Genomic DNA, 130,151 nt, shown 5'->3' on the forward strand with positions numbered 1-130,151 from the left:
TCACAACATTAGCCCAAAGCTAATACAACAGTAGCACAAAGCTAACACCGCAGTAACACAAAGCTAATATGAAAACATTAGCGCAAACCTAACGCAGCATTAACACAAAGCTAATGCGACAACAGTAGCACAAAGCTAACACCGCAGTAACACAAAGCTAATATGAAAACATTAGCGCAAACCTAACGCAGCATTAACACAAAGCTAATGCGACAACATTAGCACAAAGCTAACGCGGCAACATTAGCACAAAGCTAATGCAACATTAGTACAAAGCTAATACAACATTAGCACAAAGCGTTCACAACATTAGCACAAAGCTAATACAACATTAGCACAAAGCTATCACAACATTAGCACAAAGCTTTCACAACATTAGCACAAAGCTAACACCGCAGTAACACAAAGCTAATACAACAGTAGCATAAAGCTAACACCGCAGTAACACAAAGCTAATATGAAAACATTAGAGCAAACCTAACACAGCATTAACACAAAGCTAATGCGACAACATTAGCACAAAGCTAACGCGACAACATTAACACAGAGCTAATACAACATTAGCACAAAGCTAATGCAACATTAGCACAAAGCTATCACAACATTAGCACAAAGCTATCACAACATTAGCACAAAGCTAATACAACATTAGCACAAAGCCATCACAACATTAGCACAAAGCTCATACAACATTAGCACAAAGCTATCACAACATTAGCACAAACCTAATACAACATTAGCACAAAGCCATCACAACATTAGCACAAAGCTCATACAACATTAGCACAAAGCTATCACAACATTAGCACAAACCTAATACAACATTAGCACAAAGCCATCACAACATTAGCACAAAGCTCATACAACATTAGCACAAAGCTCATACAACAGTAGCACAAAGCTATCACAACATTAGCACAAACCTAATACAACATTAGCACAAAGCCATCACAACATTAGCACAAAGCTCATACAACATTAGCACAAAGCTCATACAACAGTAGCACAAAGCTAACACCGCATTAAAACAAAGCTAATGCGACAACATTAGCACAAAGCTAACGCGACAACATTAGCACAAAGCTAATGCAACATTAGCACAAAGCTATCACAACATTAGCACAAAGCTATCACAACATTAGCACAAAGCTAATACAACATTAGCACAAAGCTATCACAACATTAGCACAAAGCTTTCACAACATTAGCACAAAGCTAACACCGCAGTAACACAAAGCTAATACAACAGTAGCACAAAGCTAACACCGCAGTAACACAAAGCTAATATGAAAACATTAGAGCAAACCTAACACAGCATTAACACAAAGCTAATGCGACAACATTAGCACAAAGCTAACGCGACAACATTAACACAGAGCTAATACAACATTAGCACAAAGCTAATGCAACATTAGCACAAAGCTATCACAACATTAGCACAAAGCTATCACAACATTAGCACAAAGCTAATACAACATTAGCACAAAGCCATCACAACATTAGCACAAAGCTCATACAACATTAGCACAAAGCTATCACAACATTAGCACAAACCTAATACAACATTAGCACAAAGCCATCACAACATTAGCACAAAGCTCATACAACATTAGCACAAAGCTATCACAACATTAGCACAAACCTAATACAACATTAGCACAAAGCCATCACAACATTAGCACAAAGCTCATACAACATTAGCACAAAGCTCATACAACAGTAGCACAAAGCTAACACCGCATTAAAACAAAGCTAATGCGACAACATTAGCACAAAACTAACGCGACAACATTAGCACAAAGCTAATGCAACATTAGCACAAAGCTATCACAACATTAGCACAAAGCTAATACAACATTAGCACAAAGCCATCACAACATTAGCGCAAAGCTAATGCAACATTAGCACAAAGCTATCACAACATTAGCACAAAGCTATCACAACATTAGCACAAAGCTAATACAACATTAGCACAAAGCCATCTAATATTAGCACAAAGCTAATACAACAGTAGCACAAAGCTAACACCGCATTGAAACAAAGCTAATGCGACAACATTAGCACAAAGCTAGCGCCACAACATTAGCACAAAGCTAATGCAGTATTAGCACAAAGCTATCACAACATTAGCACAAAGCTATCACAACATTAGCACAAAGCTAATACAACATTAGCACAAAGCCATCACAACATTAGCCCAAAGCTAATACAACAGTAGCACAAAGCTAACACCGCAGTAACACAAAGCTAATATGAAAACATTAGCGCAAACCTAACGCAGCATTAACACAAAGCTAATGCGACAACAGTAGCACAAAGCTAACACCGCAGTAACACAAAGCTAATATGAAAACATTAGCGCAAACCTAACGCAGCATTAACACAAAGCTAATGCGACAACATTAGCACAAAGCTAACGCGGCAACATTAGCACAAAGCTAATGCAACATTAGCACAAAGCTAATACAACATTAGCACAAACCTATCACAACATTAGCACAAAGCTAATACAACATTAGCACAAAGCTATCACAACATTAGCACAAAGCTAATACAACATTAGCACAAAGCTATCACAACATTAGCACAAAGCTTTCACAACATTAGCACAAAGCTAATACAACATTAGCACAAAGCTAACACCGCAGTAACACAAAGCTAATACAACAGTAGCACAAAGCTAACACCGCAGTAACACAAAGCTAATATGAAAACATTAGCGCAAACCTAACACAGCATTAACACAAAGCTAATGCGACAACATTAGCACAAAGCTAACGCGACAACATTAGCACAAAGCTAATGCAGCATTAGCACAAAGCTATCACAACATTAGCACAAAGCGTTCACAACATTAGCACAAAGCTAATACAACAGTAGCACAAAGCTAACACCACAGTAACACAAAGCTAATATGAAAACATTAGAGCAAACCTAACACAGCATTAACACAAAGCTAATGCGACAACATTAGCACAAAGCTAACGCGACAACATTAACACAGAGCTAATACAACATTAGCACAAAGGTATCACAACATTAGCATAAAGCTAACACGACAATAACACAAAGCTAACACGACAACAATATCACAAAGCTAACACACTGCTAACATATTATTAGCATACATCTAACACAACATGAGCACAGAGCTAATGCAACATTAGCACAAAGTCAACAGAGCATTATCAAAAAGTTAGTACAACATTAACACAAAGCTAACACAGCAGAAACACAAAGCTAATATGAAAACATTAGCGCAAACCTAACACAACATTAACACAAAGCTAATGTGACATTAGCACAAAGGTATCACAACATTAGCATAAAGCTAACACGACAATAACACAAAGCTAACACGACAACATTAGCACAAAGCTAACACAACCGTAACACAAAGCTAATATGAAAACAGCGCAAACCTAACACAACATAAACACAACGCTCATGCGACAACATTAGCACAAAGCTAGCGCGACAACATTAAAACAAAGCTAACACAACATTGCTAACATACAATTAACACAAAGCTAACACAACATTAGCAAACAAGTTAATACAACATTAGCACAAAGCTAACACAACAGTAACACAAAGCTAGTATGAAAACATTAGCGCAAACTTAACACAACATTAACACAAAGCTAACACAACATTAGCAAAAAAGTTAATACAACATTAGCACAAAGCTAACACAACAGTAACACAAAGCTAGTATGAAAACATTAGCGCAAACTTAACACAACATTAACACAAAGCTAACACAACATTAGCAAAAAAGTTAATACAACATTAACACAAAGCAAACACAACATTAGCAAAAAAGTTAATACAACATTAGCACAAAGCTAACACAACAGTAACACAAAGCTAGTATGAAAACATTAGCGCAAACTTAACACAACATTAACACAAAGCGAATGCGGTGACATTAGCACAAAGCTAACGCGACAACATTAACACACTGCTAACATAACATTAACAAAAAGCTAACACAACATTAGCACAAATCTAACACAACGTTAGCACAAAGCTAATGCAACATCAACACAAAGTTAACACAACTTTAGCAAAAAGTTCATACAACATTAGCGCACAGCTAACACGACACTGTTAACACAAAATTAGCATAATGCTAACATAACAGTTGTAGTATTGGCACATATGACAAATATTATGTCTCTATGCTGAAGTTAAATAGCAGACAGCATCAAGAAATGATCTTGGATTGTGCTACCAACATGACGCTGCTACCAGGAATGTGTCAGGATGGATGAAGGTTCCAAGCAAAGAAAGACTGGCAGGAGAGTTTATTCCAAGGAATTTTCCGGACGGAGAATCATGGAAACAAAACTTCTAAATGTCTCATAGTTCATTCATGAGACTGTGGCTTGACGGAAGGAGTTGTATAATGTTCCAGATGAAGGTTAGTACAGTTCTGGACTATCTTGCTACGTGTGTGGAAAGTTCATCGGTTTAGAGTTCACAATTACAGTGTGAAGGTTTGTGTACGCTTTATTATTTGCCTTTAATATACCCTATTTTCCGGACCATAGGGCGCTAACGCATAGAAATTAATTAACACAACATTAGCACAAATATTTCGCAACATTAGCATAAAGCTAACACGACAATAACACAAAGCTAACACGACAACATTACCTTAAAGCTAACACACTGCTAACGTAACATTAGCATACATCTAACACAACATTAGCACAAAGCTTTCACAACATTAGCATAAAGCAAACATGACAATAACACAAAGCTAAGACGACAACATTAGCTCAAAGCTAACACGACGTTAATACAAAACACAAAGCTAATATGAAAACATTAGCACAAAGCTAACACAACGTTAATACAAAACACAAAGCTAATATGAAAACATTAGCACAAAGCTAACACAACATCAGATCAAAGCTAACACAACATTAATACAAAACACAAAGCTAATATGAAAACATTAGCACAAAGCTAACACAACATTAATACAAAACACAAAGCTAATATGAAAACATTAGCACAAACCTAACACAACATTAATACAAAACACAAAGCTAATATAAAAACATTAGCACAAAGCTAACACAACATTAATACAAAACACAAAGCTAATATGAAAACATTAGCACAAAGCTAACACAACATCAGATCAAAGCTAACACAACATTAATACAAAACACAAAGCTAATATGAAAACATTAGCACAAACCTAACACAACATTAATACAAAACACAAAGCTAATATAAAAACATTAGCACAAAGCTAACACAACATTAATACAAAACACAAAGCTAATATGAAAACATTAGCACAAAGCTAACACAACATTAATACAAAACACAAAGCTAATATGAAAACATTAGCACAAACCTAACACAACATTAATACAAAACACAAAGCTATTATAAAAACATTAGCACAAAGCTAACACAACATTAATACAAAACACAAAGCTAATATGAAAACATTAGCACAAAGCTAACACAACATTAATACAAAACACAAAGCTAATATGAAAACATTAGCCCAAACCTAACACAACATTAATACAAAACACAAAGCTAATATAAAAACATTAGCACAAAGCTAACACAACATTAATACAAAACACAAAGCTAATATGAAAACATTAGCACAAAGCTAACACAACATCAGATCAAAGCTAACACAATCAATCAATCAATCAATGTTTATTTATATTGTCCTAAATCACAAGTGTCTCAAAGGGCTGCACAAGCCACAACGACATCCTCGGTACAAAGCCCACATAAAGGCAAGGAAAAACTCACCCCAGTGGGACGTCGATGTGAATGACTATGAGAAACCTTGGAGAGGACCGCATATGTGGGTAAGGCCGTTTTAGTAACACTCTTAATGTGTGATTCAAAGGAGAGAGTTGGGTGGAAGATAATACCCAGATTCTTTACTGATTCGCCTTGTGTAATTGTTTGGTTGTCAAATGTTAAGGTGGTATTATTAAATAAATGTCGGTGTTTAGCAGGACCGATAATCAGCATTTCCGTTTTCTTGGCGTTGAGTTGCAAGAAGTTAGCGGACATCCATTGTTTAATTTCATTAAGACACGCCTCCAGCTGACTACAATCCGGCGTGTTGGTCAGCTTTAGGGGCATGTAGAGTTGGGTGTCATCAGCATAATAATGAAAGCTAACACCGTATTTGCGTATGATGTCGCCTAGCGGCAGCATGTAAATACTAAAGAGTGCAGGGCCAAGAACCGAACCCTGAGGAACTCCGCACGTTACCTTAACATAGCCCGAGATCACATTATTATGGGAGACGCATTGCATCCTGTCAGTAAGATAAGAGTTAAACCACGACAAAGCTAAGTCTGACATACCAATACGTGTTTTGATACGCTCTAATAAAATATTATGATCGACGGTATCGAAAGCAGCGCTAAGATCAAGAAGCAGCAACATAGATGACGCATCAGAATCCATCGTTAGCAGTAGATCATTAGTCATTTTTGCGAGGGCTGTCTCCGTACACTCTTAGAAATAAGGGTTCTAAAAGGGTTCTTCTACAAGGGCTGAGGTTCTAACTGGAACCATTTGCTTCTGAAAAACCCTTTCCCGAAGAAAGGGTTTTTCAAGGGTTCTTGGTAACGCTAATGGTTCCAGTAAGAACCATTTTGATCCAGAGAACCCTTTAAAACCCCTTTTCTGAATAATTGGTTTTAAAAGGGTTCTCACTAACACTAAGGGTTCCAGTAAGAACTATTTTGATCCAGAGAACCGTTTTTGGAAGAAAGAGTTCTTCAGGGATTGTTGAAAGCATGGGTAAGATCCTGTGTCACCAGGGACATACTTCCTGATAACATTTGCCAATAATGGTGCCTATCTTTAAATAAATGTTTTTCTCATTAAAATGTTTTGAATGTTTGTTCAATGTCAACATGATAAATGACCACAATATAATATGAACTAAACTGATCTGTAGAATACAATATGGTTCTTTATAGAACCCTCAGAAGACAAGACGGTTATCGGTGAAAACCTTTGAAAAGGGATGTTTTTAGAACCCCCTGTGTCAGATCTAGATGAAACCCTTGAAACATGAAAGAGTTCTTTGTGGAACTCCCTGTGTGAGTTCTAGATGAAACCCTTGAAACATGAAAGGGTTCTTAGTGGAACTCCCTGCATAGGTTCTAGATGAAACCCTTGACAAACGAAAGGGTTCTTAGTGGAACTCCCTGTGTGGGTTCTAGATGAAACCCTTGAAATACGAAAGGGTTATTAGTGGAACTCCCTGCGTGGGTTCTAGATGAAAGTCTTGAAATACAAAAGGCTTCTTAGTGGAACTCCCTGTGTGGGTTCTAGATGAAACCCTTGAAATACGAAAGGGTTCTTAGTGGAACTCCCTGCGTGGGTTCTAGATGAAAGTCTTGAAATACAAAAGGGTTCTTAGTGGAACTCCCTGTGTGGGTTCTAGATGAAACCCTTGAAATACGAAAGGGTTCTTAGTGGAACTCCCTGCGTGGGTTCTTTGTAGAACCTCTCATCGGGGGTTCTGGGTGGAACCTTACACACACAGTTCTAGGTAGAACCCTCCCAAAGGGTTCCAGGTGGAACCTTTATAAAAAGGTTCTACCTGGAGCCAAAAAGGGTTCTCCTATGAGGACGAGCCGAAGAACCATATATGGTTCTACTTAGCACTTTTATTTCTAAGAGTGTAGAGTGATTTGCCCTGAAACCGGATTGAAAAGGTTCACAGAGATTGTTAGACACTAAGTGTTCATTTAGCTGCCGTGCGACAATTTTTTCGAGGATTTTCGAAATAAAGGGAAGGTGTGACACCGGTCGGTAGTTTACCATGAGGTCAGGATCAAGGTTAGGTCTTTTGAGCGGAGGATGAATAACCGCTTTCTTGAATGCTAGGGGAACAGTGCCAGAGGAAAGTGATAAGTTTATAATATTTAGCACTGATGGACCTAATAATACAAAAAGCTCCTTGATAAGTTTCCCAGGAAGTGGGTCAAGTAAACATGTTGTTTGTTTTATCCCACTTACACGCTGTAATAGTTCCTCTAATGTTATTTCATCAAAAAGAGAGAGACTATTTTGTATTGCAGTATCCGTCGTAGATACAGTTGTATCTGTGTTAATAGAACCCAGTTGTAGCTGGGATGCGTTGTCTTTAATCTCCTTTCTAATGAGTTCAATTTTCTTATTAAAGAAATTCATAAAGTCATCTGCCGAGTGGGTGGAGCTATTGGGAGGAGTCCCTTGTTGGGTTAGCGATGCTACTGTACTAAACAAAAATTTAGGGTCGTTTTTGTTGAGGCGGATGAGATTTGAGTAATATTTAGCTTTAGCTAAGGTAAGCATGCGTTTATACGATATTAAACTATCACTCCATGCTTGATGGAAAACCTCAAGCTTGGTCGCGCGCCATTTGCGTTCCAACTTTCTACATGATCATTTATGAGCTCTGGTTTCTTCTGTAAACCATGGGGTGCGCCTTTTAGGGGCCCTTTTTTGTTTTAGCGGTGCTATACTATCAATGGTTTTGCGCAGGGCATTGTCAAAGTTTTTAGTTAGGTTATCAATAGAGCCGACATAATTTGGGAATGGTGCCATTACCGAAGGCAGTAGGTCAGCAAGAGTCATCGTTGTGGCAGCATTAATATTGCGGCTGCTATAGCAGTTATTATTATTATTAGTTTGTTGACAATGAGTCAGAACTTCGAATTTTATAAGGTAATGATCGGACATTACTTTAGTATACGGGAGTACCATAACTTTGGAGGTGGTGACACCCCTGACCAGCACTAGATCTATCGTATTACCGTTGCGATGCGTAGGTTCATTTATTATTTGTGTAAGACCACAGCTATCAATTATAGTCTGGAGCGCCATGCACTGAGGGTCCGATGGGGTATTCATATGGATATTAAAGTCCCCCATTATGATTATATTGTCTGCGTGCGTCACTAGATCAGCAACGAACTCTGAGAATTCATTGATAAAGTCCGAGTAGGGCCCTGGGGGGCGGTAGATAACAGCCATATCGAGAGCCAGCGGTGCGACAGACCTCATAGTAAGCACCTCAAACGATTTGTATTTATTATTTAGGTTAGGGGTAAGGTTAAAGTTTTCATTGTATATTAGTGCGACCCCCCCACCCCTTTTAAGGGGACGGGCAATATGCGCATTCGTATAGTTTGGAGGAGATGCCTCATTAAGCGCAAAAAAATCGTCTGGTTTGAGCCAGGTTTCGCTAAGACCAATGACGTTAAGATTGTTGTCTCTAATGACCTCATTAACTAATAACGTTTTGGGAGACAATGATCTTATGTTTAAAAAGCCCAGATTATAAGTATTGGGCTGTTTTGACGAGTTTTTGTTTAAATTATCCGTAGTAGCAATATTAATAATGTTGCGTTTATTATACGTAGTGCACTTTAAATAGTTTCGACCATATCTAGGAATTGATACGACGGGAATTTTCAGATTGTTTGCTTGATGCTGCGATCGCCTGAACGCATCATGATTTGCCACCTCAGTAGAATGCATATCTACCCCGGACATATTCACAACAGAAAACACATTATGTGAGTTGTGTGTTATTCTAAGAAAATTGCTATGCGTACAGTAATTATCCAGCCTCCCGATTTTCCCCGAGTCTCCCGATTTTGGTCATTTTAAATGAATTATTATGATAATTTAAAATTAATTATTTCAAATATGTTTATTTTAATGTATAATTCTATGGCTGGATGTAATAAGGAGTCAGAAAAAATACAAATAAAAATACAATTAATTATGATGTTTTTAGCAAAATATAGTAAACATTTATTTAGTTTTTTGTTTTTTTTAACTAATAAATATATTTATTTTTAGGTAAAATAAACATAATAATACAATTTATCTCTAGTCTGGATGATTTAGTTCTTGTCACCCTGTTGTCCTCCCGTCGTGAAAAAAGGCTGTCCTCACTCAGGTCCACATGGAGCTGGAGGGGGCGTGGCCTCCAGCTCCGGCTGAAAATCGGGAGATTTTCGGGAGAATATTTGTCCCGGGATGTTTTCGGGAGAGGCGCTGAATTTCGGGAGTCTCCCGGAAAATCCGGGAGGGTTGGCAAGTATGCCTATATTAACCTTGTAGATTGTTATAGTAACAATAGGTTAAGCTTTGTCAGTGTGCCATGTGTTATATCCAGTTTACCCTAGGGCAACATCGTTAATATATGTTTGATGAAACGTGATTATGTGCATGAGTGTATGTATGTATATGTACTTGTATATGTACAGTATGTGTATATGTATGTTAGTACAGTGAATGTATATGTACATGTATGTGTATATGTATGTTAGTACAGTGAATGTATATGTACATGTATGTGTATATGTATGTTAGTACAGTGAATGTATATGTAAAGTATGTGTATATGTATGTTTGTACAGTGAATGTATATGTACAGTATGTGTATATGTGTGTTAGTACAGTGAATGTATATGTACATGTATGTGTATATGTATGTTAGTACAGTGAATGTATATGTACAGTATGTGTATATGTATGTTAGTACAGTGAATGTATATGTAAAGTATGTGTATATGTATGTTAGTACAGTGAATGTATATGTACATGTATGTGTATATGTATGTTAGTACAGTGAATGTGTACAAAACACAAAGTTAATATGAAAACATTAGCACGAAGCTAACACATCATAAGCTAAGAGGCTAATGGGTGTTGCCAGTGAAAAGATGAGTCAGCATGAACGCCAGCTCAGCAGCTCCCAAAGTGTCATGGCGGCGTGTGGCGCTAATTGAAGCCATTATGCGCACATTTAATTGCCGCCATTAAAGACGCGGAACACTCATCTTGTTCCATGTGACCCCGCACACGCTGTGGTCACATGACCTGTCACACGTGTAACTGGACCGGCCACAAAAAGTCTCTCTGATCCCCTCGTCTTTGGCGAGCAATAAGACAGGTGGCGAGCGGAGGCGGTCTTAATAGGAGCTGTCCATCAACGTCGGCGGCGCCGCCGCCATGGAGAGGCCGGCGTAATAAACACGAGGGGGAGATAACGGCCGCCGCCTTCGGCGCTTCCTGTCATAGCAGCTGTTTGTCGTCCTCGTTTGTAACTCTCGCTAACGAGCCGCCGGCTGGCGTTTATCGCCTTCCATCTGCACGCCGTTTCCAGGCGTCCCAAGACAGGAAGTGTCATGGCCGACAACATGCTAATGAAATGATCAGCAGGCAGGGAGCGCGATGATGATGTCACCCAATCAATCAATCAATCAATCAATTAAAAAGCACTTAGCCGGCGCTCTAATTCCATTAGCTCCCGGGACACGCCCACTTCTGGGAAGCTCGGCAACGGCGGACGTCCCCAATTGGCCGGAGAGAGTCACGTGACCCCATGGCGCTCACGTCAACGTTCACCTCTGGCGACCTTGCTAGGGATGGGGCGGAGCCTGTACATGCTACGGTGTCAATCAATGCCTCATCCATCCATTTTCTACCGCTTGTCCCTTTTTGGGGTGGCGGCTGGAGCCTATCTCAACTGCATTCAGGCGGAAGGCGGGGTACACCCTGGACAAGTCACCACCTCATCACAGGTACTTGAGGCTTTTATTGTGGCGGAGGACAGTGACTGAAAGTGAAAGTGTGTGTGTGTGTGTTGGGGGAGGGGGCGGAGCTTAGATGATGGGATGACCTGGCTGTGATCCCAGGGGGCAACATGGCAGACGGTTGATGCTAAACTATTACCATGGTGAAAAAAAGCAATAAGGTCATAAAAATTGCATCACTGTGGTCGCCAGTAAATCCGAGGCGTTTTGCGGGGGCCGGTGGCGGCGGCGGCGGCGACGGCGGGTCGGCCGGGGGGGGGGGTTTCGGGGCGGCGGCCAGGAGGAGAAATACGGGCGCCAGAAACGACTTTGAAGAGCTCATCATCTTCAATCTATTTTTCCTGCAGCGGTCGCATGCCGCCGCATAGCCGCACTTCATTACGGACGCCGGCCGGAGCCCGGGACGGCCCCCACCCCGGCCCCCCCCGTGGGCCCCCGGGGGCCTGGGGCCGCTTAATACCTCATCAGAGGCTTCATTGAGCGCCTTAAGTCTCCCTATCGATTGCAGACCCCTCCAAATGAAAAGGCCCGTGTCGTGTCATCAAGCAGCTAATGCCCCCCCAACCCCCCCACGCCACACAGCTTTGTCTCTACCAGAACCCCCCCTCCCACGCCCTCGCCCCCCCCCCCCCCCCCCCACCCCCAACCCCCCACGCCATCGCCACCGCGGCACGTGAACGCTTTTAGCGACAAACTAACGTTGGCTTTAGACCACACGCACGTACACTATGGTACACACAAGTACGCACACACATGCACAAACGTGTACACACCCACACACACACACACACACACACACACACATTTTAAGGGTTTAAGTGGTTAAAATGTTCCAGTCTGTAGCAAATTCAATTATAGGATCCACTTGTACAACACACACACACACACAGTCACACGTATTATAGATAGGTGTGTGTGTGTGTGTGTGTGTGTGTGTGTGTGTGTGTGTGTGTGTGTGTGTGTGTGTGTGTGTGAGAGAGAGAGAGATACATGAAATAGATGACACTTTACTGCAACACTGATTGCACGTCTACTACACCAGTGTTTTTCAACCACTGTGCCGCGGCACACTAGTGTGTCGTGAGCAGAGGTGGGTAGAGTAGCCAGAAATTGTACTCAAGTAAGAGTACTGTTACTTTAGAGATTTATTACTCAAGTAAAAGTAAGGAGTAGTCACCCAAATATTTACTTGAGTAAAAGTAAAAAGTATGTTGTGAAAAAACTACTCAAGTACTGAGTAACTGATGAGTAACATACACACACATATCATATATATATATATATATATATATATATATATATATATATATATATATATATATGTATGTGTGGGAAAAAAATCACAAGACTATTTCATCTCTACAGGCCTGTTTCATGAAGGGGGGTACCCTCAATCATCAGGAGATTTTAATGGGAGCATTCACATACCCTTGGGACCTCAAAGACAATAATGTTGAATATTCAATAACATGGCAAATTCTTGCATCCAGCACACCTTACAATAGTGGTAATAAAAGATGCAACCTATGCTTGAAAGAGAAACTGTTTATTATTTACCGTCCAGACCTGTCATCCCTCAACAAGCGCAGCGAAATTGTAACAACATGCCGCCATAGACGGAAACACCTCCTAGGTAACACATGAGCCAATCACCACGCCCCTAGGCCAGCATGTACCCACCCACTCTGTGCCCTATATAAACCATGGTATGTGAATGCTCCCATTAAAATCTCCTGATGATTGAGGGTACCCCCCCTCATGAAACAGGCCTGTAGAGATGAAATAGTCTTGTGATTTTTTTCCCACACATACATATATTGCGCTCTACTACGGTATCGAGCACTATTTTTTGGATAACCTTATTAAGACATATATATATATATATATATATATATATATATATATATATATATATATATATATATATATATATATATATATATATATATATATATATATATATATACATACACACACACACACACACACACACAAACACATATATATATATACATACACACATATATATATATATACATATATATATATATATATATATATATATATATACACACATATATATATACAGTATATAATTTATATTTATTTATTTTGCCGTTTTTGTTTACATGTTAAAGGTGTTTTAATGAATATACATGCATGTTTAACACATAGATTCCTTTCTTTCATGAAGACAAGAATATAAGTTGGTGTATTACCTGATTCTGATGACTTGCATTGATTGTAATCAGACAGTAGTGCTGATAACGTCCACGTTTTCAAATGGAGGAGAAAAAAAGTTCCTCCTTTCTGTCTAATACCACATGAAAGTGGTTGGTTTTTGGCATCTTATTTGTCCAGCTTCCATATTCGTTTTTATACACTTTACAAGAAATACATTGGTGGCAAACTCCGTAGCTTGCTAGCTTGTTTGCGCTGGCTTTCGGAGACTCTTGTTTTGAAAGCGCAGGCGCGATGGAGAGGCACTTTTATTGTGAAGACAGGAACTGTGCGGTCAGTCTTTAGGCTTTTGACGGGATGTACGGTTGAAATAAAAAAGGGTCTTTTTTCCTTCACACTTTTGATTGATTGATTGGAACTTGTATTAGTAGATTGCACAGTACAGTATATATTCCGTACAATTGACCACTAAATGGTAACACCCCAATAAGTTTTTCAACTTGTTTAAGTCAGGTCATGTGACCGCCTGGCTCTGTTTGATTGGTCCAACGTCACCAGTGACTGCATCTGATTGGTGGAACGGAGTGAACGTCACCAGTGACTGTATTTGTTGAAACGCAGGCACTATGAAAGTCTGTCTGACAGACCAAAACAAACAAAGCGTGCATTAACAGATCGATAAAAATTAGTAGCGAGTAGCGAGCTGAATGTAGATAAAAGTAGCGGGGTAAAAGTAGCGTTTCTTTTCTATAAATATACTCAAGTAAAAGTAAAAGTATGTTGCATTAAAACTACTCTTAGAAGTACAATTTATCCCAAAAGTTACTCAAGTAGATGTAACGGAGTAAATGTAGCGCGTTACTACCCACCTCTGGTCGTGAGATACAGTCTGGTGTGCCTAATTTCACCTATTTGGGTTAAAAATATTTTTTGCAAACCAGTAATTGTAGTCTGCCAATTAAGTGTTGTTGTTGAGTGTCGGTGCTGTCTAGAGCTCGGCAGAGTACCGTATTTTCCGCACTATAAGGCGCAACTAAAAACCTCCAATTTTCTCAAAAGCTGACAGTGCGCCTTATAATCCGGTGCGCCTTATATATGGACCAATATTGAGCCACTACAGTCGCAACTACAGGATGCATAACGTAACCCCAGCCTCTACTGTAGCGTCTATTCCATGCGCCTTATAATGCGGTGCGCCTTATATATGAACAAAGTTTTAAAATAGGCCATTCATTGAAGGTGCGCCTTATAGTGCGGAAAATAAGGTAACCGTGTACTACTCTTCCATATCAGTAGGTGGCAGCTAATTGCTTTGTAGATGTCGGGAACAGCGGGAGGCAGAGTGCAGGTAAAAATTTGTCTAATGCTTAAACCAAAAATAAACAAAAGGTGAGTGCCCCTAAGAAAAGGCATTGAAGCTTAGGGAAGGCTATGCAGAACGAAACTAAAACTGAACTGGCTACAACGTAAACAAAAACAGAATGCTGGACGACAGCAAAGACTTACTGTGGAGCAAAGATGGCGTCCACAATGTTCATCCGAACATGACATGACAATCAACAATGTCCCCACAAAGAAGGATAAAAACAACTGAAATATTCTTGATTGCTAAAACAAAATAGAAATATCGCTCAAAGGAAGACATGAAACTGCTACAGGAAAATACCAAAAAAAAGAGAAAAAGCCACCAAAATAAGAGCGCAAGACAAGAACTAAAACAAAGGAAAACAGCAAAAATTGGCGTGATGTGACAGGTGGTGACAGTACACCTACTTTGAGACAAGAGCTACAGTATATTGATACATAGTTGGTTATAGTTTAAAGTCATATCCAACAATTGCGACAACAACTTTTTACTGTCAACTGAATTTCGTTTTTTAATATTTTCTGCTTGTGGTGTGCCTCCGCATTTTTTTCCAACGCCAAAAATGTGCCTCGGCTCACAAAGGGTTGAAAAACACTGCACTATACCACTACCACAACAACTACAGTACGGGGGAGGCATAGCTCGGTTGGTAGAGTGGCTGTGCCAGCAACTTGAGGGTTCCAGGTTCGATCCCCGCTTCCGCCATCCTAGTCACTGCCGTTGTGTCCTTGGGCAAGACACTTGACCCACCTGCTCCCAGTGCCACCCACACTGGTTTAAATGTAACTTAGATATTGGGTTTCACTATGTAAAGCGCTTTGAGTCACTAGAGAAAAGCGCTATATAAATATAAATTCACTTCACTTCACTTACTATGACCACGGATGCTAAGCTAATGAAGTTTTTTTGCTATGATGACGCTAGGCTAATTTAATTGTTTAATTTAATTGGGCTCAGGAACACTTCAGAAACCCACTGTCAGTAACTACAGTTGGTTGCTACATCTGTAAGTGCAAGTTAAAACTCTACTATGCAAAGCCAAAGCCATTTATCAACAACACCCAGAAGCGCCGCCCGAGCTCATCTAAGATGGACTGATGCAAAGTGGAAAAGTGTTCTATTGTCTAACGAGTCCACATTTCAAATTGTTTTTGGAAACTGTGGACGCCGTGTCCTCCGGAACAAAGAGGAAAAGAACCATACAGATTGTTCTAGGCACAAAGTGTAAAAAGCCAGCATCTGTGATGGTATGGGGGTGTATTAGTGCCCAAGACATGGGTAACTTACACATCTGTGAAGGCGCCATTAATGCTGAAAGGTACATACAGGTTTTGGAGCAACATATGTTGCCATACTTGCCAACCTTGAGACCTCCGATTTTGGGAGGTGGGGGCGGGGGCGTGGTTGGGGGCGTGGTTAAGATATATATATATATATATAAGAAATACTTGACTTTCAGTGAATTCTAGCTATATATATATATATATTTTCTATTACACACATATATATATACATATATATATAAATAAATAAATAAAAGAAATACTTGAATTTCAGTGTTCATTTATTTACACATATACACACACATAACACTCATCTACTCATTGTTGAGTTAAGGGTTGAATTGTCCATCCTTGTTCTATTCTCTGTCACTATTTCAGAACACACACATTATAAAAATATACATTATAAAATCAATAAGAAAACGGGAGCTCTAATTTGGGAGTCTGAATTAGGATCAGAAGTTCCTATATAAACATTGCGCACTCACGTCGCCTTTTTGTATTGATTACTGCAGCTGTGCACTGGATTCATTCACAAATACAAACTACAACTCACACACACTTTAGAGTTAGGCTCCACCATCAGAATGTGTACTTAAACTTATAAAGATCACATGGATATTATTCAGTGAGTTGATTCACCAAAACTAACCTGTTATACAGGAGGAAAAAGCACACAGGACGTTTCAATTGTTCACAGACTGGTCGCGCTCATCAGAATGACCAGACACTTCCGGTCTGCAGGTGATAGCATTCAATTGGGAAGAAACGCCCTACTGACCAATGTGAATACTGATAAATGTGTAATGACAGCTCCAAAAACGAATTCAAACCACAAAATAAAATAAATAAATCAACACAAAAATGTGACACATTATGGGTGGGTCACATATGCATGTACAGTAGATAGCAGTATTGTCCTGTTTAAAAGTGTCACAACATTGCTGTTTACGGCAGACGAACTGCTTTACTGTAGACGAAAACTTGACTGCTGTTGTTGTGTGTTGTTACCGCGCTGGGAGGACGTTAATGAAACTGCCTAACAATAAACCCAGATAAGAAACCAAGAACTCGCCCTCAATCATTAGCTGCTTATATTGTGGGAAAGCGGACGTGTGAACAGGCTGTCAACACGTCACTCAGGTCCGCATGGAGCTGGAGGGGGCGCGGCCTCCAGCTCCGCCTGAATTTCGGGAGATTTTCGGGAGAAAATTTGTCCCGGGAGGTTTTCGGGAGAGGCGCTGAATTTCGGGAGTCTCCCGGAAAATCCGTGAGGGTTGGCAAGTATGTATGTTGCCATCCAAGCAACGTTATCATGAACGCCCCTGCTTATTTCAGCAAGACAATGCCAAGCCATGTGTTACAACAGTGTGGCTTTGTAGTAAAAGAGTGCGGGTACTAGACTGAAGCCTAAAATACCACAACGGAGACCCCCGGACTGTTGAACAACTTAAGCTGTACATTAAGCAAAAATGGGAAAGAATTCCTTCTGAAAAGCTTCAAAAATGTGTCTCCTCAGTTCCCAAACGTTTACTGAGTGTTGTTAAAAGGAAAGGCCATGTAACACAGTGGTAAAAATGTCCCTGTGACAACTTTAATGATTATTTGCAAAAAAAAAGAAGAAGTTTCTCAGTGTGAACATGAAATATCTTGTCTTTGCAGTCCATTCAATTGAATATAAGTTGAAAAGGATTTGCAAATCATCGTATTCTGTTTTTAATTTACCATTTACACAACGTGACAACTTCACTGCTTTTGGGGTTTGTAGTAGTTTGCTATGTTTATGGTAAAGATAAGCTAATATAGTAGTGTGCTATGAGGATGCTAAGGTAATGTAGCTGTTTGCTATATTGATGGTAATGCGAAGCAAAGGTAGTCGTTTGCTATGTTGATGCTCAGTTAAAGTAGCTCTGTTTTATGCTGATGCCAAGGTAATGTAGTTGGTTGCTATGGTGATACTAATACTCAGAGGTGGGTAGTAACGCGCTACATTTACTCCGTTACATCTACTTGAGTAACTTTTGGGATAAATTGTACTTCTAAGAGTAGTTTTAATGCAACATACTTTTACTTTTACTTAAGTATATTTATAGAGAAGGAACGCTACTTTTACTCCGCTACTTTTATCTACATTCAGCTCGCTACTCGCTACTAATTTTTATCGATCTGTTAATGCACGCTTTGTTTGTTTTGGTCTGTCAGACAGACCTTCAAAGTGCCTGCCTTACTGGTGACGTTTCACTTCGTTCCACCAATCAGATGTAGTCACTGGTGACGTTGGACCAATCAAACAGAGCCAGGTGGTCACATGACCTGACTTAAACAAGTGTAAAAACTTATTGGGGTGTTACCATTTAGTGGTCAATTGTACGGAATATATACTGTACTGTGCAATCTACTAATAAAAGTTCCAATCAATCAATCAAAAGTGTGAAGGAAAAAAGATACTGTTTTATTTCAACCGTACATCCCGTCAAAAGCCTAAAGACTGACTGCACAGTTCCTGTCTTCACAATAAAAGTGCCGCTCCATCGCGCCTGCGCTTTCAAAACAAGAGTCTCCGAAAGCCAGCGCAAACAAGCTAGCAAGCTACGGAGTTTGCCGCCAATATATTTCTTGTAAAGTGTATAAAAACGAATATGGAAGCTGGACAAATAAGATGCCAAAAACCCACCACTTTCATGTGGTATTAGACAGAAATTAGGAACTTTTCTTCTCCTCCATTTGAAAACGTGGACGTTATCATCACTACTGTCTGATTACAATCGACGCAAGTCATCAGAATCAGGTAATACACCAACTTATATTCTAGTCTTCATGAAAGAAAGGAATCTATATGTGTTAAACATGCATGTATATTCATTAAAACATCTTTAACATGTAAACAAAAACAGCAAAATAAATACATATAAATTATATACTGTATATATCAATGTATATGTATGTATATATATATATATATGTGTGTGTGTGTGTGTATGTTACTCATCAGTTACTCAGTACTTGAGTAGTTTTTTCACAACATACTTTTTACTTTTACTCAAGTAAATATTTGGGTGACTACTCCTTACTTTTACTTGAGTAATAAATCTCTAAAGTAACAGTACTCTTACTTGAGTACAATTTCTGGCTACTCTACCCACCTCTGCTAATACTAAGCTATTGTAGTTGTTCACTGTGTTGAAGGTAATGCTAAGATAATGTAGTTGTTTACTTTGTTGGGGGTCTGGGCGGGGGGGGGGGGGGGGGGGGGGGGTCAAGCTATTAAAGTTGTAGATTCAAAGGTCAATAATGAGTGAGATAGTGTGTGTGTGTTGGGGGGGTCTGCAATTGATGAATGAGGGGGTTGTGGCGCCGCCAGAAGAGACGGATGACACGTGCTGGCGTTTGATAGCATCTGTCATGGCGGCGGCGATGTCAAGCGACAGATCTGGTGTGCAAAGCGAGACAATTTCCGCACACGTGAGACGACATTTGTCCACTCGACGGGAGGCGGAAGCGTCTTCTCCAGAGGTCGCTCGCTTTCCCGCCACGCGCCGACCCCTCCCTTTTTAATATTTGTTTGGAGCCTTCACTTCCTGTTTGCGCGGCGTCTCATTCATCATGTCGCCCGAGACACCAACAAAGACGCGAGTCACGGTCAACTGTTGCCACGGCGACTTCGCACCTCGTTAAGAACGCTCGTTAGCTCAACTTTTGGAGGTGCCGACCGGAGGGAGCGGGCGCTCCCGGCGGTGTCGGGATCTTTGAAGTTGTGCAGGAAGTGGCCGTAACTGGCGGGCCTGTCGGGCGCCCGCCCCTTGACCCGCCGCCGCTGTGGCAACATGATTGCTTTTGTTCTGTCAGGAATATTTAAAGCGTCTTCATAAAAGCGAAAGGCGCGGGTCACGGGCGCTACAGACGCCGCGTGTCGGCCGGGTTAACAAAGCCTCGCCGCCGCCAACCTTCCGTAATAGAGCGAGGTCACGCGGGGCACGTTCAATTTCCACTCCCGGCGCAGGAAAATGAAAACACGTCATTTGCACAAATCTGAATAATTCACTCAGCCGCTCTGATGAAAATATGTTGGCGGGATAAAGGACGCCCCCCCATTACATTAGCACCCCCCCGGGCCCTGCCGGTAATGGCGGCTAATGATGATCCCCACGCCAGAGCGTCCTGCGCCCCACTTCCTGCCAACGATTAAACTGATCGCCAATGAATTAACAGCAAAAAATCACTCACCGGGGGGGGGGGGGGGGGGGTAGGCCTCACCTGCAAGGCCCATACCGCTTTTGGCTTTTGGGGGGGCAACTTAGGCCGCCGCCCTCTATGCAAATCCAACAATCATGTTGCAGCAAGTCAAATGAAAGCTTTCCCGTGTCGTCCAATCCCATTGAGCCGCATTAAAACATCATCCATCAACATGGCTCTGGGGTTGGGGGGGGCGGGGGGGGGGGGGGGGGGGTGCACTGGGGCACCGTGAAATGGAAAGTGATTGATTCTGCAGACGACAAAGTGAATGTTTCCTGCACGACGACGCACGGCTCGCATGAAAGAAAACCCGTCAAATATAACTGTACCGTTACTATGTTATTACTGTACTATTACTACGTTATTACCGTACTACTACGTTATTACTGGCTCGTTACGTGTCAGTACCAAGTATACACTAACTCCAAAAATAATTGTCATGTAATTAGCGACGTCATTACTCATCAAACATCTTAAATCTGCTTTCCTTCAAATGTGCTCACTGTACATTATTCTTTATGATCTATTATGGGATGCCACGCACGCCAAAATATCAACAAATAGCTGATGAAAATGACACTGTCGACTAACAAACCAGGCTGTTAACAATTAATTACACCGTGTTCTTTGACAGCTACATAATTAGTTATATTTAATAATGATATATCAGCCAATAATTACACATTTGTCTTAAATAGTTACATTATTACCCTATTTAGCATGACTATTAACAAATAAATACACATTTGGTTCATCAATTATGATATTCATTCCATTTATTAATATTACTGACAAATAATTACACATTTTTATTTAAACATCACATTATTAACTCTATTCAATAATACTATTATGAAATAATTACACATTTCAAATTAATAATTACATGTATTTATACTGTCAACAAATACTTACAACATTGTGTTTAACAATTACATTATAAACCCTATTTCATAATACAATATAACAAATGTGACACATTTGTATTTAATAATTACATTACTAATTATATTTAATAATACCATTACCAAGTAATTACAACGTTGTGTTTATTAATAATAACTCAATTTAATATGACTATAAACAGCTAGTTACACCACTATACCTTATCAATTCTATTTAATTATAACACTATCAACAAATAATGACACTATTGTGTTTATAGTTCTATTATTATGTCTATTAAGTAATGATACAATTAACAAACAATTACAGTATTGTGTTTAATAATTACATTAGGAAAATTATTTGATAACGATTTAATTAACAAATAATTACACATTTGTGTTTATAGTTCCATTATTAGGTCTATTAAATAATGATATAATTAACAAATAATTATACTATTGTGTTTAAAGATCACATCATGAAAATTATTTGATGACGACATAATTAACAAATAATTACACATTTGTGTTTATTAATAACAGTATTGGTTAATAATTAATAAATGCTGGTATTGTCACACCAGTAATTATTCAGATGTAAAACTATTATTATTAATATTAAAAACTATTAATAAAACTACACGCACACACACACACGGTGTTTTCAAAAGTCGTGTGATTTATGTCTTACATTGTGGCGCCCCCTGCTGGATGAAAGGCGTTAAGAGCGTAAAAATGTCACAAGCGATTAAATCCACTTGCCAATAATGTTGCCAATAATGTTGCCAACAAGGTTTCCACAAACTATGACGTCAGTAAAGGAAAAGAGTCGTTGAACAAACTCTGCTAGCAAGCTAAACTAAGCTGCGTTAAACCATAGACATCTTCTAAGGGTACGCAGCATCGAGCGCTACTGCCTACTGGCGCTGACGAGACGCGGGTCCGCCATCTTGGAGTGGTGATCCGCTCCACTCAGTGCAATTCATTTGGCAGCAGCAATGAACTGTCAGCGCATTTAATTCATCTTACCTCACTGAATACCACTGATTTTCACGCACTTTTTTTGTCATACGTGTAGCTATGATAAAGGACACATGTTTTATTATTCATAGTTTGCTTAACAGTAATAGAATATTCTTATATGCTATAAGTGACCAGACGTCCGAGATCAAAACTGGGAATATAATCCCAGAGAAGGGGAAAAAAACGGTCAGCTATTTTTAAGTTGAAGAAACAATATGATTAGGTTATATATACATGCGTATATCCTACATAAACAATGTATGAATACATTAGATATCTATATATCTATAGACTGTATCTCTGTTGCTGCAGCGCAGAGAGTTTATTCTGTCTTGACACTTTGTATTGATATTTTGTATTACATTCTTCCCTTAAATGATAATGTTTGCAGTGATTGTTTTGTATGTATTTTTTATGTAAGTCGCTTTGGATAAAAGCGTCTGCCAAATACTTAAACATATATAAACACCTGAAAGTCTTTATATCAGCTAAAATCACCAATCTGTTTCACTGGATTCAGAATAAAACCAAATTATTTCTTACCCAACAATGTTACTATTTGAATATTGTTACTTGAAGACTTATTCCTGGTTACAATTATACTGTTAAGAAAGTATTGTCTTATACTTTGCCTAAAATGAGAATGCATCATAATCAGTGGCGGCTGGTGAATTTTGTTTTAGGTGGGGCTGAAAGTTTGTAAACCAATTTTTCCCCCAGAAGATTTCTTTGTGATTTTCACAGACAAATGAAGCATTCTGGTGCATTCTGACAAAAATAATGAAGACAAAATAGAACATTTCATAGGTTTGCAGAGAACTATATACAATATATATATATTCAGTACTATTGAAGATCTTTGCTCCTTCTCAACTCTGTGGTAATATTATTTTCACAAAATACAACCAATAGTACGTTAATCAAATCAAATCAAATCAACTTTATTTATAAAGCACATTTAAAATTTACCACAGGGGTAGCCAAAGTGCTGTACAATGAACAGGTTAACAGATAAAACGAGTACCGAGCAAACACAACACAACACAAACAGAACACGATAAAAAATAAATAATTAAAATAGAATTAATAAAAACATAAAAACATAAAAACAGGATCACAGCAGGTGTATTATGGGGCGCCATTGCAGGATGGATATCACTCAGTGTTAAAAGCCATGGAATAAAAGTATGTTTTTAAGAGAGATTTAAAAACAGGAAGAGAGGAGGCTTGTCTAACACTCAGGGGTAGGTCGTTCCAGAGCTTGGGAGCAGCAACGGCGAAAGCTCTGTCACCTCTAAGCTTCAGCCTTGTGTCAGGGACCGTCAACAGCAGCTGATCGGCTGATCTTAAGGATCGGGTGGGGCAGTAAGGCTGAAGGAGGTCGGAGAGATAGGTTGGCGCGAGGTTGTTTAGACATTTAAAAACAAATAAAAGGAGTTTGAAATTGATTCGGTAACGCACAGGGAGCCAGTGAAGGGACACTAAAATAGGGGTGATGTGCTCACGTCTGCGGGTCTGTGTTAGCAGACGAGCAGCAGAGTTCTGCACGAGCTGCAGGCGGGCGAGGGAGGCCTGGCTAATGCCAACATACAGGGCATTACAATAATCAAGACGAGTCGAGATAAAGGCGTGGATTAATTTCTCAAGATCATGTCTTGATAGAAGCGGTTTCACTTTCGCTATTTGGCGTAATTGATAAAAGCTTTTTTGAACGACGCTGCTGATTTGTTTTTCGAATTTAAAATCTGAGTCAAACTTTACCCCCAGGTTTGTGACAGAGTCGCTGAGATACGGGGTCAGAGTGCCGAGGTCAACGTTGGGGGAGGGAGAGCGACTTGGACCGAACAACATAACTTCTGTTTTGTCTTCATTTAGGCTCAGGAAGTTAGCTGAAAGCCAGACTTTGATGTCGTGCAGGCAGTCAATAAGACGTTGAACCGTGTTATTTTGTGCCATGGGAAAATAAATCTGGCAATCATCGGCATAAAAATTAAATGCAATACTGTACTTCCTAAAAATAGAACCAAGGGGGAGAAGGTAAAGCGCAAATAAAATTGGGGCAAGGATTGAGCCCTGGGGGACCCCATGTGGTAAAGGAGCTGTGGACGACATAAAACTGTCTACTTTTACACAAAAACTCCTGTCGGTTAGGTACGACCGGAACCAGTTGAGGGCGGCGCCCTTAATGCCCACACAGTTCTCAAGACGAGTGATTAAGGTGGCGTGGTCGACGGTGTCGAACGCAGCAGACAGATCTAAAAGCACCAGGACAACATATTTACCAGAATCAGTGGACAGGAGGATATCGTTAAAAACTTTTAGAAGCGCTGACTCTGTGCTGTGGAGGGCTTTAAAACCGGACTGGAACAGCTCAGTGATACCATTATCCTCTAAGAAGGGCAGCAACTGACTGTAGACAACCTTCTCTAATATTTTGGAAATGTATGGAAGATTAGAGATAGGTCTGAAGTTAGAGAGGAGAGAGGGGTCGAGGCTGGGTTTTTTAAGTAGAGGTCGTACCACTGCATGTTTAAACTCTACTGGAACTATTCCACTGTTTCCACTGTCTATTCTAATGTTAAATCTTCAGTGACGTGCGGTCACTGGAGACATGATGGCAGGTGAGGCAGGGCCTCACCTGCCATCATGGAAAGAAAAAAAATGTAAAAAGAAAAAAAATCTATTAAATTGTTATATGTATCCAGTGATTATACTATAAAGTTATTTTCCATTTAACTTCACCAGTTTTATATCATTTTTATTCAAAATCGCTGAATTTTCACATTTGCCGTTCAAATACTGAGAAGAGACGGTGCGGTGATCAGCAGCCAGTTGAGGCACGTCACTCAGTTGTGCCTCAACATGGATTGCGGACTCGGCTAACTGCTGGCCTGCTGTGCAGTGAGACCGTATTACTATATGAACTATATTATACATTTCCATAGTTTAGTTAGCTGAGGTATATAATGTACAGTGTATTTTGTCAACAACTGTATGTGTGTAACGTATTTCTTGTGCTGAGCAATCATAAAACTGCTGCAAAGACGCACTGGCTGAGGCTTGCGTAATCCCGCCTCCTGGTGCCGGTTAATGCACCCCCCCGCCGCAGAATGCACCCCTCGACGGGAGCGCCACACCAACCAAAGCCCACACCCAAACCCTCCACGTGCAAGACCGAATCCACCCAAAAAAAGTCACTTAACAAGAAGCCAAAAAGTGCAAAAACAACAATGCTCGCGCCGGAGGAGCCGTGAACGACTGCAGGGACACAACATTAGGTACACCTGCAGACTGCAGCACGGATTTCATATTTCATTCATTCACAACCCCTCCAACACGAACACTACTGTTCCCGCACTTATAAGTAAAGGTAAGACCATAATAACCTTTTTTTTAATTAAATGTGATTTTTTTATGTGCTACAGTTTGTATGTGTAAAGTTCAAGTTAAGTTAAAGTACCAATGATTGTCACACACACACGAGGTGTGGTGAAATTTGTCCTCTGCATTTGACCCATCCCCTTGATCACCCCCTGGGAGGTGAGGGGAGCAGTGGGCAGCAGCGGCGCCGCGCCCGGGAATAATTTTTGGTGATTTAACCCCGAATTCCAACCCTTGATGCTGAGTGCCAAACAGGGAAGAATGCTGGTATGAGCTTTTAAACATAACCCGTTAACTGCTGCCAATCAAATGGTGAATAAGATACTCTTTAGGGTTCATATGTTTGTAAATCTGACTGTGATGAAGTCAGTGCCTCACCAGTCATGAACCTCACCGCACGTCACTGTAAATCTTACTTGTGAAAAGTAATCCCCCGATTTCTATTTTCAACAGTCCGCTCATTTGAGCAGGAAAGCGCTGAACACCGTCTTTGTTTTCTACCTGTCAACTGTCAGTTTAGGCTGCTCGCCGGCTCCTCATCACCACTTCAAGATGGCGGCCCAATTTCTCGCGTCACAGCAGCCAATGCTGCGTCGACTTTTATTTTTTTTTATTTTTGCTTAATTTTTTTACACGAGGACCACTTTATTTGTATTTTTTGTGTGTATTTTTTTATTTTTTTTGTCTTGTCTTTATTGTAGAAGATGCAATTCAACAACTCCAATGTGTGTCTCCCCCCTTATTTTTTTGTATTAATTTTTTTTTTCATAAACCTTTATTTATACATTTCAACATTTACAAACAGTTGAAAATAATAATCAAAGTAAATACAAAAACAGCACAAAGCAGCGCCAAGGGGGTTAATGCTGCGTCGACTTATAAACTGTCTATGCGCTAAAAAAGTACATTAGTATGCGCAGACTTAGCGCAACAAGGAACCAAGCGAAGTTAAACGGCGACTTCTCGGCTGCGTTGTTGTTGCGCCGAGTGATTCTCTTCAATCCTTCTCCCAGCTAGCAAACAACATGGCGGAACCCACCGTGAGGATATCTGGATTTCTTCTCACGTCTTTAATGTTCCAACATCTCAACAAAGACTCCGACGTGGTGAGTAAAAGTAATTATATATTGTTTCAAAAGTGGTCAGCAAAGCATTTGTGCTACATTTTCATTGTACACCTGGACTGGAATGTACAACAATGAGCATGTTTACCCCTTCTTACATTCTTACTGCCATATACAACACGAATCGATTAAAGACAAGTAGTATACAATTGAGTATTTATACTTGTATTAAGTTGATATTCATGCCTGCTTCTTAGCTTTACAATGATTATGTTCAAAGTGGACAAACATCAAAGTACAGTGTACCTAAACTTAGAGGATCGATTCAAAACACTATAACCACATATACATATATATGTACACACTATAACCACATATAAATATATATACACTATAACCACATATACATATATATACACTATAACTACATATAAATATATATACACTATAACCAAATATAAATATATATACACTATAACCACATATAAATATATATACACTATAACCACATATAAATATATATACACTATAACCACATGTAAATATATATACACTATAACCACATATACATATATATACACTATAACCACATATAAATATATATATATACACTATAACCACATATAAATATATATACCCTATAACCACATATAAATATATATACACTATAACCACATATGAATATATATATACACTATAACCACATATACATATATATACACTATAACTACATATAAATATATATACACTATAACCACATATAAATATATATACATCATAACCACATATAAATATATATACATTATAACCACATATATATATATATATATATATACATACACACTAACCACATATAAATATATATACACTATAACCAAATATATATATATATATATATATATATATATATATATATATATATATACTATAACCACAAATAAATATATATACATTATAACCACATATAAATATATATACACTAACCACATATAAATATATATATATATACACTATAACCAAATATATATATATATATACTATAACCACAAATAAATATATATACATTATAACCACATATAAATATATATACACTAACCACATATAAATATATATACACTATAACCATATATATATATATATATATATATATATATATATATATATATATATATATATATATATATATATACACACACATTATAACCACATATAAATATATATACACTATCACCACATGTAAATATATATACACTATAACCAAATATATATATATATATATATATATATATATATATATATATATATATATATATATATGATAAAATGGGTTGTACTTGTATAGCGCTTTTCTACCTTCAAGGTACTCAAAGCGCTTTGACACTACTTCCACATTTACCCATTCACACACACATTCACACACTGATGGAGGGAGCTGCCATGCAAGGCGCTAACCAGCACCCATCAGGAGCAAGGGTGAAGTGTCTTGCTCAGGACACAACGGACATGACGAGGTTGGTACTAGGTGGGGATTGAACCAGGGACCCTCGGGTCGCGCACGGCCATTCTTCCACTGCGCCACGCCGTCCCTATATATATATATATATATATATATATATATATATATATATATATATATATATATATATACTATAACCACAAATAAATATATATACATTATAACCACATATAAATATATATATACACTATAACCAAATATATATATATATATATATATATATATATATATATATATATATATATATATATATATATATATATATACTATAACCACAAATAAATATATATACATTATAACCACATATAAATATATATACACTAACCACATATAAATATATATACACTATAACCATATATATATATATATATATATATATATATATATATATATATATATATATATACACACATTATAACCACATATAAATATATATACACTATCACCACATATGAATATATATACACTCTAACCACATGTAAATATATATACATTATAACCACATATAAATATATATATATATATTATAACTGGGGTTGTCCGATAATGGCTTTTTGCCGATATTCGATATTCCGATATTGTCCAACACTTTAATTACCGATACCAACCGATATACACAGTCGTGGAATTAACACATTATTATGCCTAATTCGGACAACCAGGTATGGTGAAGATAAGGTACTTTAAAAAATATATATATAAAATAAGATAAATAAATTAAAAACATTTTCTTGAATAAAAAAAGAAAGTCAAACAATATAAAAACAGTTAGATTGAAACTAGTAATTAATGAAAATGAGTAAAATGAAGTGTTAAAGGTTAGTACTATTAGTGGACCAGCAGCACGCACAATCATGTGTGCTTACGGACTGTATCCCTTGCAGACTGTATTGATATATATTGATATATAATGTAGGAACCAGAATATTAATAACAGAAAGAAACAACCCTTTTGTGTGAATGAGTGTGAATGGGGGAGGGAGGTTTTTTGGGTTGGTGCACTAATTGTAAGTGTATCTTGTGTTTTTATGTTGATTTAATAAAAAATAAAAATAAACGATACCGATAATAATAAAAAACGATACCCATAATTTCCAATATTACATTTTAACGCATTTATCGACATCTCTAATTATAACCACATATAAATATACATACTGTACATTATAATCACATATACAGGTAAAAGCCAGTAAATTAGAATATTTTTAAAAACTTGATTTATTTCAGTAATTGCATTCAAAAGGTGTAACTTGTACATTATATTTATTCATTGCACACAGACTGATGCATTCAAATGTTTATTTCATTTAATTTTGATGATTTGAAGTGGCAACAAATGAAAATCCAAAATTCCGTGTGTCACAAAATTAGAATATTGTGTAAGGCTAATACAAAAAAGGGATTTTTAGAAATGTTGGCCAACTGAAAAGTATGAAAATGAAAAATATGAGCATGTACAATACTCAATACTTGGTTGGAGCTCCTTTTGCCTCAATTACTGCGTTAATGCGGCGTGGTATGGAGTCGATGAGTTTCTGGCACTGCTCAGGTGTTATGAGAGCCCAGGTTGCTCTGATAGTGGCCTTCAACTCTTCTGCGTTTTTGGGTCTGGCATTCTGCATCTTCCTTTTCACAATACCCCACAGATTTTCTATGGGGCTAAGGTCAGGGGAGTTGGCGGGCCAATTTAGAACAGAAATACCATGGTCCGTAAACCAGGCACGGGTAGATTTTGCGCTGTGTGCAGGCGCCAAGTCCTGTTGGAACTTGAAATCTCCATCTCCATAGAGCAGGTCAGCAGCAGGAAGCATGAAGTGCTCTAAAACTTGCTGGTAGACGGCTGCGTTGACCCTGGATCTCAGGAAACAGAGTGGACCGACACCAGCAGATGACATGGCACCCCAAACCATCACCCAACCATGCAAATTTTGCATTTCCTTTGGAAATCGAGGTCCCAGAGTCTGGAGGAAGACAGGAGAGGCACAGGATCCACGTTGCCTGAAGTCTAGTGTAAAGTTTCCACCATCAGTGATGGTTTGGGGTGCCATGTCATCTGCTGGTGTCGGTCCACTCAGTTTCCTGAGATCCAGGGTCAACGCAGCCGTCTACCAGCAAGTTTTAGAGCACTTCATGCTTCCTGCTGCTGACCTGCTCTATGGAGATGGAGATTTCAAGTTCCAACAGGACTTGGCGCCTGCACACAGCGCAAAATCTACCCGTGCCTGGTTTACGGACCATGGTATTTCTGTTCTAAATTGGCCCGCCAACTCCCCTGACCTTAGCCCCATAGAAAATCTGTGGGGTATTGTGAAAAGGAAGATGCAGAATGCCAGACCCAAAAACGCAGAAGAGTTGAAGGCCACTATCAGAGCAACCTGGGCTCTCATAACACCTGAGCAGTGCCAGAAACTCATCGACTCCATGCCACGCCGCATTAACGCAGTAATTGAGGCAAAAGGAGCTCCAACCAAGTATTGAGTATTGTACATGCTCATATTTTTCATTTTCATACTTTTCAGTAGGCCAACATTTCTAAAAATCCCTTTTTTGTATTAGCCTTAAGTAATATTCTAATTTTGTGACACACGGAATTTTGGATTTTCATTTGTTGCCACTTCAAATCATCAAAATTAAATGAAATAAACATTTGAATGCATCAGTCTGTGTGCAATGAATAAATATAATGTACAAGTTACACCTTTTGAATGCAATTACTGAAATAAATCAAGTTTTTCAAAATATTCTAATTTACTGGCTTTTACCTGTAAACCTGCTTGATTCTTCGGAAAGTTGCTGGGGATCAATTGTGGTTGAGATCAGGTAGAGGTTGAGCTGAGCCATGATTTTATGGCAGTTTTAAAATTTAGTAGGGACGTTCAAATTTTAAGGTGTGTTGGTAGTGCATTCCACTGTGTGGTGGCACAATAGTTGAATGCACTTTTTTCCCATGAGAGTCTTGACTTTGGGGGGGACAAAACAAGGCAGGGGTTTTATTTACAAAGTATATTTAATATTTTTGGCCACTGTAACACAATTTGAATAGTAACACTGTGTTTGAATGTAGTAAAATAAAACCCTGTACTTTATTCAAGTGATCCTTTGGCGTACCACTAGATGGAGCCAGCGTACCACTAGTGGTACACATACCACAGTTTGAGAATCCCTGATCTATATCAACACGTTACATTTAGTTACCTAAAGATGCGTTTATGTAACTGGGATGTTTCACGTGTTTGCAGGAAGGTTTGATCCTCGGCGAGAACCAGCTTGAGGAGCACGTGACAATCAGCGACGTGCAAGATGACCGCGTTGATCTGCACCAGACTTACAGTAACGTCCATCTTTGTGTTTTTTTTAATAAATGTTTTTATTAAATTTGACAGGTATTACAATATACAATAGAACAGTAGTCACATTTTCCCCTTTTTTTTCCCACCCACTTCCAAGAACAACAACCCGACACATACCCCATACACACATAACCCCCCCCCCCCCCCCCCCCCCCCTCCTCCCCAGGTCCTACATACAGTAAGTTAAAGGTACAGTCACAAATGGAAAATAATTAGTACATCACTTTCTTCTCAACATAGGCAGATAGTAAATATACACCCAGAATAAATATAAATAAAAAAACAAAAAAGGAAGCTGGTTTATGAAAGGTGAACTTTTCATGTGTCCTGTAGCGTCTTTAATTTAGCTATGTAGTCAACCACACAGCCCCAAACAGAATAAAACTTCCCAGGTGCCCCCCTAAGATTGAACTTTATTTTCTCCAGATCTAAATACATCATAAGGTCTTTAAGCCATAAGGAGGCTTTGGGGCAGACTGGTGACTTCCACTCCAGCAAAATTCTCCTACGTGCTAATAAGGATGCAAAGGCATACCTGCCAACTACTCCGGTTTTCCCGTAATTCGTACGGTTGCAGTGATAAAAAATACGGTTTTTCATTAATTAAAAAAAAAAAGGGTGAAAACTACGCGAATTGCACCTTGTGCAGACAAGATTTTTCGATCGGACACGGAGGAATTAGCGATGTAAAAGACCACGTTGGGACAAAAAAACACAAGTCTAATGCCGTTGCTAGCGATACAAGTGGAAAACTTTCAACGTTTTTCGTCGCCCAAACAGATTCTTTGGATGTGATAAATGCCGAAGTTTTATTTACGGAGGCAATAATTGAGCATGGATTTCCAATCGCACTGGCTGATCACATGGGACAGTTAAATGTTTGTAATGCAACCTTTAAAAATCATTACGCGGTGATCGCGGTCCCAAAAATAAACTTTTCTTGCATGATAATGTCCAGAAAGATTCGCTTTATATTACTATAGAGACCTTTTAACGAATGAGTTTGATGGTTTATCACAAACCTTAAATGAAAGAAGTCCTTTGTTCTCCTGCACCATGCATATGCGCTTTGGCCTTGCTTCGTGTTTGGTGCGCAATCCTGTCGGCTGTATTTCACAGCACGACATACTGTCAAAAGTGTTTATACTATTTATGCTTTCAAGTCCAAGTTGAAGAAATCTTGTTAAATGTTGACAGCATAACTACCAAAATACAGAAGTATGTCCTTAATATTTTTGCAGTGCTATTTCTGTTGAAAAGTTCAAATGATTACATTAGAGATGTGATGTGCCACTTTTCAAGTGTCTGATGGCTTAAATTAATTTTCATTAATTTTTCATATTTTGAATTATTTTGAAAGGCTTACAAAAAAACTACATTTGAATTGTAATTCCATGCTATTGACAGGACTATTAATTTTAATGAAGTTAGCTTACCATGTTTACAGTATGATAATTGTGATAGAAATGTGAATTTTAGGCACAGAATATTTTTTACAATTGAACAAGGCAGTAGATTATACAAGCTTGGACAGAAAGTTAATAATGACACCAATTTTTTTTTTTAATGGAATTGTTTAGTACTGTTTTACCATTTGTTTACTGTAAAAAGTGTTTATACTTTCAATTAACAAATTGAAGTCTTGTGAAAGGTTGACAGGATAACTGGCATTAACTGTCAAAATAATTTCAAACTATTGAAGTTAGCTTACAGAATAAACATGTCAATCAACCCATATGATTTTTGCTGTAATGTTTTTGTTTTGAAAAGTCACTGTGACTGATAGAAAAGTGATGGTTTTAGCAACATTTTAACCTGTCTGAATGCTAATAATCATTTTGCGAAGCCCTGAACCCTCCACCAGGACTCTGTCCTGGACCTACCGGGGCCTGCGGCCCTTGGACCCTGGCTACTAGGTTTTTCTGATTTCAAAAGTTGGCAGGTATGCAAAGGCGATACTATCCTTAAATTTTCTCCTTATTTGGGGATCTGATACCGTCCCAAAAATAGCCATTTCTGCACATGGTGTCAGATTTAAATCCAATGCCTTAGCAAGGTGTTTGAAAATAGTTGTCCAATAATCCAGCAAATGGGGACAAGACCAAAACATGTGCGTCATGTTTGCAGGTGACATGTAACATCTGTTACAAGTATCCGAGATATTGGGGTATATTTTGGAGAGTTTGGAATTAGTAAAATAAATACGATGGACAACCTTAAATTGTATTAAATTAAGCCTTGAACAGGATGTACTGTTATTAATTTGGGTTAAGGCAGAATCCCAATCTCCATCATCTATAGATCTGCCAAGCTCTTCTTCCCAATTCCCTCTGATTCTATCAAGAGACGTTTTACCAAACTGGGATATTAAGATGTAGATTTTGGAGATTAGGTCTTTCTGATTTGTGGGAATATCTAAAATTGAGTCAATTAGCGAATTAGGTGGAGTATTAGGGAAAGAGAAACTATTTAATTTAACAAAATTACGAACCTGAAAGTATCGAAATAGGTGAGATTTTGGTAGGTCAAATTTTTCACACAGTTCACTGAAACTAGCGAAGACATCACCAATATACAGGTAAAAGCCAGTAAATTAGAATATTTTGAAAAACTTGATTTATTTCAGTAATTGCATTCAAAAGGTGTAACTTGTACATTATATTTATTCATTGCACACAGACTGATGCATTCAAATGTTTATTTCATTTAATTTTGATGATTTGAAGTGGCAACAAATGAAAATCCAAAATTCCGTGTGTCACAAAATTAGAATATTACTTAAGGCTAATACAAAAAAGGGATTTTTAGAAATGTTGGCCAACTGAAAAGTATGAAAATGAAAAATATGAGCATGTACAATACTCAATACTTGGTTGGAGCTCCTTTTGCCTCAATTACTGCGTTAATGCGGCGTGGCATGGAGTCGATGAGTTTCTGGCACTGCTCAGGTGTTATGAGAGCCCAGGTTGCTCTGATAGTGGCCTTCAACTCTTCTGCGTTTTTGGGTCTGGCATTCTGCATCTTCCTTTTCACAATACCCCACAGATTTTCTATGGGGCTAAGGCCAGGGGAGTTGGCGGGCCAATTTAGAACAGAAATACCATGGTCCGTAAACCAGGCACGGGTAGATTTTGCGCTGTGTGCAGGCACCAAGTCCTGTTGGAACTTGAAATCTCCATCTCCATAGAGCAGGTCAGCAGCAGGAAGCATGAAGTGCTCTAAAACTTGCTGGTAGACGGCTGCGTTGACCCTGGATCTCAGGAAACAGAGTGGACCGACACCAGCAGATGACATGGCACCCCAAACCATCACCCAACCATGCAAATTTTGCATTTCCTTTGGAAATCGAAGTCCCAGAGTCTGGAGGAAGACAGGAGAGGCACAGGATCCACGTTGCCTGAAGTCTAGTGTAAAGTTTCCACCATCAGTGATGGTTTGGGGTGCCATGTCATCTGCTGGTGTCGGTCCACTCTGTTTCCTGAGATCCAGGGTCAACGCAGCCGTCTATTATTTTACTTGTTTATTCATTACTAATTTATATGCGTTGTTCCTTTTTTTAAATATACAAAAATGAGTTTTGGTGGTACAATAAATACTCGTGTTTTAAAATGAATGAATAATCGAGATTTCAATATCAATAAAAAAAATAATTGTGATTATTATTTTTGCCAAAATCATACCCATGAAATGAACACAACAAACATCCGCAAAAACTCAACAAAACTATTCAAACCACAAACACTTCAATGGAAAATTGTCGAATATGAATATTTTATGTTTACTAATCCTAATTCCATAAAATAAGATTTAAATCACAAACCTATCTTGACGCTAAGGTTAGTTTTATTCCACTCGCACTAAAAGTCTCCACGCATGAAAACAAAACTGCAAAAATAAGCATTTATGATGATGCATCTTGTCGTTTTTTTTAAATTTCATACTAATGAAGCGCTGATTGTTATGTTAGTCCATTGTTTGGTGTTACACTGAAATGATTCCCACCACAAACAATTCCGAATGTCTTTACCCTGACACTTCTGTACTTGTGACGTCGCAGGCATCCACAAGCATGAGTGTGCTTTTCATGTTAGTCCATTGTTTGGTGTTACACTCAAATGATTCCCACCACAAACAATTCTGAATGTCTTTGTCCTGACACTACTGTCATGTTGCAGGCATCCACAAGCATGTGTGCTTCGACACACTTAACACGTAAGTCCATGTCACATGATCACATGCTGGGCATCAGCATCACATGACCGTGTGTGTGTGTGTGTGTGTGTGTGTAGCCTGTACGACGCCGTGGGCGGGGTGAACATGGCAGCGGTCCAGAAGGTCCTGGGGGCCAACAAGCGGGTAGGTGTCACTGTTGTTCTAGCGAGGCGTTTCCGTGACACGTGCGGCCCGGCAGGAGCGCGTGATCGGCTGGTACCGCCAGCGCAGGAACTCTGAGCACCACATGACGCTGCGAGAGAAGGCGGTGCACGAGAACCTAAAGAGAGCGCTGTCCAGGCCCCACATGATCTTCCTTTTGCTGACGCCCAGCACGCTGACCTGCACAGGCTCCACCCACCGCACGGAATACTCCGCCTTTCTCCCCGGCAGCAGGTGCGTGCGATTGCTTAGCGATGATGTCACCGTGCTGACGTGATGATGTCACTGGCACGAAGGCAGGTCACCAGCGTTCCTCTTGTGGTGGACAACATGGCGTCGCTGGACCAGCTGGCCTACTGGGTGGCGTCCACGCCGTGCTCGGCGCCAGGCTACCGGCATGCCGTCGGCCAGCACAGGTAACGCACGCGCACACGACACGAGCACTGCCAGGGCAGCGCACGGGACTGAAGTTTGTTTCCTGCTCAAGTTCCAAGTTCTTCAGGCCTGATGGACTCTTGAGAGACGTGGACGCCGTCAACGCCATGAACGACTCTTTGCAGGCGGAGCTTCAGGTGAGACGCAAAGATTACGTTTACACTGCAGGCCAGAGCGGCCCAAGTCAGTTTTTCTTTGCCATCTGACTGTTTATTTACACTGCAAGTAAAATTATACTAAAGTGAAAACAATGGAAGTTGACCGGGAGGAAGTCGCCACTACAAAACATACTTGCCAACCCTCACGGATTTTCCGGGAGACTCCCGAAATTCAGCGCCTCTCCCAAAAACCTCCCGGGACAAATTTTCTCCCGAAAATCTCCCGAAATTCAGACACACAATATAAACAAGCATACCTGCCCAATCATGTTATAAATACATACCTGCCAACTTTTGAAATCAGAAAAACCTAGTAGCCAGGGTCCAGGGGCCGCAGGCCCTGGTAGGTCCAGGACAAAGTCCTGGTGGGGGGTTCCTTCGCCCCCTGACGCAAAATGATTATTATCATTCAGACAGGTTAAAATGTTGCTAAAACCATCACTTTTCTATCAGTCACAGTGACTTTTCAAAACAAAAATATTACAGCAAAAATCATATGGGTTGATTGACATGTTTATTCTGTAAGCTAACTTCAATAGTTTGAAATTATTTTGACAGTTAATGCCAGTTATCCTGTCAACCTTTCACAAGACTTCAATTTGTTAATTGAAAGTATAAACAGTATAAACACTTTTTACAGTAAACAAATGGTAAAACAGTACTAAACATCCATCCATTTTCTACCGCTTATTCCCTTTTTTGGGGTCGCGGGGGGCGCTGGATCCTATCTCAGCTACAATCGGGCGGAAGGCGGGGTACACCCTGGACAAGTCGCTACCTCATCGCAGGGCCCAGTACTAAACAATTCCATTAAAAAAAAAATTGGTGTCATTATTAACTTTCTGTCCAAGCTTGTATAATCTACTGCCTTGTTCAATTGTAAAAAATATTCTGTGCCTAAAATTCACATTTCTATCACAATTATCATACTGTAAACATGGTAAGCTAACTTCATTAAAATTAATAGTCCTGTCAATAGCATGGAATTACAATTCAAATGTAGTTTTTTTGTAAACCTTTCAAAAGAATTCAAAATATGAAAAATTAATGAAAATTAATTTAAGCCATCAGACACTTGAAAAGTGGCACATCACATCTCTAATGTAATCATTTTAACTTTTCAACAGAAATAGCACTGCAAAAATATTAAGGACATACTTCTGTATTTTGGTAGTTATGCTGTCAACATTTAACAAGATTTCTTCAACTTGGACTTGAAAGCATAAATAGTATAAACACTTTTAACAGTATAACAGTACTAAACAATTCCAATAGATAACATTGGTGTCATTACCTTTTTGTTTGCTCAATTATTGCCTCCGTAAATAAAACTTTGGCATTTATCACATCCAAAGAATCTGTTTGGGCGACGAAAAACGTTGAACGTTTTCCACTTGTATCGCTAGCAACGGCATTAGACTTGTGTTTTTTTGTCCCAACGTGGTCTTTTACATCGCTAATTCCTCCGTGTCCGATCGAAACATCTTGTCTGCACAAGGTGCAATTCGCGTAGTTTTCACCCTTTTTGGAACGGATAATTATTCCCGGATAGGCTTTTGAATATTCTTCACGGAATGACTGCAGTTTCCTTTTCGGTTTAAGACTCGTATGCGATTTTTCTCCGGCTGATTCCATGATCGTTCGCTTGTTTGGAAACAATGGCAACTGGTGCCTCGGGCTTGGCAGCGGTGCTATAAATAGCCTCGCGCATGGCATTCGGAATGGCTCAATAGGAAGTTACGGGAAGCACTGGTAGGGCTGGTCGATATGACTAAAAAATGTATCACGATATAAGTGTTTCATATCAGTCGATATCGATAATTATTGATTAAAAAAAAAAAAATTCTAAATAAAGACCAGGAGAAAAAAGGCTGAATTTAAATACTTTTATTTTAAATATAAGTAGGTAGCATGTCCTTCGCTAATTGATCCACCACTGCATCCGTTATTTCTTTGTAACGTTTTGAATTTTTGTCATATGGCACTGCTGCCGAGTATCTCTCGATGGTGGTCTGTTGTTGCCGCTTCGGTGCTGTTCCACTTGCACCGGCTGATGTAGATGGTTGTGGTTGTTTGTTACTGCTGTACTCCAGCGGGTGAGAGCGGCTCAGGTGGTAAAATAAGTTTGTCGTGTCCCCAGACTTGGTCGGGACGACGACCTTGCAAAGTTTGCAGACAGTATTACTCTGATTCGTATCGGACTTAAAAAATCCAAAATACTGCCAAACTGGTGACGTGACGTTTCCTTTTTTATTTACAATTTCCTCTCGTGCCGCCGCACTCATATTCCCGTTTTGTTTCACTCCTCGTCGTCAGCTCGCCGTTGTTGCTTTTTTTTTTCCTGTTAGCATTTCCCAGAATGTCTTGCGGTTCAGGCTCGGCCGTGATAGGTTGAGAGGCCAAAGCCCTTCCTCTGCCTACACCCCCCAGAATGCCGTGCGGTTCCGGCTCGGCATTTCTTCCTATTTTTTCTAACAGAACTCAGTGAAATTATCGAACGTTCTATCGACCCCATTTTCTATTGATATTGATCACATGTCTATCGCGATATACATTGTTATTGTTTTATCGCCCAGCCCTAGGAAGCAGTGTCGATTGTCATTGTTGTTACGCGATTTCGTGAATAAAACTTAAAAAAACCAAAAAAACATTTAATTAATGAAAAAACGTATTTTTTATCACTGCAACCGTAACCCGGAATAGGTTGATGAAAACCGTACTAATTACGGGAAAACCGGAGTAGTTGGCAGGTATGTAACTATAGAATGATCGAGGGCGAGTTCTTGGTTTCTTATGTGGGTTTATTGTTAGGCAGTTTCATTAACGTCCTCCCAGCGCGGCAACAACACACAACAACAGCATTTCGTCTACCATAAAGCAGTTCGTCTGCTGTAAGCAGCAATGTTGTGACACTCTTAAACAGGACAATACTGCCATCTAGTGCATTTGATGAAAGCACTTTTTGCGTGCCACAAAGCAATGCATCATCAGTGAGGGTGTTCAGCATGGTTAGAAAAATAGTGACGAATAGAACAAGGATGGACAATTCAACCCTTAACTCAACAATGAGTAGATGAGTGTTATGTGTGTGTATATGTGTAAATAAATGAACACTGAAATTCAAGTATTTCTTTTATTTTTATATATATATATATATATATATATATATAAAGACTTGGTGAATCCTAGCTATAAATATACTCCTCCCCTCTTAACCACGCCCCACCCCAACCACGCCCCCCGCCCCCCACCTCCCGAAATCGGAGGTCTCAAGGTTGGCAAGTATGCTACAAAATAAAATAAAAGTTGCCACTATAGATATGGTCGACACACCTTAACAATTAATGTTTGTTTAATGTGAAAGAAAAAAAAGTATGAATGGATGTGTATATAGTGTAATATATTTGGAAGGGTTCTAATCTTTTAATGGCTGTTTAGTAGAAGAGACACGGATATCAGCGTGGATCTATGGGAGCTTTATTTTTTAACTCGCATGTAAGCAAATGTGCCACAGCGTGAATTACGGTCCTTCAACAATTGCTATTTCTTCAAAATCTAAATATACCGTATTTTTCGGACTATAAGTCGCAGTTTTTTTTCATAGTTTGGCCGGGGGTGTGACTTATACTCAGGAGCAACTTATGTGTGAAATTATTAACACACTACCGTAAAATGTCAAATAATATTATTTATCTCATTCACGTAAGAGACTAGACGTATAAGATTTCATGGGATTTAGTGATTAGGAGTGACAGATTGTTTGGTAAACGTATAGCATGTTCTATATGTTATAGTTATTTGAATGACTCTTACCATAATATGTTACGTTAACATCATACTTGCCAACCCTCCCGAATTTTCCAGGAGACTCCCGAAATTCAGCGCCTCTCCCGAAAACCTCCCGGGACAAATATTCTCCCGAAAATCTCCCGATTTTCAGCCAGAGCTGGAGGCCACGCCCCCTCCAGCTCCATGCGGACCTGAGTGAGGACAGCCTTTTTTTTATGACGGGAGGACAACAGGGTGACAAGAACTAAATCATCCAGACTAGAGATAAATTGTATTATTATGTTTATCTTACCGAAAAATAAATATATTTATAAAAAAAAAATTTAAAGAACTAAATACATTTTTACTATATTTTGCTAAAAACATCAACATTAATTGTATTTTTATTTTTTTCTGACTCATTACATCCAGCCATAGAATTATACATTAAAATAAACATATTGGAAATAATTAATTTTAAATGATCATAATTCATTTAAAATGACCATATTTAATTATTAAAATAATTGCTTGTTTATCAACAACTTTAGCATTTTATTCATTACATTTTGAAGCTCTCAGAAGCCAAGTTATGTTATATTCCTTAAGATTTATTTATGCAAATTTGAAGTATCAATTATCTAAACACAGTTTTGTTTGCATATTTTCAGGATATATATATATATACCGTATTTTCCGCACTATAAGGCGCACCGGATTATTAGCCGCACCTTCAATGAATGGCATATTTCATAACTTTGTCCACCAATAAGCCGCCCCGGACTATAAGCCGCGCCTACGCTGCGCTAAAGGGAATGTCAAAAAAACAGTCAGATAGGTCAGTCAAACTTTAATAATATATTGAAAACCAGCGTTCTAACAACTCTGTTCACTCACAAAATGTACGCAAATGTGCAATCACAAACATAGTAAAATTCAAAATAGTGCAGAGCAATAGCAACATAATGTTGCTCGAACGTTAATGTCACAACACACAAAATAAACATAGCGCTCACTTTCTGAAGTTATTCTTCATTCGTAAATCCTTCGTCTTCGGTGTCCGAAGTGAAAAGTTGGGCAAATTTACGATCCACTGGCAGATGTTGGCGTCGTCTGGCGCTGCCTCCTCGTCTTAGTGAAGGTGTGTTCGCCTTCTGTCATCCATTGTTCCCACGCAGTTAGCAGTCTAGCTTCGAATGCCCTGTTGACACCAATATCTAGCGGCTGGAGGTCTTTTGTCAATCCACCCGGAATGACGGCGAGTATTGAATTAAGCGCGTAAGCGTGTCTCTTAATGTGATGTTATGAGCTAGCAAATATAACAACTACACTACCCAGCATGCAACGATAGTTACGAGCATGCGCGGTAGCCCTGAGAAGCGTTGTTGTATGCTGGGAGTTAGAATGTGGTTATGAGCACGCTGCGAGTAAACGTTGAGAACTCAGTTAACACGCCTCGTCTGCATTATTTATAATTAGACAGACAACACACTTAATAGGAGCCATTTTGGGGTCTTTACATAAACACACAAATGGAAATGAAACGTCACATATCCCAGCATGCACCGCGCGCTTCTTCTACGGGGAAAAAAGATGGCGGCTGTTTACCGTAGTTGCGAGACCTAAACTTTATGAAAATGAATCTTAATATTTATCCATATATAAAGCGCACCGGGTTATAAGGCGCACTGTCAGCTTTTGAGAAAATTTGTGGTTTTTAGGTGCGCCTTATAGTGCGGAAAATACGGTATATATATGCAGGATATATATGTATGTATATACTGTATATATATGTATGAAATACTTGACTTGGTGAATTCTAGCTGTCAATATACTCCTCCCCTCTTAACCACGCCCCCGCCCTCAACCACGCCCCCGTCCCGCCCCCGACCACGCCCCCATCCCCCGAAATCGGAGGTCTCAAGGTTGGCAAGTATGGTTAACATACCAGTTGGTTATTTATGCCTCATATAACGTACACTTATTCAGCCTGTTGAATCAGATTCGGACTACCTCCTGGTGTGGCCTGAGTCTGATGCCAAAAGATCAAATTTGAAGCACTTTGGAGCGTTTAGACTGGCAAAAAAAAAATGGGAGCTGTGTCACTTGAGGGCAAAAATATCAGGTTTGGTGTGCGGTGTAAACGGGGCCATAGATATGAAGAGAACTGGACATGTCCCTTTGAGCTTTGTGTAACTGAAACTGAAAGAATGTTGCATGTTGTGTTACTACATTCAAGGCACTGGGAATAACCATTAACAGTTTTGTATTAATCCTTCATGCTCCAGCGCCCCCCGCAACCCCAAAAGGGAATAAGCGGTAGAAAATGGATGGATGGATGGATGGATTTTGCCTCGTTTTAAATGATTACTTAGCCCTACTACGCTACTGTATTCTAATGGTGGTACTTGGAGAGCCAAGTGTTTTTTGGGGTGGTACTTGGTGAAAAAAGTTTGAGAACCACTGATCTAATCACTCCCTGTTTGTGGCCAGAGGGCGTGCGGCGTGGTGGCAGAGAGTGAGCGTGCGGTCCAGTCTCTGCTCGCCGACATCTCCGCCCTCAGGAAGAAGCTCGGCAACAGGAAGTTGGCGGCAGCGACCAAAGGTCAGGAAAAAACTTTATTAGGCAGTCAACATATATTTGTTATTTATATTATTTATTATGATATTTATATTATTTACATGTGAATAATGCTGTATAATAGACTGTATTTATCTTATTCACATGTGAATAATGCTGTATAATAGACTGTATTTATATTATTCACATGTGAATAATGCTGTATAATACATTCTATTCACATGTGAATAATGCTGTATAATACATTCTATTATACAGCATTATTCACATGTGAATAACAAATACAGTCTATTATACAGCATTATTCACATGTGAATAATATAAATACAGTCTATTATACAGCATTATTCACATGTGAATAACAAATACAGTCTATTATACAGCATTATTCACATGTGAATAATATAAATACAGTCTATTATACAGCATTATTCACATGTGAATAATATAAATACAGTCTATTATACAGCATTATTCACATGTGAATAATATAAATACATTCTATTTATATTATGAATAATGCTGTATAATACATTCTATTATACAGCATTATTCACATGTGAATAACAAATACATTCTATTATACAGCATTATTCACATGTGAATAACAAATACAGTCTATTATACAGCATTATTCACATGTGAATAATATAAATACAGTCTATTATACAGCATTATTCACATGTGAATAACAAATACAGTCTGTTATACAGCATTATTCACATGTGAATAATATAAATACATTCTATTTATATTATGAATAATGCTGTATAATACATTCTATTATACAGCATTATTCACATGTGAATAACAAATACAGTCTATTATACAGCATTATTCACATGTGAATAATATAAATACAGTCTATTATACATCATTATTCACATGTGAATAACAAATACAGTCTATTATACAGCATTATTCACATGTGAATAACAAATAGTCTATTATACAGCATTATTCACATGTGAATAATATAAATACATTCTATTTATTTTATGAATAATGCTGTATAATACATTCTATTATACAGCATTATTCACATGTGAATAACAAATACATTCTATTATACAGCATTATTCACATGTGAATAACAAATAGTCTATTATACAGCATTATTCACATGTGAATAATATAAATAGTCTATTATACAGCATTATTCACATGTGAATAACAAATACAGTCTGTTATACAGCATTATTCACATGTGAATAATATAAATACATTCTATTTATATTATGAATAATGCTGTATAATACATTCTATTATACAGCATTATTCACATGTGAATAACAAATACAGTCTATTATACAGCATTATTCACATGTGAATAATATAAATACAGTCTATTATACATCATTATTCACATGTGAATAACAAATACAGTCTATTATACAGCATTATTCACATGTGAATAACAAATAGTCTATTATACAGCATTATTCACATGTGAATAATATAAATACATTCTATTTATATTATGAATAATGCTGTATAATACATTCTATTATACAGCATTATTCACATGTGAATAACAAATACATTCTATTATACAGCATTATTCACATGTGAATAACAAATAGTCTATTATACAGCATTATTCACATGTGAATAATATAAATACAGTCTATTATACAGCATTATTCACATGTGAATAACAAATACAGTCTGTTATACAGCATTATTCACATGTGAATAATATAAATACATTCTATTTATATTATGAATAATGCTGTATAATACATTCTATTATACAGCATTATTCACATGTGAATAACAAATACAGTCTATTATACAGCATTATTCACATGTGAATAATATAAATACAGTCTATTATACAGCATTATTCACATGTGAATAACAAATACAGTCTATTATACAGCATTATTCACATGTGAATAACAAATACAGTCTATTATACAGCATTATTCACATGTGAATAATATAAATACATTCTATTTATATTATTCACATGTGAATAATGCTGTATAATAGACTGTATTTATATTATTCACATGTGAATAACAAATAGTCTATTATACAGCATTATTCACATGTGAATAATATAAATACAGTCTATTATACAGCATTATTCACGTGTGAATAACAAATAGCCTATTATACAGCATTATTCACATGTGAATAATATAAATACATTCTATTTATATTATTCACATGTGAATTATGCTGTATAATAGACTATTTATATTATTCACATGTGAATAATGCTGTATAATAGACTATGTTATTCACATGTGAATAATGCTGTATAATAGACTATATTTATGTTATTCACATGTGAATAATGCTGTATAATAGACTGTATTTATATTATTCACGTGTGAATAATGCTGTATAATAGACTGTATTTATATTATTTACATGTGAATAATGCTGTATAATAGACTGTATTTATGTTATTCACATGTGAATAATGCTGTATCATAGACTGTATTTGTTATTCACATGTGAATAATGCTGTATAATACTGTATTTATATTATTTACATGTGAATAATGCTGTATAATAGACTGTATTTATGTTATTCACATGTGAATAATGCTGTATAATACTGTATTTATATTATTCACATGTGAATAATGCTGTATAATAGACTGTATTTATATTATTTACATGTAAAAAAAATACCTAAGTGTTTATTGTCTATTATGAGCGAACTGTGGTGCTGAATCTCCCCCAGGGATCAATAAAGTACTTTCTATTCTATTCTATCTATTTACATGGCTTGTGACGTTCTTTTTCTTTCCGGTCGCCAGCTGACGAAGCGTCTTGCGTGAAGAACCTTCGCCTCCAGCTCGCCATAAGCACGCTCTTCTCCTGCTCGCCGCTCTACACCTCGCACACGTTGACGCTGGACGCATTTCCTGTGGCGGACGCCGACAAGCAGGAAAAACTCCGCCCCCTGCGGCCAGACACTGCGCGTAAAAGGAGACCGGAAGCGGCGGCGGGGAGCTTGAGGAAGCGGCGCAAGAGAGACGTGACGGCGTCATCGTGTTGAAAGGAAGAAAGACGCTGCGGTCAGCGGTAAAAGATTTTAATTTAAATTTTAGTGGAGAAAGGAGGCGGGGCTAATCCAGATGTTTGATGCCGCAGATGTTTGGGTCCCTCATAAACTGTGGATGTTTGTGCGTCACTGACATGAACCCTGAACACAAACACACTTGTCAGGAAGTGACTGCAGTAGCTGCTCACATCCACATGAAGCACATACCCATTGAGTGAGCCTTCTTGATGGCTTTGGAGATTTCTTTTTGTTTTCGCCCACAAAGTCCTGACAAAGCAAACATCGTACGTTGGATCAATAAACTAACTGATCGGATTCATTTCAACACGTGCCAATCACAACGTTTGACCTTTTTACCTGTGATGTGTCGCCCGTAAATCCTTCCTGTGTGCGGCGAGATGAACTGAGAGAGAAGCTGTGGAGGATACATCAGTCATGTTATAACAGACAGTCCACTAGATGGCGCCACAGCTAAGAACGGGCCATTAGGAAATGCAGTGCTGTAACCAGTAGAGGCGCTGTTTCTGCCTTAACGAGTTTGTTGCTCACCTTGGCAATTATTTTCACTCGGGGGGCCACATTGAGAGAAAAAATGTGTCTGGGGGAGGGGCCATTGTGTATGTGTGTATACATTTTTACATTTAGCTGTAAAAATCTACTGTACAGTATGTGTGTTTGGGTCCCTTTTTCCAGGAACACTAATACCAAAAGTCAGAGTTCCAAAAAAGTTATGACAGACCACCTCAAAAAAACGGAACAGAATTTTACAGTTTTTTACTGAATGGGACGCCCCAAAATGTACATTAAAATAAAGAAAGTGTGATTTACAATATTAACTATGAACAATAAAACACTGAATATTAACATTTGAACATCTTTTACTTCTCAGACCAGCTCCTCCAAAATGTAACAAACAGCAAAATATGAATGCAAAGTGTAATAAACACCTACAATATGATATATTATCACTTTAATGCAGAACTTTGTTGTAAAAAATTTGCTTCCGCGCCTGTTCCTGACACATGCGTTTGGGGCTGGCTGCTCTGAAAACAAACCCCGCCCACTCTGCTTTGTTCCTGGTCTGAGCTGCTGTACCGTAATAACTCCTACAACACTCAAAAGCGCAGATTCCAACCACTGAAATCCTTTCGATAGTTCAAGACTTAGCACTGCATATCATAATAACAGCTAGTTTTGATGTTAAATGTCTAAAGAAAAGATGTAGAACGTCCGGCGGGCCGGATTGAAAATCTTAATGGGTCGCATGTGGCCCGTGGGACGTATTTTGCCCAGGTCTGACTTATAGGAATGGACTTAGATCCCCCCCTTCAAATGATCACGGATGTATATCGTCACAAGAGATGCGCGGATAGGCAATTATTTCATCCGCAACCGCATCAGAAAGTCGTCAACCATCCGCCATCCACCCGATGTAACATTTGATCAGAACCGCACCCGCCCGTTGTTATATATCTAATATAGACGATGCAAGGCATTAGTGAGGTTATAAAGCTTTTGCCTGTTAAAGAAAGGAGACTGATCCAATGCACCACAGACATTCGCGTGCCACGCTGTCACGACCCAGACGCACACCAGTGCGCAATCATATGGGAGCCGCGCTGAGCGCACCTCCAAGCGCGTCTCGCTGCCGGCGACGGCCGGGTATGGGCCCGACGCTCCAGCGCCATCCATTTTCAGGGCTAGTTGATTCGGCAGGTGGGTTGTTACACACTCCTTAGCGGGTTCCGACGTCCATGGCCACCGTCCTGCTGTCTATATCAACCAGGGTGAGCCCCACCCCTTTCGTGAGCGCACTGCGCGCGGAGTGACCCCTGTTACGCGCCCCCGGCAACAGGGGTGGCGGGCAGGTAAGCTGCGCGGGCGGAGTAACCCCTGTTACGAGCCCCCGGCCACGGGGGTGGCGGGCAGGTAAGCTGCTTACCTGCTGCGCGTGACGCCGGCCGCGGCGAAGGCGGACGAGGCGGGGTGTCGGTGCGGTGGGCGCGGTGGTGACCCTGGACGTGCGTCGGGCCCTTCTCGCGGATCGCCTCAGCTACGGCTCCCGGTGGGGCCCTCTCGGGGGAAGGGGCCTCGGTCCCGGACCCCGGCGAGGCGTCGGGGGCCTTCTCCGCTCCGTAAAAGTGTCCATCTCTTTTTCTTTTTTTTCTTCTGTTGTGGCATATGCAGCAGGTGCCTGCTCGTTTTTCGTATGTGGGTAACAACATTTAACTATGTATATATATTTCCCAATTGGTTTAACTGCCACCCGCCTGAATCTATTTAAAATCTAATTTTTTTTATTATTTCAACCGCCCGACCCGACCCGCGGATAAAATCTAATTTTTTCAAATTTCATCCGCCCGATCCGCGGATAATCCGCGGACTCCGCGGTTGTGCCCGCAAACCGCGCATCTCTAACCGTCACGGTTTTATCAATACGATACCCTTATCGATAACGGTATTTATCAGTGTTATTTCTTCCCTTTCCATGCATTTCTGGACCACCCTAATATAAGGTAAATATATCCACATACGTACACACATAAATCACTGTCAAAATTGTGTCAAACACACCTGAGTGTTTTTGAAGTCCACGGTGACCTTGCAGAGGACACATCCTTTCACTGGCGCCTTGTAAGGATTGTCCATCTTTACCAGCTGAAAAAAAAACATTGTGTTATTTGTCACGTACAATATGCTCTACTAGGAGTAAAAACAATACTATAATAACTGTGTTTCTGAGTACAAAATAAGACAACTCTACACTGTGCTGCTGAGTGTAAAATAAGACAATTATGTGCTGAGTGTAAAACAAGACCATTTTGTGCAGAGTGTAAAATAAGAAAATTCTGAGCTCAGTGTAAAATAAGACAATTATGTGCAGAGTGTAAAATAAGACCATTCTGTGCTGAGTGTAAAATAAGATAATTCTGAGCTCAGTGAAAAATAAGACAATTATGTGCTGAGTGTAAAATAAGACAATTAAGTGCATAGTACAAAATAAGACAATTCTGTGCTCTGTGTAAAAAAAGACAATTCTGTGCTAAGTGTAAAACAAGACCATTCTGTGCAGAGTGTAAAATAAGATAATTCTGAGCTCAGTGTAAAATAAGACAATTATGTGCAGAGTGTAAAATAAGACCATTCTGTGCTGAGTGTAAAATAAGATAATTCTGAGCTCAGTGTAAAATAAGACAATTATGTGCTGAGTGTAAAATAAGATAATTCTGTGCAGTGTAAAATAAGACAATTAAGTGCATAGTACAAAATAAGACAATTCTGTGTTCTGCGTAAAATAAAACCATTCTGTGCTCAGTGTAAAATAAGACCATTCTGTGCAGAGTGTAAAATAAGATAATTCTGAGCTCAGTGTAAAATAAGACCATTCTGTGCTGAGTGTAAAATAAGACCATTCTGTGCTGAGTGTAAAATAAGATAATTCTGAGCTCAGTGTAAAATAAGACAATTATGTGCTGAGTGTAAAATAAGATAATTATGTGCAGTGTAAAATAAGACAATTAAGTGCATAGTACAAAATAAGACAATTCTGTGCTCTGCGTAAAATAAAACCATTCTGAGCTCAGTGTAAAATAAGACAATTATGTGCTGAGTGTAAAATAAGACAATTAAGTGCATAGTACAAAATAAGACAATTCTGTGCTCTGCGTAAAATAAAACCATTCTGTGCTCAGTGTAAAATAAGACAATTCTGTGCTAAGTGTAAAATAAGACAATTAAGTGCATAGTACAAAATAAGACAATTCTGTGCTCTGCGTAAAATAAAACCATTCTGTGCTCAGTGTAAAATAAGACAATTCTGTGCTAAGTGTAAAACAAGACCATTCTGTGCAGAGTGTAAAATAAGAAAATTATGTGCTGAGTGTAAAATAAGACCATTCTGTGCTCAGTGTAAAATAAGACCATTCTGTGCTGAGTGTAAAATAAGATAATTATGTGCGTAGTGCAAAATAATACAATTCAGCGGTGTGCTGTCACAGCCGTGTATAATATTAGAGAATCCAACACTGTGCTGTGGGTAAAATAAGACACTGATGACGCACAATATGATATGTTGTGTGTAAAATAAGAGAATACAAAACTCACCTCATCGTGTTTTTGTACATTAGAAGCAACACTCGACAGACCTACAAGACGGAACGTTAGCATCATTAGCATTAGCATAATAAATAAACACCCTGCACGCTATTTTAAACACACACACTTGAAAAAAATATACCAAAACAACGTCATTGTTTATTTACCTGCAGGTTTATTCGCGTAATGAAGTTGTGAAAACCTCAATAATAGACGTTGTGTCCGCTGTAAGTGGTACATGATGACCTGGGCACAAACCGGAAGTTGCGCTTATATATGTCCGGTAGAGCACGGTGGTCAAGACTTGTTAGTTCCGCTCTTTCACTTCGACACATGTGCAATACAAAACACACACTTTATGCAAGAAAATAAACCTTAATATTGAAGATGTTAATTTCTGTGATGAAAAATGTTCCAACAAATATATGAGGGCAGTTTTAGCGAAATAATATTTTCTGGGCATATATCCTGAAGGATTTGACAATAGTTGAGCTAAGGAAAGATATATACATACCCAATTCTTCCCAAAATTAAAGAAATACAATTTGAAATTATTAATGGAATATACCCTTCAAAAGAAATATTAAATTGAACATGGAGGTTGATGACTGTTATATCTGTGGAGCTGGAGAGGATGTCAATCATCTGTATGTGGAATGTGAGAGTGTAGATGTGTTTTGGGAGGAGATCAGAGATTGGCTGAGAGACAAGTGTGTGGACATGTCCCCATTCTCTATAGAAGATATCCGGAGGTGGGTAGAGTAGCCAGAAATTGTACTCAAGTAAGAGTACTGTTACTTTGGATATTTATTACTCAAGTAAAAGTAAGGAGTAGTCACCCAAATATTTACTTGAGTAAAAGTAAAAAGTATGTTGTGAAAAAACTACTCAAGTACTGAGTAACTGATGAGTAACATACACACACATATCATATATATATATATATATATATATATATATATATATATATATATATATATATATATATATATATATATATATACATACACACACATATATATATATATATATATATATATATACATACACACACACACACACACACACATATATATATATATATATATATATATATATATATATATATATATATATACACATATATATATACAGTATATAATTTATATTTATTTATTTTGCCGTTTTTGTTTACATGTTAAAGGTGTTTTTATGAATATACATGCATGTTTAACACATATAGATTCCTTTCTTTCATGAAGACAAGAATATAAGTTGGTGTATTACGTGATTCTGATGACTTGCATTGATTGGAATCAGACAGTAGTGATGATAACGTCCACGTTTTCAAATGGAGGAGAAAAAAAGTTCCTCCTTTCTGTCTAATACCACATGAAAGTGATTGGTTTTTGGCATCTTATTTGTCCAGCTTCCATATTCGTTTTTATACACTTTACAAGAAATACATTGGCGGCAAACTCCGTAGCTTGCTAGCTTGTTTGCGCTGGCTTTCGGAGACTCTTGTTTTGAAAGCGCAGGCGCGATGGAGCGGCACTTTTATTGTGAAGACAGGAACTGTGCAGTCAGTCTTTAGGCTTTTGACGGGATGTACGGTTGAAATAAAAAAGGTTATTTTTTCCTTCACACTTTTGATTGATTGATTGAAACTTTTATTAGTAAATTGCACAGTACAGTATATATTCCGTACAATTCACCACTAAATGGTAACACCCCAATAAGTTTTTCAACTTGTTTAAGTCAGGTCATGTGACCGCCTGGCTCTGTTTGATTGGTCCAACGTCACCAGTGACTGCATCTGATTGGTGGAACGGAGTGAACGTCACCAGTGACTGTATTTGTTGAAACGCAGGCACTATGAAGGTCTGTCTGACAGACCAAAACAAACAAAGCGTGCATTAACAGATCGATAAAAATTAGTAGCGAGTAGCGAGCTGAATGTAGATAAAAGTAGCGGGGTAAAAGTAGCGTTTCTTCTCTATAAATAAACTCAAGTAAAAGTAAAAGTATGTTGCATTAAAACTACTCTTAGAAGTACAATTTATCCCAAAAGTTACTCAAGTAGATGTAACGGAGTAAATGTAGCGCGTTACTACCCACCTCTGAAGATATATCACATTTGGTATTTTTGTAAACGACTGTGACATAGAAATGTTTGTCAACATTATTAATGCTCCAGGCAAAATTATTTCTACATAAATGTCGATTTATGAAAGTAAGGCCCTACATTTTTTAATTGGCTTAATGGGTTACAATTATCAATCAAATCTTAGAGAATGATTAAGAGTACAAAATCCCTTAAACTGATATCCTTATTAAAAACATTTAGGGTGATTTAGGCAGCCCTTTTTGTCTTTTTTTTAGTATTATTACTCTATCTGTATTTGCTTTTGTTTTCTTTCCTTGACGTTGAAAGTGCCTTGACTTTTGTGTGAATTATATATAAATGTTTGTTGTTCAATAAAAAAAAATTAAAAAAACTTTATGCGAGAAAATGTTGATCTCAGTAAAAAAAAAAAAATTCGTATTGTAACTTATAATAAACTTTGAATACTAGTTCAAACCCGATCTTAAAGCATGTCAGTGTTGAAGATTGCGTTCATCGTCGAAAGAGGAAGAAGCTACCATCACGTGACTTCGTGACGAAACGAACGCGGAAGTGAGAGCGGATACATTTGAAACCTTATTTACATTCCGTTGTGACTATTTCAATTATTAACATTAATTGTGACTAATTCAATTATTTACATTCCTTTGTGACTATTTCTTGTGCGCGCTTACATTGTTCTACATTTTATCGGCGTTTTTTTTATTCATTTGGAAGGTTTGCGGCCCCTTAGCAATCCAAACAACAAAGTGCTGTTGCCAATGAGCTTAAAAAGTTGCTGGTAAAAAAAATAAATAGTTAGGTTATGAAGTTATGTCGCTCGTTAGCTGTAATTGCTAGCAACGTTAGCGTTCTTAATGTAGGCTAGCATGCGGCTAACGATACCAATGACGTGAAAAAGGAGAAATAAGAGGGTCATCTTCAGCACCGTCATCATGGATCATATGCAACAAGGCGAGGTTAGTCATCTAATATTCAATTTAAAGTCCCAATGATTGTCACACACACACACACACACACTAGGTGTGGCGAAAGTATCCTCTGCATTTGACCCATCACCCTCGATCACCCCCTGGGAGGTGAGGGGAGCAGTGAGCAGCAGCGGTGGCCGCGCCCGGGGTATCATTTTTGATGATTTAACCCCCAATTCCAACCCTTGATGCTGAGTGTCAAGCATTTTTATAGTCTTTGGTATGACTCGGCCCGGGGTTTGAACTCACGACCTACCCATGTCAGGGCGGACACTCTAACTCAGGGGTGCTCACACTTTTTCTGCAGGCGAGCTACTTTTCAATTGATCAAGTCGCGGGGATCTACCTCATTCATATATATAATTTATATTTACTTATTTATGAAATATATGTTTTTGTTAACAAGTTAAAGGTGTTTAATGATAATGCAAGCATGTTTAACACATATAGTTAATATTGTTAATACATTGAAGGTGTTTAATGATAATGCAAGTATGTTTAATACATATAGTTAATATTGTTAACAAGTTAAAGGTGTTTAAAGATAATGCAAGCATGTTTAACACATATAGTTAATATTGTTAACAAGTTAAAGGTGGTTAAAGATAATACAAGCATGTTTAACACATATAGTTAATATTGTTAACAAGTTAAAGGTGGTTAAAGATAATACAAGCATGTTTAACACATATAGATTCCTTTCTTTCATGAAGACAAGAATATAAGTCGGTGTATTACCTGATTGTGATGACTTGCATTGATTGGAATCAGACAGTGGTAATGATAACGTCCGCATTTTCGAATGGAGGAGAAAAAAAGTCTTCCTTTCTGTCCAATACCACATGAAAGTGGTTGGTTTTTGGCATCTTATTTGTCCAGCTTCCATACTCCTCTGTATACACTTTACAATAAATACATTGTCGGCAAACTCCGTAGCTTGCTGGCTTGTGCACGCCAGCTTTCTGAGACTCTTATTTTGGTAGCGCAGGCAGGATGAAGCGGAGCTTTTATTGTGCAACTGTGCAGTCGGTCTTTGGAGTTTTGACGACAGGTACGGCGCCAGAGTCTGTTGAAATAAAGTGTTTCTCGCCTTCCAGTCGGTAATTTTAATGAGCTGGCAGCAGCCAGCGTCATCTCAGAAGACCCTCGGGTGCCGTGAATGTCAATCAAGTGACGAAAGTGACGTCATAGTGAAGATTTATGATCGCTCATTTTTAGGACTATTTTTTTAATGCCTGGCTGGTGATCGACTGACACACCCTCCGAGATCGACCGGTAGATCGCGATCGACGTAATGAGCACCCCTGCTCTAACTGATCATATTCATTCTGTAGAGATCAATCAATCAATCAATCAATCAATTCCTTTATTGTCATTGTCATAATAACACTTAAGTCATACATGAACAATGAGATTTTGTTTGAGCTTTGTCCAGCGGCATAGAAACTGCATTGATGTGCAGGTTGACAATAGTTTACATTTTAGCATTGTCAGGAAGATCGCGATAAGAAGGGTGTGGGGGTGGGAACAGTCAGATGTCTGATGGGTGTTATGTTGATGTTGCAGCAATGCAATGTCCAGAGCACAATTATTGAGGTGGTAAAGAGTGAGGTAATAAGATGGTCCGGGGCAGCAAAGGGGCAGGCTGTTCATTTAGCAGTCTCACAGACTGTGAGACATTCTGGTGGTCCTGGCGCGAATAGATCTATACCTCCTTCCAGAGGGTAGCAGGTTGAAGAGGCCATGTGCTGGGTGGTATCTGTCCTTCAGGATGTTGTGTACTCGCTTTAGGCAGCGAGTTGTGTACATGGCACTCATCTCTGGGAGTATCGTCCTTGTAATTTTCCCCGCCGCTTTAACCACTCGCTGGAGGGCCTGTTGGTTCGCTTTAGTGCATACTTGCCAACCCTCCCGAATTTTCCGGGAGACTCCCGAAATTCAGCGCCTCTCCCGAAAACCTCCCTGGACAAATATTCTCCCGAAAATCTCCCGATTTTCAGCCGGAGCTGGAAGCCACGCCCCCTCCAGCTCCATGCGGACCTGAGTGAGGACAGCCTTTTTTCATGACAGGACAACAGGGTGACAAGAACTAAATCATCCAGACTAGAGATAAATTGTATTATTATGTTTATCTTACCTAAAAATAAATATATTTATTAATTTAAAAAAAAAAAACTAAATACATTTTTACTATATTTTGCTAAAAACATCAAAATTAATTGTATTTTTTTTGTATTTTTTCGTGACTCCTTATTACATCCAGCCATAGAATTATACATTAAAATAAACATATTTGAAATGATTGATTTTAAATTATCATAATAATTCATTTAAAATGACCATATTTAATTATTAAAATAATTGCTTGTTTATCAACAACTTTAGCATTTTATTTATTACATTTTGAAACTCTCAGAAGCCAAGTTATGTTATATTCCTTAATATTTATTTATGCAAGTTTGAAGTATCAATTATCTAAACACAGTTTTGTTTGCATATTTTCAGGATGTATATACATATATATATATATATATATATATATATATATATATATATATATATATATATATATATATATATATATATATATGTATGTATGAAATACTTGACTTGGTGAATTCTAGCTGTCTATATACTCCTCCCCTCTTAACCACGCCCCCAACCACGCCCCGCTCCACCCCGACTACGCCCCGCCCCACCCCTGACCACGCCCCCACCCCCCACCTCCCGAAATCGGAGGTCTCAAGGTTGGCAAGTATGCTTTAGTGCAGCTAGCAAACCACACTAAAAATCCGTAAGTGAGGACACTGCTGATGGCACAGTTGTAAAAGTTGACCATTGATTTCTGCGGAATTTTTGCGCATTTTGGTTTCCTCAAAAAAAAAAAAAAGACGTTGTTGGGCCTTTCCGACTGTAGAAGCAGTATTAATGTCCCAGCATAGATCTTTAAACTCCTTTTATTTGTTTTTAAATGTCTAAACAACCTCGCACCAACCTATCTCTCCGACCTCCTTCAGCCTTACTGCCCCACCCGATCCTTAAGATCAGCCGATCAGCTGCTGTTGACGGTCCCTGACACAAGGCTGAAGCTTAGAGGTGACAGAGCTTTCGCCATTGCTGCTCCCAAGCTCTGGAACGACCTACCTCTGAGTGTTAGACAAGCCTCCTCTCTTCCTGTTTTTAAATCTCTCTTAAAAACATACTTTTATTCCATGGCTTTTAACACTGAGTGATATCCATCCTGCAATGGCGCCCCATAATACACCTGCTGTGAACCTGTTTTTATGTTTTTATTTATTCTATTTTTTTTTTTTTATCGTGTTCTGTTTGTGTTGTGTTGTTTGCTCGGTACTCGTTTTATCTTTTAACCTGTCCATTGTACAGCACTTTGGCTACCCCTGTGGTAAATTTTAAATGCCATCCATCCATCCATCCATCTTCTTCCGCTTATCCAAGGTCGGGTCGCGGGGGCAGCAGCCTAAGCAGGGAAGCCCAGACTTCCCTCTCCCCAGCCACTTCGTCCAGCTCTTCCTGTGGGACCCCGAGGCGTTCCCAGGCCAGCCGGGAGACATAGTCTTCCCAATGTGTCCTGGGTCTTCCCCGCGGCCTCTTACCGGTCGGACGTTCCCTAAACACCTCCCTAGGGAGGCGTTCGGGTGGCATCCTGACCAGATGCCCGAACCACCTCATCTGGCTCCTCTCGATGTGGAGGAGCAGCGGCTTTACTTTGAGCTCCTCCCGGATGGCAGAGCTTCTCACCCTATCTCTAAGGGAGAGCCCCGCCACCCGGCGGAGGAAACTCATTTCGGCCGCTTGTACCCGTGATCTTGTCCTTTTGGTCATAACCCAAAGATCATGACCATAGGTGAGGATGGGAACGTAGATCGACCGGTAAATTGAGAGCTTTGCCTTCCGGCTCAGCTCCTTCTTCACCACAACGGATCGATACAGCGTCCGCATTACTGAAGACGCCGCACCGATCCGCCTGTCGATCTCACGATCCACTCTTCCCCCACTCGTGAACAAGACTCCGAGGTACTTGAACTCCTCCACTTGTGGCAAAATCTCCTCCCCAACCCGGAGATGGCACTCCACCCTTTTCCGGGCGAGAACCATGGACTCGGACTTGGAGGTGCTGATTCTCATCCCAGTCGCTTCACACTCGGCTGCGAACCGATCCAGTGAGAGCTGAAGATCCTGGCCAGATGAAGCCATCAGGACCACATCATCTGCAAAAAGCAGAGACCTAATTCTGCGGAATGGTTGCGCATTTTAGTTTCCTCAAAAAACAAACAAAAAAAAAGACGTTGTTGTTCACCCCTAAGAATTTGAAATGCTTGATCCTTTCTACAAGATTGTTATTAATTAAAAGTGGAGGGTGTTTGTTCTGCCCTTTCCTGCGGGAGTCTACAATTAGTTCTTTGGTTTTGTTAGTGTGATGAGGTGGCGACTTGTCCAGAGTGTACCCCGCCTTCCGCCCAAATGCAACTGAGATAGCCCCCCCCCCCCCCCCCCCCCCCCCGCCCCCCCGCCACCCCGAACGGGACAAGCGGTAGAAAATGGATGGATGGATGAATGGATGAGTTCCCAGTGAACAGACAAGAGACTGTCTTTGTTGCACCAAGCCAAAGGCTTGGAAAATTCCTCTGTGTACGATGGGAGGAGACGGAAGGGGTTATCTATTTTGATCCAAGACCTGCCCAAGCTCGATCCAGGACCAGTCCAAGCCCGAGGCATCTTTTTCTTTTGTGTTAATGTGACAGAAAACAATGGCTGTTTACATACCCCCATTCCTTTAGAAACAGCTGTTGTTATGTAAACAGGGAAAGTCCAAATAAAAAGAGGTGGCGTACAATCTTTCGCCAGAGCGTGCTGGAGACTGTACTCAAATGTTGCCAAATTTTATTGTGTCTCTGTTTAATTCCTTGCTTCTTGTCTCGTTTAAAAGATGTCATCAGTGTTTGAACCTGACAGATGGTTCATGTTATAACAACGTGGCTGTTTTCTTTGCAGCACTGCAGCGACGGTGAGGACTTTTTCGGGGACTACGACAGCCTCCTGGAGGACACGTCCCTGCTCGCCAAACTGGAGCAGGCGGAGCGCGATGAAGATGACAAAATGGCATCTACCCTGCCGCCCGCGGAGGACAAGAACGCCCTCACCGACTCCATCTTGGACGCTCTTGATGAGGACCTCCTCCGGGAGTCTTTGCCGTCCAGCCAGCAGCAGTTCGTCGAACAGGAAGCCCAGTGGAGCAAAGCGCTCCAAAGTGGAGGACGAGACAAGAAGCGGAGGAGCGTGAGCGAGCACTTGAAGAGGACCATGCAGTGCAACGCCGCTTCGCCCGCCAGCATTTCCCGCTCCTTAGCGCTGAAGGAGGCGGTGCTTAGTGACGAGATCAGCGACGCCATGCACGCCATGGAGACGGTCTCCTCCCATACCACCGACCTGGGACCTTTTTTTGGACTCCCCACCAAAGTCAAAGAACTCCTCTCCAAACTGAGGGGCATCAACAGCCTTTATGGTGACTCCGCCCCCTTAAAAGTCACATGACATGGCATGACTACATGACAATAATTGTGTGTGTGTGTGTGTTTTCAGCGTGGCAGGAGACGTGTTTAAAGTTGGAGTGTGTGCAGCAGAGGAGGAACCTGATCTACACTCTTCCCACCAGTGGAGGAAAAACTCTGGTGGCGGAGCTCCTCATCCTCCGGGAAGTTGTGTGCAGGAAGAAGGACTGCATCTTCATCTTGCCTTACGTCTCTCTGGTCCAGGAGAAGGTAAAGTCGCAACAACGCACGCCATTGGCGAATACACTGCAAAAACTGAAATCTAAGTAAGATGAAATATCTCAAATAAGGGCGATATTTGCTTATTTTCTGTCTGATAAGATACCATAATTCTTCTCACTAAGCAGATTTTACGTTAGAGTGTTTTACTTGTTTTGGTCCTAAATGATCTCAGTAAGATATTACAGCTTGTTGCTGAGATTTGATGACCTATATTGAGTAAAACATGCTTGAAACTATTTTTGTCCAAATGTCCAAAACACATCCAGCAATGGTGCACAGGACGGCGGGAAAGAAGAGGGGAAAAGGTGGCCAAAATTGTCAAAAGTCCCAATTTTGTCCAAAATACCTCCCCGGGTTCCAGTCCCACGAGTCCCGCCGCCTGGCCGTACAAGTCCCGGGATGCAAAACATTTTCAAAACGCACCCGGCAAAGTCCCTACGGGAAACAGGGGAGAAAAGTGAGAAAAGTCCCCAAAAATGTTCAAAATACCTACCCAGGTTCGAGTCCCACAACTCCCGCCGCCGGCCGCGCAAGTCCTGGGATGCCAAAAAATGTCCATAACACACCCAGCCGAGTCCCACGGGGAGGGGGGATAAAAGTTGGAAAAGTCGGCAAAAGTCCCAAAAATGTTCAAAATACCTACCCAGGTTCTAGTCCCACTTGTGGCACTCGAACCCAGGTGTGATTTTTAAACATTTTACCGACTTTTCTCCCCACCTTCCCGTGGGACTTTGCTGGACACGTTTTGGACATGTTGGGCATCCCGGCCGGTGGCGGGACTTGTGGGACTCAAACCTGGGTAGGTATTTGGAACATTTTTGGGGACTTTTGCCGACTTTTCCAACTAAGGGTGATATTTGCTTATTTTCTGTCTAATAAGATAATTATTCTCACTAAGCAGATTTTATGTTTTACTTGTTTTCAGTGTTTTGGTCCTAAATGATCTCAGTAAGATATTACAGCTTGTTGCTGAGATTTGATGACCTATATTGAGTAAAACATGCTTGAAACTAGAATATGAAGTGTGGCAGAGCTGTGTCATCAACACTCACAAGTATAAAACTACTTTTTTAAAGTAATAATTTCTTATTTCAAGCATGAAATAAAAAAAATCATGACTTTGACACAATTGTGTCTCATAATTAAAACGGATGACAGCCAATTTTTATTTTCAATGAAACAATAGAAAATACGTACTCATATAGTAGTACAGTTGGCACAGTACAGTAAACTGACAGTCAGTGACGTGCGGTGAGGTTGATGGCTGGTGAGGCACTGACTTCATCACAGTCAGATTTACAAACATATGAACCCTAAAGAGTATCTTATTCACCATTTGATTGGCAGCAGTTAACAGGTTATGTTTAAAAGCTCATACCAGCATTCTTCCCTGCTTGGCACTCAGCATCAAGGGTTGGAATTGGGGGTTAAATCACCAAAAATGATTCCCGGGGCGCGGCGCCGCTGCTGCCCAGTGCTCCCCTCACCTCCCAGGGGGTGAAGAAGAGGATGGGTCAAATGCAGAGGACAAATTTCACCACACCTAGTGTGTGTGTGACAATCATTGGTACTTTAACTTAACTTTAACTTTACACATACAAACTGTAGCACACAAAAAGCACATTTAATTAAAAAAAGGTTATTATGGTCTTACCTTTACTTATAAGTGCGGGAACAGTGGTGTTCGTGTTGGAGGAGTTGTGAATGAATGAAATATGAAATCCGTGCTGCAGTCTGCAGGTGTACCTAATGTTGTGTACCTGCAGTCGTTCACGGCTCCTCCGGCGCGAGCATTGTTGTTTTTGCACTTTTTGGCTTCTTGTTAAGTGACTTTTTTTGGGTGGATTTGGTCTTGCACGTGGAGGGTTTGGGTGTGGGCTTTGGTTGGTGTGGCGCTCCCGTCGGGGGGTGCACTCTGCGCGGGGGTGCATTAACCGGCACCAGGAGGCGGGGTTACGCGAGCCTCACACAGTGCGTCTTCGCAGCAGTTTCATGATTGCTTAGCACAAAAAATACGTTACACACATACAGTTGTTGACAAAATACACTGTACATTATATACCTCAGCTAACTAAACTATGGAAATGTATAATATAGTTCATATAGCAATACGGTCTCACTGCACAGCAGGCCAGCAGTTAGCCGAGTCCGCAATCCATGGTGAGGCACAACTGAGTGACGTGCCTCAACTGGCTGCTGTTCACCGCACCGTCTCTTCTCAGTATTTGAACGGCAAATGCGAAAATTCAGCGATTTTGAATAAAAATAATCTAAAACTGGTGAAGTTAAATGGAAAATAACTTTATAGTATAATCACTGAATACATATAACAATTTAATTAATTTGTTTTCTTTTTACATTTTTTTTCTTTCCATGATGGCAGGTGAGGCCCTGCCTCACCTGCCTCTAGTGACTGCACGTCCCTGCTGACAGTTAATATTTAAACTTTTAACATGTGACATTTCCAACAATTTTGAACAGAAATAGTTCATGCACATTCAGATAAATTCCTCAAAATTACAATAAAAAATTTTTTGGGCCGGGCTGTATATATGCGCACTAATTGGCTGAAAGAGCATGCACTTGGCGCGATGATGTCATGTTATCGATGGAAAAATGCATTTTTAGACAATATGATTTGCCTGAGCGGCTAGGAGACCCTGAGAGTAACAAGCGGTTGCCTTGTTGCCTTTCCATTAAGAACAATAAATTAGTTTTTAGTATAAGTTTGCTGGTTTCAAGAAATGTAATGCCGAGCGCATATCATTATGTCAAGATAATGGCACTAGCATTTACTTCATTTAAGAATGTTTTTCAACATATTGAGCAAAAAGGTTTTGGGTTTTTTTCTCCCAAGAAAAGTGCACTTGTTATTAGTGAGAATATACTTATTTTAAGGTATTTTTTGGTGCATTGAGGTTAGCTAATTTTACTTGTTTTGGAAAGTCTTGTCTAGCCAAATTTTCTTGTTCTATTGGCAGAACAGCCAGCTAGCTACACTGCAAAAAGTCAGTGTTCAAAAACAAGAATAAAAAAATTACAAAAATTAGGGATATTTTATTTGAAATAAGCAAAATTATCTGCCAATAGAACAAGAACATTTACATTTACGGCCGGCGGCGGGACTCGTGGGACTGGTATTTTGGACAAAATTGGGACTTTTGACCATTTTGGCCGCCTTTTCCCCTCTTCTTTCCCGCCGTCCTGTGCACCATTGCTGGATGTGTTTTGGACATTTGGACAAAAATAGTTTCAAGCATGTTTTACTCAATATAGGTCATCAAATCTCAGCAACAAGCTGTAATATCTTACTGAGATCATTTAGGACCAAAACACTTAAAACAAGTAAAACACTCTAACGTAAAATCTGCTTAGTGAGAAGAGTTACGGTATCTTATCAGACAGAAAATAAGCAAATATCACCCTTATTTGAGATATTTAATCTTACTTAGATTTCGGTTTTTGCAGTGTAGGAACAGGAAGTCCACCATCCATCGGCTAGAAAAGCCCAGTTGAAACAGGAGCCCGGTTAACTTCCCGCTCCGCCGCAGGTTCGTGGTCTGGCCTCTTTCGGCCTGGAGCTGGACTTCCTGGTGGAGGAGTACGCCGGCAGTAAGGGCAGGTTCCCGCCGGTCAAGAGGAGAGGAGGTCAAAGGTCGCTCTACATCGCCACCATCGAGAAAGCGCACAGCCTGGTCAACGCGCTCATCGAGAGCGGCCGCTTGGACTGCGTGGGCCTGCTGGTGGTGGACGAGGTGCGGCGTGGCGCTCGACACGACCGACGGCGCCGCCTCGCTGACGATAACGACTTTGTTGTGCCGACAGCTTCACATGCTGGGAGACGGCAGCAGAGGAGCGCTCCTGGAAATCACCCTGGCAAAAGTCTTGAACCTCAGCAGTAAGTGCGGCTGTCAGCGCTGGCCATCGCTAAACGCCGTCATGCTAGCTGACTGTCCCCGCAGGTCACACTCAGATCATCGGTATGAGCGCCACCTTGGGGAACATCAGCGACCTGCAAACTTTTCTCAAAGCTGAAACCTACAACAATGACTTCCGACCCGTAAGTCCGAGCATGCTGCGCGTTTATATGATGCATGGTCACGTGCTGCATGGTCACATGGTGCGTTGTCACGTGCTGCATGGTCACATGGTGTGTTGTCACGTGCTGCATGGTCACATGATGCCTGGTCACGTGCTGCATGGTCACATGATGCCTGGTCATGTGCTGCATGGTCACATGATGCCTGGTCACGTGCTGCATGGTCACATGATGCCTGGTCATGTGCTGCATGGTCACATGATGCCTGGTCACGTGCTGCATGGTCACATGATGCCTGGTCATGTGCTGCATGGTTACATGATGCCTAGTCACGTGCTGCATGGTCACATGATGCCTGGTCACGTGCTGCATGGTCACATGATGCCCGGTCACGTGCTGCATGGTCACATGATGGGTGCTACATGGTTGCGAGCGTCGTGTTTACATAACGTGTGGTCACGTACTCCGTGGTCAAATGCAGCTTGGTTGCATGCTGCGTGTTTACGTGACACGTGGTCACGTGCTGCATGGTTGTGCTTTTTTGTGACGTATGGATGGTCATGTGCTGCATGGTCACTTGATACATTGTCACATGCAGCATGTGACCACAGAGCACCATCTGTGGTCACATGATGCGTGGTCACATGCAACATGGTCACGTGCTGCGTGGTTACATGACACGTGGTCACGTGCTGCATGGTCGCATATTTACATGATGCATGGTTACGTGCTGTGTGGTAACGTGATGCATGGTTACATGACACATGGTCATGTGTTGCGTGGTTAAATGACACGTGTTGCGTGGTTACATGACACATGGTCACGTGTTGCGTGCGTACATGACACGTGGTCATGTGTTGCATGGTTACATGACACGTGGTCACGTGTTGCGTGCTTACATGACACATGGTCACGTGTTGCGTGGTTACCGGTACATGTCACGTGTTGCGTGGTGACATGACACGTGGTCACGTGTTGCGTGCTTACATGACACGTGGTCACGTGTTGCGTGGTTACATGTCACGTGTTGCGTGGTGACATGACACGTGGTCACGTGTTGCGTGCAGAGGTGGGTAGAGTAGCCAGAAATTGTACTCCAGTAAGAGTACTGTTACTTTAGAGATTTATTACTCAAGTAAAAGTAAGGAGTAGTCACCCAAATATTTACTTGAGTAAAAGTAAAAAGTATGTTGTGAAAAAACTACTCAAGTACTGAGTAACTGATGAGTAACATACACACACATATCATCTATATATATATATATATATATATATATATATATATATATATATATATATATATATATATATATATATATATATATATTACACACACACATATATATATATACACACATATATATATATATATATATATATATATATATATATATACATACATTGATATATACAGTGTATAATTTATATTTATTTATTTTGCCGTTTTTGTTTACATGTTAATGGTGTTTTAATGAATATACATGCATGTTTAACACATATAGATTCCTTTCTTTAATGAAGACAAGAATATAAGTTGGTGTATTACCTGATTCTGATGACTTGCATTGATTGTAATCAGACAGTAGTGCTGTTAACGTCCACGTTTTCAAATGGAGGAGAAAAAAAGTTCCTCCTTTCTGTCTAATACCACATGAAAGTGGTTGGTTTTTGGCTTCTTATTCGTCCAGATTCCATGTTCGTTTTTATACACTTTACAAGAAATACATTGGCGTAAACTCCGTAGCTTGCTAGCTTGTTTGCGCTGGCTTTCGGAGACTCTTGTTTTGAAAGCGCAGGCGCGATGGAGCGGCACTTTTATTGTGAAGACAGGAACTGTGCAGTCAGTCTTTAGGCTTTTGACGAGATGTACGGTTGAAATAAAAAAGGGTCTTTTTTCCTTCACACTTTTGATTGATTGATTGAAACTTTTATTAGTAGATTGAACAGTACAGTATATATTCCGTACAATTGACCACTAAATGGTAACACCCCAATAAGTTTTTCAACTTGTTTAAGTCAGGTCATGTGACCGCCTGGCTCTGTTTGATTGGTCCAACGTCACCAGTGACTGCATCTGATTGGTGGAACGGAGTGAACGTCACCAGTGACTGTATTTGTTGAAACGCAGGCACTATGAAGGTCTGTCTGACAGACCAAAACAAACAAAGCGTGCATTAACAGATCGATAAAAATTAGTAGCGAGTAGCGAGCTGAATGTAGATAAAAGTAGCGGAGTAAAAGTAGCGTTTCTTCTCTATAAATATACTCAAGTAAAAGTAAAAGTATGTTGCATTAAAACTACTCTTAAAAGTACAATTTATCCCAAAAGTTACTCAAGTAGATGTAACGGAGTAAATGTAGCGCGTTACTACCCACCTCTGGTTGCGTGGTTACATGACACGTGGTCACGTGTTGCGTGCTTACATGACACGTGGTCACGTGTTGCGTGGTTACATGTCACGTGTTGCGTGGTGACATGACACGTGGTCACGTGTTGCGTGGTGACATGACACGTGGTCACTTGTTGCGTAGTTACATGACACGTGGTCAAGTGTTGCGTGGTGACATGACACGTGGTCACGTGTTGCGTGGTGACATGACACGTGGTCACGTGTTGCATGCTTACATGACACATGGTCACGTGTTGCATGCTTACATGACACGTGGTCACGTGTTGCATGCTTACATGACACGTGGTCACGTGCTGCATGGTGACATGACACGTGGTCACTTGTTGCGTAGTTACATGACACGTGGTCACGTGTTGCATGCTTACATGACACGTGGTCACGTGCTGCGTTGTGACATGACACGTGGTCACGTGCTGCATGGTTATGTGCTGCGTGGTCACCTGCTGCATGGTTGCGTGCTCTGTGTTGACATGAGGTGTGGTCACCTGACACGTGTCCAGGTCCAGCTGAGGGAGTACGTGAAACTGGGGGACGGTATCTACGAGGTGGACCCCAAAGAGGAGGAGTGTTTTCGATTGTGTCGTCGTGTCAAGCTGAAGGTAGGCGGAGTGTGTAGTCGTCGTAGTTGTCAAGTATGTAGCAAGTTGTGTGGTGTCCAGTACTCCAGCGCCATGCAGAAGATGGACCCGGACCACGTCGTGGCCTTGGTGACGGAGGTCATTCCACGCCACTCCTGTCTGCTCTTCTGTCCCACCAAGAAGAACTGTGAGAACGTAGCGGTCATGATCTGCAAGTACCTCCGAGAGTAAGTCCCGTGGAATCCACACCTCCGCCGCGCCACGTCTGACCGCCGCCGCGTCCACAGGGACTTCCTCCGACAGCGGCAGGCCGAGAAGGACGCGCTGCTCCGAGAGCTGAAGGACAGCGGGAACGGTTCCATGTGTCCGGTTCTGAGAAAGACGGTTCCGCTGGGCGTGGCCTATCATCACAGTGGACTGACGGGCGAAGAGCGGAAGCTGCTGGAGGACGCGTACTCTAACGGCGTCCTTTGTCTGCTCACCTGCACCTCTACCTTGGCGGCCGGGATCAACCTGCCGGCGCGCAGGTCAGTCACCTGTCCACCGTGCTTACGGGGAAAAGAGCGGTCATGTGACGGTGATGTCATGTGCTCAGGGTGATCCTGCGCTCGCCGTACGTGGCCAGCGAGCTGATCAAGACCAGTCAGTACAAGCAGATGGCCGGACGCGCCGGTCGAGCGGGTCTGGACGACGAAGGCGAGAGCATCCTCATCGTGCAGGACAAGGAGCGCTTCAAGGTGACTGGATGGATGGATGGATGGATAGATAGATTATGTATGTATATATACATGTGTATATATATATATATATATATATATATATATATATATATATATATATATATATATATATTTATATGTATGTACTGTATGTGTATATGTGTGTATATATGTACAGTACAGGCCAAAAGTTTGGACACACCTTCTCCTCATTCAATGCGTTTTCTTTATTTTCATGACTATTTACATTGTAGATTGTCACGTCAAAACTATGAATGAACACATGTGGAGTTATGTACTTAACAAAAAAAGGTGAAATAACTGAAAACCTGTTTTATATTCTAATTTCTTCAAAATAGCCACCCTTTGCTCTGATTACTGCTTTGCACACTCTTGGCATTCTCTCGATGAGCTTCAAGAGGTAGTCACCTGAAATGGTTTTCACTTCACAGGTGTCATAGTTTTGATGCCTTCAGTGACAATCTACAATGTAAATAGTCATGAAAATAAAGAAAATGCATCGAATGAGAAGGTGTGTCCAAACTTTTGGCCTGTACTATATGTATGTATATATGTGTGTATGTGTGTGTATAATATATATATATATTAGGGCTGCAACAACTAATTGATTGAATCGATTACAATTGATTATAAAAATAGTTGGCGATTAATTTAGTCATCGATTCGTTAGATCTATGCGCAGCGCAGAGGCAATTTTTTATTTTTTTAAACCTTTATTTATAAACTGCAACATGTACAAACAGCTGAGAAACAATCAAAATAAGTATGGTGCCAGTATGCTGGGTTTTTTTTCAATAAAATACTGTAAAGGATAGAAATGTAGTTTGTCTCTTTTATCTGATTACGCATATATATATATATATATATATATATATATATATATATATATATATGTATGTATGTATGTATATATATATATATATATATATATATATACATATATATATATATATATATATATATATATATATGTATTAGAGATGCGCGGTTTGCGGACACAACCGCAGAGTCCGCGGATTATCCGCGGATCGGGCGGTTGAAATAAAAAAAAATTAGATTTTATCCGCGGGTCGGGTCGGGCGGTTGAAATAAAACAAAATTAGATTTTAAATAGATTCAGGCGGGTGGCAGTTAAACCAATTCGGAAATGTATATACATAGTTAAATGTTGTTACCCACATACGAAAAACGAGCAGGCACCTGCTGCATATGCCACAACAGAAGAAAAAAAAAAAAAGAGATGGACACTTTTACGGAGCGGAGAAGGGACGCCTCGCCGGGGTCCGGGACCGAGGCCCCTTCCCCCGAGAGGGCCCCACCGGGAGCCGTAGCTGAGGCGATCCGCGAGAAGGGCCCGACGCACGTCCAGGGTCACCACCGCGCCCACCGCACCGACACCCCGCCTCGTCCGCCTTCGCCGCGGCCGGCGTCACGCGCAGCAGGTAAGCAGCTTACCTGCCCGCCACCCCCGTGGCCGGGGGCTCGTAACAGGGGTCACTCCGCGCGCTCCGCCCGCGCAGCTTACCTGCCCGCCACCCCTGTTGCCGGGGGCGCGTAACAGGGGTCACTCCGCACGCAGTGCGCTCATGAAAGGGGTGGGGCTCACCCTGGTTGATATAGACAGCAGGACGGTGGCCATGGAAGTCGGAACCTGCTAAGGAGTGTGTAACAACCCACCTGCCGAATCAACTAGCCCTGAAAATGGATGGCGCTGGAGCGTCGGGCCCATACCCGGCCGTCGCCGGCAGCGAGACGCGCTTGGAGGTGCGCTCAGTGCGGCTCCCATATGATTGCGCACTGGTGTGCGTCTGGGCCGTGACAGCGTGGCACGCGAATGTCTGTGCTGCATTGGATCAGTCTCCTTTCTTTAACAGGCAAAAGCTTTATAACCTCACTAATGCCTTGCATAGTCTATATTAGATATATAACAACGGGCGGGTGCGGTTCTGATTAAATGTTAGATCGGGTGAATGACGGATGGTTGACGACTTTCTGATGCGGTTGCGGATGAAATAATTGCCTATCCGCGCATCTCTAATATGTATGTATATAAATCCAGTGTGTGTGTGTATATATATACGGGCTGAGGTGTGTGCTCACCCAATGTTGTTGTTGTTGTTTTAGGCCAAGGCCCTGTTGTGCGCCCCCATGGAGAAATGTTACAGCGCTCTGCTGGCGGACGATGGAAAATGTCTCCTCAATCTCATCCTGTCACTTGTGGGATTAAAAGTAACACTCGTGTGTGCGTGTGTGTGTGTGTGTGTGTGTGTGTGTGTGTGTGTGTGTGTGTGTGTGTGTGTGTGTGTGTGTGTGTGTGTGTGTGTGTGTGTGTGTGTGTGTGTGTGTGTGTGTGTGTGTGTGTGTGTGTGTGCGCGGTAGGGCTGCACGATTTTGACAAAAAACCTAAATGCGATTTTTCTCTTCAAAATTGAATTCCATTTTAGTTTGCCATTTTTATTTCTTATATAAAAATGCATACAACTGTAAAAATAAGGAGTGAAGGAAGTCATGTGTATTAACCATTTATAAATTAGTTAGTGTACCATTTATAAAAAATTAGAGATGTCCAATAATATCAGGCTGCATAAATGCTTTAAAATGTAATATCGGAAATTATCGGTATCGGTTTCATAATTATCGGTATTGGTTTCTAAAAGTAAAATGTATGACGTTTTAAAACGCCGCTGTGTACACGGACGTAGGGAGAGGTATAGAGTGCCAACAAACCTTAAAGGCACCGCCTTTGCGTGCGTGCCGTCCGAGTCACATAATATCTACCGGCTGTTCTCATCACAAATTAATGCAAGGCATACTTGGTCAACAGCCATACAGGTCATACTGAAGGTGGCCATACAAACAAGTTTAACACTGTTACAAATATGCGCCACACTGTGAACCCAAACCAAACAAGAATGACAAACACATTCCGGGAGAACATCCGCACCGTAACACAACATAAACACAACAGAACAAATACCCAGAATCCCTTGCAGTACTAACTCTTCCGGGACGCTACAAAATAAATCGAATTTAAAAAGTGAAAAGTAAATAATGGGGGTATGAATGGAAAAATATTACAATAAGAATAAAAATAAAAAGCAACAATGAGAATTAAAATATAACAGTAAAATAAGAATATAACAAGAGAAACTATGCAGTAGTGACCATGTTATGAAAAAGTATTGCACTGTTATTGTTTTGAGGCATGTTAAAAAAAAGAATGCACTTTGTGACTTCAATAATAAATATGGCAGTGCCATGTTGGCATTTTTTTTCCATAACTTGAGTTGATTTATTTTGGAAAACCTTGTTACATTGTTTAATGCATCCAGCGGGGCATCACAACAAAATTAAGCATAATAATGTGTTAATTCCACGACTGTATATATCAGTATCGGTTGATATCGGTATCTGTAATTAAGAGTTGGACAATATCGGATATCGGTAAAAAAGCCATTATCGGACATCTCTATAAAAAATATAATGAACAATTAACAATAGTGTGTCCAATATTTTCCACAAAGATAAAATAAGTCATATTTTAGGTTAATTTAATAGTTAAAACACATTTAAATAATGGATCCCATATTCCAATATATGACTCATTATTATCTCAACTAAATGCACTTTTTTCTACTGATATCATCTCCATAGCTGGTGTATTTCAGTCAGTATGAGTTGGACTATCAACATCTATCCATTTTTTTAATATTACCCTTTTTGTTATGATGCATATAAAAAGAAATGCATTTTTACTCTTTGAGGACACATTACTAAACTGATGCAGATCACCAAGAATACAAGTTTGCAGTGTCATTGGGATGTTTATATTTAGGAATGTGATTGCTTCTTTTGTTGTTTTCAACCGTAACTCTTTTATTCTGACATTCCCACAATAAATGAACAAGAGTTCCCTCACACTTCATACATAACTTGCTATCTACTGCAGCTGAGAAGATGTCAAATACAATCTATTCAAGATCTTAAATTGGCCCAGCTTATTTTGGAATGCTTCTAAAGGGCTTATTGGCATTTTTCCAAATATCATGCCATGATGACTAAAGTATGATCAAATAATTAATTAAGTATGACTAAAGAATAACTAAAGTAGGTTTAAGTGCGATGAAAGTTGGACTACAGTAGGACTAAGTATGACTAAAGTATCACCAAAAAATGACTAAAATATGATCAAAGGATGAATTAAGTATGACTAAAGTAGGACTAAGTATGATGAAAGTATGACTATAGTAGGACTACAGTGGGACTAAGTATGACTAAAGTATCACCAAAAAATGACTAAAGTATGATCAAAGAATTAGTTAAGTATGACTAGAGAATGACTAGAATAGGACTATGTATGATGAAAGTTAGACTGAAGTAGGACTACAGTAGGACTAAGTATGACTAAAGTATCACCAACAAATGACTAAAGTATGATCAAAGGATTAATTAAGAATGACTAAAGAATGACTCAGGTAGGACTAAATATGATGAAAGTAGGACTACAATAGGACTAAGTGGGACTAAAGTATCACCAAAAAATAACTTAAGCATGATCAAATAATGAATTAAGTATGACTAAAGAATGACTAAAATAGGACTAAATAATGACTAAAGTACGAGTAGAGTAGGACTAAGTATGAATAAAGTAGGACTAGAGTAGGGCTAAGTATGACTAAAGTATCACCAAAAAATGACTCAAGTATGACCAGAGGATAAATTAAGTATGACTAAAGGATGACTAAAGTAAGACTAAGTATGATGAAAGTATGACTATAGTAGGACTAAAGTACGACTAAGTATGACTAAAGTATCACCAAAAAATGACTAAAGTGTGATCAAAGAATTAAGTTTGACTAGAGAATGACTAAAATAGGACAAAGTATGATGAAAGTAGGACTAAAGTAGGACTACAGTAAGACTAAGTATGACTAATATATCACCAAAAAATGACTAAAATATGATCAAAGGATGAATTAAGTATGACTAAAGTAGGACTAAGTATGATGAAAGTATGACTATAGTAGGACTACAGTGGGACTAAGTATGACTAAAGTATCACCAAAAAATGACTAAAGTATGATCAAAGAATTAGTTAAGTATGACTAAAGAATGACTAGAATAGGACTATGTATGATGAAAGTCAGACTGAAGTAGGACTACAGTAGGACTAAGTATGACTAAAGTATCACCAACAAATGACTAAAGTATGATCAAAGGATTAATTAAGAATGACTAAAGAATGACTCAGGTAGGACTAAATATGATGAAAGTAGGACTACAATAGGACTAAGTGGGACTAAAGTATCACCAAAAAATAACTAAAGCATGATCAAATAATTAATTAAGTATGACTAAAGAATGACTAAAATAGGACTAAATAATGACTAAAGTACGAGTAGAGTAGGACTAAGTATGAATTAAGTAGGACTAGACTAGGGCTATGTATGATGAAAGTATGACTATAGTAGGACTACAGTGGGACTAAGTATGACTAAAGTATCACCAAAAAATGACTAAAATATGATCAAAGGATGAATTAAGTATGACTAAAGTAGGACTAAGTATGATGAAAGTATGACTATAGTAGGACTACAGTGGGACTAAGTATGACTAAAGTATCACCAAAAAATGACTAAAGTATGATCAAAGAATTAGTTAAGTATGACTAAAGAATGACTAAAGTAGGACTATGTATGATGAAAGTCAGACTGAAGTAGGACTACAGTAGGACTAAAGTATCACCAACAAATGACTAAAGTATGATCAAAGGATTAATTAAGAATGACTAAAGAATGACTCAGGTAGGACTAAATATGATGAAAGTAGGACTACAATAGGACTAAGTGGGACTAAAGTATCACCAAAAAATAACTAAAGCATGATCAAATAATTAATTAAGTATGACTAAAGAATGACTAAAATAGGACTAAATAATGACTAAAGTACGAGTAGAGTAGGACTAAGTATGAATAAAGTAGGACTAGAGTAGGGCTAAGTATGACTAAAGTATCACCAAAAAATGACTCAAGTATGACCAGAGGATAAATTAAGTATGACTAAAGGATGACTAAAGTAAGACTAAGTATGATGAAAGTATGACTATAGTAGGACTACAGTGGGACTAAGTATGACTAAAGTATCACCAAAAAATGACTAAAGTATGATCAAAGAATTAGTTAAGTATGACTAAAGAATGACTAGAATAGGACTATGTATGATGAAAGTCAGACTGAAGTAGGACTACAGTAGGACTAAGTATGACTAAAGTATCACCAACAAATGACTAAAGTATGATCAAAGGATTAATTAAGAATGACTAAAGAATGACTCAGGTAGGACTAAATATGATGAAAGTAGGACTACAATAGGACTAAGTGGGACTAAAGTATCACCAAAAAATAACTAAAGCATGATCAAATAATTAATTAAGAATGACTAAAATAGGACTAAATAATGACTAAAGTACGAGTAGAGTAGGACTAAGTATGAATAAAGTAGGACTAGAGTAGGGCTAAGTATGACTAAAGTATCACCAAAAAATGACTCTAGTATGACCAGAGGATAAATTAAGTATGACTAAAGGATGACTAAAGTAAGACTAAGTATGATGAAAGTATGACTATAGTAGGACTAAAGTACGACTAAGTATGACTAAAGTATCACCAAAAAATGACTAAAGTATGATCAAAGAATTAAGTTTGACTAGAGAATGACTAAAATAGGACAAAGTATGATGAAAGTAGGACTAAAGTAGGACTAAAGTAGGACTACAGTAAGACTAAGTATGACTAATATATCACCAAAAAATGACTAAAGTATGATCAAAGAATTAATGAAGTATGACCAAAGAATGCCCTGCGATGAGGTGGCGACTTGTCCAGGGTGTACCCCGCCTTCCGCCCGATTGTAGCTGAGATAGGCTCCAGCGCCCCCCGCGACCCCAAAAGGGATAAGCGGTAGAAAATGGATGGATGGATGGATATGTCTCTTTCATCTAAAATGTTTTAACACATGCATCATTTGCATTTCTAGTATGATATTCATTTATTATTCTATAAAATATTTTAATTAATTTCTGAATTGTATTAAAAAATTGCATCTTCCAGTTCTATTAAAAGACACACTTTCAGAGGATATGCTCAGCAATTGTGATTGGCGAACATGTCTGTCACTTGAATGCGGAAAAAAAAAAGGAATGGAAAAAAAAAAACCTCAGCTTTTTGCGGTTATTTAGCGGACTAATTAAAACCTCAATGTTGATTAATGGTGCAGCCCTAGTGTTAAACAGCGTTGTTGTGTCACAGGTGACCACGTGCGTGGAGAAGCTACATGACTTCCTGCGAGGGACGCTGCTTTTCGTCCAACGGGAGCATCTGTGCGAGCACTCCAGTCTGGACGTGGTCCTCCAGCAGGGTGTCCACCTCCTCCAGGTCAAAGGTCTCCTCAGCACGCAGGGCGACGCCTTGCACGTGACACGTCTGGGGAGGGCCACCTTCAAAGGTAACCTCATACCTGCCAACTACTCCGGTTTTCCCGTAATTAGTACGGTTTTCATCAACCTATTCCGGGTTACGGTTGCAGTGATAAAAAATACGGTTTTTAATTAATTAAAAAATATATTTTTTTTTTAAAGTTTTATTCACGAAATCGCGTAACAACAATGACAATCGACACTGCTTCCCGTAACTTCCTATCGAGCCATTCCGAATGCCATGCGCGAGGCTATTTATAGCACCGCTGCCAAGCACGAGGCCATTGTTTCCAAACGAGCGAACGATCATGGAATCAGCCGGAGAAAAATCGCATACGAGTCTTAAACCGAAAAGAAAACTGCAGTCATTCCGTGAAGAATATTCAAAAGCCTATCCGGGAATAATTATCCGTTCCAAAAAGGGTGAAAACTACGCTAATTGCACCTTGTGCAGACAAGATTTTTCGATCGGACACGGAGGAATTAGCGATGTAAAAGACCACGTTGGGACAAAAAAACACAAGTCTAATGCCGTTGCTAGCGATACAAGTGGAAAACTTTCAACGTTTTTCGTCGCCCAAACAGATTCTTTGGATGTGATAAATGCCGAAGTTTTATTTACGGAGGCAATAATTGAGCAAACAAAAAGGTAATGACACCAATGTTATCTATTGGAATTGTTTAGTACTGTTATAGTGTTAAAAGTGTTTATACTATTTATGCTTTCAAGTTGAAGAAATCTTGTTAAATGTTGACAGCATAACTACCAAAATACAGAAGTATGTCCTTAATATTTTTGCAGTGCTATTTCTGTTGAAAAGTTAAAATGATTACATTAGAGATGTGATGTGCCACTTTTCAAGTGTCTGATGGCTTAAATTAATTTTCATTAATTTTTCATATTTTGAATTCTTTTGAAAGGCTTCCAAAAAAACTACATTTGAATTGTAATTCCATGCTATTGACAGGACTATTAATTTTAATGAAGTTAGCTTACCATGTTTACAGTATGATAATTGTGATAGAAATGTGAATTTTAGGCACAGAATATTTTTTACAATTGAACAAGGCAGTAGATTATACAAGCTTGGACAGAAAGTTAATAATGACACCAATTTTTTTTTTAATGCAATTGTTTAGTACTGTTTTACCATTTGTTTACTGTAAAAAGTGTTTATACTTTCAATTAACAAATTGAAGTCTTGTGAAAGGTTGACAGGATAACTGGCATTAACTGTCAAAATAATTTCAAACTATTGAAGTTAGCTTACAGAATAAACATGTCAATCAACCCATATGATTTTTGCTGTAATATTTTTGTTTTGAAAAGTCACTGTGACTGATAGAAAAGTGATGGTTTTAGCAACATTTTAACCTGTCTGAATGCTAATAATCATTTTGCGTCGGGGGGCGAAGCCTGAACCCCCCACCAGGACTTTGTCCTGGACCTACCGGGGCCTGCGGCCCCTGGACCCTGGCTACTAGGTTTTTCTTATTTCAAAAGTTGGCAGGTATGTAACCTAGCTCAAGGAGTACGCATACGGCGTCAAAACAGTCCTATAAAACTACGCTGCACACACGTGGCTTGTCTTTGCGCCGACACATTTTGCACACGCGTCACCTCATTTTCACGCGCATTGGTGGCGTCTTTTTGCGCTCGCAATGTTTCTTTCTCTTTCTCCACGCAGGCGACATTTCAACCTTTTTGGTGTGGGCAAAGAGAACATGCCCCTCCTTTCTGATTGGTCGCTTTTGAACGTCTACTGGTCCAGGCATGTGATTTTTCCATCTATAGTCAGAAATCCGTCTTTTTTTATCTCTGTAAAAATAGAAAAAAATATTTTCCGTTTTTTTCCAACCTACAATGTGTGTTAAAATCTCGATCCGTCTCTTTGCCATACCTGCCAACAACTACGGTTTTTATGGCGTCACATTAGTGCCAAAAATCCGAGCGCATAAAAACTGTTATCGCGCGCTGATTCTCCACTTCGTGCGCGCGCGACACCCTTTTGCGCGCGTGTGGTGCCTTTTTGCGCGCGCGCGGTGCCTTTCTGTGCGCGCGCGGTGCCTTTTTGCACGCGCGCGGTGCCTTTCTGCGCGCGCGCGACGCCTTTCTGCGCGCGCGCGACGCCTTTCTGCGCGCTCTCTGTGTACTAGGGACGGCATGGCGCAGTGGAAGAATGGCCGTGCGCGACCCGAGGGTCCCTGGTTCAATCCCCACCTAGTACCAACCTCCTCATGTCCGTTGTGTCCTGAGCAAGACACTTCACCCTTGCTCCTGATGGGTGCTGGTTAGCGCCTTGCATGGCAGCTCCCTCCATCAGTGTGTGAATGTGTGTGTGAATGGGTAAATGTGGAAGTAGTGTAACTGTTGCTACTAATAATTAATATAATTTGTTGTATTTCTCTAAAAACAGAATAATAAGTTATAAGTTTCATAAAAAAGGGAATTCAAATCAAAATGCATGAAAGTTCATAAGAAGGCTATATTTAAGTTACTATGGTTAAAAATGTAATTTCATGCCTTTTTGTTAAGTTTGTGGGCATACTTTTATTTTGAAGTGTCTCGTTTGGTCTGTCGTCTAATGTAAGGAAGCTACTTCCGGGTATGAGTAAACATTTTTCATTCCATGTGAAGGCAGAAAGAGAGAAACTGATTGTCACAAAGACTAAAAAGTGTCACAAGGACTTCAAGCGTTTGGGCTATAAGAGCCTGAAGATCACAATTTCCTCCTAAAAGAAGCATGCAGGCCAACGAGGTATTTGTTTGTCATTTCTATTTGTATTTACTTCGGTAAAATGTTCGATCCACATGCTGTGCATGTTGTTATTTTTACGTTTATAACGTGCTTTATTTTATTTCAGTTTTCACGGTGAATTTGAAGGAAAAGGAAGCCTTCAAATAAATCAGTTCAAGAAAGCCATTGTGTCTGTGCTATTTGGAGGGAGTTACAAGTAGTGTCAAAGCGCTTTGAGTACCTTGAAGGTAGAAAAGCGCTATACAAGCACAACCCATTTATTATTTATTTACTCCTGGCATCTCTCCTCGCGCTCTCATGTTTCTTTTTGGCACTTTGGGGGCGGGTATGCTTAGACGGCCCCTTCTTTCTGATTGGTCAGGCGAAAAATGCTGACAAATGCTCAGAGCCAATCAGAAGTATAGCAGGGCGGGTCATCGTCAATATGTATCAAGATTTACGGAGGTAGAAGTGGATAAAAAAAATGTCACGCGCTGATGAAGGTTATTTCATACCACATAAACACAATACAGGGTAATACAAAATGTGACCCAAATAAATAATAAGACAACAAACACCATAATCACATCTTTCAGCCAGAACTGGTCCACCAGCAATAACATCCAACCATAACATGATTTTATATTTTCACTTCTTCTTGAACATTTGTTTTCTAATTTATGGAATTTCTTTTGATTCAGCCATAAAATTAATAAAATAATCTTTGAATTTTGTTTTTAAAATATTAAAAATAGCTTTTAATAATGTATTCTGAAACAGTTTAAAATAATCAGAGAACTGACTAACACTGACCCTACACAACTATGTTGCACAATTAAGTATTTTTTTTTTAAAAGCAAAAGAGGTAATTTCAACAGGTACAGCATCCTATGTCATATCTACATGTAATAAGATTTGTAACAAGGCAAACTGTTTGTAAATTGGTCGAAAATCGAGCAAGTTATGGTAATTTAATTAGTACATGTACCATTGACATCAATGTAATGATTGAGGCTAGATGTCCGAGGTAAGATGGCTACAACGTTGCTACACTGGAGAATGATTGGTCTGGAGCGCCATGCACTGAGGGTCCGATGGGGTATTCATATGGATATTAAAGTCCCCCATTATGATTATATTGTCGGCGTGCGTCACTACATCAGCAACAAACTCTGAAAATTCACTGATGAAGTCCGAATAGGGTCCTGGGGGGCGGTAGATAACAGCCAGGTGGAGAGGCAGCGGTGTGACAAACCTCATAGTAAGCACCTCAAACGAGTTATATTTATTATTTAGGTTCGGGGTAAGGTTAAAGTTTTTGTTGTATATGAGTGCGACTCCCCCACCCCTTTTAATGGGACGGGCAATATGCGCCCCCGCATAGCCAGGAGGAGACGCCTCACCCAGCGCAAAAAAATCGTCTGGTTTGAGCCAGGTCTCCAATGACGTCAAGATTATTGTCTCTAATGACCTCATTAACTAATAACGTTTTGGAAGATAATGATCTTATGTTTAAGAAGCCCATATTATAGGTAGTGGGCTGTTTTGAGGAGTTTTTGTTGAAATTATCCGTAGTAGCAATATTAATAAATAATGTTGCGTTTATTATGCGTAGTGCACTACTAGATTTAACTACATTAAACTATCTGTGGCTGTGAAGTGAACACTAGTAAGGTTGTAAATACTGTATAGAGTAGGCTAACCCATGTTGTTCCTGTGGGTGTGAACTAGGGCTGCAGCTAACGATTATTTTTCTATCGATTAATCTATAGATTATTTTTCGATTAATCGGTTAATCTATTGATTATTTTTTCGATTAATCTATAGATTATTTTTCCTTTTACCGATTTTTTTTTTTTATTTAAAATGAAGAGGAAAAAATAAATGTAGGCCAGTTTTTTCAAAAGGCATGGCTTTTATTTACAAAAAAAAAAGTATGGCCACTCAGTCAACATTGACAACAACATGACAAAATATTCTGTAACATTGTAAACATTTAAAACTTTTAACATTTAACAAAATTAAAAGTAGCTTATTTGCTTTTTAATGTGCAAATATAAAAGTAAACATCCAGTGCAAATCTTAATATTCTGGAATAGTATAAGCATTTCAAAAGTAAAAGTATTGCTTATTTTGCTTTAAAATGTGCAAAAATAAAGATAAACATCCAATACAAAAAAGTGCAAAACGGAAATATTCTGTAACAAGTGTAAACATTTCAACAAAAGTAAAAGTATTGCTTATTTGCTAAAATGTGCAAAAATAAAGCTAAACATCCAATACAAAAAAGTGTACAGTGTAAACATTTCAACAAAAGTAAAAGTATTGCTTATTTTGCTTAATAACACAACAATGATAGTATGATTAAAGTGAAAGTTAATTGTTCGTTTGTACATAGTATATGTAACTGTTAATGTTGTAAAAGGTATTTGCACAACTAATTAACGTTAGCGTTTGTGACACGTCTTGTGCCGTGGGGTTCTTTCAGGACCGACAGACTGAACGCCAGACGGCTTTGCCAGGTTTACAATCTTTTAATTTTACACAAAGTCTTTTCTCTTCCAACTGCGCGGATCGCGCACCTGGGCACGATTGCGGCGTCGCTCCCGGCGCGCCCCGCCTCGCCGCTCGCTCGCCGCCGCCGCCTCTCCACAGCGTTAAAGAGGAGCGCGTCTTTGTAAACACTGAACAGGCACGCCAAACGCGCCTCTCAGAGCGAAACGGTGCTTTAGTTTATGAATTTACAACGCAGATACAAATGACACATTCATGTTTTTGTGTAATAATGACAACGTATACGCACGCGGACGATTGACTTGTTGATGGTGATGGCAAGAACGCTGTCGGGGGTTTTCTTTTCAAATATTCGTTCATAGCCGTTGTGCTGCTATGATAGGCCATTTCCGCTCGACACAGTGTGCATACAACAACATTATTAGGCCGTTTATTGAAATACTCCCACACTTTTGACGACTTTTGGCGTGCTTTTTTCCCCTCGCTCGCATCGTCTGCTTTGCGCTCCGCCATGACAGTAAAGTAGAGTGACGTAAATATGCGACGCGCCGACACACAAAAACGGCGTCGACGTATTTACGTAACCGATAACGTCGACTACGTCGACGCGTCGTTTCAGCCTTAGTGTGAACGAACACAAGTTGTAATTACTGTAGTGACTAAATAACATAGTGACTGAAACACACATAGTGATTCATTGAGATGAATGGGGTATGTATTTATGGCAATTCTGTTGATCATTTTTCAATTCTTCAAACATTAAAACAACCTACTAATTTTTGCATGTTCAATTGCTGAAAAACCAGGAGCTGCGACCCGCAGATCCCTGGCTTATTTTCAGTCTTTTTCATTAAGTCCAAATCACATGCCTGCTGGTCAGAGCCAATCCCAGGAAACTGTTACTGTCGAAACGTGTCTTTTGTGAAGAAGATTAGTCTCTTTGGAGAAAGAGAAAGACACGTCTCTTGTGCTAAATAAATCCGCGCACGCGCAGATTGTGGTTTTTCTGGGCAAGTTTTTGTGGCTTCATGTGAGTTTCTTTCAGGTTCTGTGGACCTGAGCCACAGCCAAGTTCTGTACCAAGACTTGTGCATCGGTCTGGAAGGTCTTCTCCTCAGCAGCTACCTGCACCTGGTCTACCTGGTCACGCCTTACGACATGACGCTGCAGTGCACGCCTGACTGGATGATCTTCTACACCCAGGTCAGCGCCATCTTCTCGGCCGCCACCTTGGCCACGGTTGTGTCACATGAAGCTTGCAAACGTTTCAGATGGCGCTGCTGTCGGCCGCGGAGCAGAAGATGTGTGCGCACGTCGGCGTCCCCGAGAGTCTCGTGGCGAGGAAAGCCGCGGGACAGGCGGTGAAAAAGGTAACATGGGACCAACGTTTACTCAAATCTATGCCGCAGTCCACCTGAACTCTAAACAAAATAAACACATAACAAATGATTCTGTATGATTTTGCAAAGCAACTGTGAGTGACAGGTGACGACAACAGATTGTTCGTCAACACTGTTCAAATATTCTATCGTCTGTCAAGTATTTAAGGAGTACAGGAATCGATCACTTTACTCGAGCAAAACTCTTTATTGTCGGCCATAACGACACCAAAAACTGCTCATTTTCCACAATACAAACCAGGCTAAATACCAACTCTTTGTCATCCTCACCTGCACTAACACACCCACATAAGGCACTTAGCCAGTGATGCGTTTAAGGCCACACAAAAAGTCAGACAACTCCAACACCACACAAAGTGTAATTCCAAGTCGTTACACTATGACTCCCCAATCAGATATGTGCTTATTCTCCTGTCATTTATTAAGAATGTAAATTTTTAGATATTAATCGTGAAATGCTGTTACTAGATTACAGAAATGCTACTAAAAAAGATACATTTTACACATGGAAATTTACAGGAATGTACACTTTATCCCATGCTTACATCTCATTGTGCAACATGCGAATGTTTTAATGGGAACTAAATGTGATCTTAAAGGGGTACACGTTGTTTCCAAATTAGGACTCCCACCAGACACACAAAACTAATACATAACTCATAAAATATAGATTTTTTATTTATTTTCATTGTAAGTGGGCCAAGTCACTTAGAAAATAAGTAGTGTAACGCTCTAATACACAGGTGTCAAACTCAAGACCAGTTGGCCAGATCTGGCCCGCCACATCATTTTATTTGGCCCTCGAAAGCCTGGAAATAATATGCGTCATTAAAGTACTTTATATTTTCTTACTAAATGTATTAGTTTTTTCCATTTTGACAGAAAAAATACATGTACTCAATGCAATCGCGTATTTTTTAAACATAAATATTATATTGTAACAAATATATGATCATACATTCAAACAATGTTTTTGTTCAACTAGAAATAAATACTTTTTTATCTGCTTGACTTAGGATTTCAAAGCAAGTTATTCATCAAATTGTCAAATTTTATAAATAGATTTTACAGCGACTTTATGAAATTTCCTATGGTTTTACAGCATGTAAAAACAGTACCACTGGTTTTTTTTTACCATAAAATGCTGGCAACTGAGCTGCCAGTTTACACGGTACACGGTAAAATCTACAGTTGTCGTTTTTACGGTAAAAATCCGGCAGCTAAGTTGCGAGAATTTTACTGTAAAAATGCAGTTTTATATTTATAGTAAAAAAAACTGTACATTTTACAGTAAAATTCTATCAACTGAGTTGCCAGCTTTGTACCGTGAAAAACAGTGGTTTTTTTCCATTTACGGTAACATGCTGAAAAAAACTGTAAATTTTACGGTGACATTTTTGTGACTGACCTGTCTGTTTTTTACTGTAAAATCTACAAAAATGTTTTACATTGTACAATAAAATACAAATCATCAAATGCATAGGCAATTGTGTAATAATATAATTCACTGTTAGAAGTGGCGCTCTTAGGGCAAACATAACTGCGACAAGGCCCTCAAATAAAACAAGTTTGACACCTAAAATAATTAGAGAATAGCATACTTGCCAACCCTCCCGAATTTTCCGGGAGACACCCGAAATTCAGCGCCTCTCCCGAAAACCTCCCGGGACAAATATTCTCCCGAAAATCTCCCGATTTTCAGCTGGAGCTAGAAGCCACGCCCCCTCCAGCTCCATGCGGACCTGAGTGAGGACAGCCTTTTTTCATGACGGGAGGACAACAAGGTGACAAGAACTAAATCATCCAGACAAGAGATAAATTGTATTATTATGTTTATCTTACCTAAAAATAAATATATTTATTAATTAAAAAAAACAAAAACTAAATACATGTTTACTATATTTTGCTAAAAACATCAAAATTAATTTTATTTTTATTTGTATTTTTTTCCTGACTCCTTATTACATCCAGCCATAGAATTATACATTAAAATAAACATATTTGAAATAATTGATTTTAAATTATCATAATAATTCATTTAAAATGACCATATTTAATTATTAAAATAATTGCTTGTTTATCAACAACTTTAGCATTTTATTCATTACATTTTGAAACTCTCAGAAGCCAAGTTATGTTATATTCCTTAATATTTATTTATGCAAGTTTGAAGTATCAATTATCTAAACACAGTTTTGTTTGCATATTTTCAGGATTTAGATATCTATATATAAATATATATATATTTATGTATGAAATACTTGACTTGGTGAATTCTAGCTGTCAATATACCCCTCCCCTCTTAACCACGCCCCCAACCACGCCACGCCCCACCCCGACCACGCCCCCAGCCCCCACCTCCCGAAATCGGAGGTCTCAAGGTTGGCAAGTATGGAGAATAGTCTCATAAAAATGACTGCTGTCATTTAATGTACCGTATTTTCCAGACCATAGGGTGCACCGGATTATAAGGCGCACTACCGATGAATGGTCTATTTTTGATCTTTTTTTATATATTTGGCGCAGCGGATTATAAGGCGCATAAAAGGAGTCATATTTATTGATTTATTTTCTAAATGTAAAAGACTTCCTTGTGGTCTACGTCAGTGGTCCCCAACCACCGGGCCGCGGCCCCGTACCGGTCCGTGGATCGACTGGTACCGGGCCGCACAAGAAATAAAAAAAATAAATACAATTTTTATTTTTATTTTTTATTAAATCAACATTAAAAACACAAGATACACTTACAATTAGTGCACTAACCCAAAAAAACTTCCCTCCCCCATTTACACTCATTCGCACAAAAGGGTTGTTTCTTTCTGTTATTATTACGGTATTTCTGGTTCCTACATTATATATCAATATATATCAATACAGTCTGCAGGGATACAGTCCGTAAGCACACATGATTGTTTTTTTTTATGACAAAAAAAAATAATACCATCCATCCATCCATCTTCTTCCGCTTATCCGAGGTCGGGTCGCGGGGGCAGCAGCCTAAGCAGGGAAGCCCAGACTTCCCTCTCCCCAGCCACTTCGTCCAGCTCCTCCCGGGGGATCCCGAGGCGTTCCCAGGCCAGCCGGGAGACATAGTCTTCCCAACGTGTTCTGGGTCTTCCCCGTGGCCTCCTACCGGTCGGACGTGCCCTAAACACCTCCCGAGGGAGGCGATCGGGTGGCATCCTGACCAGATGCCCGAACCACCTCATCTGGCTCCTCTCCATGTGGAGGAGCAGCGGCTTTACTTTGAGCTCCCCCCGGATGACAGAGCTTCTCACCCTATCTCTAAGGGAGAACCCTGCCACCCGGCGGAGGAAACTCATTTCGGCCGCTTGTACCCGTGATCTTGTCCTTTCGGTCATAACCCAAAGCTCATGACCATAGGTGAGGATGGGAACGTAGATCGACCGGTAAATTGAGAGCTTTGCCTTCCGGCTCAGCTCCTTCTTCACCACAACGGATCGATACAGCGTCCGCATTACTGAAGACGCCGCACCGATCCGCCTGTCGATCTCACGATCCACTCTTCCCTCACTCGTGAACAAGACTCCGAGGTACTTGAACTCCTCCACTTGGGGCAGGGTCTCCTCCCCAACCCGAAGATGGCATTCCACCCTTTTCCGGGCGAGAACCATGGACTCGGACTTGGAGGTGCTGATTCTCATCCCAGTCGCATACCATACTACATACTATTAGTGCGCCCTTATAGTTAAAAAAAAATACGGTAATAACAACACAAGTCAGTTTTGGGACAGGTGTGATGCTGGTGTGGCCACAGTGTGTACGTCTGATGTTGCTCACATCATTTACTTAAGACACATGAAAAGTTAGAGGGAACATTGCACAGGAGACACCCAAACAATGAACAAGAGAATGCTAACTAGTGTGTGTGTGTGTGTGTGTGTGTGTGTGTGTGTGTGTGTGTGTGTGTGTGTGTGTGTGTGTGTGTGTGTGTGTGTCAGAATAATTGTATCTAAGTTATCACAAAACTTTGTGTTTCAATGAGTTCCCGGCGAGCAGACAAAAGCTGTCTTTGATCTTACCAATCAAAAGGCTTGTAAAACTCCACTGTGTAGGATGGGGAGCGACATGAAGGTGTCTTTGATGTATTGTAATCCACAGGAAGATTTTGTCTTGACCCGAGATCTACAAAGTGGAGAGGAGGCAGGGCCTGACCCCCCTCCAGGCACCTTTTCTTTGAAGCGTTTTGTGACCGAGGGCAACGGCTGTTTACGACCTTTTCTTTGAACCGACCTTTTCTTTGAACTGTTTTGTAACCAAAGGCGATGGATGTTTACGACCCCCGTCCCTTTAGAAACAGCTGTTGCCATGTAATCAGGGAAAGTCCAAATAAAAGAGGAGGCGTACAATCTTTCGTCAGAGCGTGGTGGGACACTGTACAAGAGTACAGCCCAGACCTTTCTCCTCAATTGAGCCAAATTTAATTCTGTTTCTGTTTAATTCCTTGCTTCTTGTCTTGTTTAATAGATGCCATCAGTGTTTGAACTTGACAGTGTGTGTGTGTGTGTGTGTGTGTGTGTGTGTGTGTGTGTGTGTGTGTGTGTGTGTGTGTGTGTGTGTGTGTCAGAATAATTGTATCTAAGTTATCACAAAACTTTGTGTTTCAATGAGTTCCCGGCGAGCAGACAAAAGCTGTCTTTGATCTTACCAATCAAAAGGCTTGTAAACCTCCACTGTGTAGGATGGGGAGCGACATGAAGGTGTCTTTGATGTATTGTAATCCACAGGAAGATTTTGTCTTGACCCGAGATCTACAAAGTGGAGAGGAGGCAGGGCCTGACCCCCCCTCCAGGCACCTTTTCTTTGAAGTGTTTTGTGACCGAGGGCAACGGCTGTTTACGACCTTTTCTTTGAACCGACCTTTTCTTTGAACTGTTTTGTAACCAAAGGCGATGGATGTTTACGACCCCCGTCCCTTTAAAAACAGCTGTTGCCATGTAATCAGGGAAAGTCCAAATAAAAGAGGAGGCGTACAATCTTTCGTCAGAGCGTGGTGGGACACTGTACAAGAGTACAGCCCAGACCTTTCTCCTCAATTGAGCCAAATTTAATTCTGTTTCTGTTTAATTCCTTGCTTCTTGTCTTGGTTAATAGATGTCATCAGTGTTTGAACTTGACAGTGTGTGTGTGTGTGTGTGTGTGTGCAGAGTGCCAACATGGCAGCGATGAAGCGCATGTACTTGGCGCTGGTGCTGATAGCGCTGCTCAAGGAGAACGACTTGTGGTGCGTGGCCCAGAAGTTCCAACTGAGTCGCGGCTTCGTCCAATCACTTCTTAGCTCGGCCGCCGCCTTCTGCTCGTGTGTGTTCCACTTCACTCAGGTTGCACACACACACATGTACACACACGCGTACAAATATGTGTGTATGACTATTGTGTGTGTGTGTGGCAGGAGCTGGACGAGTTGTGGCCGTTCTGTTCCTTGTTTGAGGCGCTAACGAAGCGGCTGAGCTACTGTGTGAGGGCGGAGCTTATACCGCTGATGGAGGTGGCGGGCGTCATGGAGGTCAGGAAGTCATTGCCGCCATTAACATGTCTTTTATTGAGTGTGTGGTTTTTTTTGCGCAGTCGCGGGCCAAGCAGCTGCACGCCGCAGGCTACAAGACGCTGACCCACCTCGCCAACGCTGACCCCGCCCTCCTGGTCAGGAGCGTCGAACACCTCAACAGGAAACAAGCCAATCAGATGGTGGCCTCGGCCAAAGTGGGTGCGACCCGTCTGTGCGCGTGTTCCTCTACCAAAAGGGCGCGGCGTAAACGCCATGTTTGTCACAGATGCTGCTCAAAGAGAAGGCGGCGGCGCTGCAACAGGAAGTGGACGAGCTGCTCACGCTGCCAGCTGACCTGCCGGCGCCCACGTGACTCGCTCGGTCGCCGCGACGCCGACTCCACCCCGGGTGATGATTTCTCGCCTTGACGTGTCGGACAAAGATGACCGTGATCGTCTATTGGTTGTTTTGAACATTTTTAATAGAATAAATTATTTTATTTTCCAATACGCTCATATGTAGATGAATGAAGGTGAATAAGAATATGTCCACATAAATACTAGAGATAAATGCTTTAAAATGTAATATCGGAAATTATCGGTATCGTTTTTTTAATTTAATTTTTATTAAATCAATCCGCCCGGAGTTCCTTAAGGCTCTGGATGCTGTGGGGCTGTCTTGGTTGACAAGACTCTGCAGCATCGCGTGGACATCGGGGGCGGTACCTCTGGATTGGCAGACCGGGGTGGTGGTTCCTCTCTTTAAGAAGGGGAACCGGAGGGTGTGTTCTAACTATGGTGGGATCACACTCCTCAGCCTTCCCGGTAAGGTCTATTCAGGTGTACTGGAGAGGAGGCTACGCCGGATAGTCGAACCTCGGATTCAGGAGGAACAGTGTGGTTTTCGTCCTGGTCGTAGAACTGTGGACCAGCTCTATACTCTCGGCAGGGTCCTTGAGGGTGCATGGGAGTTTGTCCAACCAGTCTACATGTGCTTTGTGGACTTGGAGAAGGCATTCGACCGTGTCCCTCGGGAAGTCCTGTGGGGAGTGCTCAGAGAGTATGGAGTATCGGACTGTCTGATTGTGGCGGTCCGCTCCCTGTATGATCAGTGTCAGAGCTTGGTCCGCATTGCCGGCAGTAAGTCGGACACGTTTCCAATGAGGGTTGGACTCAGCCAAGGCTGCCCTTTGTCACCGATTCTGTTCATAACTTTTATGGACAGAATTTCTAGGCGCAGTCAAGGCGTTGAGGGGATCTGGTTTGGTGGCTGCAGGATTAGGTCTCTGCTTTTTGCAGATGATGTGGTCCTGATGGCTTCATCTGGCCAGGATCTACAGCTCTCGCTGGATCGGTTCGCAGCCGAGTGTGAAGCGACTGGTATGAGAATCAGCACCTCCAAGTCCGAGTCCATGGTTCTCGCCCGGAAAAGGGTGGAATGCCATCTTCGGGTAGGGGAGGAGACCCTGCCCCAAGCGGAGGAGTTCAAGTACCTCGGAGTCTTGTTCACGAGTGAGGGAAGAGTGGATCGTGAGATCGACAGGCGGATCGGTGCGGCATCTTCAGTGATGCGGACGCTGTATCGATCCGTTGTGGTGAAGAAGGAGCTGAGCCGGAAGGCAAAGCTCTCAATTTACCGGTCAAACTACGTTCCCATCCTCACCTATGGTCATGAGCTTTGGGTTATGACCGAAAGGACAAGATCACGGGTACAAGCGGCCAAAATGAGTTTCCTCCGCCGGGTGGCGGGGCTCTCCCTTAGAGATAGGGTGAGAAGCTCTGTCATCCGGGGGGAGCTCAAAGTAAAGCCGCTGCTCCTCCACATCGAGAGGAGCCAGATGAGGTGGTTCGGGCATCTGGTCAGGATGCCAGCCGATCGCCTCCCTAGGGAGGTGTTTAGGGCACGTCCGACCGGTAGGAGGCCACGGGGAAGACCCAGGACACGTTGGGAAGACTATGTCTCCCGGCTGGCCTGGGAACGCCTCGGGATCCCCCGGGAGGAGCTGGACGAAGTGGCTGGGGAGAGGGAAGTCTGGGCTTCCCTGCTTAGGCTGCTGCCCCCGCGACCCGACCTCGGATAAGCGGAAGAAGATGGATGAGATGGATTAAATCAACATAAAAAACACAAGATACACTTACAATTAGTGCACCAACCCAAAAAACCTCCCTCCCCCATTTACACTCATTCACACAAAAGGGTTGTTTCTTTCTGTTATTAACATTCTGGTTCCTACATTATATATCATTATATATCAATACAGTCTGCAAGGGATACAGTCCGTAAGCACACATGATTGTGCGTGCTGCTGGTCCACTAATAGTACTAACCTTTAACAGCTACTCAGTGGCCTAGTGGTTAGAGTGTCCGCCCTGAGATCGGTAGGTTGTGAGTTCAAACCCCGGCCGAGTCATACCAAAGACTATAAAAATGGGACCCATTACCTCCCTGCTTGGCACTCAGCATCAAGGGTTGGAATTGGGGGTTAAATCACCAAAAATGATTCCCGGGCGCGGCAACCGCTGCTGCCCACTGCTCCCCTCACCTCCCAGGGGGTGATCAAGGGTGATGGGTCAAATGCAGAGAATAATCTCGCCACACCTAGAGTGTGTGTGTGACAATCATTGGTACTTTAACTTTTTTAACTTTAATTTGACTCATTTCCATGAATTACTAGTTTATATGTAACTGTTTTTGTATTGTTTTACTTTCTTTTTTGTTCAAGAAAATGTTTTTAATTTATTTATCTTATTTTATTTTATTATTTTTTTTTAAAAAGGACCTTATCTTCACCATACCTGGTTGTCCAAATTAGGCATAATAATGTGTTAATTCCACGACAGTATGTATCGGTATCGGTAATTAAGAGTTGGACAATATCGGATATCGGCACAAAAGCCATTATCGGACATCCCTAATAAATATTCAATATTACTCCTTCCCTCAGCAAATGATTACCAGTGATATGATGAAATGAGTATTTACATAGTGACGTCAGCGTGCCGGGCAAAAAGGGGCGTGGCTACAGTCTGAAGGCGCGACTGACCCAGAAGGCGGCAGACCAGAAGACAAAAAGCACCCAAAGTAAACATGGAGCCTGTCGAGAAGACGCTGTTGTTGTTGTTGGTGCTTGTTGTGCTGTGCGCGCCCACGGGCTGGACCCAAGCGAGGCACCGCGTGGACCCTCGCTTCGTGTCCGTCACCATCGACGCCAGCCTCGCGCAGGACGAGCGCTTCATGTACCTGCTCAGGTAAAGGGGAACTTTGGAGCGCTGCGCCCGCGGTCACGTGACGACGACGACAACTAACGGTTTTTTCCTGTCACGGCAGCTCTCCTAAAGTCCGCACGCTGACCAAAGCCTTGGCGCCCGCCTACGTGAGGTTCGGAGGAACCCGCCAGGACTTCATGGAGTTCAGTCCTCAGCGGGACCTTGGAATGGCCGGTCAGAGATTTCTCAAGTGGGCGGGGCTTAATACGTGACCTATTACATGATGTTGTTACATTATTAACCACATTTTAATGGGCCTGCTATCTGTTAAAGTTAAAGTACCAATGATAGTCACACACACACACAATTGGTGAAATTTGTCCTCTGCATTTGACCCATCCCCTTGTTCACCCCCGGGGAGGTGAAGGGAGCAGTGGGCAGCAGCAGTGCCACGCCCAGGAATCATTTGTGGTGATTTAACTCCCAATTCCAACCTTTGATGGGAGGTAATGGGCAGAGGTAGGTAGTAACGCGCTACATTTACTCCGTTACATCTACTTGAGTAACTTTTGGGATAAATTGTACTTCTAAGAGTAGTTTTAATGCAACTTACTTTTACTTTTACTTGAGTATATTTATAGAGAAGAAACGCTACTTTTACTCCGCTACTTTTATCTACATTCAGCTCGCTACTCGCTACTAATTTTTATCGATCTGTTAATGCACGCTTTGTTTGTTTTGGTCTGTCAGACAGACCTTCAAAGTGCCTGCCTTACTGGTGACGTTTCACTCCGTTCCACCAATAAAATGCAGTCACTAGTGACGTTTGACTCCGTTCCACCAATCAGATGCAGTCACTGGTGACGTTGGACCAATCAAACAGAGCCAGGCGGTCACATGACCTGACTTAAACAAGTTGAAAAACTTATTGGGGTGTTACCATTTAGTGGTCAATTGTACGGAATATGTACTGTACTGTGCAATCTACTAATACAAGTTTCAATCAATCAATCAAAAGTGTGAAGGAAAAAAGGCACTTTTTTATTTCAAACGTACATCCCGTCACAAGCCTAAAGACTGACTGCACAGTTCCTGTCTTCACAATAAAAGTGCCGCTCCATCGCGCCTGCGCTTTCAAAATAAGAGTCTCCGAAAGCCAGCGCAAACAAGCTAGCAAGCTACGGAATTTGCCACCAATGTATTTCTTGTAAAGTGTGTGAAAACGAATATGGAAGCTGGACAAATAAGATACCAAAAACCAACAACTTTCATGTGGTATTAGACAGAAAGGAGGAACTTTTTTTCTCCTGCATTTGAAAACGTGGACGTTAAGCACTGCTGTCTGATTACAATCAATGCAAGTCATCAGAATCAGGTAATACACCAACTTATATTCTTGTCAACATGAAAGAAAGGAATCTATATGTGTTAAACATGCATGTATATTCATTAAAACACCTTTAACATGTAAACAAAAACGGCAAAATAAATAAATATAAATGATATACTGTATATATCAATGTATGTGTATATATGTATATATATATATATATATATATATATGTATATATATATATGATATGTGTGTGTATGTTACTCATCAGTTACTCAGTACTTGAGTAGTTTTTTCACAACATACTTTTTACTTTTACTCAAGTAAATATTTGGGTGACTACTCATTACTTTTACTTGAGTAATAAATCTCTAAAGTAACAGTACTCTTACTTGAGTACAATTTCTGGCTACTCTACCCACCTCTGGTAATGGGTCCCATTTTTATAGTCTTTGGTATGGCTCAACCTACCGATCTAATGGCGGACACTCTAACCGAGACCTGGGCAAATTAAGGCCCGGGGGCCACATGCGGCCCGTTGAGCTTTTCAATCCGGCCCGCCTTGCTCACGTAGGTGACAGCAAGGCATACTTACTCAACAACCACACAGGTTACACTGACGGTGGCGGTATAAAAAAAACTTTAACACTCTTACTAATAATGCGCCACACTGTGAACCCACACCAAACAAGAATGACAAACACATTTCGGGAGAACATCTGCACCATAACACAACATAAACACAACAGGACAAATACCCAGAATCCCATGCAGCCCTAACTCTTCCGGGATACATTATACACCCCCGCTACCAAACCCCGCCCACCTCAACCGTCGCACAAAGAGAGAGATGGGGGGTGAGGGGGGGTGATGTGTGAGGGAGCAGGGTTGGGGTAGGGGCGGGGTTTGGTGGTAGAAGGGGTGTATAATGTATCCCGGAAGAGTTAGGGCTGCATGGGATTCTGGGTGTTTGTTCTGTTGTGTTTATGTTGTGTTAAGGTGCAGATGTTCTCCCGAAATGTTTTTTGTCATTCTTGTTTGGTTTTGGTTCAAAGTGTGGCGCATTATTAGTAAGAGTGTTAAAGTTGTTTTATATGGCCACCGTCAGTGTAACCTGTGTGGCTGTTGAGCAATTATGCCTTGCTGTCACGTACGTGTGCAATCAGAAGATGTATATTGTATAGCAATTGTTAGGCTGGCACGCTGTTAATACAGATTGTAGAGGGCGCCGAATGTTGTACCATGATAGCACGCCCTTATTATATCTGTAAGGGTGAAAATCGGTGAATATTGATCACGGGAGTTTTCTGCGAGAGGCACTGAAATCCGGAAGTCTCACGGGAAAATTGGGGGGTTCAGCAAGTAAGCTGCTGAGCCGCATCAGAGTGATCAAAGAGCCGCATGCGGCTCCGGAGCCACGGGTTGCCGACCCCTGAATTATACAAACTATTTAAATGGTTGGAATCTGCACTTTTGGGTGATATGCCAGTTACTATGGTAATCTAATTAGTTACTATGGTCATCTAATTAGTTACTATGATAATCTACGTCACAGCAGCTCAGACGAGGCACCAAGCACTGTGGGCGGGAAGCGTTTCCACAGACGCGGAAGGAGATTTTCACAACAAAGTTCTAAATCTTAGTGATATATCAAATATATCAGCTTGTAGGTGGGTTTATTTTGTACCCTTCGCGTTCATATTTCACTGTTTGTTGCATTTTTGTTGCGTTTCACTTGATTGTAAAATATGTCGATCGAAAGGGGCTGTGACATTCATATTTTTGTCAATATTCAGTGTTTTATCCTTCATAGAAAATTTTAAAATTCCATTACGTTTTTTACGGCGGTCTGTCACATACTTGCCAACCCTCCCGGATTTTCCGGGAGACTCCCGAAATTCAGCGCCTCTCCCGAAAATCTCCCGAAATTCAGGCGGACTCAGGTCCTCATGGGTTTATTGTTAGGCAGTTTCCTTAACGTCCTCCCAGCGCGGCAACAACACACAACAGCAGTCACGTTTTTGTATACCGTAAAGCAGTTCGTCTGCCGTAAACAGCAATGTTGTGACACTCTTAAACAGGACAATACTGCCATCTAGTGCATTTGATGAAAGCACTTTTGTGCGTGCCACACAGCAATGTATCATCACAGAGGGTGTTCAGCATGGTTAGAAAAAAAATAGGGACAGAGAATAGAACAAGGATGGACAATTCAACCCTTAACTCAACAATGAGTAGATGAGTGTTATGTGTGTGTATATGTGTAAATAAATGAACACTGAAATTCAAGTATTTATTTTATATATATATATATATATATAATAAAATAGATATGTATACGTGTATATATATATATATATATATATATATATATATAATAAAATAAATATATATATAATAAAATAAATATATATATATATATATATATATATATATATATATATAGCTAGAATTCACTGAACGTCAAGTATTTCTTATATATATATATATATATATATGAAATACTTGACTTGGAGAATTCTAGCTGTAAATATACTCCTCCCCTTTTAGCCACGCCCCCGTCCCACCCCGACCCCGCCCACCCCCACCCCCCTCCCCCCACCTCCCGAAATCGGAGGTCTCAAGGTTGGCAAGTATGGTCTGTCATAACGTTTTTAGCATTCAATCAGACATTATTGTGAGGTTTTGTATTAGTGTTCCTAAAAATAGATATACCGGCCCCCAGACACATTTTTGTTCTCTAAATGTGGCCCCTGAGTCAAAATAATTGCCCGCTCTAACCACTAGGCCATTATTAAGTACAACATTTTAATGGGCCTGCTATCTGTGCCCCGGACCTCTGGCCGTGCTTTGAAGATGGTGCCGAGTGTCTGAATCTTAAGAGTTTTAGGTGTAACTGTACAAAATGATAACAGTTAACATGTTTCATATACCAAGTTATTTATGACTCAAAGGTGTATGGCTGCGAAAATAGAGAAAAAAAGTGTCAAATTAGATGAAAAACTTGGCATGCTTAAGTTAGCTTGCCAGCATGCTATCATTTGCATGCTAGCAGTTAGCAAAGTTATATGACTGGTGTAAACGGTTGCAAAACTAGCTCAAAAGGTTAGCACGCTAATGTTAGCATGTTAGCAAGCTATTGTTAGCATGCTAATGCTACATGATGCTTAGTGTTTAACTAAAGCTGGATCTGTCGAGCACGCTTGGAGCTCATCCTCCTTATATTCAGGCTCAAAAAATTATGAGCCAGGTTCTGGCTCATAATTTGTCCCAAAGTAATCGTTGTTGTCTCTCATGAAGTCTGCATGATTAGTAGTTGTTGTTCTTGAAGGGGAAAGCGAACGTTGTGATGCGTCTGTAAAATTAAAGTATGCTTAAAATGACCAAAATAAATAAATATTACAAGTTGTTAAGTTAGCTTGCCAGCATGCTATCGTTTGCATGCTAGCAGTTAGCAAATGTGACATACAAAGTTATATGACTGTTGCAAAACTAGCTCAAAAAGTTAGCACGCTAATGTTAGCATGTTAGCAAGCTATTGTTAGCATGCTAATGCTACATGATGCTTAGTGTTTAACTAAAGCTGGATCTGTCGAGCACGCTTGGAGGTCATCCTCTATATATTCAGGCTCAAAAATATAAGGTTCTGGCTCATAATTTGTCCCAAAGTAATCGTTGTTGTCTCTCACGAAGTCTGCATGATTAGTAGTTGTTGTTCTTGAAGGGGAAAGCGAACGTTGTGATGCGTCTGTAAAATTAAAGTATGCTTAAAATGAGCAAAATAGGTAAATATTACAAGTTGTTATGATAATGTGTCTATTACTACGTGACGTATATATTTATATAAAACAGTGATGGAGGTTTTTGGGTTGTTTTTTAGAGCGCTATATACACGGAATAGAGCGAATCCTTGTGGCTCTACTCTGAGCTCTTTGTTTATGATTTAGAATGCCTAAAAAAAGACAAACATGTATGCTTGTCTCACATAGGGATTGTAAATGATAGACAAAATTCCCCCAAAAAGTGCACTTCCTCTTTAAGCGAGCGAGCCAGCAGAAAGGGTCGGGGACTTTATCAAAGTGTATTGGTTATAAATGTCAGGAGTTTTCCCGTGGTTTATCATGAGTACCGTTAATACATAGTGAGATACAAAGGTTGAATATAAATTGCTTCTGTTCTAGTACCAAAGCGCAACTGGGCGGAGCTTCCTCAGTGGTGGGAGGAGCATCTAAAAGCGCAATGGCGTAAACAAGCGAAGCTGCTGGCCCAACAAGACATGAAGAGGATGTTCCCTCAATTCGAGTTCACCGGTACGTCAGCGTGGTCGCCACTTCCTGTGAGAGCGCCGCCTTTTTTTTCAGAACTTTTGCTTTTTTTCCTCCGTCAGAGGTGACACTGGACCTGCTGCACGCCTTCGCCAACAACTCCGGACTGGATCTCATCTTTGGACTCAACGCGCTGCTGAGGAACGCCGACAACACGTGGAACAGCAGCAACGCTCGCTCGCTGCTCGACTACTGCCAGTCCAAACGCTACCGTGTGTCCTGGGAGCTCGGCAACGGTACTATTGTGATATCCATCCATCCATTTTTCTACCGCTTGTCCCTTTCGGGGTCGCGGCTTGGCTGGAGTCTATCCCAGCTGCATTTGGTACATCCTGGACAAGTGGCCACCTCATGGCAGGTCCAACACAACATTCACACACTAGGGGACCGTTTAATAGGGGGGTCCGAAACAATCAATTTTTTATATACTTTTTATTTGACCCATTTCCTGGGAAACTTATCAAGGAGCTTTTTGTATTATTAGGTCCATCAGTGTGGTTTTCGTCCTGGTCGTGGAACTGTGGACCAGCTCTATACTCTCGGCAGGGTCCTTGAGGGTGCATGGGAGTTTGCCCAACCAGTCTACATGTGCTTTGTGGACTTGGAGAAGGCATTCGACCGTGTACCCCGGGAAGTCCTGTGGGGAGTGCTCAGAGAGTATGGGGTAACGGACTGTCTTATTGTGGCAGTTCGCTCCCTGTATGATCAGTGTCAGAGCTCGGTCCGCATTGCCGGCAGTAAGTCGGACACGTTTCCAGTGAGGGTTGGACTCCGCCAAGGCTGCCCTTTGTCACCGATTCTGTTCATAACCTTTATGGACAGAATTTCTAGGCGCAGTCAAGGCGTTGAGGGGATCTGGTTTGGTGGCTGCAGGATTAGGTCACTGCTATTTGCAGATGATGTGGTCCTGATGGCTTCCTCCGGCCAAGATCTTCAGCTCTCACTGGATCGGTTCGCAGCCGAGTGTGAAGCGACTGGGATGGGAATCAGCACCTCCAAGTCCGAGTCCATGGTTCTCTCCCGGAAAAGGGTGGAGTGCCATCTCCGGGTTGGGGAGGAGATCTTGCCCCAAGTGGAGGAGTTCAAGTACCTCGGAGTCTTGTTCACGAGTGGGGGAAGAGTGGATCGTGAGATCGACAGGCGGATCGGTGCGGCGTCTTCAGTAATGCGGACGCTGTATCGATCCGTTGTGGTGAAGAAGGAGCTGAGCCGGAAGGCAAAGCTCTCGATTTACCGGTCGATCTACGTTCCCATCCTCACCTATGGTCATGAGCTTTGGGTCATGACCGAAAGGACAAGATCACGGGTACAAGCGGCCGAAATGAGTTTCCTCCGCCGAGTGGCGGGGCTCTCCCTTAGAGATAGGGTGAGAAGCTCTGTCATTCGGGGGGAGCTCAAAGTAAAACCGCTGCTCCTCCACATCGAGAGGAGCCAGATGAGGTGGTTCGGGCATCTGGTCAGGATGCCACCCGAACGCCTCCCTAGGAAGGTGTTTCGGGCACGTCCGACCGGTAGGAGGCCACGGGGAAGACCCAGGACACGCTGGGAAGACTATCTCTCCCGGCTGGCCTGGGAACGCCTCGTGATCCCCCGGGAGGAGCTGGACGAAGTGGCTGGGGAGAGGGAAGTCTGGGCTTCCCTGCTTAAGCTGCTGCCCCCGCGACCCGACCTCGGATAAGCGGAAGAAGATGGATGGATGGAGGTCCATCAGTGCTAAATATTATAAACTTATCACTTTCCTCTGGCACTGTTCCCCTAGCATTCAAAAAAGCGGTTTTCATCCTCTGCTCAAAAGACCTAACCTTGATCCTGACCTCATGGTAAACTACCGACCGGTGTCCCACCTTCCCTTTATTTCGAAAATCCTCGAAAAAATTGTCGCACAGCAGCTAAATGAACACTTAGTGTCTAACAATCTCTGTGAACCTTTTCAATCCGGTTTCAGGGCAAATCACTCTACGGAGACAGCCCTCGCAAAAATGACTAATGATCTACTGCTAACGATGGATTCTGATGCGTCATCTATGTTGCTGCTTCTTGATCTTAGCGCTGCTTTCGATACCGTCGATCATAATATTTTATTAGAGCGTATCAAAACACGTATTGGTATGTCAGACTAAGCTTTTTCGTGGTTTAACTCTTATCTTACTGACAGGATGCAGTGCATCTCCCATAACAATGTGACCTCGGACTATGTTAAGGTAACGTGCGGAGTTCCTCAGGGTTCGGTTCTTGGCCCTGCACTTTTTAGTATTTACATGCTGCCGCTAGGCCAGTGGTTCTCAAACTTTTTTTGTCATCCCCCACTTTGGACAAGGGGGAGTTTTCAAGCCCCACCTGCCCCCATCGCCCCAACAGAGCGCTAATGCCAAGCTTTAACATTTTCAAATTTATTGAACATCAAGTTGTATACATTCGAACTCAATAACATAAAATAACATTAAGTTCAATAATAAATAAAATAACTGTGCAGCTGTGGTATAACTTGCATCAAGTTCAATAATAAATAAAATAACTTCCATCAAGTTCAATAATAAATAAAACAAAAGTGTTATAACTTGCATCAAGTTCAATAATAAATCAAAAAAAGTGTTATAACTTGCATCACGTTCAATAATAAATAAATAAAAACTGTTATAACTTGCATCAAGTTCAATAATAAATCAAAAAAAGTGTTATAACTTGCATCACGTTCAATAATAAATCAAAAAAAGTGTTATAACTTGCATCAAGTTCAATAATAAATCAAATAAAAGTGTTATAACTTGCATCAAGTTCAATAATAAATCAAAAAAAGTGTTATAACTTGCATCAAGTTCAATAATAAATCAAAAAAGTGTTATAACTTGCATCAAGTACACTGATAAATCAAAAAGTGTTATAACTTGCATCACGTTCAATAATAAATCAAAAAAAGTGTTATAACTTGCATCAAGTTCAATAATAAATCAAATAACTTGCATCAAGTTCAATAATAAATCAAAAAAAGTGTTATAACTTGCATCAAGTTCAATAATAAATAAAACAAAAGTGTTATAACTTGCATCAAGTTCAATAAAAAAAAAAAGTGTTATAACTTGCATCAAGTTCAATAATAAATCAAATAAAAGTGTTATAACTTGCATCAAGTTCAATAATAAATCAAATAACTTGCATCAAGTTCAATAATAAATCAAAAAAAGTGTTATAACTTGCATCAAGTTCAATAATAAATAAAACAAAAGTGTTATAACTTGCATCAAGTTCAATAATAAATCAAAAAAAGTGTTATAACTTGCATCAAGTTCAATAATAAATCAAATAACTTGCATCAAGTTCAATAATAAATACAATAACTTGCATCAAGTTCAATAATAAATACAATAAAAGTGCCACTTTGCAATCTTTGCCAAAAAAAAAAGGAGGAGCTATGCATTTGCAAGACAGGGCAAGTGACAGCACTTTGCCCCAGGAGAGCCACCTTGCTTCACTGTGAAACAGCACGGCTGTATGATCAGCTCCCATTTCCTCACACAGTGCAGAGAACAGTCGCACTTTCAGTGGTCGTGTTTTGATCAAATTTACCGCGCTCACAACATGTTAAAACCTCATTGAGTTCGGGGCTAAGCTGCCTTGACGCGAGTGTTTCCCGGTGAATGACATAGTGTGTGCCCGTCAGATTTTTGTTTCTCTGCAGGCGCTGGCTCTGGCTCGACGACCTTTGAGGTGCGAGTCACAAATGTATATATTTGTGTAATTGTGATCCACACATTAGCCTGCTACCCATCCGCGCGAAAGTTTGTTCCGCTTAGCCCCGCCCCCATTAGTTACTGTTGCTATGTCTGTCAAACTTTCGCTCGTACCGAGAAATATAGAGCCTACAGTAAAAATAAGTACCGGTAATTTCCATTTATTTATATAGCGGATTTCACAGACAGAATCACAAAGTGATTTACAGTGTGTATAGAAAATGAAAGCATAGTAAAAAAAATAATCTAAGAATATAATAATTTAAAAAAAAAATTTAAAGTGAAACTTCCTCCCGTTCCTCGCGCCCCACCTGTCATGTCTCTATTCCCCACCAGTGGGGCGCGCCCCACACTTTGAGAAACGCTGCGCTAGGCGACATCATACGCAAATACGGTGTTAGCTTTCATTGTTATGCTGATGACAGCCAACTCTACATGCCCCTAAAGCTGACCAACACGCCGGATTGTAGTCAGCTGGAGGCGTGTCTTAATGAAATTAAACAATGGATGTCCGCTAACTTCTTGCAACTCAACACTAAGAAAACAGAAATGCTGATTATCGGTCCTGCTAAACACCGACATTTATTTAATAATACCACCTTAACATTTGACAACCAAACAATTACACAAGGTGAATCAGTAAAGAATCTGGGTATTATCTTCCACCCAACTCTCTCGTTTGAGTCACACATTAAGAGTGTTACTAAAACGGCCTTCTTTCATCTACGTAATATCGCTAAAATTCGTTCCATTTTGTCCACTAGCGACGCTGAGATCATTATTCATGCGTTCGTTACGTCTCGTCTCGACTACTGTAACGTATTATTTTCGGGTCTCCCTATGTCTAGCATTAAAAGACTACAATTGGTACAAAATGCGGCTGCTAGACTTTTAACAAGAACAAGAAAGTTTGATCATATTACGCCTATACTGGCTCACCTGCACTGGCTTCCTGTGCACTTAAGATGTGACTTTAAGGTTTTACTACTTACGTATAAAATACTACACGGTCTAGCTCCATCCTATCTTGTTGATTGCATTGTACCATATGTCCCGGCAAGAAATCTGCGTTCAAAGAACTCCGGCTTATTAGTGATTCCCAGAGCCCAGAAAAAGTCTGCGGGCTATAGAGCGTTTTCTATTGGGGCTCCAGTACTATGGAATGCCCTCCCGGTAACAGTTAGAGATGCTACCTCAGTAGAAACATTTAAGTCCCATCTTAAAACTCATTTGTATACTCTAGCCTTTAAATAGCCCCCCTGTTAGACCAGTTGATCTGCCGTTTCTTTTCTTTTCTCCTCTGCTCCCCTTTTCCTTGTGGAGGTGGGGGGTCACAGGTCTGGTGGCCATGGATGAAGTGCTGGCTGTCCAGAGTCGGGACCCGGGGTGGACCGCTCGCCTGTGCATCGGCTGGGAACATCTCTGCGCTGCTGACCCGTCTCCGCTCGGGATGGTGTCCTGCTGGCCCCACTATGGACTGGACTCTTACTATTATGTTAGATCCACTATGGACTGGACTCTTACTATTATGTTGGATCCACTATGGACTGGACTCTCACAATATTATGTCAGACCCACTCGACATCCATTGCTTTCGGTCTCCCCTACAGGGGGGGGGTTACCCACATATGCGGTCCTCTCCAAGGTTTCTCATAGTCATTCACATCGACGTCCCACTGGGGTGAGTTTTTCCTTGCCCTTATGTGGGCTTTGTACCGAGGATGTCGTCGTGGCTTGTGCAGCCCTTTGAGACACTTGTGATTTAGGGCTATATAAATAAACATTGATTGATTGATTGATTGATTATTTACTACTCTTACTTAGTATTACTCAGTATTCATTATTTAGTACTCTTACTTAGTATTACTCATTATTCATTATTTAGTACTGTTACTTAGTATTACTCAGTACTCATTGTTATTCAGTAATCATACTTAGTATTTTAGGATTTTACCTGGAGCGCCAAATAGTGTTTCCACCTGCTGTCGCCATTAATCACTTAGTATTACTCAGTATTCATTATTTAGTACTCTTACTTAGTATTACTCATTATTCATTATTTAGTACTGTTACTTAGTATTACTCAGTACTCATTGTTATTCAGTAATCATACTTAGTATTTTAGGATTTTACCTGGAGCGCCGGATAGTGTTTCCACCTGCTGTCGCCATTAATCACTTAGTATTACTCAGTATTCATTATTTAGTACTCTTACTTAGTATTACTCATTATTCATTATTTAGTACTGTTACTTAGTATTACTCAGTACTCATTGTTATTCAGTAATCATACTTAGTATTTTAGGATTTTACCTGGAGCGCCAGATAGTGTTTCCACCTGCTGTCGCCATTAATCACTTCAGAATCGATTCCTAAAACGACACCACGGACCATATTCTACAATTAGTTTTGCGTCAGCTTGACATCACCTTGTTGACAAACATTTGACTTCCAGAACCAAACAGCTTTGAGAAGAAGGCGGGGATTCGCGTGGACGGCGTCCAGCTTGGGGAGGACTTCGTTCGTCTCCGGGAGATTATGTCACAGTCAGCGTGGTACCGCCGCGCCGGACTCTACGGACCCGACGTGGGTCAACCCCGACACCGCACCGTCGACTTGTTGGACGGGTGCGTCCGCTCGCCGATACGTCTTCCTCGTTCTTGTCCGCCGTCATTTTGATTTACTGGTGTCCCTCAGGTTCCTGAGGAACGGATCCCACGCCGTGGACGCCTGCACCTGGCACCAGTGAGTTTGGGGTCATGTGACACACCGTGGACATCCATCCATCCCATCCATCCTCCTCCGCTTATCCGAGGTCGGGTCGCGGGGGCAGCAGCCTAAGCAGGGAAGCCCAGACTTCCCTCTCCCCAGCCACTTCGTCCAGCTCCTCCCGGGGGATCCCGAGGCGTTCCCAGGCCAGCCGGGAGAGATAGTCTTCCCAGCGTGTCCTGGGTCTTCCCCGTGGCCTCCTACCGGTCGGACGTGCCCGAAACACCTTCCTAGGGAGGCGTTCGGGTGGCATCCTGACCAGATGCCCGAACCACCTCATCTGGCTCCTCTCGATGTGGAGGAGCAGCGGCTTTACTTTGAGCTCCCCCCGAATGACAGAGCTTCTCACCCTATCTCTAAGGGAGAGCCCCGCCACTCGGCGGAGGAAACTCATTTGTACCCGTGATCTTGTCCTTTCGGTCATGACCCAAAGCTCATGACCATAGGTGAGGATGGGAACGTAGATCGACCGGTAAATCGAGAGTTTTGCCTTCGGGCTCAGCTCCTTCTTCACCACAACGGATCGATACAGCGTCCGCATTACTGAAGACGCCGCACCGATCCGCCTGTCGATCTCACGATCCACTCTTCCCTCACTCGTGAACAAGACTCCGAGGTACTTGAACTCCTCCACTTGGGGCAAGATCTCCTCCCCAACCCGTAGATGGCACTCCACCCTTTTCCGGGAGAGAACCATTGACTCGGACTTGGAGGTGCTGATTCCCATCCCAGTCGCTTCACACTCGGCTGCGAACCGATCCAGTGAGAGCTGAAGATCTTGGCCGGAGGAAGCCATCAGGACTACATCATCTGCAAAAAGCAGAGACCTAATCCTGCAGCCACCAAACCAGATACCCTCAACGCCCTGACTGCGCCTAGAAATTCTGTCCATAAAGGTTATGAACAGAATCGGTGACAAAGGGCAGCCTTGGCGGAGTCCAACCCTCACTGGAAACGTGTCCGACTTACTGCCGGCAATGCGGACCAAGCTCTGACACTGATCATACAGGGAGCGAACTGCCACAATAAGACAGTCCGCTACCCCATACTCTCTGAGCACTCCCCACAGGACTTCCCGGGGTACACGGTCGAATGCCTTCTCCAAGTCCACAAAGCACATGTAGACTGGTTGGGCAAACTCCCATGCACCCTCAAGGACCCTGCCGAGAGTATAGAGCTGGTCCACAGTTCCACGACCAGGACGAAAACCACACTGTTCCTCTTGAATAGCGAGGTGACGTTCCACGTCCCAAGAGCCAGCTTATGTAGCCGAGGATCGGACCGCCAAGTGCCCTGCCCTCGGCTGCCGCCCAGCTCACACTGCACCCGACCTCTATGGCCCCTGCTATGGGTGGTGAGCCCATTGGAGGGGGGACCCACGTTGCCTCTTCGGGCTGTGCCCGGCCGGGCCCCATGGGGACAGGCCCGGCCACCAGGCGCTCGCCATCGTGCCCCACTTCCGGGCCTGGCTCCAGAGGGGGGCCCCGGTGACCCGCGTCCGGGCGAGGGAAATCTGGGTCCTTTGTTAGTGTTCTTCATAGAGGTCTTCGAGCTGCTCTTTGTCTGATCCCTCACCTAGGACCAGTTTGCCTTGGGAGACCCTACCAGGGGGCATAGAAACCCCCGGACAACATAGCTCCTAGGATCATTGGGACACGCAAACTCCTCTACCACGGTAAGGTGGCAGCTCACAAAGACAATATTTGTCTCCATAGTTACTACGTCAACGGGAGGGACACGTCGCTGGACGACTTCCTGGACCCAAAGATCCTGGACTCCCTGGCGCCCCAGATCAAACACGTCATGAAGGCAAGTGGCTTGTGGCGTGTGTCAGGTGGCGTGCTGACGCCCTGGCTTCCCGTCTGCGCAGGAAGTGAGGCGCACGTCTCCGGGGAAGCCCGTGTGGCTGGGAGAGACAAGCTCCGCCTACGGGGGCGGGGCTGCGGGCCTGTCGGACACGTTCGCCGCGGGCTTCATGTGAGTGACACGTGGTGGCGTCGGCTTGATTGAGTTAGCGCTCGTTAAGACGTCACACGCTGCTCAGGTGGTTGGACAAATTAGGACTGGCGGCTAAAATGGGCGTGGCCGTGGTGATGAGGCAGGTCTTGCTGGGTTCCGGAACCTACCACCTGCTGGACGACAACTTGGATCCTCTTCCGGTGAGTGGCCCTTCCTTTGACCTTTGACCTCCCCCGCCCCCTGAGCGTGTGTGGTGTCGTGCAGGACTACTGGCTGACGCTCCTGCACAAGTCGCTGGTTGGACGCGGCGTTCTGAGCGCCGCCGTCTTCGCCGAGGCGAGCGGAAGCAGACGCGTACGTCTCTACCTGCATTGCGGCGCCACGCGCAGGTAGGTGACCTTTCACCCCGCCTGTCACACGCTGCGTGACCTGGCAAATATTCCTCGCAGATACGCGGCGGGCGCGGTCACGCTCATCGCCATGAACCTGGGCAAGATGGCCGCCCAGGTCGCCGTACCAACATGGCTAGCGGCGAGTGGCGTGGACGCCTTTGTGCTTCAGTCGGATGTAGAAGGCGAGGACGGCCTCCTGTCCAGGTGAGCACCAGAGAAGGTCTCATTCCAAATCATTCATTCTCTGTACCTACTGATTCATCTTGAAATATCCATCATTACTGTACCTACTGTACATCAATGATTCATTTGAAATATCCATCATTACTGTACCTACTGTACTTCAATGATTCATCTTGAAATATCCATCATTACTGTACCTACTGTACTTCAATGATTCATTTGAAATATCCATCATTACTGTACCTACTGTACATCAATGATTCATCTTGAAATATCCACCATTACTGTACCTACTGTACATCAATGATTCATCTTGAAATATCCATCATTACTGTACCTACTGTACTTCAATGATTCATCTTGAAATATCCATCATTACTCAACTGATCACCTTTGTTACTTCAGAAGTGTGCATCAATCTGCTACCCTTGGTATTACTCAGTACTCATTAATATTATTCAGTACTAGTACTTGGTATTACCCAGTACTAATAAAGTACTAGTACATGGTATTACCCATTACTCATTATTATTAAGTACTAGTACATGGTATTACCCAGTACTCATTATTATTCAGTACGAGTACTTGTTATTACCCAGTACTCATTATTATTAAGTACTGGTACTTGGTATTACCCAGTACCCATTATTATTAAGTACTGGTACTTGGTATTACCCAGTACTCATTATTATTCAGTACTAGTACTTAGTATTACCCAGTACTCATTATTATTAAGTACTGGTACTTGGTATTACCCAGTACTCATTATTATTCAGTACTTGTACTTAGTATTACCCAGTACTCATTATTATTCAGTACTTGTACTTAATATTACCTAGTACTCATACTTAGTATTACCAAGTACTCATTATTATTCAGTACTAATACTGAGTATTACCTAGTACTCATACTTAGTATTACCCATTACTCATTATTATTCAGTACTCATACTTAGCATTACCTAGTACTCATACTTAGTATTACCCATTACTCATTAAAGTTAAAGTTAAAGTACCAATGATTGTCACACACACACTAGGTGTGGCAAAATTATTCTCTGCATTTGACCCATCATCCTTGATCACCCCCTGGGAGGTGAGGGGAGCAGTGGGCAGCAGCGGTGGCCGCGCCCGGGAATCATTTTTGGTGATTTAACCCCCAATTCCAACCCTTGATACTGAGTGCCAAGCAGGGAGGTAATGGGTCCCATTTTTATAGTCTTTGGTATGACTCGGCCGGGGTTTGAACCCACAACCTACCGATCTCAGGGCGGACACTCTAACCACTAGGCCACTGAGTGCATTATTCAGTACTCATACTTAGAATTACCCAGTACTCATTATTATTCAGTACTCATACTTAATATTACTCAGTGGTCATTATTACCCAGTACTCATACATAGTATTACCCAGTACTCATTATTACTCAGTACTTGTACTTAGTATTACCCAGTACTCATACTTAGTATTACCCAGTACTCATTATTACTCAGTACTCATACATAGTATTACCCAGTACTCATTATTACCCAGTACTCATACTTAGTATTACCCAGTACTCATTATTATTCAGTACTCATACTTAGTATTACCCAGTACTCATATTTAGTATTACCCAGTACTCATTATTATTCAGTACTTGTACTTAGTATTACCCAGTACTCATACTTAGTATTACCCAGTACTCATTATTACTCAGTACTCATACTTAGTATTACCCAGTACCAGAGGTGTGGACTCGAGTCACATGACTTGGACTCGAGTCATGAATTTGATGACTTTAGACTCGACTTGACAAAATGTAAAAAGACTTGCAACTCGACTTAGACTTTAACATCAATGACTTGTGACTTCACTTGGACTTGAGCCTTTTGAATTGACATGACTTGACATGACTTGCTACTTTCCCCAAAACCCAAAGATGAAAAAGTTATTCGGGAGCGCTCCGTATTTTTCATTGTGTACTTGTCTATCAGCGTTGTGTGTGTCAGCTGGTGTGGTCTCAGTACAACAGCCAATCAAATTAGATCTACTTTGTTTTCATCACACAGCATTCATCCAATCAAATTGCAGGACAACCAACGAAGAAGACATGTCCAAACCACACGCCAGTGAACAAAAAATGATACCTAAAATAATTTTGTTTGGGTATAAAAATTACGAGGTGGTCAACACAAAACGGTTTGCAGTATGCAACACATGCGGTTCGAAAATGACTGATGGAGAGGCAACAACTTCCAACTTCGTCCGGCATTTGAAGTTGCACAAAGAACGGTAAGTTTTGAATGTAAGATAACGTTTATTGGCTAAGTAACGTGACTTTTATTTGCTGTGTAGTTAAATCAGTGAGGCTGTAAACTCACTGCTAACGTTATAACGTTATTGCAAACACGGGAATCTGTTGCAGTTCACTACCTTATTCATACTTTTTGTTCAGTGATTTTTTAAGCAGGGTTACGTTAGTCAATATATCACACGTAACGTTAGACGGCGGTCAGCAGCACCGCGTATTTTAGCCACCTAAAAAAAGACAAAAATAGTAAAATAAAGGTCAGTTAAAATGTATACTATATTATGAATATGTGTACCGTTTTAGCTAGCTTTCTGACATACTGTTGGTTGTTTACCTCAGTGGTCCCCAACCACCGGCCCGCGGCCCGGTACTGGTCCGTGGATCGATTGGTATCGGGCCGCACAAGAAATAATTTTTATTTTTTTATTTTTTATTAAATCAACATAAAAAACACAAGATACACTTACAAGTAGTGCACCAACCCAAAACAACTCTCTCCCCCTTTTGTTCTGGGCACTGAACATGAAGACTCTTCCTTCACTTCCGAGTGGCCATGAGAGTCTTGGCAGTGCCTGCCTCCAGTGCTCCAGTGGAGCGAGTTTTCAGCCATGGTGGCATCATACTACGCCCCCATCGTGCACAAATGACTGACAGACTCTTGGCTAATTTGGTCTTTTGCAAATGCAATGCAGCATAGGGCCCTGACATATAAAAAGTACAACTTTTTTGTTATGTTCACGTATATGTCATGTTTTTTCAATGTTAACACTTTTGTACAAATAAGTACATTTGCACTTTATTTTTCAATGTGTTTGTTCTGTAAAGGAATGAGTTAATGTTTAAAATGACTGGTTAATAGTGCTATTATAAAGTGCAATGTCAGCACAATTTTCTTTCCTGCAATTTAAAATGCACTTGTTTTAATAAATAAATACAGCGTTTGAAAAGCATACACAATCTGTGTTAATATATTAGTCTGTGGTTAAAAGGACTTGAAAGGACTCGAAACTCAAAATGCAGGACTTAGGACTTGACTTGAGACTTTCCAGTCTTGACTTTGGACTTGACTCGGGGCTTGCCTGTCTTGACTCGGGACTTGACTCGGACTTGAGGGCAAAGACTTGAGACTTACTTGTGACTTGCAAAGCAATGACTTGGTCCCACCTCTGCCCAGTACTCATTATTATTCAGTACTCATACTTAGTATTACCCAGTACTCATACTTAGTATTACCCAGTACTCATTATTATTCAGTACTTGTACTTAGTATTACCCAGTACTCATACTTAGTATTACCCAGTACTCATTATTATTCAGTACTTGTACTTAGTATTACCCAGTACTCATTATTATTCAGTACTCATACTTAGTATTACCCAGTACTCATTATTATTCAGTACTTGTACTTAGTATTACCCAGTACTCATACTTATTATAACCCAGTACTAATTATTACCCAGTACTCATACTTAGTATTACCCAGTACTCATACTAAGTATTACCCAGTATCCGTACATAGGGTGGACAATATTTGTCCCAGACAAAAAGGTATGCCGTGGGGGAGAAAACTATTTGCTGATTGCTTTCCTCTGAACTTGCAACACAGTGTTGTGTGTCTGGCCACTCCTTCTCTCACCTGCTGTGACTCGGAGTGTTCAGGGTTCAGGACGTGAGGAAACATGTAGGGAACATTGCCACAACCCTTTTATGTCTCCTTGTTTTTTTCCTGGGATTTAGTTCACGGCTAACTTGGTCAGTGTTCCCAAATGATCTCAACGTTTGCTCAAATCTTTTGTCCGCTCATTGAGTTGAACGCAGGCTGCAACTTCCCTCCACTTTCATCACAACTCACAACATTCTTTGTGTAACTGACTTTTTCAACATGTCTTGACTTGACACGCCTCCACGGTGCCGCCAGGACTGAGGAAATGAAACATCAATATACAAAACCAGTGAAGTTGGCACGTTGTGTAAATGGTAAATAAAAACAGAATACAATGATTTGCAAATCCTTTTCAACTTACATTCAATTGAATAGACTGCAAAGACAAGATATTTAATGTTCACACTGAGAAACTTCTTTTTTTTTTGCAAATAATCATTAACTTAGAATTTAATGGCAGCAACACATTGCCAAAAAGTTGTCACAGGGCCATTTTTGCCACTGTGTTACATGGCCTTTCCTTTTAACAACACTCAGTAAACGTTTGGGAACTGAGGAGACACATTTTTGAAGCTTTTCAGGTGGAATTCTTTCCCATTCTTGCTTGATGTACAGCTTAAGTTGTTCAACAGTCCGGGGTCTCCGTTGTGGTATTTTACGCTGTACGTGTTATGTCATATTTACACGTCGCAGGTTTTCCTTTAATGTTATTTCATCAAAAAGAGAGACATTATTTTGTAGGGCAATATCCGGGATGCGTTGTCTTTAATCTCCTTTCTAATGAGTAAAATTTTATTATTAAATAAATTCATAAAGTTATCAGTCGAGTGGGTGGAGCTACTGGGAGGAGTCCCTTGTTGAGTTAGCGATGCTCCTGTACTGAACAAATATTTAGGATTGATTTTATTGAGGCGGATGAGATTGGAGTAGTACTTTGTTTATAGGTTATTAAACTATCAATCCATGCTTGATGGAAAACCTCAAGTTTAGTCGCAAGCCATTTGCGTCCTAGCTTTCTACATGATAGTTTTAGAGCTCTAGTTTCTTCTGTAAAGCAGGGGGTACGCCTTTTAGGGGCCTATTTTAGCTTTAGCGATGCTATACTATCAATGTCGTCGCGCAGGGCATCGTTAAAGTTGTTAGTGAGGTTATCGATAGAGCCCACATAATTTGGGAATGGCGCCATTACCGAAGGTAGTAGGCCACCAAGAGTCATAGTTGTGACAGCATCAATGTTGCGGCTGCTGAAGCAGTGGTTATTAGTAGCTTGTTGACGATGATTCAGAACTTCGAATTTTATAAGGTAATTTTATGGTAAACGTTACTTTAGAGTACGGGATTATCATAATTTTGGAGGTGGTGACACCCCGGACAAGGACTAGATTATCGTATTACCTTTGCGATGCGTGGGTTCATTTATTATTTGCGTAAGACCACAGCTATCAATTATAGTCTGGAGCGCCACGCTTGGAGGGTCTGATGGGATATTCATATGAATATTAACATCCCCCATTACAATTATATTATCTGTCACTAGATCAGCGACAAACTCTGAAAATTCACTGATAAAGTCCGAATAGGGCCCAGGGGGGCGATAGATAACAGCCAGATAGAGAGGTAGCGGTGTGACAGACCTCATAGTAAGCACCTCAAATTATTTATATTTATTACCTAGGTTAGGGCTAAATTTAAGGTCTTCATTGTATATTAGTGCGACCCCTCCACCCCTTTTAACGGGACGGGCAATATGTGCATTCGTATAGTTAGGAGGAGATGCCTCGTGAAGCGGGAAAAATTCATCTGGTTTTAGCCAGGTTTCGCTGAGACCAGTGACGTTAAGATTGTTGTCTCTAACTACCTCATCAACTAGTAACATTTTAGGAGACAATGATCTGATGTTTAAAAAGCCCATATTATAGGTAGTGGGTGGTTTTGAGGCATATTTGTTAATGGTACCCGTAGTAGTGATATTAATAACATTACGTCTACTTTGTGTAGTGCGCCTTAAATAATTTCGATCACATCTAGGAATTGATACGATGAGGATCTTCAGATTATTTGCTTGGTGCTGCGGTAGATTGAAAGCGTCATAATTTGCCACCTCAGTAGAATGCATGTTCACCTCTGGCACAGTCACTACAGAAAAAAACATGATGTGAGTTGTGTATTATTCTACAAGAAATGCTGTGTGTGCAGGAATTTTCCAGCCTGGCGCTGGTTAGTTCTAGCTTAACTGACTCCTCACCCGGACTAACAGACGCAGTAAATGCCTATGTCCGAGCTGTGTAGTTAGTCAAGTGTGACTCAGCCAGTAATCTATGTTTCTAGATAGAGTGATGGCGCCTTCCCAGTTAGGGTGAAGGCCGTCCCTCCTCGGCATGCCTGAACAAGAACAGAAATATTTCTCTTTGAATGTATGGATAACGTTTATATAGCCCTTTTATTAGACTATTTCATTACAAATTAAATGATGGTGACGCGTTCAACCACCCCTCCCCCAACACTGTTTTACCCAACATAATGAATAATCGTGATTTTAATATTAATAAAAAAATTAAAGCTGCAAGCAGCATTGGTCGGGCCCGCGTATTTGGCAGGTGCTAGTCCTAAGTGTCCAAATACTTTTGTCTACTTTTAGTCTGAAGTGTCCCAAGACTTTTGTCTAAAGTACCTACCTTGTCTGCATTGTGTGGGCATGTTGGTGCTTCCTGCTTTTGAGCAGCCATCTTAAAAAAACAGCAGCGCAGCAGCATCAGTGCAGCGGGTCTTTGAAGGGTCATAAAATCAAAACCGGAGCAGGTATTAAAAAGCTGTTCTATACTTTTATACACAAGGGTTCAATCTCTCTCCTGTGTTAGTTTGAAGCCTAAACGACAAAAGCGCTCAGAGGAGATAGATTTTGAAGGAAGGTGACCGGTTTTTACAAAAATGTTGTTTTGAAGGGGGAATAGCAAAATTCCTGTTGATTTTTGCTGGGGGTTGTCAATTTATGAAATGTAGGTCTAAGTGAGACCTACATTGAAGTTTTTGTTTCATGTCTCTCCGACCTTCCCAGTGGGAGTTACAGGCAGTTTTGTCATTTCTTTCTTCCGAGGAGCAGTTTTTTCTCCGTTTTATTAAAAAATTGCTCTAGAGCGCAATTTTTAAATTTGGGGCTAGGTTTTTTTTTATTAGATCGCAATATTTGCTAGTCCTGATGTGTGTCTTCAGTTCGGTGAGTTTTGAAGCATGTTAAGGGGGTCAAATTACAGCTCAAAGAGGCAAAAGTGACTGTTTTTAGTACTTTTTTTGTCTTGAAGGGGGAATTGCCAAGTTCCTGTTGATTTTAGCCCAAGGATATACAATTATGAAAACTAGGTCTAAGTCAGACCTACATAGAGGATTTTGTTTCATGTCTCTCCGACCTTCCCAGTGGGAGTTACAGACAGTTTTGTCATTTTTTTTCTTCCGAGGAGCAGTTTTTTCTCCGTTTTATTAAAAAATTGCTCTAGAGCGCAATTTTTAAATTTGGGGTTAGGTTTTTTTATTAGATCGCAATATTTGCTAGTCCTGATGTGTGTCTTCAGTTCGGTGAGTTTTGAAGCATGTTAAGGGGGTCAAATTACAGCTCAAAGAGGCAAAAGTGACTGTTTTTAGTACTTTTTTTGTCTTGAAGGGGGAATTGCCAAGTTCCTGTTGATTTTAGCCCAAGGATATACAATTATGAAAACTAGGTCTAAGTCAGACCTACATAGAGGATTTTGTTTCATGTTTTTCCAAGGGGCGCTAGAGCGCAATTTTGAGTTTTGGGGTTCGTTTTTTTTTTATTAAAAGGCAATTTTTGCAGGTCCTGATGTGTGGGTCAAATATGGTGAGTTTTGAAGCATGTTAAGTGGGTCAAATTAGTGCTCAAAGAGGCGGCGGAAGAATAAGAAAGAAAGAATAAAACCTTACAAATTCAATAGGTCCTTATGTCCCATTGCATAAGGACTCCCTGTGGGAGTCCTTATGCAATGGGCCATCCATCCATCCATCCATCTTCTTCCGCTTATCCGAGGTCGGGTCGCGGGGGCAGCAGCCTAAGCAGGGAAGCCCAGACTTCCCTCTCCCCAGCCACTTCGTCCAGCTCCTCCCGGGGGATCCCGAGGCGTTCCCAGGCCAGCCGGGAGACATAGTCTTCCCAACGTGTCCTGGGTCTTCCTCGTGGCCTCCTACCGGTTGGACATGCCCTAAACACCTCCTTAGGGAGGCGCTCGGGTGGCATCCTGACCAGATGCCCGAACCACCTCATCTGGCTCCTCTCGATGCGGAGGAGCAGCGGCTTTACTTTGAGCTCCCCCCGGATGACAGAGCTTCTCACCCTATCTCTAAGGGAGAGCCCCGCCACCCGGCGGAGGAAACTCATTTCGGCCGCTTGTACCCGTGATCTTGTCCTTTCGGTCATAACCCAAAGCTCATGACCATAGGTGAGGATGGGAACGTAGATCGACCGGTAAATTGAGAGCTTTGCCTTCCGGCTCAGCTCCTTCTTCACCACAACGGATCGATACAGCGTCCGCATTACTGAAGACGCCGCACCGATCCGCCTGTCGATCTCACGATCCACTCTTGCAATGGGCCATGCGGGCCCTAATAATCATGATTATTATTTGGGCTATAATCTTGCAGCCCTACACAGTACCCGCACTCAGTATTCAGTAGCCGTACTTTGTATTACTATGCACTTGGTATTATTAACACCCGTACTTGGTATTACCCAGTATCTGTACTTAGTATTACTCAGTACTTGGTATTATTCAGTAGGATACCCGCAGGTATTATTCATATAACCCTAACCCTAACCCTAACCCCTAACCCTAACCCTAACCCTAACCCTAAACCCTAACCCTAACCCTAACCCCTAACCCTAACCCTAACCTTAACCCCCTAACCCTAACCCTAACCCTAACCCTAACCCAACCCTAACCCTAACCCTAACCCAGGGGTTAGGGTTAGGGTTAGGGTTAGGGTTAGGGGGTTAAGGTTAGGGTTAGGGTTAGGGTTAGGGGTTAGGGTTAGGGTTAGGGTTAGGGGTTAGGGTTAGGGTTAGGGTCAGTACTTGGTATTACCTAGTACCCGTACTTAGTATTTGTCAGAACTTGGTACTATTCAGTACCCGTATTTAGTATTACTATGTACTTGGTATTATTCATTAGCCGTACTTATTATGACACTCATGAAGTAGCTTTACCTCTCTGAAAGGTTGGTGAGCTGTAGAATCTCCTTAATTGTGTTTGACAACTAACGAGGCGCTGGTGTGATGTCATGAAGGTCCGTGATGCTGAACGGCGACCTTCTCAAGATGGCGGAGGGCGGAACACTCCCGCCCCTTAGAGGCAGTCGTCTGCCAGCTGCAGAACATCTTCAACTTCCTGCTTTCTCACTGGCCTTCTTTGTCTTCACGGACGCACGACACCACGCCTGCGCCGCGTGACCTCCACCTTCTCGTCGTGGTCACGTGACCTCAAGTAGTAGCTGTCACATGCTTCTGTTATGGTTTTCACTGCTCTATTCTATCTCGCAACAGGAGGCAGGTACGTTTTATTTTCTATTAAAGAAGGCAGACATTTGTATTGTCTATTCTGCCTAGCAACAGGAGACGGACATTTTTTATTATCCGTTCTGCCAAGCAACAGTAGGCTGAATTTTGTGTTATTTTACTATTTTTGACTAGCAACAGAGGGGAGACATTTTATATTTTATATTCTACCTAGCAACAAGAGGCAGCCATTTTTTTTATTTTCTATTCAAGGAGGCGGGCATTTTTAATATTTTATTCTGCCTAGCAACAGGAGGCTGAACTTTTGTATTATACAATTTGGGATAACTTTCAGCCCCCCGTGACCGAGAGGGACAAGCGGTAGCAAATGGACGGACGGATGACTCGCGACAGAAGGCAGACATTTCATATTCTTCCGAGCAATAGAAGGCAGACATTTTGTGTGCATACTAGCAACATGAGGCGGACATTTTATATTTTCTTTTCTACCTCGCAAAAAGAGGAAGCCATTTTTTATTTTCTATTCAGGTAGTTTTATTGTCTATTCTGCTTAGCAACTGGAGGCAGACCCTTTTTTAAATTTCTTAATCTACCTAGCAACAGTAGGCACACATTTGTTTTGTATTATGACTAGCAACAGGACGCAGACATTTCATATTTTATATTCTACCTAGCAACAAGAGGCGGAGATTTTCTATTTTCTTTTCTACCTCGCAAAAAGAAGAAGCCATTTTTTATTGTCTATTCAGCTAGTTTTATTGTCTATTCTGCTTAGCAACTAGAGGCAGACCCTTTTTTAAATTTCTTAATCTACCTAGCAACAGTAGGCACACATTTGTTTTGTATTATGACTAGCAACAGGACGCAGACATTTCATATTTTATATTCTACCTAGCAACAAGAGGCAGAGATTTTATATTTTCTTTTCTACCTCGCAAAAAGAAGAAGCCATTTTTTATTTTCCATTCAGCTAGTTTTATTGTCTATTCTGCTTAGCAACTGGAGGCAGACCCTTTTTAAAATGTCTTATTCTACCTAGCAACAGTAGGCACACATTTATTTTGTAATATGACTAGCAACAGGACGCAGACATTTCATATTTTATATTCTACCTAGCAACAAGAGGCGGAGATGTTCTATTTTCTTTTCTACCTCGCAAAAAGAGGAAGCCATTTTTTATTTTCCATTCAGCTAGTTTTATTGTCTATTGTGCTTAGCAACTGGAGGCAGACACTTTTTTAAATTTCTTAATCTACCTAGCAACAGTAGGCACACATTTGTTTTGTATTATGACTAGCAACAGGACGCAGACATTTCATATTTTATATTCTACCTAGCAACAAGAGGCGGACATTTTCTATTTTCTTTTCTACCTCGCAAAAAGAGGAAGCCATTTTTTATTTTCCGTTCAGCTAGTTTTATTGTCTATTCTGCTTAGCAACTAGAGGCAGACCCTTTTTTAAATTTCTTAATCTACCTAGCAACAGTAGGCACACATTTGTTTTGTATTATGACTAGCAACAGGACGCAGACATTTCATATTTTATATTCTACCTAGCAACAAGAGGCGGAGATGTTCTATTTTCTTTTCTACCTCGCAAAAAGAGGAAGCCATTTTTTATTTTCCATCCAGCTAGTTTTATTGTCTATTCTGCTTAGCAACTGGAGGCAGACCCTTTTTAAAATGTCTTATTCTACCTAGCAACAGTAGGCACACATTTCTTTTGTAATATGACTAGCAACAGGACGCAGACATTTCATATTTTATATTCTACCTAGCAACAAGAGGCGGAGATTTTCTATTTTCTTTTCTACCTCGCAAAAAGAGGAAGCCATTTTTTATTTTCCATTCAGCTAGTTTTATTGTCTATTCTGCTTAGCAACTGGAGGCAGACCCTTTTTTAAATTTCTTAATCTACCTAGCAACAGTAGGCACACATTTGTTTTGTATTATGACTAGCAACAGGACGCAGACATTTCATATTTTATATTCTACCTAGCAACAAGAGGCGGAGATTTTCTATTTTCTTTTCTACCTCGCAAAAAGAGGAAGCCATTTTTTATTTTCCATTCAGCTAGTTTTATTGTCTATTCTGCTTAGCAACTGGAGGCAGACCCTTTTTTAAATTTCTTATTCTACCTAGCAACAGTAAGCACACATTTGTTTTGTAATATGACGAGCCACAGGACGCAGACATTTCAGATTTTATATTCTACCTAGCAACAAGAGGCGGAGATTTTCTATTTTCTTTTCTACCTCGCAAAAGGAGGAAGCCATTTTTTATTTTCCATTCAGCTAGTTTTATTGTCTATTCTGCTTAGCAACTGGAGGCAGACCCTTTTTAAAATGTCTTATTCTACCTAGCAACAGTAGGCACACATTTAGTTTGTAATATGACTAGCAACAGGACGCAGACATTTCAGATTTTATATTCTACCTAGCAACAAGAGGCGGAGATTTTCTATTTTCTTTTCTACCTCGCAAAAAGAGGAAGCCATTTTTTATTTTCCATTCAGCTAGTTTTATTGTCTATTGTGCTTAGCAACTGGAGGCAGACCCTTTTTTAAATTTCTTATTCTACCTAGCAACAGTAGGCACACATTTGTTTTGTAATATGACTAGCAACAGGACGCAGACATTTCATATTTTATATTCTACCTAGCAACAAGAGGCGGACATTTTCTATTTTCTTTTCTACCTCGCAAAAAGAGGAAGCCATTTTTTATTTTCCATTCAGCTAGTTTTATTGTCTATTCTGCTTAGCAACTGGAGGCAGACCCTTTTTAAAATGTCTTATTCTACCTAGCAACAGTAGGCACACATTTATTTTGTACGGTAATATGACTAGCAACAGGACACAGACATTTCATATTTTATATTCTACCTAGCAACAAGAGGCGGAGATTTTCTATTTTCTTTTCTACCTCGCAAAAAGAGGAAGCCATTTTTTATTTTCCATTCAGCTAGTTTTATTGTCTATTCTGCTTAGCAACTGGAGGCAGACCCTTTTTTAAATTTCTTAATCTACCTAGCAACAGTAGGAACACATTTGTTTTGTATTATGACTAGCAACAGGACGCAGACATTTCATATTTTATATTCTACCTGGCAACAAGAGGCGGAGATTTTCTATTTTCTTTTCTACCTCGCAAAAAGAGGAAGCCATTTTTTATTTTCCATTCAGCTAGTTTTATTGTCTATTCTGCTTAGCAACTGGAGGCAGACCCTTTTTTAAATTTCTTATTCTACCTAGCAACAGTAGGCACACATTTGTTTTGTATTATGACTAGCAACAGGGTGCAGACATTTCATATTTTATATTCTACCTAGCAACAAGAGGCGGACATTTTCTATTTTCTTTTCTACCTCGCAAAAAGAGGAAGCCATTTTTTATTTTCCATTCAGCTAGTTTTATGGTCTATTCTGCTTAGCAACTGGAGGCAGACCCTTTTTAAAATGTCTTATTCTACCTAGCAACAGTAGGCACACATTTGTTTTGTATTATGACTAGCAACAGGACGCAGACATTTCATATTTTATATTCTACCTGGCAACAAGAGGCGGACATTTTCTATTTTCTTTTCTACCTCGCAAAAAGAGGAAGCCATTTTTTATTTTCCATTCAGCTAGTTTTATTGTCTATTCTGCTTAGCAACTGGAGGCAGACCCTTTTTTAAATTTCTTATTCTACCTAGCAACAGTAAGCACACATTTGTTTTGTAATATGACGAGCCACAGGACGCAGACATTTCATATTTTATATTCTACCTAGCAACAAGAGGCGGGCATTTTCTATTTTCTTTTCTACCTCCCAAAAAGAGGAAGCAATTTTTTATTTTCCATTCAGCTAGTTTTATTGTCTATTCTGCTTAGCAACTGGAGGCAGACACTTTTTAAAATGTCTTATTCTACCTAGCAACAGTAGGCACACATTTGTTTTGTATTATGACTAGCAACAGGACGCAGACATTTCATATTTTATATTCTACCTGGCAACAAGAGGCGGACATTTTCTATTTTCTTTTCTACCTCGCAAAAAGAGGAAGCCATTTTTTTATTTTCCATTCAGCTAGTTTTATTGTCTATTCTGCTTAGCAACTGGAGGCAGACCCTTTTTTAAATTTCTTAATCTACCTAGCAACAGTAGGCACACATTTGTTTTGTATTATGACTAGCAACAGGACGCAGACATTTCATATTTTATATTCTACCTAGCAACAAGAGACAGACATCTTTTATTGTTCAGTTTTAAAGAGGCAGCCATTCTTTATTGTCTATTCTGCCAAGCAACAGGAGGCTGATATTTTTTTTATTTTCTATTCAAGGAGGAAGACATTTTATTGTATATTCTGCCTCGCAACAGGAGGGAAACATTTTATATTTTACCTAGCAATAGGAGACAGACATTTTTTTATTTTCTATTCATACTAGAGATGCGCGGATAGGCAATTATTTCATTCGCAACCGCATCACAAAAGTCGTCAACCATCCGCATCCACCCGAACTAACATTTAATCAAAACCGCACCCGCCCGCACCCGCCCGTTGTTATATATCTAATATAGACGATGCAAGGCATTAGTGAGGTTATAAAGCTTTTGCCTGTTAAAGAAAGGAGACTGATCCAATGCAGCAGAGACATTCAATGCGTGCCACGCTGTCACGGCCCAGACGCACACCAGTGCGCAATCATCTGGGAGCCGCGCTGAGCGCACCTCCAAGCGCGCTCGCGCCACTCAAACTGCTGCAGGCAGCTGCGTTCTATCTTGTTTTAACATCCTGCGGCACTCTTCTGGGATCACGGCGGACGAAACTGCTCATGCTCAGGGTGTTTGCGGAGGTTCGGGGTTTTGCACAAATGTGATGCACCATGTTAGATGTCCCGGTTTTGTGACTGTCGTAGACATAAACAGCGTCGCAGCTCTTGCAAATCACGTAGCCAGCATTACTATCATCCTGATTTACAACCTCATAAAAACGAGTCCACGCTGAACTTTTCTGGCCTTTTTTTCCCCCCTGGTCTTTAGTATTCCCTTTTTTAGTTTGTCGCGTACCACGTTTGCTGCCGGCGTTGCCATCTCTTTTTTTTCTTCTTCTTCTGTTGTGGCATATGCTGCAGGTGCCTGCTCGTTTTTCGTATGTGGGTAACAACATTTAACTATGTATATATATTTCCGAATTTGGTTTAACTGCCACCCGCCTGAATCTATTTAAAATCTAATTTTTTTTTCATTTCAACCGTCCGACCCGACCCGCGGATAAAATCTAATTTTTTTTTTTATTTCAACCGCCCGACCCGTGGATAATCCGCGGACTCCGCGGTTGTGTCCGCAAACCGCGCATCTCTAATTCATACTAACAAACAGGAAGCATACATTTCATAATTTCTATTTTAAGCCATTTTTATTTTCTATTCAAGGAGACAGACCTTTTTTATTTTCTACTCAAAGATGCAGACATTTTTTAAATGATCTATTCTGCCTAGTAACAGGAGGCACACATGTTTATAGTCTATTCAACCTAGCAACAGGGCAGATATTTTTTTATTTTCTATTCAAAGAAGAAGACATGCCATTTTTTTTGTATTTTACCTAGCAACAGGAAGCAGACATCTTTCATCTGGTATTCTGCCTAGCAACAAGAAGAAAATAAAAGGATAAATAAGGTGCTGTCTTGGTTTTTCCTTCATTCTTCACGCTCCTCGCCATGAGTGATGATGTAACACAAAGACTTGTAGTCCAAGTTCCCTGACGAGTCGATGTTGGACGACTGAAACATTTGCTTGACCTGAACGCGAAAAAGTCCCATTATTAAACGTGAGTTATCGTAATATATCATAGCGGTTACCTCGTCCTGTGAGAACTTGTCAGCTTGTGTTGTCAAGAGTTTCTGTAAGCTAAAAGAAAATATATATAATTAAAAGTTGACAATGTGAAACTTGACCAGGAAGCGAGCGCTCACTCGTCTTTGTGGATGAAGCCTTTGGCGTCGGCGTCGAACATTTTGAAGGCGCTCAGAATAGTCTCTTCTGGGTCGGTGCCTAGCAGAACAAAGGTCATTGCCGTGGAAAACCAGCACAGCGTGCTTTGTCTCTCACCGTGAAGCTTGGCTCCAAACAGAGTGAGGAACATGGTGAAGTTGATGGGACCGCTCGCTTCTTTCAGCATCTCCTCCACTTCCTGGTCCTTCACGTTCACTTTGCCTGGGCAAAAGTTGCTGCAGTTAGTGCATACCAGCCAACTACTCCGGTTTTCCCGTAATTAGTACGGTTTTCATCAACCTATTCCGGGTTACGGTTGCAGTGATAAAAAATACGTTTTTTCATTAATTAAATTTTTTTTTTTTTTTTTTAAGTTTTATTCACCAAATCGCGTAACAACAATGACAATCGACACTGCTTCCCGTAACTTCCTATCGAGCCATTCCGAATGCCATGCGCGAGGCTATTTATAGCACCGCTGCCAAGCACGAGGCACCTGTTGCCATTGTTTCCAAACGAGCGAACGATCATGGAATCAGCCGGAGAAAAATCGCAAACGAGTCTTAAACCGAAAAGAAAACTGCAGTCATTCCGTGAAGAATATTCAAAAGCCTATCCGGGAATAATTATCCCTTCCAAAAAGGGTGAAAACTACGCGAATTGCACCTTGTGCAGACAAGATTTTTCGATCGGACACGGAGGAATTAGCGATGTAAAAGACCACGTTGGGACAAAAAAACACAAGTCTAATGCCGTTGCTAGCGATACAAGTGGAAAACTTTCAACGTTTTTCGTCGCCCAAACAGATTTTTTGGATGTGATAAATGCCGAAGTTTTATTTACGGAGGCAATAATTGAGCATGGACTTCCAATCGCACTGGCTGATCACATGGGACAGTTAAATGTTTGTAATGCAACCTTTAAAAATCATTACGCGGTGATCGCGGTCCCAAAAATAAACTTTTCTTGCATGATAATGTCCAGAAAAACTCACTTTATATTTCTATAGAGTCCTTTTAACGAATGAGTTTGATGGTTTATCACAAACCTTAAATGAAAGAAGTCCTTTGTTCTCCTGCACCATGCATGCACTTTGGCCTTGCTTCGTGTTTGGTGCACAATCCTGTCGGCTGTAATTCACAGCACGTCTTTGACAACTTGATGTGGCATAAAACATTTAAAACAAAGGGGTTATAGGAACAATCACTTTCAGTGTTTTATGCCACTTCAAGTTGTCAAAGACGGTATGCTGGTGCCCGACTGCCACAAGTGGAACAAACATTTGAAACAAAGGGGTTATAGGAACAATCACTTTCAGTGTTTTATGCCACTTCAAGTAAACTTATCATAAAGTTACCATATCATTTTTGCAGTATGATCAATCTGATAGAATACATTTGGATTTTAGCCACAAAAAGGTAATGACACCAATGTTATCTATTGGAATTGTTTAGTACTGTTATACTGTTAAAAGTGTTTATACTATTTATGCTTTCAAGTCCAAGTTGAAGAAATCTTGTTAAATGTTGACAGCATAACTACCAAAATACAGAAGTATGTCCTTAATATTTTTGCAGTGCTATTTCTGTTGAAAAGTTAAAATGATTACATTAGAGATGTGATGTGCCACTTTTCAAGTGTCTGATGGCTTAAATTAATTTTCATTAATTTTTCATATTTTGAATTCTTTTGAAAGGCTTACAAAAAAACTACATTTGAATTGTAATTCCATGCTATTGACAGGACTATTAATTTTAATGAAGTTAGCTTACCATGTTTACAGTATGATAATTGTGATAGAAATGTGAATTTTAGGCACAGAATATTTTTTACAATTGAACAAGGCAGTAGATTATACAAGCTTGGACAGAAAGTTAATAATGACACCAATTTTTTTTTTTAATGGAATTGTTTAGTACTGTTTTACCATTTGTTTACTGTAAAAAGTGTTTATACTGTTTATACTTTCAATTACCGTATTTTCCGCACCATAAGGCACCCTGGATTATAAGCCGCGCCTTCAATGAACGGCATATTTCAAAACTTTGTCCACCTATAAGCCGCCCCGTGTTATAAGCCGCATCTAACTGCGCTAAAGGAATGTCAAAAAAACAGTCAGATAGGTCAGTCAAACTTTAATAATATATTAAAAACCAGCGTGATGTGGGCGCGCATGGAGTCGTATATCAACATGGACGGAGCTGCGTGAAAAAAGCCACCCGGCCTCTTCGCGTAAACTTACCTTAACCACTCGCTCATCTTTTCTTCATCCATCCATCCCTTCGAGTTAGCTTTTATGATGACGCCGGCTGGAAAGGTCTCTTTTGGCAAGGTCTTCCTTTTGAATATCACCATGGGTGGAAGTTTCTGGCCATTAGCATGGCAAGCTAGAACCACAGTGAAGGATGACTTCTCATTCCCTGTGGTGCGAATATTCACCGTACGTGCTCCCGTTGTATCCACAGTGTGGTTCACAGGAATATCAAAAGTCAGTGGAACCTCGTCCATGTTGATAATGTTCTCTGGCCGGATCTTTTTTTCAGCTATCTTGTTTTTACAATATGCACGGAAAGTAGCCAGCTTTTCTTGAAAGTCTTTAGGCAGTTGCTGTGAAATAGTAGTCCGTGTGCGGATGGAGAGATTGCGTCTTTTCATGAACCGGAAACCTGTCGCTTAGTAGGAGCCATTTTGTGGTCTTTACAGATGTAAACACACAAAGGAAATGAAACGTAATATCCGCGCGCTTCTTCTTCTTCTACGGGGGCGGGTGGTTGCTTACAGTAGAAGAAGAAGCGCTTCCTCTTCTATGGGGGCGGGTGCTTACCTTGGCGGTTGCTTGCGTAGAAGAAGAAGCACTTCCTCTTCTACGGGGAAAAAAGATGGCGGCTGTTTACCGTAGTTGCGAGACCGAAACTTTATGAAAATGAATCTTAATATTTATCCATATATAAAGCGCACCGGGTTATAAGCCGCACTGTCAGCTTTTGAGTAAATTTGTGGTTTTTAGGTGCGGCTAATAGTGCGGAAAATACGGTAACAAATTGAAGTCTTGTGAAAGGTTGACAGGATAACTGGCATTAACTGTCAAAATAATTTCAAACTATTGAAGTTAGCTTACAGAATAAATATGTCAATCAACCCATATGATTTTTGCTGTAATGTTTTTGTTCTGAAAAGTCACTGTGACTGATAGAAAAGTGATGGTTTTAGCAACATTTTAACCTGTCGGAATGCTAATAATCATTTTGCTTCGGGGGGCGAAGTGAACCCCCCACCAGGACTTTGTCCTGGACCTACCGGGGCCTGCGGCCCCTGGACCCTGGCTACTAGGTTTTTCTGATTTCAAAAGTTGGCAGGTATGTTAGTGCCGCCTGCAAGCATGCTCCCGTGGCGTCGTACTACACACCCAGAGAGGCGTACGTGTCCTTCAGGTCTTCTTTATCGATGAATCCATCTCTGTTCTGGTCTATGAGAGTGAAAGCCTGATGAGGACAATACATATTTAATATTGATAATATGCGTACAGTGGATACACAGAGGAACAGGGTCACGTTACCTCTTTGAACTCTTGGATCTGAGTCTGCTCAAACATGGAGAACACATTAGACGACGCACGCTGGGCCCGCTTGGCTCCGCCTTCTTTCTTCTTGGTCTTCCTGCTGGCCTAAGAGGATGAAATATACGGTGCATCCGGAAAGTTAGCACAGCACTCCACTTTTTCCACATTTTTGTTATGTTACATCCTTATTCCACAATGGAAAACATTTATTTTTGTCCTCAATGTTATACACACAATGCCCATTAATGACAATACAAAAATATATATAAGAAATACTTGACTTTCAGTGAATTCTAGCTATATATATATATATATATATATATATATATATATATATATATATACACATAGATATTTTATTATATATATATATATATATATATATATATATATATATATATATATATATATATATATATATATATATATATATATATATAAATAAATTAAATATATATATATAAATAAATTAAATAAATACTTGAATTTCAGTGTTCATTTATTTACACATATACACACACATAACATTCCTCTACTCATTGTTGAGTCAAGGGTTGAATTGTCCATCCGTGTTCTATTCTCTGTCACTATTTCAGAACACACACATTATGCAAATATACATTATAAAATCAATAAGAAAACGGGAGCTCTAATTTGGGAGTCTGAATTAGGATCAGAAGTTCCCATATAAACATTGCGCACTCACGTCGCCTTTTTGTATTGATTACTGCAGCTGTGCACTGGATTCATTCACAAATACAAACTACAACTCACAAACACTTTAGAGTTAGGCTCCACCATCAGAATGTGTACTTAAACTTATAAAGATCACATGGATATTATTCAGTGAGTTGATTCACCAAAACTAACCTGTTATACGGGAGGAAAAAGCACACAGGATGTTTCAATTGTTCACAGACTGGTCGCGCTCATCAGAATGACAAGACACTTCCGGTCTGCAGGTGATAGCATTCAATTGGGAAGAAACGCCCTACTGACCAATGTGAATACTGATAAATGTGTAATGACAGCTCCAAAAACGAATTCAAACCACAAAATAAACTAAATAAATCAACACAAAAATGTGACACATTATGGGTGGGTCACATATGCATGTACAACAGGCTGTCACTCAGGTCCGCATGAAGCTGGAGGGGGCGTGGCCTCCAGGTCCGCCTGAATTTCGGGAGATTTTCGGGAGAAAATTTGTCCCGGGAGGTTTTCGGGAGAGGCGCTGAATTTCGGGAGTCTCCCGGAAAATCCGGGAGGGTTGGCAAGTATGCCGATAATATCGGCCTGCCGATTTTCCCGGGACACTCCCGAATTTCAGTGCCCCTCCCGAAAATCTTCCGGGGCAACCATTCTTCCGAATTTCTCCCGATTTCCACCCGGATAACATTTTTGGGGCCGTGCCTTAAAGGCACTGCCTTTAACGTCCTTTACAACCTGTCGTCACGTCCACTTTTCCTCCATACAAACAGCGTGCCGGCCCGGCTTTTACACACACACAAGTGAATGCAAGGCATACTTGGTCAACAGCCATATAGGTCACACAGAGGGTGGCCGTATAAACAACTTTAACACTGTTACAAATATGCGCCACACTGTGAACCCGCACCAAACAAGAACGACAAACACATTTCGGGAGAACATCCGCACCGTAACACAACATAAAACACAACAGAACAAATACCCAGAAGCCCTTGCAGCACTAACTCTTCCGGGACGCTACAATATACACCCCAGCTACCACCAAAGTTAGTACCTGACTGCCCCCTAGTCAGGGATACTGTGAAGACCTCAACAGCGAAGCAGGCGGAAGACGGGTAGATTTAAGAACTACCAAAACGGCTGCGATGGCGGGAGAAGGCTGCAGCAGAAAAGGGTCCCCAGTCGTCTTGGACTCCATGCCACTGGACCCTGACCCGATTCTGTCTGTGCACCAGTCTCCCCTCGTAAAAACAAAGTCACGCACAGGCATCCTCTATAAAGGGATACACCCCCACCAGGAGGACCGTCGATAATAGTAGAAACAATATTGTGTTAGCAGCATGGATATCAAAATAAAATCAATAATGTGTTAGCAACATAGATTTAGAATCAATATTGTGTTGGCAACAAATAGAATCAATATAGTGTGAGCTATATAGATAAATAATATTATTAGCAACATATAAATATTGTGTTACTGCATCAACGCTGAGGGTTCTAGGTTTGATCCCCGCTTCTCATCATCATCATCGGCGGTCACTCGAAGCGAGTATGACGGTCCTCCTGGTAGGGGTGTATCCCTTTATTGAGGATTGCCTGTGCGTGACTTTGTTTAACGTGGGGAGACTGGTGCACAGACAGTCACCACACGATCCTTGACAGAATCGGGTCAGGGTCCAGTGGCATGGAGTCCAAGACGACTGGGGACACTTTTCTGCTGCAGCCTTCATCTAATAAAAGTCGTAATTTTACTCAACGTAAGTCAAAACTTTACAAGAAAAACCAAACATTTGTGCAATATTATGACAAAGTTGCAATTTTACTCATTAACAGTCGCAATTTTACAAGAAAAGCTTACAATTTTGGAAATTTTATGAAGAGTCGTAATTGTACTCGACAAAAGTCACAATTTTATAAGAAAACTTGAAAATTTTGGCGATATTATAATAATAGTTGGAATTTTACTTGGCAAAACGATGACAAAAGTCATAATTTTGCTAAGAAAATGTCACTATTTTACAAGAACAACAAAACTATTGGCAATATTGTGATAAAAGTCAGAATTTTACATGAAAAAATGTCACCATTAAAAAGCATTAATAAGTAAAAATTTGACATCAATCAATCAATCAATGTTTATTTATATAGCCCTAAATCACAAGTGTCTCAAAGGGCTGCACAAGCCACAACGACATCCTCGGTACAGCCCACATAAGGGCAAGGAAAAACTCACCCCAGTGGGACGTCGATGTGAATGACTATGAGAAACCTTGGAGAGGACCGCATATGTGGGTAACCCCCCCCCTCTAGGGAGACCGAATGCAATGGATGTCGAGTGGGTCTAACATAATATTGTGAGAGTCCAGTCCATAGTGGATCCAGCATAACAGTAAGAGTCCAGTCCACAGTGGGGTCAGCAGGAAACCATCCCGAGCGGAGACGGGTCAGCAGTGCAGAGATGTTCCCAACCAATATACAGGCGAGCGGTCCACCCCGGGTCCCGACCCCGGACAGCCAGCACCCCATCCATGGCCACCGGATCTGTGTGTCTCCCCTTCCGCAAGGGGTAGGGGGGAGCAGAGGAGAAAAGAAAAGAAACGGCAGATCAACTGGTCTAAAAAAAAGTGGGGCTATTCAAAGGCTAGAGTATACAAATGAGTTTTGAGATGGGACTTAAATGTTTCTACTGAGGTAGCATCTCTAATTGTTACCGGGAGGGCATTCCATAGTACTGGAGCCCGAATAGAAAACGCTCTACAGCCCGCAGACTTTTTTTGGGCTCTGGGAATCACTAATAAGCCAGAGTTCTTTGAACGCAGATTTCTTGCCGGGACATATGGTACAATACAATCGACAAGATAGGACGGAGCTAGACCGTGTAGTATTTTATACGTAAGTAGTAAAACCTTAAAGTCGCATCTTAAGTGCACAGGAAGCCAGTGCAGGTGAGCCAGTATAGGCGTAATGTGATCAAACTTTCTTGTTCTTGTCAAAAGTCTAGCAGCCGCATTTTGTACCAACTGCAATCTTTTAATGCTAGACATAGGGAGACCCGAAAATAATACGTTACAGTAATCGAGACGAGACGTAACGAACGCATGAATAATGATCTCATCGTCGCTAGTGGACAAAATGGAACGAATTTTAGCGATATTACGGAGATGAAAGAAGGCCGTTTTAGTAACACTCTTAATGTGTGACTCAAAGGAGAGAGTTGGGTCGAAGATAATACCCAGATTCTTAAAAAAAAGTAATCATTTTACGAGAAAATATTGTAATATTACAGAAACAAGTGGTCCACAAAATAAACAAACAGTTTTACATTCATAAGTTGAAAATTTTACAGACCGAAAAGGGTTTAGGCTGAAGTTGAGCACTTATTTCACCTAACCCTATAAACAATCTCAAATACAAGATGTACTAAAACCAGGAGACATCGGTCTCTAAACTGCCATCCTAGTCACAGCTGTTGTGTCCTTGGGCAAGACACTTCACCCACACTGGTTCAAAAATGTAACTTACATCACGGGTTTCACTATGTAAAGCGCTTTGAGTTACTAGAGAAAAGCGCTATATGAATATAATTCAAAAAATGGTGTTTTGTTAGCAATATAGATATAGAATCAAAATGGTGTCAGCTAGAATAAAAGTGGACAAGAACGTACCATGTCTTCAGTTGATGTCTTCGCAATATGATGTCTTCACGGAGGTCCCCCTCTTGTGCGAGCAGCGTTTAAGTAGAGCAGCTGTGAGCGTGCACGTGTCATGTGATGATAGTCCTGTCTGTCGGGACCTCTACGGCCACACAACATGTCCTTTAATGGACCGCACTTAAAAAAAAACATCACTTCTCTGGAGGCTGCGAGTTCACCTTTTTGACCCCAGCAACAAGAGGTCAAAATTGGCCTTTTTTTGGGGCGTGGCATCGAGCGTCCTGTAGGTGGCAGCAAACGACACTTCCTGGTCTGACGCGAGGGCGCCCTCTGCTGGCGGAAGCGGAATACTACACCTTGTCTGAGAGACCTTAATATTGAAGATGTTCAGTTCTGTCAAGAAAAATTGTTCCAACAAATATATGAGGGCAGTTTTAGTGAAATGGATCTAACATAATAGTGAGAGTCCAGTCCATAGTGGATCTAACATAATAGTGAGAGTCCAGTCCATAGTGGATCTAACATAATAGTGAGAGTCCAGTCCATAGTGGATCTAACATAATAGTGAGAGTCCAGTCCATAGTGGATCAAACATAATAGTGAGAGTCCAGTCCATAGTGGATCTAACATAATAGTGAGAGTCCAGTCCATAGTGGATCTAACATAATAGTGAGAGTCCAGTCCATAGTGGATCTAACATAATAGTGAGAGTCCAGTCCATAGTGGATCTAACATAATAGTGAGAGTCCAGTCTATAGTGGATCTAACATAATAGTGAGAGTCCAGTCCATAGTGGATCTAACGTAGTAGTGAGAGTCCAGTCCATAGTGGATCTAACATAATAGTGAGAGTCCAGTCCATAGTGGATTTAACATAATAGTGTGAGAGTCCAGTCCATAGTGGATCTAACATAATAGTGAGAGAGTCCAGTCCATAGTGGATCTAACATAATAGTGAGAGTCCAGTCCGTAGTGGATCTAACATAATAGTAAGAGTCCAGTCCATAGTGGATCTAACATAATAGTGAGAGTCCAGTCCATAGTGGATCTAACATAATAGTGAGAGTCCAGTCCATAGTGGATCTAACATAATAGTGAGAGTCCATAGTGGATCTAACATAATTGTGAGAGTCCAGTCCATAGTGGATCTAACATTATAGTGAGAGTCCAGTCCATAGTGGATCTAACATAATAGTGTGAGAGTCCAGTCCATAGTGGATCTAACATAATAGTGAGAGTCCAGTCCATAGTGGATCTAACATAATAGTGAGAGTCCAGTCCATAGTGGATCTAACATAATAGTGAGAGTCCAGTCCATAGTTGATATAACATAATAGTGAGAGTCCAGTCCATAGTGGATCTAACATAATAGTGAGAGTCCAGTCCATAGTGGATCTAACATAATAGTGAGAGTCCAGTCTATAGTGGATCTAACATAATAGTGAGAGTCCAGTCCATAGTGGATCTAACATAATAGTGAGAGTCCAGTCCATAGTGGATCTAACATAATAGTGAGAGTCCAGTCCATAGTGGATCTAACATAATAGTGTGAGAGTCCAGTCCATAGTGGATCTAACATAATAGTGAGAGTCCAGTCCATAGTGGATCTAACATAATAGTGAGAGTCCAGTCCATAGTGGATCTAATATAATAGTGAGAGTCCAGTCCATAGTGGATCTAGCATAATAGTGAGTGTCCAGTCCATAGTGGATCTAACATAATAGTGAGAGTCCAGTCCATTGTGGATTTAATATAATAGTGTGAGAGTCCAGTCCATAGTGGATCTAACATAATAGAGTCCAGTCCATAGTGGATCTAACATAATAGTGTGAGAGTCCAGTCCATAGTGGATCTAACATATTAGTGAGAGTCCAGTCCATAGTGGATCTAACATAATATTGTAAGAGTCCAGTCCATAGTGGATCTAACATAATATTGTAAGAGTCCAGTCCATAGTGGATCTAACATAATAGTGAGAGTCCAGTCCATAGTGGATCTAACATAATAGTGTGAGAGTCCAGTCCATAGTGGATCTAACATAATAGTGAGAGTCCAGTCCATAGTGGATCTAACATAATGGTGAGAGTCCAGTCCATAGTGGATCTAACATAATAGTGAGAGTCCAGTCCATAGTGGATCTAACATAATAGTGTGAGTCCAGTCCATAGTGGATCCAACATAATAGTGAGAGTCCAGTCCATAGTGGATCTAACATAATAGTGAGAGTCCAGTCCATAGTGGATCTAACATAATAGTGAGAGTCCAGTCCATAGTGG

General features: G+C 40.7%; 5 protein-coding genes across 5 annotated transcripts; 3 read left to right on the plus strand and 2 right to left on the minus strand.

The window, feature by feature from the left end:
* Positions 1–26,949: 26,949 nt before the first annotated feature.
* Positions 26,950–46,234, plus strand: abraxas1 (abraxas 1, BRCA1 A complex subunit). Its single transcript, XM_061926814.1, has 9 exons — positions 26,950–27,072; positions 31,789–31,879; positions 36,075–36,111; positions 36,189–36,255; positions 36,311–36,507; positions 36,570–36,689; positions 36,761–36,845; positions 43,128–43,239; positions 45,993–46,234. Exons 1-9 carry the CDS (start codon positions 26,992–26,994, stop codon positions 46,232–46,234), a joined length of 1,032 nt encoding a protein of 343 aa, XP_061782798.1. The 5' UTR covers positions 26,950–26,991.
* Positions 46,235–46,254: 20 nt separating this feature from the next.
* On the minus strand, positions 46,255–50,632 carry mrps18c (mitochondrial ribosomal protein S18C). Its single transcript, XM_061926815.2, has 6 exons — positions 50,503–50,632; positions 50,345–50,385; positions 48,815–48,898; positions 46,598–46,655; positions 46,448–46,507; positions 46,255–46,381 (listed from the first exon to the last, which is right to left on the minus strand). Exons 1-6 carry the CDS (start codon positions 50,573–50,575, stop codon positions 46,305–46,307), a joined length of 393 nt encoding a protein of 130 aa, XP_061782799.1. The 5' UTR covers positions 50,576–50,632; the 3' UTR covers positions 46,255–46,304.
* A 2,330-nt stretch (positions 50,633–52,962) lies between these two features.
* On the plus strand, positions 52,963–87,367 carry helq (helicase, POLQ like). Its single transcript, XM_061927008.2, has 18 exons — positions 52,963–53,398; positions 58,424–58,934; positions 59,012–59,190; positions 62,754–62,957; positions 63,028–63,100; positions 63,165–63,262; positions 66,153–66,251; positions 66,312–66,457; positions 66,518–66,757; positions 66,826–66,967; positions 69,095–69,199; positions 74,278–74,473; positions 80,742–80,899; positions 80,968–81,066; positions 86,265–86,438; positions 86,510–86,623; positions 86,686–86,820; positions 86,892–87,367. The coding sequence occupies exons 1-18, from the start codon at positions 53,375–53,377 to the stop codon at positions 86,976–86,978; spliced, it is 2,784 nt and encodes a 927-aa protein (XP_061782992.1). The 5' UTR covers positions 52,963–53,374; the 3' UTR covers positions 86,979–87,367.
* A 1,546-nt stretch (positions 87,368–88,913) lies between these two features.
* Positions 88,914–116,785, plus strand: hpse (heparanase). The gene is made up of 12 exons (XM_072912065.1): positions 88,914–89,853; positions 89,933–90,045; positions 95,326–95,454; positions 95,532–95,705; positions 101,652–101,823; positions 101,894–101,941; positions 103,681–103,778; positions 103,840–103,942; positions 104,010–104,124; positions 104,189–104,313; positions 104,374–104,520; positions 113,745–116,785. The coding sequence occupies exons 1-12, from the start codon at positions 89,693–89,695 to the stop codon at positions 113,905–113,907; spliced, it is 1,548 nt and encodes a 515-aa protein (XP_072768166.1). The 5' UTR covers positions 88,914–89,692; the 3' UTR covers positions 113,908–116,785.
* A 2,713-nt stretch (positions 116,786–119,498) lies between these two features.
* Positions 119,499–128,243, minus strand: LOC133574633 (myosin light chain 5-like). Its single transcript, XM_061926825.1, has 8 exons — positions 128,095–128,243; positions 127,889–128,018; positions 123,510–123,617; positions 123,360–123,435; positions 120,071–120,175; positions 119,935–120,013; positions 119,821–119,869; positions 119,499–119,760 (listed from the first exon to the last, which is right to left on the minus strand). Exons 2-8 carry the CDS (start codon positions 127,889–127,891, stop codon positions 119,659–119,661), a joined length of 522 nt encoding a protein of 173 aa, XP_061782809.1. The 5' UTR covers positions 127,892–128,018; positions 128,095–128,243; the 3' UTR covers positions 119,499–119,658.
* Between the last annotated feature and the right edge of the window lie 1,908 nt (positions 128,244–130,151).

The sequence above is a fragment of the Nerophis lumbriciformis genome, linkage group LG32 (genome assembly GCF_033978685.3).
Source record: "Nerophis lumbriciformis linkage group LG32, RoL_Nlum_v2.1, whole genome shotgun sequence".
In the NCBI taxonomy this organism is placed as follows: domain Eukaryota; kingdom Metazoa; phylum Chordata; class Actinopteri; order Syngnathiformes; family Syngnathidae; genus Nerophis; species Nerophis lumbriciformis.

What these genes read in the sequence shown, in the direction of transcription:
- hpse (XM_072912065.1), top strand. Translation starts at nt 89,693, where the DNA reads ATGGAGCCTGTCGAGAAGACGCTGTTGTTGTTGTTGGTGCTTGTTGTG. An exon ending in CCCTCAATTCGAGTTCACCG is followed by an intron (nt 95,455 to 95,531) that starts GTACGTCAGCGT and finishes TTCCTCCGTCAG; the next exon opens with AGGTGACACTGGACCTGCTG. An exon ending in CATTGCGGCGCCACGCGCAG is followed by an intron (nt 104,314 to 104,373) that starts GTAGGTGACCTT and finishes TATTCCTCGCAG; the next exon opens with ATACGCGGCGGGCGCGGTCA.
- LOC133574633 (XM_061926825.1), bottom strand. An exon ending in GGACACGTACGCCTCTCTGG is followed by an intron (nt 120,176 to 123,359) that starts GTGTGTAGTACG and finishes ACTTTTGCCCAG; the next exon opens with GCAAAGTGAACGTGAAGGAC. An exon ending in GGCTTCATCCACAAAGACGA is followed by an intron (nt 119,870 to 119,934) that starts GTGAGCGCTCGC and finishes ATTTTCTTTTAG; the next exon opens with CTTACAGAAACTCTTGACAA.
- mrps18c (XM_061926815.2), bottom strand. Translation starts at nt 50,575, where the DNA reads ATGTACCACTTACAGCGGACACAACGTCTATTATTGAGGTTTTCACAA. An exon ending in TTACGCGAATAAACCTGCAG is followed by an intron (nt 50,386 to 50,502) that starts GTAAATAAACAA and finishes TCCGTCTTGTAG; the next exon opens with GTCTGTCGAGTGTTGCTTCT. An exon ending in CAAGAAGGCTCACTCAATGG is followed by an intron (nt 46,382 to 46,447) that starts GTATGTGCTTCA and finishes GTTTGTGTTCAG; the next exon opens with GGTTCATGTCAGTGACGCAC.
- abraxas1 (XM_061926814.1), top strand. Translation starts at nt 26,992, where the DNA reads ATGGCGGAACCCACCGTGAGGATATCTGGATTTCTTCTCACGTCTTTA. An exon ending in CATGCCGTCGGCCAGCACAG is followed by an intron (nt 36,690 to 36,760) that starts GTAACGCACGCG and finishes TTCCTGCTCAAG; the next exon opens with TTCCAAGTTCTTCAGGCCTG. An exon ending in CTTTGCAGGCGGAGCTTCAG is followed by an intron (nt 36,846 to 43,127) that starts GTGAGACGCAAA and finishes GTTTGTGGCCAG; the next exon opens with AGGGCGTGCGGCGTGGTGGC.
- helq (XM_061927008.2), top strand. Translation starts at nt 53,375, where the DNA reads ATGGATCATATGCAACAAGGCGAG. An exon ending in GTCGTCGTGTCAAGCTGAAG is followed by an intron (nt 66,252 to 66,311) that starts GTAGGCGGAGTG and finishes TGTGGTGTCCAG; the next exon opens with TACTCCAGCGCCATGCAGAA. An exon ending in GGATGATCTTCTACACCCAG is followed by an intron (nt 80,900 to 80,967) that starts GTCAGCGCCATC and finishes CAAACGTTTCAG; the next exon opens with ATGGCGCTGCTGTCGGCCGC.